This window comes from Pelophylax lessonae (genome assembly GCF_965119305.1).
Source record: "Pelophylax lessonae genome assembly, chromosome: 1".
Classification (NCBI taxonomy): domain Eukaryota; kingdom Metazoa; phylum Chordata; class Amphibia; order Anura; family Ranidae; genus Pelophylax; species Pelophylax lessonae.
Genome location: NC_138768.1, coordinates 55,758,937 through 55,903,115, shown reverse-complemented (window position 1 = coordinate 55,903,115; position 144,179 = coordinate 55,758,937). Strand labels below are relative to the sequence as shown.

The 144,179-nt window shown below is 44.6% G+C and overlaps 1 protein-coding gene across 1 annotated transcript; it reads left to right on the top strand.

The window, feature by feature from the left end:
• Positions 1 to 47,632: 47,632 nt before the first annotated feature.
• On the top strand, positions 47,633 to 76,031 carry MEX3C (mex-3 RNA binding family member C). Its single transcript, XM_082243774.1, has 2 exons — positions 47,633 to 48,022; positions 74,499 to 76,031. The coding sequence occupies exons 1-2, from the start codon at positions 47,812 to 47,814 to the stop codon at positions 75,692 to 75,694; spliced, it is 1,407 nt and encodes a 468-aa protein (XP_082099900.1). The 5' UTR covers positions 47,633 to 47,811; the 3' UTR covers positions 75,695 to 76,031.
• Positions 76,032 to 144,179: the final 68,148 nt, after the last annotated feature.

Genomic DNA, 144,179 nt, shown 5'->3' with positions numbered 1-144,179 from the left:
CCTTCAAAACACTGACCAGCGTGCCCCCTTCAATGCAGAGACCAGCGTACATGCCCCCTTCAATGCAGTGACCAGCGTACATGCCCCCTTCAATGCAGTGACCAGCGCACATGCCCCCTTCAATGCAGTGACCAGCGTACATGCCCCCTTGAATGCAGTGACCAGCGTACATGCCCCCTTCAATGCAGTGACCAGCGTACGTGCCCCCTTCAATGCAGTGACCAGCGTGCGTGCCCCCTTCAATGCAGAGACCAGCGTGCGTGCCCCCTTCAATGCAGAGACCAGCGTGCGCGCCCCCTTCAAAGCAGTGACCAGCGTATGTGCCCCCTTCAATGCAGAGACCAGCATACATGTCCCCTTCAATGCAGAGACCAGCGTGCATGCCCCCTTCAGTCCAGTACACTTACCTGGATCATCAACAGCAGCAGCGGCGGAGGCGCGGCTTCTCCTCAGTCCCCCGGTGCGTCTCCTCGGGTCCTCCCGCTCCCACCTCCTCAGCCAAATGGCATGGGGTTTGCCTTGTGGCCAATCAGGAATCAAGTATTAGACCCGCTCCCTGATTGGCCGGGAGGAGGATCCGTGTGACAATAGCGAATTTTCATTCGCTATTGTCACACAATGGGTGGAGTCGGGGCGCACTGCTCTGCACCCCGGGTCCACCCTTAGCATCTCCCTATTAGAGCCTCTGGCTCTAATCAGGTGATGCAAAAAAAAACAAAGCCCCATTGAACTCCATGCATCCGGCGCCCCTGCATGCATATTAGGGGGCCGGACGCATTCATAAGGGGGGCGGCGCCCTTGGGCCCCCAACACACCGGCCACCACTGGACATTACTACAGTAATCAGTGCTAAAAATATGCACTGTTACTGTCAAAATGACACTGGCAGGGAAGGGGTTAACTTTATTGGTGATCAAGAGGTTAAGTGTGACCCTAGGGGCGTGATTCTAACTGTCAGGGGGCGTGGCTTGTTAGATCATCACAGAAACATGCGATCCTATATAGCAGGATCACATAGCCTCTGTGATGATCTAAGGGAGAATGAGAGTGTTTACATCAGCCGTCTGTCTTTCTCCCTCTGCTGCGGGAGATCGTGAGTGACCAGCAGCCATCGGAGCCGCCGGTCACACGCGCTAACTCCCCAGGGAACGAGCGCGCGCTCGCCCCCCACAGGCTCCTAAGCGAGCGACATAGTGGTACGTCGCTTTGCCCAGCAGCGGCAGAGTGCCGCAGTACATGTAAGGTGGGTAGGGGTCAAGTGGTTAAGTATTACCTTAGGGAGATGCAGACTAGAATACTGCTATCACTGAGCAGCAAATGATATCACCTGTGATGTATTTCAGTTATCTTGCAAACCTGGCCTGAGGACAGGAGTTGAGAACCTTTACGTTTTTTTCTTCCTAACATTTTTTCACCTATTCGAATCGATACGCTACATTTCACTCTGCAATGCAACATCTGCTTTAATTAGACGCATTCTTTCACACATATAATGAACAATAAAAAAGAAAACAGAAGAGAAGATTTAACACTTCCCCAGTGACCTCCGATCTCCTACAACCGTTAGAAGCCAACTGTTGTGAGCGTTCTACCTGTAAACACGCATGATAAAGTTCTGGGATTTTCTCTTCTGCCAAATCTTTTGGGTTAAGAAAAAAAAAATACATAATTCGGCTTCCAACTTTTTGATAATAAACAGCAAAGAAGGGAAATGCAGGTGTGAATATATTATCAGAAAGTTTTATTACTGCTCCAGAAACTTCATGTAAGACAAGGAATTACTCCACATTAATTACTTTAAAAGAGAGGTATGGGGGTTCTCTTTTTTTCCCCATTCCTACTTACCTAGGTGGATGCAGCATCTGTCCTCCGGCGCCTCTACACTGAGAACCGAGCAACTGAACACCGCTGATCGCTCTGTTCTGACACCTCCCTTAGCAGAGAGCTGCTGACTGTCAGTCACTGCTCTCTGCTCTGCCCCCCCCCTCATTGGAGCGCTGGGTTGTGGTGGGGCGGGGAGTGGCCGGCTCAGGCCCTCAGTGGCTCACTGAGAGGCTGAGTCGGGTGTCGGTCCAGGCACCTGGCGGATACCGACTCCATGGTCGCGATGACGCGGTGCCTGGGAAAACACAATAAGCGTATTTTGATTGGTTTGCGCAAAAGTTATCACGTCTACTAACTACAGGAAAGATTTATGTCATGTCAGAATATTTATACTGCTCTGAATATAACAGTGTCTCCATTTATGCAAATAAGCAAAGATCTGTAAGGTAGGAGAATCTCAACTTATTTCCACAAATCCATATGTAACGAGTTCTTTTTAATCGATTAATTTCTTTTTAACAGCATATACCAATCTTAGTGAAAACAGTCTACAGTAGGGAATATATAAGGATATTTATTCACAAGACATGTATTCACAATAAATGATTAGACTTGAGGTAACATAAAGAGATAACTTTACATAAAATACAAACTTAAACGATAAATACAATGTGATATGTAGTTCAATGATGAAAGTAAAAATAAAGCAAGATTATGTTTTCCCCAGGTATAGTAGAAACCATATATAAGTATTCTATATAATCAGACCACAATTGTCTGTGATTTGCGCAGCCAACAGTCACTCCGCTGCAGGTGGAGTGAGAATAGGCTATGCAAAACGGGAGACTAAGTCGCTAATATTGCGCTAAATCTGATATTAATAAAAACGTATAAAAACAAAAATCAGCTTTTAGATAAAAATCTACTATGGTTCCTACTGCTGGTACTGTAATCTCGTTACCCTGAAATATGAAATGTAAAACATATAAGGAAGGAAATAAATGATAGTAAATAATAATCAAATAAACAGCAAGGTATATTTACCACATTAAAATGGCTGCTAGCTTAAAATGGTCGTTACCAGAGTCCTTAAGATGGCTGCCTTCCCAAAATGGTGGCCAGTTAGGGAGGAGTTTCGTTTGGCGTCCTTCAAAGTTTCAGATAAATGATGGAGCAAAATGGAATATGTATAGATGAGTATATGTATGGATGTGAGTAGCGTGTGTGTTGTAAGTGTAATGAATGTTGTCGTAATGTGTGTCTCTCACATCTGGGGTTTTTATATTGTGTTAAACAAAGGGCCAGTAAAATTACCATAAGAAAAACCCAGAAGGAGGAACTTTATCCCCATTGGTTGGGATAACTTATCCATTAACTGATAAGGTCATTGGGCAACACCTCTAGTCATCCAGTATATTAGATAAAAAAAAACTATATGATGATTTCTCCATTTAAGAATATCATAAAAACAACATAAAAATCTATCCATACTCTCATCAAATATACATATCCATCTAATATCTCCATCAAGTATCTAGGTAAGGATTGAACCTGGTAACACCATTTTTAATTAAGGATATATTATTAATACCATATATATATTTTGGAAATGACTGATTTAACCAAAGACTTCACTTAGTAGCAGTCAGAGGGCAGTATAGTATTACTGTTAGATTCAGTATATAGAATGCAACTGCAATATTTACCTACAAATAAACTTTGAACCCTTGTTGATACAGAGCTTATAATCCCAGACCTTCTAGACTGTTTGGCAAGGTCAGAAAAGTTTTATGACAACTCTTACAACTTACAAAAGCTTAACATGAAGTAATGAGTCATCAATATAAGTGAAACTAGAATTAAGCAAGAATAAGAAACAAAATATAATATAGAAAGTTTTCCTAAATATCTATGTATGTTATATATATATATATATATATATATATATATATATATATATATATATATATATATATATATATATATATATATATATATATATATATATATATATATATATATATACTTCTTGTTAATATTCTTTTATATAGGATTATAGTGTATCTTTAAATCTTACTTTTAAATGGGTCTAAACACAGAAAATACTTGACTAGTGTTCATGGTCACCCACACAGATAAGATTACCTTGGTATAGCATCAGCTAGACATTATCTAAAGAAAGTCAACAGACTATTTATTTAACAGCATGTCTGTGTAAACCTTTCAAAAATCTCCTGAATAGACACTTTTGCCTAAAAGGAGGTTTGAACTTTTAACAAGATGGATGGCACTGCTCAAAGTCTCTATGAAAAACAGAATATACAGTGGGTACGGAAAGTATTCAGACCCCCTTAAATTTTTCACTCTTTGTTATATTGCAGCCATTTGCTAAAATCATTTAGGTTAATTCTTCTTCCTCATGAATGTACACATAGCACCCCATACTGACAGAAAAACACAGAATCGTTGACATTGTTGCAGATTTATTAAAAAAGAAAAACTGAAATATCACATGGTCCTAAGTATTCAGACCCTTTGCTCAGTATTTAGTAGAGGCCCCCTTTTGATCTAATACAGCCAGGAGTCTTTTTGGGAAAGATGCAACAAGTCTTTCACACCTGGATTTGGGGATCCTCTGCCATTCCTCCTTGCAGATCCTCTCCAGTTCTGTCAGGTTGGATGGTAAACGTTGGTGGACAGCCATTTTTAGGTCTCTCCAGAGATGCTCAATTGGGTTTAAGTCAGGGCTCTGGCTGGGCCATTCAAGAACAGTCACGGAGTTGTTGTGAAGCCACTCCTTTGTTATTTTAGCTGCGTGCTTAGGGTCATTGTCTTGTTGGAAGGTAAACCTTCGGCCCAGTCTGAGGTCCAGAGCACTCTAGAGAAGGTTTTTGTCCAGGATATCCCTGTACTTGGCCGCATTCATCTTTCCCTCGATTGCAACCAGTCGTCCTGTCCCTGCAGCTGAAAAACACCCCCACAGCATGATGCTGCCACCACCATGCTTCACTGTTGGGACTGTATTGGACAGGTGATGAGCAGTGCCTGGTTTTCTCCACACATACCGCTTAGAATTAAGGCCAAAAAGTTCTATTTTGGTCTCATCAGACCAGAGAATCTTATTTCTCACCATCTTGGAGTCCTTCAGGTGTTTTTTAGCAAACTCCATGCGGGCTTTCATGTGTCTTACACTGAGGAGAGGCTTCCGTCGAGCCACTCTGCCATAAAGCCCCGACTGGTGGAGGGCTGCAGTGATGGTTGACTTTCTACAACTTTCTCCCATCTCCTGACTGCATCTCTGGAGCTCAGCCACAGTGATCTTTGGGTTGTTCTTTACCTCTCTCACCAAGGCTCTTCTCCCCCAATAGCTCAGTTTGGCCGGACGGCTAGCTCTAGGAAGGGTTCTGGTCGTCCCAAACGTCTTCCATTTGAGGATTATGGAGGCCACTGTGCTCTTAGGAAACCTTAAGTGCAGCAGAAATCATTTTGTAACCTTGGCCAGATCTGTGCCTTGCCACAATTCTGTCTCTGAGCTCTTCAGGCAGTTCCTTTGACCTCATGATTCTCATTTGCTCTGACATGCATTGTGATCTGGAAGGTCTTATATAGACAGGTGTGTGGCTTTCCTAATCAAGTCCAATCAGTATAATCAAACACAGCTGGACTCAAATGAAGGTGTAGAACCATCTCAAGGATGATCAGAAGAAATGGAAAGCACCTGAGTTAAATATATGAGTGTCACAGCAAAGGGTCTGAATACTTAGGACCATGTGATATTTCAGTTTTTCTTTTTTAATAAATCTGCAACAATGTCAACAATTCTGTGTTTTTCTGTCAGTATGGGGTGCTATGTGTACATTCATGAGGAAGAAGAATTAACTTAAATGATTTTAGCAAATGGCTGCAATATAACAAAGAGTGAAAAATTTAAGGGGGTCTGAATACTTTCCGTACCCACTGTATATAGCTGTGACATATTACCATTTTTCTTTTATTTAATCTCCCCAATAATCCTGACATACCCCCCCCCCCCCTTCTTCCCAGTATTCAGGTGAACAACCTTAGACATATCTGGAAAGAAGGTCAGGAGAAAGAAAAGAAAAAATGTCTTGTCCTCTTTTTATAAGAGAGTAGTTCATATTGGGGATTGTTCACAAGGCGGTGAAATGAAAAAGCAGTTCCAAGTGTAAGTTCGTAGCGACTTTGCTATTGTTAGCTATGTCACAACTGTTCCTTGTCAGTCTTTTGAATTTCGATCTCCTAGTAAAGAAACTAAAATTTTCCTTGAAATCTCCAACTTCAGCTTGCAAAGCCTTGATGGAGACAGAAATTAATTACTGCGATGGTATTAGAAACTACCATTCAAAGCACAGTAAAACAAGGTTGATAATCAGGAATCCGAAAAATCTCTTTGAACGTTGGTTGGATAATGAATGGATTCAGCATAATCTAGAGTGTCATACTCCTAGACTGAGTTTCGTTTATACGTATGCAATGTACCATTTTCACATCTCTTTCAAATTAAAACAGGAGGTAGTGCGATTCCTCTCAATGGATATCCTTCGGATCAAATTCACAAAGATCTCTAAAAACAAATCTTTCTCTCCATCAACAAGAATCTAGGGTGTCTCGCAGCATGATTCCTGAAGAAGGACCCGATTCAATAAGGGTTTCTGTCCTGAGCTGGGCTCTAAGGAGTAATATGACCCATCCGATCGCCGAGTTTATGGTAAACATCATCGTCTGTACCAATCAACGACCTAGCATGGAAGATTAATCTCCTCCTATTAGATGAAACATACAGTATGAATATATATTCTTATCAATTGATATTTCAATGTGAAGTTGCTATCCTAAGTTTTCCAGAGTCCTCTTTTAGTCCACCGTGTGATCAGTCAATTGTCTGACCATCATGTAAGGAAAGACTATATATGCTAACCTTTCCTAGATAGACTGACTTCTGGGGCTCATTAACATGGGGACGTATTTATCGCCATGGATACCACACATTGAACAATTGTACAGTGATCCAATATTTTGTTAGAATTTACCTACTACTTGGGAGGAAAAATATAATATTTCCCCCTTTGGGGCATCAATGCAATATATTTTAGGCAACAAAACTACCTGACATTGAGGATTCCTTCTTGGTTACCGTATACAACCTTTACCCTCTTGACTTCATTAAGTCATTAGGGTTTGATCCTCCTTGGTATCACCATCATTGGCGATTTTTCGAAATGTGTCCACTTTGAGCGACCTGTTTGAGTCAGAGGGATGAAGTGACCACTGAAAAATAGGAGGGTAGTTAGTATCTAACAACCAAGATCCCCTGGCAGGGATTTCAGGATCCTCAACTGTGACCTGGGGATAAAATGGTGTTAGAACCTCTGTCTCCTATGCCTCCATTCAGAGTATCCCTCTGATTCCTGGCCATTTGGTCATTAAAGGATTTTGTGGCCCTTGGCTGGCCACAGGATTTGTTCCTAAAGAGGAATTATTTTGGTTCTGGATTGCAGCGCCCTGAGTGAACCAAGTGATCATCTGATCCAACTTGGCATCTACTCAGCTGAAAACCTCTTCAGAACTGGATTGTTGGCTCCGCCTCCTGCGCTGCCTATGTCTCTTGGGTTCAGACAGATTGGACAGATCCCCATCAGAACCACTTGCTCGGGTTCTGATGGGGATCTGTCCAATGGCATGGAGGTCTGGGCCTTAATGTCTCTCGATCTTCCCGAGGATTTTGGGAAGCTCTAGGATGGGGCAAATCCCTATTTATTTGTGGGTGTCCCCCCCTGTTGATTGGTGGGATGTCCGGTGTCCTCCTTGGGGTATCCGGTGTAAATCTTGCTCCTTTTTTCCCAGTGTGAAGGTTGAGGAGAAAGGTGTGTTTCTGCCACAATTTTGGTGACAGGCTCACGCCTTTCTTTGTATTCACCGGTCTGTTGGATGGAGTACAAATTGTCGCTCTCTTTCACCAACCATTCCAGTGAACACCCCCAACTTGTAGTCCCTTGCCAATTTTTTTTTTTTTGTATGTGGGCAATGCCTCAAAGAATAGGGATTTAAATTCCAGGTGGTTGTACTCAGGCTCCTTCATTGTTAAGTGTTAGGCACTTTTGAGTACAGCCAAACATTTAGTGGGGCTTTGGTGCTCTGTACATTTTTGGTTGTAGATAGCAGCTCTAGCAGCCGTAAGGTTTTTGTATGGCCTGAATTTTAAATAACATCCTACAGGCCCAACACAGAAAGGGTGTTTTCATAGGACTCAATGTGATCAGTAATATCTAAGGACCCTTTCTTAACAAAAATCGGGACAGTACTCTTTTTAAAACTTATAATTCTGGAGGTGTCCGGTATCTTTTTAGGGGTGCTCGTCTTTTTGCCGTGACCTTGATATGACTCATACCTATTTATGCATGACTGCCCTATTTCTGCCCCCCTATGTTTGGAAGATGGCTGGGGTAGGACGTGGACTCTCTGCCTGACTCCCCCCCCCCCCCCCCCCTGCTGTCTGGGTCATAAACATCAGACTGGGAGTCATATCTGGGTCTATGATTAATTACTTAATTTTTTTAACCACTTAAGCCCCGGAAGATTTTTCCCCCTTCCTGACCAGGGGGTTTTTTGCAATTTTTTACTGCGTGACTTTAACGGACAATTGCGCGGTCGTGCGAGCTGTAACTAAACAAATTTGACGTCCTTTTTTTCCCACAAACAGAGCTTTCTTTTGGTGGTGTTTGATCACCTGTGCGATTTTTTTTTTTTTTTCGATCATGCGCTATAAACAAAAAAAGAGCGTAAATTTTGCAAAAATTACAATATTTTTCACATTTTTTTATATGAAATTCCCCCCAAAAAAATGTAAAAATCAAAAATTTTTAACATTTTCGGCCAATTTGTTTTATGCTACATATGTTTGGTAAAAAAAATCGCAAAAAGCATATTTTGATTGGTTTGCGCAAAAGTTATAGCGTTTACTAACAAAGGGAAAGATTTTTGTCATTTTTGATTAATGGCGGCAATCTGCGATTTTTTTTTTTTGCGGGACTGCGACATTGCGGGGGACAGATCGGACCCTTGACTGACATTTTTGACACTTTTGGGGTTACCAGTGACATTACTGCAGTAATCAGTGCTATACATATGCACTGTTACTTTAAAAATGACACTGGCAGGGAAGGGGTTAACTGTATTGGAGAGGGAGGGGTTAAGTGTGTCCTAGGGGCGTGTTTCTAACTGTGATGGGACATGTCTACTATTGTAAAAAAAGAGATCAACGGTTCTACATAGTAAACAAGCAAAAAATTGGGGGAGCAAACCCTGAACATGTATATCTAAAGCCGGTGCAGCTATGGACCAAGCAACATGTATATTAAAAAAGAATAGCGCAACCATGCAAAAGAAATGACTATCAAATATGGTGACAATACATAAATAAAAATGGGGGTTTAGTCCCACCATATGGCCATATCGTGCTCAAGCCCACCACTGCGTCAAAGTACCCCATTATCAGTGGGTCCTACACTATCCATAAGGGGTGAATCCAGCCTCTCTTACCCTTGGAGACAACACTCCTTGCTGGGAAGGTGTGCTAATGCACTGCAGGGGACTCCTCCTATATCTACTTGATAGAGGACACCAATGGAGTACAGGTGTGTGTGGGGGATGGGATGCTCAACCTCATAAGTCTGGTCAGACCGAATACATAATAGACAAGCAAAAAACATATAGTAGAACCGTCTGATCTCCATTTTTACACAGGGGAGAATGACAGGCGGCTTGTTTACATTAGCCGCCTGCCTTTCTCCCTCTCTACCGACGATCGGCGAGTGACCGGCGGACATCGGGTCCGCCGGTCACACGCACTGACTGCTTAGTGAACGAGCCGTGGCGGGCATGCGCCTCAGCAGGCGCACGCTCACCCGCTATTGGCTCACAAGCCGGTGACAGGCTAGTGACGTATATATACGTCACTTTGCCTGGCCGGGGCTGACCGCCGCAGTATATTTACTTGCGGCGGTCAGCAAGTAGTTAATGCAGGACTGATAAGCATTACCCTTTTGCATGGACACCATGGCCTTTTGGAACTCTCATATTTATTTACTGATGAGTTCCTGTCCTGACTTGAGCAGTTACACTTTTTTTTTTTGTTGAGATTGGAACTTTACTAAATTCCTCTTTTACTGAGAATTCTGGTGCTGAAAGTCCTCACAGAGAAAAAGTAAGATTGGCCATGACTCTAAAAGTATGTGATCACGCTTCCTGACGTCTTTGGTGTTAGAATAGCTATTGGTGAGTTCATACATCGGGATTTCCTCTACCCATGTGTCAGGTGCCCAGTAACTGGCCTGACTTTTGAGGATTTTGGTATATGACTCTAACCAGCTTTTACATATTCCACCATTTCAGACTCTTAGAGGTGTTTCCACATATTCTAGATCTGTGCCGAATCTACTGGGGCTGTGGGATTGACACCTTGCCAGAGTTGGCAGCGTGAACCTTACCTTTTGTAGACATTTTTAGGGTGTTTCTATCAAAATTACAATTATTAATTAAATTTTTTTTTTTTTTTTTGCAAAGTTATTAATTATGTCACCACGATCAAAACTTATGATTGGCACATGTAAGAAATTAATGATATCTCGCAGGGGCCTCCATTATGTCAGAATATTTATACTGCTCTGAATATAACAGTGTCTCCATTTATGTAAATAAGCAAAGATCTGTAAGGTAGGAGAATCTCAACTTATTTCCACAAATCAATATGTAGTGAGTTCTTTTTAATCGATTAATTTCTTTTTAACAGCATATACCAATCTTAGTGAAAACAGTCTACAGTAGGGAATATATAAGAATATTTATTCACAAGACATGTATTCACAATAAGTGATTAGACTTGAGGTAACATAAAGAGATAACTTTACATAAAATACAAACTGATATGTAGTTCAATGATGAAAGTAAAAATAAAGCAAGATTACGTTTTCCCCAGGTATAGTAGAAACAATATATAAGTATTCTATATAATCAGACCACAATTATCTGCGTATTGCGCAGTCAACAGTCACTCCGCTGCAGTTGGAGTGAGAATAATCTATGCAAAATGGGAGACTAAGTCGCTAATATTGCGCTAAATCTGATATTAATAAAAACGTATAAAAACAAAAATCAGCTTTTAGATAAAAATCTACTATGGTTCCTACGGCTGGTACTGTAATCTCGTTACCCTTAAATATGAAATGTAAAACATAAGGAAGGAAATAAATGATAGTAAATAATAAACAAATAAACAGCAAGGTATATTTACCACAATTAAAATGGCTGCTAGCTTAAAATGGTCGTTACCAGAGTCCTTAAGATGGCTGCCTTCCCAAAATGGATAACTTATCCATTAACTGATGAGGTCATTGGGCAACACCTCTAGTCATCCAGTATATTAGATATAAAAACTATATGATGATTTCTCCATTTAAGAATATCATAAAAACAACATAAAAATCTATCCATACTCTCATCTAATATACATATCCATCTAATATCTCCATCATGTATCTAGGTAAGGATTGAACCTGGTAACACCATTTTTAATTAAGGATATATGATTAATACCATATATATATTTTGGAAATGACTGATTTAACCAAAGACTTCACTTAGTAGCAGTCAGAGGGCAGTATAGTATTACTGTTAGATTCAGTATATAGAATGCAACTGCAATATTTACCTACAAATAAACTTTGAACCCTTGTTGATACAGAGCTTATAATCCAAGACCTTCTAGACTGTTTGGCAAGGTCAGAAAAGTTTTATGACAACTCTTACAACTTACAAAAGCTTAACATGAAGTAATGAGTCATCAATATAAGTGAAACTAGAATTAAGCAAGAATAAGAAACAAACTATAATATAGAAAGTTTTCCTAAATATCTATGTATGTTATTCATATATAGATATATACTTCTTGTTAATATTTTTTACATAGGATTATAATGTATCTTTAAATCTTACTTTTAAATGGGTCTAAACACAGAAAATACTTGACTAGTGTTCATGGTCACCCACACAGATAAGATTACCTTGGTATAGCATCAGCTAGACTTTATCTAAAAGTCAACAGACTATTTATTTAACAGCATGTCTGTGTAAACCTTTTAAAAATCTCCTGAATAGACACTTTTGCCTAAAAGGAGGTTTGAACTTTTAACAAGATGGATGGCACTGCTCAAAGTCTCTATGAAAAACAGATTATATATAGCTGTGACATATTACCATTTTTCTTTTATTTAATCTCCCCAATAATCCTGACAGTCATTTTTATTTATTTTTTTTTTACTAGTAATGGCGGCGATCTGCGATTTTTAGCGGGACTGCGACATTGCGACGGACAGATCGGACCCCTAACTGACATTTTTTACACTTTTGGGGGGACCAGTGACATTACTACAGTAATCAGTGCTGAAAATATGCACTGTTACTGTAATATTGACACTGGCAGGGAAGGGGTTAACACTGTGGGTGATCAAGGGGTTAAATGTGAGCCTAGGGGCGTGTTTCTAACTGAGGGGGGGCGGGGCTTGTGGAATGATCACAGAGACCTGTGATCCTATATAGAAGGATCACAGGTGCTCTGTGATCATTCCAGGGAGAAGAAAGGTCGGCTGTGTTTACAACAGCTGACCGTTCTTCTCTCTCAGCGGGGGAACGATCGCGGGTGTCAGGCGGCAATCAGAGCCGCCTCCCCCGTCCATCGGAGTCCCCGCTGCCAAGTGACTTAAGGCTTGATTCACACCTACAGGCAGGGCTGCTGTTAGAAATCACGGGGCCCCATACAGCTTACCTGATAGGGCCCCTTTCCCCCGTACGAGATGACATAGATTTATTAGTCCCTTTCTCTGCAACCTCAGCTGCACAGATGAATGAATAGGAAGCACCCTGAGGCTTCCTGCCCATTCACAAACTGAAGCATAGTAAACTGTGCGATGAATGGACACAGGAGTGATTGGTAACAATCGCTCACTGTGTTCATTCAGGAAAGGAAGGGGCCAGTAAAAAGTATATTTTTTGCAGGTGCCCAGTGGCAATCGCGGCCCCTGGCCCCGTGGATTGGCTTCCCCGCTGCCTAATGGGGGCACACGTGGAGATAGTGGGGGGAAAGGGTGGGACTTTAATTGAGGCGCACGATGGGAAGGTCATGCGTCTCCATCCCTGTTAGTTAGAAAATAAAATAAAGGTTGGGACTTTATATGAGAGACACGACACTACTGCCATGGTGATGGTAACATATTTATTTACATATATAATATAAAACATATAACATGACATGTACATTGTATAAAACAGTATAAATAGCAGAGCTGGTACATGATCCCCAAATCCAGATGCATGATAGTCACATAATGAAGTAAAAGAGAGTAAACATAGATAGAATAAAATCATAACAACATCAAACTCGACGCGTTTCGTGGACTTAGTATTGCCACTTCCTCAGGAGTAGTTGTATGATATAGATCTATAACAGATATATGTATATCAAATACCCCCCATACACCCCCAGCCGCGTGCTCGCCCGCAGGAGCGCTCCTGCGAACCGACGTACGCATATGTCGGTTCACACAGCTGGACGAACCTTGGTGCCCCAGATGTTTTGGAACTACATTTCCCATGACGCTCATGCACTCTGCAGTGTAATTGAGCATCATGGGAAATGTAGTTCCAAAACATCTGGAGTGCCAAGGTTTGCCATCACTTGCCTAGGGGTTGTTTACTAACTGTGAGGGGGATGGTCTTGTGGAGAAAGAACGACGGTCTGCTGTTGTAAATACCGTTGTTCTCTATGGAATGAACACAAAGCTCCTGTGATCCTCCTATTTAGAATCACAGGTCTCTGTGTTGATTCCACAAGACCATCCCCCTCACAGTTAGTAAACACCCCCTAGGCCAGTGATGATGAACCTTGGCACACCAGATATTTTGGAACTACATTTCTCATAATGCTCAATTACACTGCAGAGTGCATGAGCATCATGGGAAATGTAGTTCCAAAACACCTGGGGCACCAAGGTTCACCATCACTGCCCTAGACTCACACATAACCATTTGATCACCCCCAGGGTTAACCCCTTCCCAGCCAGTGTCATTAGTACAGTAACAGTGCATATTTTTAGCTCTGATTTCTGTAGTAATGTCACTGGTCCCCCCAAAAGTGTCAAATTGGTCAGTTAGGGGTCTGAACTGTTCGCCGCAATGTCGCAGTCCCGCAAAAAATCGCAGATCACCGCCATTCTTCGTTAAAAAAATAAATAGAAATGACATAAATCTTTCCCCTAGTTTGTAGACACAATAACTTTTGCACAAACAAATTAAAATACGCTTATTGGGATTTTTTTTTACCAAAAGTGGAAAATTGATTTCAAATACTTACCGTAATTTTCCTTTCCTGATGGACTCCATGGCAACATACGTATCAAATCAAAATATGCTTATTGGGATTTTTTTTACCAAAAATGGAAAATTGATATCAAATACTTACCGTAATTTTCCTTTCCTGATGGACTCCATGGCAACATACGTATCAAATCAAAATACGCTTATTGGGATTTTTTTTTTTTTACCAAAAATGGAAAATGTATATCAAATACTTACCATAATTTCCCTTTCCTGATGGACTCCATGGCAACATACGTATCGGGTTTAGTCCCGCCTCCAAACCTACCCTATAGGACATCCACTCCCACAAATCTTTGCTCCTGTTCAGCACACGTGTTCTGTAACTATCCTCCTTAGAAACTGGGAGGGAACTCCTGCTGCCATGGAGTACATCAGGAAAGGAAAATTACGGTAAGTATTTATTATCAATTTTCCATTTTCCTGACAGACTCCATGGCAGCATAAGTATCGGGAAATAACTCGCTGTACACAGACAGGGTGGGCAGGTGCTGAACAAAAGTATAATTAACTCTGTCAACTGACAGGACTTGTAAACCAAAATTAACAGAAGAAAGAACCGCCGGCTCAACACAATAATGAGACATATTTATGGAAGACCAGGATGCTGCTCTACAAATCACTTCAGGCGCGACATGTGTGGAGACTGCCCAGGAAGTGGAAACACTCTGAGTTGAGGGAGCCGTAACCACCACAGGAGGAGTCAAGCCCTTAGCCCTGTAAGCTCATTGAATAGCTTGGATGATGGAAGAAGAAATAGACCTTGAAGAAGCCCGAAGTCCCTTGTTCTTCCCACTGAAGGTAATGAACAGATATTCTGACTGCCGGAAGGGAACTGTAGCTTCCAGATATTGCTTCAGGCAATTTCCCACATCCAGCGGATGGACAGATGAGCCCTCATCCTGCCTAAAGGTAGGCAAGACTATTTCCGCATTCTCGTGAAAGACAGAGGTAACCTTTGGCCTTGCTTCCAACATAGGGATTAGGACTACCCTGTCCGGAAAAAAAGTTAGGAAGGGCTCTTGCGCCCCTAAGGCTCCAATCTCAGAGACTCTCTTCGCAGAAGTAATGGCTACCAGGAAAGCGTTCACCAATGTCAATTCCTTGATGGCAAGAGGTTCAGCTGTATCATGGATACGTTGTGACAGGAAATCCAGGGCTAAGGGAAGATCCCATTTGGGGAACCTTGGCTTTTTCTGGGGCCTGAGTCTTACTGACCCCTTGAAAAATTGTTGTACCAGAGTATGGCTAGCACAAGAGATGCCAGTAAACGCTGAAATGGCCGATATCTGGACTCTAATGGGCCATACACACTATAAGATTTTCTGTAGACTTTTTCCTTTAGACTTACCAGAACCATATAATATGAGGTCAAACCTAAACACTTTCAATTTGTATGCAATCAGGCAGGCCCTTGCACTACATAGAAAAGGTAAATCTAAAGGAAATCTGACAACAAAAGTTGTATAGTGTGTATCCAGCTTAAGTGAGCTCACCAAAAGTGAAAGGTCTAGACCAGACTGTAGAAAACTCAACACATCCTGAATCTTGATGGATGAACGAGGATTGGACCTGGCCGCCAGATGTGAGGAGAACCTCGACCAAACCCTTTCATACACTCTGTTGGTTGAACTCCGCCTGGCACTCAGAAGTGTAGAGATCGCTTCTTCAGGGCACCCTAAGGCCTGTAAGCTTCCCCTCTCAATAACCAAGCCTTCAGATGTAGCCGAGCTGGACAAGGATATAGTATGGAGCCTTGCGATAGCAGATCTTGCCTGAGGGGCAGCGGGATCGGATCCTGAACACTGAGGAGTGTTAGAAGAGGGAACCAAAGTCTGTTGGGCCAGAATGGTATCACAGCCCCTACCTCCACTGCCTCTGACCTGAGTCTCTGGAAGAACTGCAGGATTATCAGAACTGGAGGGAAGGCATATGCCCTGTGGAACATCCATCGATCCGTGAGGGCGTCCACCCCGAGAGCTTGGGGATCCCTGAACCTTGCATAGTACTTCTGTATTTTGCGGTTGCAAGGGGAGGCAAAGAGGTCGACCTCTGGGGGAGAATCCCAGGGTCAGGATCCACTTGAAGACATCTTCGTGGATGGTTGTCCAACTGCACACGAGATAGAAAATCGGCTTGGACATTTTGGACTCCCAGAACACATGATCGGTTCCACCTCTCGCAGCAAGGACCAACTGCGTGTACCTCCTTGCTTCCTTATGTACGCGACTGCCGAGGTGTTGTCCAGGCTGAGCATCACTGGAAGCCCTTCTGTCAATTGGTGGAATGCTTGCAGAGCTCGAAGAGCGGACAAGTCGGACAAGTTCTTCTGCGCCCAGGTCATGATCGGTTCCACCTCTCGCAGCAAGGACCAACTGTGTGTACCTCCTTGCTTCCTTATGTACGCGACTGCCGAGGTGTTGTCCAGCCTGAGCATCACTGGAAGCCCTTCTGTCAATTGGTGGAATGCTTGCAGAGCTTGAAGAGCTGCCCGTAGCTCCAGAATGTTGGAAACTATTCCCCGAGAGGAAAAGTTCCACCTGCCCTGAGCCACTTCCCGAGAGGCAATGAGCACCTCATCCTGTGCTGCTGGTGTCCGAGGTCACCACAATCCATGATGTTGGCATGAGAGAATGGCATCTCAGAAGATGTTCCCGATGTAGCCACCACGGAAGACTCTCCCTCATGGCCGGAGTCAGGAAGATGTACTGATCCAGATGCCAAGTCTCCCACTGTTGAAGGAAGCCCTTCTGGAAGGGTCTCATTCTCCATAAAGCCCACTTTACCATGGGAGCCGCAGCGACCATGGTCCCGATGATACACAAGCACTGACGAGCTCGGAGGTGAGGAGATGAGAGGGCATGGAGAATTCTGTCCCAGACCGCTGTTGCTGTATTGAACAAGGCCCAGACATAGACAAGGGACTGGGTGGGAATTAAATGGCTCTTCTCCAAATTTAGCAGCCAACCGAACATCTGAAGGGTGGACACGACTTGATCCAGGTGCACCAACAGCTGAATTCTGTCTTGGGACAAGAGAAGAAGGTCATCTAAATAGTGATGAAGACAGATGCCCCTTGTCCTCAACAGAGCTACCACAGCCAACAAAACTTTCGAAAAAGGTTCTTGGAGATGTGGAAAGCCCGAAGGGGAGACAAGTGAATTGCAGGTGTGAGTGACCGACGGCGAACCGGAGGTATTTTTGTAAATCCTCTGCAACAGGGACATGAAAATATGCGTCCTTTAAATCGATGGACACCATCCAGTCTGCTGGTTGGACCGCCTGTTGAATAGAAAGAAGAGTCTCCATCTTGAACCTTTCCCTTCTGATGTATCGATTTAGAAAGGTCAGATCGATGACTGGTCTCCATGAGCCCTTTTTCTTTTGAACCAAGAAAAGAGGGGAGTAAATTCCCTGGCTGCGCTCTGGCTCTGGCACGGAGATGACAGCCCCTTGAGACACCAGAGACTCTTTGTAAGAAAATAGTACCTGGCGCTCCTCTCTTGAGGGTGGCAGGGAGGTAGGAAGGAATCTTGGTTTTGGTGCTTCTCTGAAGGCCCACTTGTGCCCGCATGAGACTGTCTGTAATAACCGGCCCCTAAAATAAAAAGAGCTGCCATGGAGAAAAATAACATGAAAAGTACTCACTTGACACCAATGATGCATTAGCCACCAGGGATGCACAGGATATCACTGGACTTCACATTGGGGGAACAGGCCACCCGCAGCAGCTGGGTTCTCTGGCCAAGGCTGCATGCAAATCTGCAAAGATTTATGGGAGTGGATGTCCTATAGGGTAGGTTTGGAGGCGGGACTAAACCCGATACGTATGCTGCCATGGAGTCTGTCAGGAATATATGTGGGGGAAAAATATGTAACAGAATACAAATTGGGCTAAAATTATGAAAAATTTTGATTTTTACATTTTTTTATTAGGAATGTTATATAGCAGAATGTGAAAAATATTGTTTTTTTTTCAGAATTTTCAGAATCTTTGCTCTTTTTTTTGTTTATAGCGCAAAAAAAAAAAAAAAAAAAATTGCAGAGGTGATCAAATACTACCAAAAGAAAGCTCTGTTTGTGGGGAAAAAAGGATAATTTTATTTGGGTACAGCGTCGCACAACCGCGCAATTTTCAGTTAAAGTAGCGCAGTGCTGAATCGCAAAAAATGGCCTGGTCATTAAGGGGGTCCAGAAGTGGTTAAAGATACCAAACTGTCAACTTTCAAGCAACCTCTCCAAACTGTTAAATCACTAAACGATTAAACCTTTCCCGTCCAAGTTGCAGAAGTTAAAATCCATGCAAAGCATTGTCCGCACAGGGCTAATGTAGTTTGGTCCTCTTTAGCTGTGATTGTATCAGGAGGTAATTAGAAAAAGGCTATTAAAAGGCAGAAAATAATTCAATAAATATGTTAAAAAGGTATCTACTTCTCCCACCATAGATAATTGTTTCCATTAATTTCTCCGAGAAATTAGCCGCTTGGGAAGGGAGGTTATGCAGGTTACACACGCTATTGTCGAGGGAAATAGGATTAACTGCATCACATTAAAATATTTATTAAAAATAACCACAAAACAATAGCGCTGCCGTTTTCTGAGGTTGTTTTGCATAACAATAGTTGCAATGAATGAGGGCCTTAGGTAGAAGAATTAAAGCAATGAAAAAGGATTTGATATGACATAGTCATGATTGGCACAACTGAACTATTTAAAAAAAAAAATAATGTAAAAAGATAAGCAGCTCACTCCCCCAATGACTTAAAACATACAATAATGGATTGTTTGTGTATGCATTAAAGCTGAACTTCAGGCAAATAGCAGATGAATGAATCACATATATGGGAGCTGTTTTACCTGGCAAAGGATTTGTATTTTTGTCCATACTGTTCTGAGATTTACACAGCTCTGCTCTGTCTGGCAGGGCAGATCTGATTTTTTTTTTTTTCGCTGAATGTTAAAGCAGAACTAAAGGACATTAAAAATAATCTGTTATCTCCAACATTGGCACAATTGTTTTTTTTCATGGCTCCTTCTGGGTTCAGGGTTTTCTGCCATCTTGTCAGCACAAGATGACATAATCCTTGTAAAAATGCAAGGGGGTTATTTAGTCCCAGCACCCAGTGCATGTCAAGCTTGTACACTGACGTGCTCAGGCATGGCTCGGCGTACAATCAAAAGAAAATGGCTAACACGCATTACACAGTGATTAACCACTTAAGGACCACCTCCTGCGCGAACCGACGTAACTGTGTGTCGGTAGCGTGCCTGCAGCTAGGTGCCGAGCGCGCGCTACCCGCGGCGCGCTACCCGCGGCGCGCTCCCGCCCCCACTTGGCAGCGGAGACTCTGATGCACGGGGCCGGCAGCCAGGAAACCCTGAACCCAGAAGGAGACATGAAACAAAAAAAAAACAATTGTGCCAATGAGGGCTATGGCAGATTATTTCAATGACCTTTAGTTCTGCTTTAAAGTGCAGCGGAAAAAAAAACAATAAATCAGATCTGCCCTGCCAGACAGAGCAGAGCTGTGTAAATTTCAGATCGTTCCCCGCTGAGAGAGATGAACGGTCAGCTGCGGCAGGCTGGCTCGGCTGTGCAAATTGCCAGACCTGTACAGCGATCCACGGGAGCGCTCCTGCGGGCGCCCGCCCCCACTAGGCATCGGGGATGCCAATCCATGGGACCGGTGGCACCGATTGCCACCGGGCACCCGCGATCGCTCCCGGCTGAGAGAAGAACGGTCAGCTGCAGCAGGCTGGCTCGGCTGTGTGAATTGCAAGACCTGTACGGCGATCCGCGGGAGCGCTCCTGGGAGTGCCCACCCCCACTAGGCCTTGGGGATGCCAATCCATGGGACCGGTGGCACCGATTGCCGCCGGGGACACGCGATCGCTCCCTGCTGAGAGAGAAGAACGGTCAGCTGTTGTAAACACAGCCGACCGTTCTTCTCTCTGGAATGATCACAGAGCTCCTGTGATCCTTCTATATAGGATCACAGGTCTCTGTGATCATTTCAAAAGCCAGGCCCCCATACAGTTAGACACACTCCCCTAGGCTTACATTTAACCCCTTGATCACCCACTGTGTTAACCTCTTCCCTGCCAGTGTCATTATTACAGTAACAGTGCATATTTTTAGCACTGATTACTGTAGAAATGTCACTGGTCCACCCAAAAGTGTCACAAAAGTAAGTTAGGGGTCCGATCTGTCCGCCGCAATTTCGCAGTCACACTAAAAATCACAGATCGCTGTTATTACTAGTAAAAAAAAAAAAAAACCAATAAAAATTACATAAATCTTTCCTGTAGTTAGTAGACGCGATAACTTTTGCACAAACCAATCAATATACGCTTATTGCGATTTTGTTTTTACCAAAAATATGTCGCAGAAAACAAATTGGCCTAAAATGTTAAAATATGTTGATTTTTAGATTTTTTTTTTTGTCGCTCTTTTTTTGTTTATAGCTCAAAAAATAAAAATCCCACAGGTGATCAAATACCACCAAAAGAAAGCTCTATTTGTGGGAAAAAAAGGATATCAACTTTATTTAGGTAGATCGTCGTACGACCGCGCAATTGTCCGTTAAAATAACGCAGTGCCGAATCGCAAAAAATGGCCTGGTCATTAAGGGGGAAAATCCTTCCGCTCCAGGTTAACCTGGAAATTTGTTTACAAAAAAAACTTATGCCTAGAGTAGTGATCGACTGATATCGGTTTTTCATTGCTGATACACATATTTTGACCATTGCATTTCGGTATCGGCCGATATTGGCCGATATTTTCGTACATTAAAAAAAAAAATGTATTTTTTTTTTTTTTTAACACTTGACAGGTACTCTTGAGGAGGGACCCCAAAACCTCCTCTGCACTTAAAAGCATTCAAAACGCCAAGTTTGGCTGTTTTGAATGCTGTAATTTTTTTTAATCTGCCGCCAGTACCCAGAAGTGATGTCATGACTTCACTTCCGGGTTGTTTACACGGAGACCCGATCAGAGCCGAATGTGTCTTTGATTGGGTCTTCGGCGGCCGTGCAGGCTGGTTGCCCATGTCTCCCGGACGAGCTGCGAAAGGCGGTGGGGGGGGGGGGGACGTCCCCTCCCGCTCCTTGTAATGACAGCATTACATTACTTCTCAGCCGCATCAGTTGTCATTACAAGACAGCTGACCGTTGGCTATGAACGCCGGTACCGGGGTGTGGCCTCTAGCTACAGGCATCACTCCGGTACATGCACTTTCCCGAAATATCAGCAATATCGGTAACCTCAGGGGCCGATTCTGATATATCGGGGAAAGTGCAAATCGGCCCTCGATATATCGGCTTTGCCGATAATCGGTCGATCCCTAGCCTAGAGATGCCACTGCAGATTGAACATGGCAGTGTGTATCTGTTTACCACTTGCCAACCAGCCGTCGTAGTTATACTGCAGCAGGTCGGCTCTGTTACACAAAACAACGTACTTTGTGTAACAGTTAGTGGGGGCACACGCATGCACCGATTGGATAGAGGGGGAGCCAATCAGCGCATCCGGCGAACGTGATGTCAACCAGGCACCCATGATCGCTCCCCATGGAGACAGAATGGCGGTCTGCCAAAGTAAACACGGCACACCGCTGTTCTGTCAGTGATGAACACAGGGATCCTTTGTTCTTCCTATTTAGGAACACAGGTCTCTGTGTTCATTTAGCAAGCCCAACCCCACACAGTTAGAAAGTACCCCCTAGGGGACACATTTAACCCTTTGATCGCCCCTGGTGTTAACCCCTTCGCTGCCAGTGTCATTATTACAGTAACAGTGCATATTTTTAGCACTGATTACTGTAGTAATGTCACTGGTCCCCCCAAAAGTGTCAAAAATGTCAGTTAGGGGTCCGATCTGTCCGCCGCAATGTCGCAGTCCCGCTAAAAATCGCAAATCGCTGCCATTACTAGTAAAAAAATAAATAAAGATAAAGAAATAAAAATGATATTTTCCTCTACTCCTTCCTTCCTTCCTTCCTCTACTTTCCCCTAGTTTGTAGACGCGATAACGTTTGTGCAAAAAAATTTTTTACCAAAAATATGTAGCAGAATACAAATTGGCCTAAAATGATGAAAAAATTTGATTTTTTTTATTGGGATTGTTTTATAGCAGAAAGTAAAAATGTTGTTTTTTTTTTTGTTTTTGTTTTTTTTTAAGAATTGTCGCTCTTTTTTTGTTTACAGCGCAAAAAATAAAAACCGCACAGGTGATCAAATACCACCATAAGAAATCTCTATTTGTAGGAAAAAAAAGAACATCAATTTCATTTGGGTACAGCGTCGCACGACTGCGCAATTTTCAGTTAAAGTAACGCAGTGCCGTATCACAAAAAATGGCCTGGCCCTGGTTATTAAGGAGGTAATACAATTATCTGATGGAAGGGAGAGCTCTGGTGGGCACATCTGATGTGCTGTGTACATTTCAGAACTGGATAAACAGATCCTATCTGGCAATCCTTTGCCAGGTATAGCAGCTTTCTTATATGAATTTCACCTGCTGTTTGACAGGAATTCAGCTTCATGCATCAAAAGAAAGGGGCTTTTTTTAGTATATATGAGTATCTTCAGCAATAGAAGCTTATCCAACTTTAAAGCGGAGTTCCACCCTAAAATTAAACTTACCTCCATCTTCATGCCCGGGGTCACCTGAAAAACAAATGTATAATCGCAATTATTATTTTTTTTTACTTACCTGGTTTAGAAGAAAATATACTTACCTTACTTCCTCTTCCTCCCCTCGGCGGCCACGGCGATTCGTCACTTCCTGGCTTTGCAATGATTCCTGGGAGCTGAACGTCATCGCTCCCAGGAATTAATGCGCCTGCACCGGCCCCGACGTCAGTTCCGGTGCAGGCGCCGTCATACCTTGCTAAACAGCTTCTGGGCATGCCCAGAAGCTGTGCAGGGAGGACGCTGCGGCACGGGAAGGTACGACGGGGCCGGTGCAGTGCATCGTGGGACTGAAGAAGACGGAAGAGGATACAGAAGAGGATCGCGCTGGCTTCAAGCTGCCCACACCTGAGATGGCAGTGCTGGACAATACTTTTTCAAGGTAAGTATTTCTTCCAAAAGGTAAGTGCGACCTGGGACAGATCAGAGGCTATCCATTGTGGAATGCACTAGCCCTGACTGTCCCGGGGGTATTTTTATTAAAAAAAGCTTTTCCAGGGTGGAACTCCGCTTTAAGTAACATTTACAAGCCTTATCCCTCCCCTACTCTGTGACTAAACAGTGAATGGAGAAGCAGCAGACTAGTGAGGTCATCTCTCTGCTATTCTGCTCTCTCCTGCTGTAAGCATGCTCTTTGTTAGCATATGAGCACTGCAGCATAACTGTTTTGCTTTTTTGGGCTGCTTCTTTCTCCCAAACTGAGCTCTGTTGTACAGGTTACTGCAAGAAATACCCGGTCAAATTCAGGTGCTTACACTGCTTGCTTAACCACTTGCCTACTGGGCACTTAAACCCCCTTCCTGCCAGGGCCAATTCTCAGCTTTCAGCACTGTTGCATTTTGAATGACAATTGCAATTGCAACACTGTAACCAAATTACATTTTCATCATTTTTTTTCAAACAAATAGAGCTTTCTTTTGGTGGTATTTAATCACTACTGGGGTTTTTAGTTTTTGCTAAACAAACAAAAAAAGACCGAAAATTAAAAAAAAAAAAAAAAACACAGTTTTTACAGTTTTCTATAAAATTTTGCAAACAGGTCATTTTTCTCCTTTATTGATGTACGCTGATGAGGCGGCAATGATGGGCCCTGATAAGCACTGATTAGCTGCACTGATGGGCACTGATGGGCACTGATAAGGTGACACTGATAAGGTGGCACTTAAGGGCACTGATAGGTGGCACTGATGGGTGGCACCGATGGGCACTGATAGGTGGCACTTAAGGGCACTGGAGGGCACTAATAGGTGGCACTGATAGTTGGATCTCAAGGGCACTGATGGGCACTAATAGATGGCACTGGTGGGCATTGATAGGTTGCACTGGTGGGCACTGGGGCGGTGGCACTGACCTGCACTGGTAGGTGGCACTGGTGGGCACAGTTCTAAATCCAAAAAGTAAATATTGTGAAAGTTTGAAAAACAATTGCTGGGCATAATCTGTAAAATCACAATGGTACACTGACCTGTGTTAAAAGCTGGCCATACACAAGCCCGAAAAACGAAAAGTCGGCCGTGAGAGCAGACGATTGTGCCATCATGTAATGACCGAATTTCAATGATAAATCGTTCAATGGACGTTTTTCACTCAGTTTGTCACATATACCTAGTGCAAACAGTTCGGCCGAGAAACACATTAACCTTTCAATTTATCGTTCGTTCGGCAGAATTTTCCAAACTGTTCCTTTGATTTTTTGGCTCTGAAAAGTTAAAAATGATTTTCTATTTGTGCCCATTAACTGGACAAAAAATGAACGATCGGACCAAATGACAGATTTTCAAACAATTTTTCGGCTAGTGTACGGCCAGCATTATTCTGTCTTCTAAGTGCAATTGCTCCAGTTCGCCGAAAATAGAAATATCATAATAAAACCCCTTCTGCTATAAAATAAGACATTCTAAGCTCCTCAGACATTTGTGTTTTAGACCCATATCATTTTATTGGCTTGTTGTTAATTTACTTTGGACTTTATGTGACAAAATATATAGAAATGTTTTTTTTTACAGCACAGCCTGGCGAAACAACATGAAAAACATCTTCAGCTAATTGCCTTGAATATGAAAATTCCTCGTTTCTTAATCCCCTGCCAGGGCATCTTGTACTATTTTATATATAATTTCCTTATGTTTTATGTTCAAGAGTAAAAATATAATTTTTGAAATGTTTGCTTTTTCTTTTTTTTTTAGTTAGATAATTAAACATTTCAAGCCTGATACTCCAGTGTTAGTAAGAATACAGATATGAATATCAGTTTTCAGGTCTCACAGAGCTGAATGACACTTCCCTATCCTCCACCTCTACAAAAAGCAGATCATCTAGATCTTGGTTCACCAAGAATAGTCAACATGTGCAAGGCTAGTGCTGGGCTTTCTTAATAAAGATTGAATAAAATTGTATTTTCGCCTGCTTTCATTTATTTTAGGAGTGTCATTCATTCCTTCTTCCTTTTAACCTGGTGAGTCTCCCAGTTTTCCGGTACTATGGTGACAACGCTTGGAAGGACATTCTCTGTGGACTCCAAGCTGTAGATCTAATGACACAAAGCATTCCAGAACTTACATTTGATCAGTTTTTAGGTCACACACAGCTGAATGACACTTCGCTGCCCTCCCATAGAAGAGGTAGTTCATCTAGGTCTTGGTTCACCGAGAATAGTCAACATGTGCACGGCTAGTTCTGGGTTTTCCAAATAAAAATTGAATACAACTGTATCTTCCCCTCCCTTTGTTTTAGGAATGTCATTCTTTCCTTCCTCCTTTTTACCTGGTGATCCTCCCAGTTTTCTGGTACTATGGTGACAATGCTAGAGTGAACATTTCCTGTGGACTCCAAGCTGTAGATGTAATAATAAAAAGTATTCCAGGACTTACACCTTTGATCAGTTTTCAGGTGACACAAAGCTGAATGACACTTTGCTGCCCTCCCGTAGAAGAGGCAGTTCATCTAGATCTTGGTTCACCAAGAATAGTCAACATGTGCAAGACTAGTGCTGGGCTTTCTTAATAAAGATTTATTAAAACTGTATTTTCCCCTGCTTTCATTTTAGGAGTATCATTCCTTCCTTCTTCCTTTTTACCTGGTGATTCTCCCATTTTTCCGGTACTATGGTGACAACGCTAGGAAGGACATTCCCTGTGGACTCCAAGCTGTAGATATGATGACACAAAGCATTCCAGAACGTACTCCTTTGATCAGTTTTCAGGTCACACACAGCTGAATGACACTTTTCTGCCCTCCCATAGAAGGGGCAGTTCATCTTCCCCTTCTTTTGTTTTAGGAATATCCTTCTTTCCTTCTTCCTTTTTACCTGGTGATCCTCCCAGTTTTGCGGTACTATGGTGACAACTCTAGAGTGAGCATTTCCCGTGGACTCCAAGCTGTAGATGTATTTGCACAAAGTATTCCAAGACATACACCTTTGATCAGTTTTCAGGTCACACACAGCTGAATGACACTTCGCTGCCCTCCCATAGAAGGGGCAGTTCATCTAGATCTTGGTTCACCAAGAATAGTCAACATGTGCAAGGCTAATTCTGGGCTTTCCAAATAAAAATTGAATACAACTTTATCTTCCCCGCCTTTTGTTTTAGGAATATCCTTCTTTCCTTCTTCCTTTTTACCTGGTGATCCTCCCAGTTTTCCGGTTCTATGGTGACAACGGTAGGGTGAGCATTTCCTGTGGACTCTAAGCTGTAGATATAATGACACAAAGCATTCCAGAACGTACTGCTTTGATCAGTTTTCAGGTCACACACAGCTGAATGACACTTCGCTGCCCTCCCATAGTAGAGGCAGTTCATCTAGATCTTGGTTCACCAAGAATAGTCAACAAGTGCAAGGCTAGTTCTGGCTTTCCAAATAAAAATTTAATACAACTGTATCTTTCCCTCCCTTTGTTTTAGAAATGTCATTCTTTCCTTCCTCCTTTTTACCTGGTGATCCTCCCAGTTTTCTGGTACTATGGTGACAACGCTAGGGTAAGCATTTCCTGTGGACTCCAAGCTGTAGATGTAATAACACAAAGTAGTCCAGGGCTTAAACCTTTGATCAGTTTCAGGTCACACACAGCTGAATGACACTTTGCTGCCCTCCCATAGAAGAGGCAGTTCATCTAGATCTTGATTCACCAAGAATAGTCAACATGTGCAAGGCTAGTTCTGGGTTTTCCGAATAAAAATTGAATACAACTGTATCTTCCCCTCCTTTTGTTTTAGGAATGTCATTCTTTCCTTCTTCCTTTTTACCTGGTGATCCTTCCAGTTTTCTGGTACTATGGTGACAACGCTAGGATGAGCATTTCCTGTGGACCCCAAGCTGTAGATGTAATAAGACAAAGCATTCCAGGACTTAAATCTTTGAGTCCACAGGGAGCACAAGGCATTGTTGTAGGTTGACCTAATCGGAAAGGGATGTGCTCCTTTGAGTACAGTGCAGGTGTAGAGACCGGAATCCACCCACGGGAGGGCTATATTGGGTCGGCACAGCACTGGACCTTTAAATCTAAAAATTAAAATACTGAGAAATTTAAAATTTTGCTGGGTTTAATCGGTAAAATGACACTGGTACATGGATTTGTACCTATTATCTTTCTTATACCATGCAGATAGTGTAATGACTCAAGCTCTCCCAAAATAAAAAATATCATAATAAAACCCCTTCATCTATAAAAGAAGACATTCAATGTTTTTCAGACGCATTTTAGAACCGTGTAATTTTTTGGCTTTTTCTCAATTTAATTTGAGCTTTATGTGACTAAAAATCGAAATCTGTCAATAATATGGGAGGGAGACATTGGGCTGGTACAGCCCTGGACTTCTAAACCCAAAAATGTAAATATTAAAGAATTTAAAAAAAAAAAAGTGCTGGGTACAGTCTGCAACAGAATAGAGAACGTTTAGTTTAGGGTTTAGGTATGCTTTAATATTCCTTTTTGCTAATTCTTTATATTTTACTTGTTTGTCTGTTCCTTTCTTGTTAAATAGTTTTTATTAAGATTATTTCAAATAGTAACAAACAGGGAAAGAAAATCATAATAATAAGAGAGGAAGGAAATCATAATAATAACAGAGGAAAGCAAATTCATAAAACATTGATATTATGGCCAGTAGCACATAGGTGTAGTTATGAACACCCCAAATGGGTACACACTGTGTCCAGTTGGGGGGGGAGGGGGGTAGACCCTCCGACAGCTAAACATCCGCGGACCACGATATGTTAGACTGACATGTACATAGATCTACAAGGTGTTATTTGTGACACTAACAGAGAATACATGAAAGGTAAAGTAAAGGGAATACTCTTTGGTAGTAAATCAAAACAGGCTAATTGGGCTTGAGACCAGGAGCGGCATTAGGATGCTTTAACCAGTGAATCCATCGTTTGCTAAAGGTAGGCATTCTATGATCTTTAACAGCTAGTAACTCTCAAAATGACATTGTGTGTTTACCCGTGAAGTAAGTTCCTGAATTATTGGTGACTCAGGTGATTTCCAATGGTGAGTGATGGTCAATCTGGCAGCAAACAAGATGTGGAGTACTATAGTCTGGTACTTCGGAGGGATCAGATCTATTCCCAAGTTCAAAAGTGCCAAAGCTGGCCAGATAGAGAAGGTCGTGCCCAGAAAAACTCCAAGCAAAACCTCCACTTCCTTCCAAAAGGGTTGAACAAAGGTGCAATCCCAAAGGATATGATACAGTGTTCCTATACTTATTGCACCGTCTCCAACACAACGCACTGGAGGAGGGATAGATTTTAGATAACCTATGAGACGTTAAGTACCATCCATGGTATATTTTCAGAAATTGTTCCCAATGATCAATACATTTAGACAGTTTATAGTTGACCGTGATGGCCTTATGCCACTGTGAATCTGTTGTCTGTTCCTTTCATTATGTTACTGATAACACTGACCTCGAAAAAGCATACAGCAGGGGTGCTCAACCTTTAAAAGAGCGAGGGTCACTTTAGTAATTTGGTAACCAGTTGCAGGCCGCAATGTAATGTAAATGAGCCCTTACTGTCCAGAGCCCCCTATAAGGCCTCTTCACACGGGGCGGCATCTGCTTGCTCAGTGGGAGATCTGTCTGGAGGACATGGCCTCTGTGTGCCATGGTCAGAATCTTTTTTAGGCATCTTTGTGAAATTAATTCAGTTTCTGAGTAATTTTTTGATGATCTTCTTAAGCTTGTTGTATAGGGCAGTGGGAGTAACGATCATAGCATATAGGCGCATCTTCATGATCTTCTAAGCTTTGTTGTTGTAAAGGGTAGTGGGAGTAAGGATCAGAGCATATAGGTGCATCTTCATGATCACAGTAATTGAATTTGTAGAATAGATTTGACCTAAATGCTTGATTACACTCACTACGTTGCCAATCCTGCACTGGACATCTTCCTCCCTACAACAATTACATCAGGATATAACACTGCTGTGGTAGGTAAAGTCTTCAACTTCTTCATCAATCTGGTCTTCAAGCATCAATTGCAAGTGTTTTTCTGTATATTTACCTTTATAGCTTTGGTTTTACAGACGCTGATGCACAGGCCAAGACTCTACGTCAGATGCAAGATGTTGCATTGCAGGCCAGGTTTTGTTTCTGATAATAGTGTAATGTCATCTGAAATTCAAGATTGGTGAGTCAGGAACGGGATTCCAGAACGTTGGACATCTGCCATTGCTCTCCTCATTACAGTCTACAGTCAGTAGGAAGAGGTGCGGTGAAATATGAAGCTTTTTATTTTTTTGTGTGCTACAGTATATGGTATCACATATCAGGGAAAAGTCATACATTTATCTCATAGAGATCAGAGGAGAGGCATCGAACTTTTGATGTCATTTGACAACATTTTTGAAGACTTTTGGTCATATTGGGATGGAACGCCAATGTGTATCATAAAACACAGGCAGTATTTTTGTAGGTTCTTACTCCCCTCCTCAATATTTTACTCGAAATGTATAATAAATTGCTATAATGGTTTATACCTGTGATTGTACTGCAGTGTCTTTAGGGGGTTCCAGGAAGAAGTGGAGGTATAGGAGAGGGAAGGGATACCCCTTGTTCCTCTATGGGTCTGCAAAAAGTTATTTGGTTTCCCAGTGGGTATTAGATGAATATCCCCTCTATTGAGAAGCTAGAAGTGTTTTATCTTTGTAGAAAAACCAGGGGTTTCCAGTATTTGTCTTCCTGGTCCTTCATGGCCATAGTAGGGTTCTCCACCATTTTGGTCTCCTTAATCCTAGCCAACCGTTCCATTTTTGTGGTGGGTAGGCGAGGTCTGTTTCTTCATAACTTGTATGCAGACCTTGGCAGCAATAAGGAAGTGTTTTAGTAATGGGCATTTTTGATGGATAGAAGGGTATCATGCAGGAAGGCTGCTTTAATAGCGAAGAAGTCTGTAAGACTATTGACAGCTTTAATGCAACCGCTGAAGATGAGGTACAGGATTTAAAAGAGATTGACGTATTGTTGGGGAATGGCGTATGATCTTATTGTTCCTCACACTGAGTCTAGGTGAACATTATCAAAGGCATTTTCAAAGTCAATAAAGTTGATGGCAAGTGGTTGTTGGAATTCAAAGGATTGTTCAGTTATGTTTCACAGTGTGAGTATCTGCTGGCTGCATGTCTGATCCAAGTGTTCATCCCAGAGCAGTCTGTCTATTGCATCTCATAGGTAGTTGGGGAGGATGCCGGTACAGAAGACTTTGCCTGGCACTGAAAACAGAGTGATACCCTACCGGTTGTTGGCATACAGAAGCATTTACTTTCTTGGGGAGCTCTATGATCACACCATTCATCCAGTCGCAAGGAACAGGCCATGTTTGCCAGCACTCATTGAATTTTCTAGCAAGGGTCGTCAACTTTGTGGTCTAATTAACCCCTCGTTAATTAGATCATTCAGCTGTGCATGTAATTTGACTTCACCTATTTAGCTGTGTAAGAATAAAGCTTTTTCAGCAAAGCATTTAAAGCTCAACTTCTTTTTTTTTTTTTTTTTCGTTTTAGATAGGATGCAAAAGAGTGAGAACATCTGTCAGATTTGTATTGATGGCTATGTTCCCATTGGGAAGATTTCCCTTTCCTTCCTCTGTATTATAATTGTATGGATTCAATGACACTAGAACATGCTCTGGTAGTTATTATATTTCTTATATCAAGCAATGGCTCCAGCTCACTGAAAATATCATAGTAAAACTCCTTCATCTATAAAAGAAGACATTACAAGCTTTTCAGATATTTGTGTTGTATAACTTTGTAATTTTTTTTAGCTTGCTCTCGAATTACTTTGGACTTTATATGCCAAAAAATACACAAATATGTTTTTTACTATGCGGCACAGCCTTCCTAAAAAAAAAGTGAGAAGCATCTTCAGCTAATTGCCTTGTATATGAAAATTCTTCATATGTTCTTTACCCCCTGCCAGGGCAGAAACTAGCACTAAAGAGAAAGTATACTGTGCTTTGTATATATTTTCATTATTTTTATTTTTTACGTTTTTTTTTTTTACTTTTTTTTTTTTTATTTTTTACGTCAAGAGTAAAGAAATGCATTTTTTTAAATGTTTGCTATTTATTTATATTTTTCATATAATTATAAAACTATTGCAAATAAATATTTAAAAGTTACCTACCTGCAGCCAGCAAGTGTAACCCAGTGATGCTGAGAATACAGAAAAGAATACCAGTTATTAGATTGTAAGCTCCAATGAGCAGGGCCCTTTTAACCCTCTTGTATTTTATTGTATTGTAACTGTATTGTCTTCCTTTGATATTTTAAAGAACTGCGTAAACTGTTGGCGCTATATAAATCCTGTATAATGTAGCACTACTCCCTTGGGAGCTGCTGGTTACGGATTCCTCTGGGTTACCCATAGCAACAACATCACGGTTTAGCATTTTCAATGTGCTTGGCTCAGTCAAGAAACAGTCTAGGGGTTTAGTTTTTTTTGTATACAAAAATACCAAGGAAAAAACAAGGAAAAAATTGGGACTTTGAGTGAGGACAACTGGACTGTGTAATAGATAAATAAATAATTTAATTTGTTAAAAAGAGTCACATATACAAGCGATGAGGACACATACAGAGAAATGGCATACAGGGGATTATAAAATTCACATTAAATAAGAATAAATACAATTTCACATGGATCAAACTAGGATCTCTAAAGGGTATAGCAGATTTAATATGACATCATGCTCCCTGTAGGCTCACAGTCTCTACTTGTATCAGACTTGAAATTACATAAGAGTGATTGTAGGCTCGACGCGTTTCTTGGACCTCCGTCCATTCATCAGGAGCTTAGATATAGGTTGTATATCTGAAACTGGTAATCTAAATTATGACAAAATATAATTAAGATGGGTTTAATTATAATATGTTGAAAAAGGAGAATAAGGAAAAAAAAATGGTAGAAAGAACACTATCTTGAGTGGTATGATATGTTTGAAAAAACACTATCCAATCCCAGAGAGGAATGGCGGGGCCGACCCGGAAAACGTCTGGCCCGGGGCTGAGGCATAAACTACAACCAGCATATGGGGCAGCCGGAATGAGAAGAACCATATGTGTAATGAGAACCAGAATTGCAAAAAACCGCAATCCAAGAATTGGCAGCACTCCAAGAGATGGTAGAAGAGGCACACTGGGACCAAAAAGATAAAAAAATATATATATATATATATATATATATATATATATATATATATATATATATATATATATGTATAGGTATATCAATATATTGGGTAGTTAAAAAGGAAAGTTAATTTCAAAAATTCTCATTTAAGGGAACAAATAGGATAGACCAATTAGCCCAGGAAAAGCTGCCAGGAAATGCAGCCAAGGAAATGCCATCCTAATATAAAGTACCAATAGAGTGAGTAAACTAGTGCAAATAATATGAGAATGAGATAGGCCCAGATAAACACTGGGTTTCAGGTAAAAAGGAAAGTAAAGAGATTATGGTGAAAGTAATACAAAAATGTCCGGAAGGAATTAGCCCAGAAAAAGGTGCCAGGAAATGCAGCCAACCAAAGGTGTAGTGCTCATAGCCGTGCATGCAAGACTGAAAGTAAAGACTGGGTAGAAAAAATATATATGTTACCAAAATTGCAAAGCGATAAAGTGTGGATCAAGATAGAACAATTCCAAAGCTGTCTGTCCAATTCTTGGATTGCGGTTTCTTGCAATTCTGGTTCTCATTACAAAACATGGTTCTTCTTATTCCGGCTGCCCCCTTTCTACCAATTTTTTTTCCTTATTCTCCTTTTTCAACATATTATAATTAAACCCATCTTAATTATATTTTGTCATAATTTAGATTACCAGTTTCAGATATACAACCTATATCTAAGCTCCTGATGAATGGACGGAGGTCCAAGAAACGCATCGAGCCTACAATCACTCTTATGTAATTTCAAGTCTGATACAAGTAGAGACTGTGAGCCTACAGGGAGCATGATGTCATATTAAATCTGCTATACCTTTTAGAGATCCTAGTTTGATCCATGTGAAATTGTATTTATTCTTATTTAATGTGAATTTTATAATCCCCTGTATGCCATTTCTCTGTATGTGTCCTCATCGGTTGTATATGTGACTCTTTTTAACAAATTTAATTATTTATTTATCTATTACACAGTCCAGTTGTCCTCACTCAAAGTCCCAATTTTTTCCTTGGTTTTTGCTTGGTATTTTTGTATATGTATTTAGGGATGGAGGCAACTGGACAGAAAAGGTGGCAGACCATATTTCTTTTCTTTTGTTTTTTTTGTAGTTTTATTTGAGAACTTGGATAGGAGAAGGGATGAGTGGGATACTCCAACTTGAGAATAAACTATGCACAAATTGCTGGGACGTCTAGAGATAACTGAGTGCGGCAAGGCCACTGCTTCACCTTGTCAATAGCAGTGAAGAAGAATTTAATGGACTTGTATCACTCTGTGAATCGCTCTTCAGGGCCCAACTAGGCACCCCCTTTATCCCTATTCTTCAGGGTTCTACACGGCACCCCCTTTACTGTACTTACCTCTGTGTGAGCTAGCTCCTTGATCCCCTGACTTCACTGGAGTGGTCCCCTTCCTGGGCCGACCCTTTGGCAAGTCCCACAGTACTCACAGACACTGTTTTTCCTGGAAGACTCTTCCAGCAACTCCACCGTCAGCTACACTGGATCCTCTGCAGCTCAGCTCCACACCTGGTTCACTAGGCCGACTGCCTAAGACAACCTTCCTCATACTCAGCAGGAGAAGAGACCAGCCATCTGCCTCCTCCTGGGACTCTGCTTCCCGCCAAAGACCCCCTGTCACATGTCCCTCCGGCTTTTATGAGCAATCCCAGGATGCATTGCAAGAATGCCCTCCCACTGGGACTCCCACAAAAGGCAATGTGTCACTGGCTGGGTTTTCTCCACTGTCCAATAAGCTCCCTCATTGTATACAGTGGTTACACTCCCTCAGACCCAGTGAATCACACCTGGAGACATGCAACAGGCAACCTAATAGATCAGGCTCCCCTGATAAGCAGAAGGAGCAATAGATGTTTTTTTTCCTAGCACCTACCTACAATAGGAGGGTGCTACATCAATAATAATAATCAGTTTTCAGGTCACTTTCCTGTCCTCTTCCTCTAGAAGAGGCAGTTCATCTAGATCACAGGTGTCAAACTCCATTTTATCGCGGGCCGCATCAACATAACAGTAGCCTTCAAAGGGCCACTTGTATCTGTAAGACTAGATGTCCAGAGCTAAATCAGATGTCAAGAGTCCTACACCCTCTCTTAAATAACAGTGCACCCCCCCCCCACCATGTGCTGCTGCTGGGAAAAAGCTGGAGGCGGAGCTGGGAAGCAAAAAGTACAGGGTCTGGAGGACCATAGGAGGGCTGGAGTATGCTGAATGCTGAGACCAGGGGAGGCAGAGACTAGAAGGTGTAGCAACTACATAGAGAGGCACAGGATCTGTAGGAGGAATTCTGTCCTCCTCTCTGCTGCCGACTGCTGAGACAAAGGGGGGGGCGGGGGTCTTGCAGCAGCTGCAGGAGAGGTATGAGTGCCACATAAAAATGACCTAGAGGGCCGTATTCAAACTGTGGGCCTTGTGTTTGACACATGTGATATAGATGTTGGTTTAATAGTCAACATGTGCAAGGCTAGTGCTGGGTTTTCTTAAAAAAATTGGGCACAACATCCATCCAAGCCCACTAGTCATCTGATGTGGCTGAAACAGAAGGATAGGCCACCCATGCTCTGCCCTACCACCTCCTTCTCCCTGAGTCTATGGGACAGACTGTCGAACACCCACGGCTTGAAATCCCCCCACACCCCTCTGGCTCCAATAACGGGCAATCCTGACTTCACCCCTGGTCTCCAACCCCACAACTTTGCTTGGTGGACCAATAAAGGCCTTATTCGTATTGCTGATTGTTGTGATAATAGGGGTATCATGTCTAAGGCTTGCTTACAGGAAAAATACCATCTCCCTAACTCTGAATTTTACCGCTATGTACAGCTCACGCATTATTTAAAATCCTTGCAGTCGGTTTTTGATCTTGCTACATCTACCCTCATGGAATATCTTTGTGGGTCCTATGTTAAGCACACAGGGCACATCTCGAAAATCTATGGAATCCTCACCTCCTCCTGGACCAAATTGTTCTATATGCAGAAACAGAATCTCCACTCCACTCACGAACTTGAGGACTGGTTTTGGATGGGCCATTGTGCTTCTAGATCATACATAAACACATCCTTGATAGAGGCTAACTATAAGATACTGATGAGATGGTATATGGTGACGACGGTAATAGCAGAGTATGTTCCAGGGGCTCCGGCTACATGTTTTCGTGGTTGTGGCTTGCAGGGTACGGTTCTACATACGTGGTGGTCCTGCCCTAAAGTTAAGAGATTTTGGATTCGGGTTTATAATTTTTTCTTTAAAGCTTTGCCCAGACACTCCTCTGTGAAGGTGCTGCGCAGGGCCAGGAAACTGGTGGCATTCGTCTTCACAGCTGCCAGATTAGCGGTAGTTAGGTCATGGAGGTCCCCAAACATCCCATTTAATCTTGTAAAAACATAAGCTAACCTGGATTATGCTCAATGAATGCCTCTTGGCCACCCTTCTGGATAGACGACCTCAATTCGACAAAACATGGGAACCTTGGATCCAATATCTATCAGGTCCTTTGTAGCCTGTGTTTGCCTGAGCCCCCTTAGCATAGCAGTATTTACAATGACCCGCTCACTCTTGCACTTCTGCCTCTTTTCTCTCATTTTCTATCTGATGTTCTCCTTTCTCTACTACTTCTCTCTCTCATATTTTCTTCATGTTTTCTCCTTCTTGTTGTTTAGCCATGACAGGGTTAGGGGTCGTTGAACCCCACTGTAGTTATTGCCTTGGCGCTCACCCTTTTGCCCTACGACCCTGCGGTGATTGAAGTTGGGTGGGGAAGGGCCCCTTATGCAGCCGCGCTTCCATCTTGTGGGCCGCATCTCCCTCTCCTCTTCTGAGTTGCTTTGCTTGACGGCCCTGCCTGCCTTACCTGGATACCGGTGTGCCAGCTCCTTTCTACCCTTCTCAACCTTGCCGCGGTGCCGACATGACCCGCGGCAACAAAACCTGGGCGGCAATCGCCAAGTTGGTGACTGGGCACTCTGGGCTTCACGGATCATTACGATGATGGGAACAGTCTTCATAACTAGCCTTGTTGAATGTGTACTGTTGTACTCTCTTTGATTTGATCTTAATGTAATGAGTTTTCTATGTATTGCAACCCCCTTTGTTGTTTGTATTGTTTAAGATCTGCTCTGTTTTACTTGTTTTTGCTCGATTTGGAAAAACCCAATAAAAACGATTGAAAATGAAAAAAAATTAATAAAACTGTATCTTCCCCTCCTTTCATTTTAGGAGTGTCATTCTTACTTTTTATCTGGTGATCCTCCCAGGTCCTCCTCGCCTAGAAGAGCTCAGTTATATCTTGGTTCAAGTAGCGCTGTTGCTTTGAATTAGATAATTCTAGCATAACATGTTTTTAATTTGTGTCACTTCAAATATAATTTTTCACATGCAAAACATGGAAAATGACCATGTAGTTATACAGCTAATTATAAGAACACTACATATGTATACAATGGAAATGAAAAGAGGTGATAATGATTATTATTGTAGAGGTAAGACACATGTGTAGGTGGTATTCAAATTTAATATTGAAATATATGATATATTGAGATATACAGTATTTATAATATAGATGTAATGAACCAAACGAATCCTAAACTACTACCCATCCCCCGCCATAGGATCTAATTCAGTACCATGATTTTTTTCAAAGAATCAAATTATCATGCATCGCCATGTTCAGGAGCAAAGACCATCCATCGCCAGAGGGGAGAAGAGCAGTAGGAGGACTCATTGCCTGCCCAAGAAGACCTGACAAATAGAAGACAGCTGAAAAAAGCTGTACATCCAAAAAAGAAAATTGGGGTGCCCAAATGAAGGGAAGGCACAATGATTGTGCACAGCCTAGAGGTGGGATTTGATTATTAAACACATTTTGATAAGGTCACCAAAGAAAATAAATAAATAAAAGTGTAGCTTTGCCTACAACATTTTATAACACTCTAGAATACACTGAGCTGTCACAAAAGGACAATCTACAATGTTTTTTAATATATGTTTGGTGGCATGGGAGCAGTGGCGTAGCATGGGGGGGCTGGGGGGGCCAGCCGCACCGGGCGCAAAATCTGGGGGGGGCGCATCCTGCGGCCGCCCCTGCCATTTAGGAGCCCGCTCAGCCATTTGCTCAGCCATCCTGAACGGCGGGCGGCAGGAGGCTGATATCAGAGCCAGTACAGCTCCCGATGGAGGGCGGGACTTCAAGTTAACCCGCAGGTGATTGGTTGCTAGCAACCAATCACAAGCTGGTTACCTGGAAAAGTTGTGCAGATCCCGCCCTCCTTCCAGAGCTGCCCTGCTTCTGATGTCAGCTTCATGCTTGCTGCCGTCCATGCGGAGCTGTCCAGCTGCTTCCTGCTCTGTGAGTATCGTGGAGGAAGCTGATGGTGCTGTGAAGAGGGAGCTGAGTACAGGGTGCTGAAGATGGGGGGAGGGCTGAGGACAGGAATCTGGAGATGGGGGGGGGGGGCTGAGGACAGGAATCTGAAGATGGGGGGTGAGAACAGGAATCTGAAGATAGGGGGGGGGAGGGCTGAGAACAGAAATCTGGAGATGGGGGGGTGAGAACAGGAATCTGAAGATGGTGGGGGGCTGAGGATAGGAATCTAAAGATGGGGGGGGGCTGAGGACAGGAATCTGAAGATGGGGGGGAGGGCTGAGAACAGGAATCGGAATCTGGAGATTGGGGGGGGGTGAGAACAGGAATCTGAAGATGGGTGGGGTGAGAACTGGAATCTGAAGATGGGGGGGGCTGAGGACAGGAATCTGAAGATGGGGGGGAGGGCTGAGGACAGGAATCTGAAGATGGGGGGGCGGAGGGCTGAGGACAGGAATCTGAAGATGGGGGGCGGAGGGCTGAGGACAGGAATCTGAAGATGGGGGGGCGGAGGGCTGAGGACAGGAATCTGAAGATGGGGGGGCGGAGGGCTGAGGACAGGAATCTGAAGATGGGGGGGGGCGGAGGGCTGAGGACAGGAATCTGAAGATGGGGGGGGCGGAGGGCTGAGGACAGGAATCTGAAGATGGGGGGGGCGGAGGGCTGAGGACAGGAATCTGAAGATGGGGGGGGGTGGAGGGCTGAGGACAGGAATCTGAAGATGGGGTAAAGCTGAGGACAGGAATGTAGGGGTAGTGGGGGACAGGAATGTAAAGAGGTAGTGGGGGACAGGAATGTAAAGAGGTAGTGGGGGACATAAATGTAAAGGGGTAGTGGGGGACAGGAATGTAAAGAGGTAGTGGGGGACAGGAATGTAAAGAGGTAGTGGGGGACATGGATGTAAAGGGGTAGTGGGGGACAGGAATGTAAAGGGGTAGTGAGGGACAGGAATGTAAAGAGGTACTGGGGATGAGGACATGAATGTAAAGGGGTAGTGGGGGACAGGAATGTAAACGGGTAGTGGGGGACAGGAATGTTAAGGGGTAGTGGGGGACAGGAATGTAAAGGGGTAGTGGAGGACAGGAATGTAAAGGGGTAGTGGGGGGACAGGAATGTAAAGGGGTACTGGGGATGAGGACAGCAATGTAAAGGGGTACTGGGGATGAGGACAGGAATGTAAAGGGGTACTGGGGGACTGGTATGTAAAAGGGTACTGGGGATGAGGACAGGAATGTAAAGGGGTACTGGGGGACTGGTATGTAAAAGGGTACTGGGGATGAGGACAGGAATGTGAAGGGGTACTGGGGATGAGGACAGGGATGTAAAGGGGTAGTGGAGGACAGGAATGTAAAGGGGTAGTGAAGCGGTAGTGGGGGACAGGAATGTAAAGGGGTAGTGGGGACAGGAATGTAACAGGGTAGAGAAGGGGTAGGGGGGACAGGAATGTAAAGGGGTACTGGGGAGACAGAAATGTAAAGGGGTAGTGGGGGACAGGAATGTAAAGGGGTAGTGGAGGAAAGGAATGTAAAGGGGTAGTGAAGGGGTAGTGGGGGACAGGAATGTAAAGGGGTAGTGGGGGACAGAATTGTAAAGGGGTAGTGGGGATGTGGACAGGAATGTAAATGGGTACTGGGGATGAGGAGAGGAATGTAAAGGGGTAGTGGATGAGGACAGGAATGTAAAGGGGTAGGGGATGAGGACAAGAATGTAAAGGGGTACTGGGGATGAGGACAGGAATGTAAAGGGGTACTGGGGATGAGGACAGGAATGTAAAGGGGTAGGGGATGAGGACAGGAATGTAAAGGGGTAGGGGATGAGGACAGGCATGTAAAGGGGTAGTGGATGAGGACAGGCATGTAAAGGGGTAGTGGATGAGGACAGGAATGTAAAGGGGTAGTGGATAAGGACAGGAATGTAAAGGGGTAGGGGATGAGGACAGGAATGTAAAGGGGTAGTGGATGAGGACAGGCATGTAAAGGGGTAGTGGATGAGGACAGGAATGTAAAGGGGTAGTGGATGAGGACAGGCATGTAAAGGGGTAGTGGATGAGGACAGGAATGTAAAGGGGTAGGGGATGAGGACAGGAATGTAAAGGGGTAGGGGATGAGGACAGGAATGTAAAGGGGTAGTGGATGAGGACAGGCATGTAAAGGGGTAGTGGATGAGGACAGGAATGTAAAGGGGTAGTGGATGAGGACAGGCATGTAAAGGGGTAGTGGATGAGGACAGGCATGTAAAGGGGTAGTGGATGAGGACAGGAATGTAAAGGGGTAGTGGATGAGGACAGGAATGTAAAGGGGTAGGGGATGAGGACAGGAATGTAAAGGGGTAGTGGATGAGGACAGGAAAGTAAAGGGGTAGTGGATGAGGACAGGCATGTAAAGGGGTAGTGGATGAGGACAGGAATGTAAAGGGGTAGGGGATTAGGACAGGAATGTAAAGGGGTAGTGGATGCGGACAGGAATGTAAAGGGGTACTGGGGATGAGGACAGGAATGTAAAGGGGTACTGGGGATGAGGACAGGAATGTAAAGGGGTAGTGGATGAGGACAGGAATGTAAAGGGGTAGGGGATGAGGACAGGAATGTAAAGGGGTAGTGGATGCGGACAGGAATGTAAAGGGGTACTGGGGATGAGGACAGGAATGTAAAGGGGTACTGGGGATAAGGACAGGAATGTAAAGGGGTACTGGGGATGAGGACAGGAATGCAGAGGGGGGCTGAGGACAGAAATGTGAAGGAGGAGGGGCATGATATAAAGAGGCACAAGGATAGGAATGTAAAGGGGGGGATATGAAGGTGGGCTGAGGACAGTAATGTGAAGGGGGGGTTGTGATGTGCAGGGGGGACTGAGAACCCTAGTGTAATGACAGGATTGTGATGTGAAGGATATGATTCTAGCTTTATAACATTGCTACCTGTGTTCTGCATGTAGGCAGCCCATTAATTTAATTTTGTGTAATTGTCAGTATAGTAATTAGGTTGGCCAGTGTAGTGGTCAGGTAGGTCTGTGTAATGGTCAAGTAGGTCTCTGTAGTGGTCCGATAGGTCTCTGTAGGTGTCAGTATAGTAATCAGGTAGGTTAGTGCAGGAAACAGGTAGATCTGTGTAGTAGTGGTCAGTATACTTGTCAGGTAGGTTTGTGTAGTGGTCAGATAGGTCTGTGTAGTGGTCAGGAAGGTCCGTGTAGGTGTCAGTATAGTAATTAGGTAGGTCAGTGTAGTGATCAGGTTGGTTAGTGCAAGAATAAGGTAGGTTAGTGTAGGAATAAGATAGGTCAGTGTAGGTGTCTGTGTAATGGTCAGGTAGGTCTGTGTAGGTGTCAGTATAGTAATCCGGTAGGTCAGTGTAGGAAAAAGGTAGGTCTGTGTAGTGGTCAGCTAGGTCAGTGTTGGTGTCAGTGTAGTGTTCTTTGTAGTGGTCTAGTAGATTTGTGTAGGGGGCGCAAATTACTTACCTTGCCCCCGGCGCTGACAACCCACGCTACGCCACTGCATGGGAGTATTCTTGACATGGTAAATCTTTTTACATTCTATAATTTCAGAAAAATGTGGGATTCATAATGGATCCTTCCTGGTACACAAGGAATGTGTCTGTGCCATTTTTCTGTTTGTAGAGGGCATGCTTGTTGTACATTACGATATGAAATTTTGGACCCGTGTACTGGTGTGGGCTCTAAGCTATAGAGGTACCACACCCCATAAAGCTGTAAAGAAATATCACCTAAAAATAACAGACAGATTTCTAAGGTACCCAAAGACTACAGCTTACATTGTAATAAAATACACACATTTAATAATATCATTTTTGTAAAAAAAAAGAATAATATGATTTAACCCTTTCGCTGCCAAAGTGATTTTTTTTTTTTTTTTTTTGCGTGTTTTTTTTTTTTTTGCACACATTTAAAAAATAATTTAAGGCCTAAACATTATGTAAAATCCCCATAATATGATATGTTTTCTAAAAGCAGACACCCTAGAAAATAAAATAGTAGTAGTTCCAATTTTTTATGCCACATGATAGTAGCGCAAAAGTTTATGACAAATGTAAGAAAGAAAGAAAGAAGGAAAGAAAGAAAGAAAGAAAGAAAGAAAGAAAGAAAGAAAGAAAGAAAGAAAGAAAGGTGGAGAAAGAAAGAAAGAAAGAAAGAAAGAAAGAAAGAAAGAAAGAAAGAAAGAAAGAAAGAAAGAAAGAAAGAAAGAAAGAGACAGAAGAAGAAAGAAAAGAAAGAAAGAGAGATGGAGGGAGAGGGAGGGGTGGAGAAAAAAAGAAAGAGGAATGGAGGGACAAAGAAAGAAATAAGGGGGAAAAGAGGGATGGAGGGAGAGAAAAAGAAAGAGAGAAGGAAAGAAAAGTCCATGACATGATAGCGATTTACAAATACCTCAATAGTGATCCCAGCATAGGAAAAAAGCTATTCAGTCTCAGAGAGTGTAAGAGGACACGGGGCCACACAATGAGATTGGAGGAGAAGGGGTTTAACCCTAAGCTGTGTAGGGGGTTTTTCACTGTCAGGGCGGTAAGAATGTGGAATATTGATATTTATAAAAGACTCCTGGAAGTGCATCCTAAAGAACACAATGTACAGGGATATGGGAAATGATTATTGTCACTGACACACATACACCTACACTGAACTATTGTCTTTATTCAACCTCAACTATGTTACTATGTAAAAGAAGGGGAAAAAAAGGACGTAGGGAGAGAGAAAAAAAAAAGAATGAAAGAGGGATGGAGGAAGAGAAAAAGAAAGAAAGGTGAAAGGAGAGAGAAAATAAAAGAAAGAGAGATGGAGGGAGAGAGAAAGAGGGAGGGAGAGAGGAAGAAAGAAGAATGGAAGGAGAGAGAAAAAATAAAGAGGGAAGGGGGAGAGAGAAAGAAAGAAAAGTAGAAAGAGGAATGGAGGGAGAGAGAAAGACGGAGGGATTGAGAAAGAAAGAAGGATGGAGGGAGAGAGAAAAAATAAAGAGGGAAGGGGGAGAGAGAAAGAAAGAAAAGGAGAAAGAGGAATGGAGGGAGAGAGAAAGAGGGAGGGATTGAGAAAGAAAGAAGGATGGAGGGAGAGAGAAAAAATAAAGAGGGAAGGGGGAGAGAGAAAGAAAGAAAAGTAGAAAGAGGAATGGAGGGAGAGAGAAAGAGGGAGGGATTGAGAAAGAAAGAAGGATGGAGGGAGAGAGAAAAAATAAAGAGGGAAGGGGGAGAGAGAAAGAAAGAAAAGGAGAAAGAGGAATGGAGGGAGAGATAAAGAGGGAGGGATTGAGAAAGAAAGAAGGATGGAGGGAGAGATAGAGAAAAAATAAAGAGGGAAGGGGGAGAGAGAAAGAAAGAAAATGAGAAAGAGGAATGGAGGGAGAGATAAAGAGGGAGGGGTTGAGAAAGAAAGAAGGATGGAGGGAGATAGAAAAAAATAAAGAGGGAAGGGTGAGGTGGGAAAGAAAGAAAAAGGTGTAGAAGGAGGCAGAAAGAAAAAAAGAGAGGGGGAGAGCTCTGGGTTCCATGTGAAGTGATTGCCCCGGCTGCCTACTAAACACAGGTTTGGCGGTGACACATTTTGCTCTTTGCAGAGAGTGAGATTCTAGAACTCTTTGGCCATAACAAATTGTGTTCTACCTCACCTCTATCACTTGCAGCTTCTTTCCACAGCAGCCCCATGCCACAACACAGGCAGTAATGGACAGTGCACCCATTGGCTAAGATGTGGTTCAGCCTGCCTGCTGCTCCCTCCTTAGCCAGTAGCTGGCTGAAGTGTTCTCTTACATCCCTCCCTCTCCCAGTCCAGACTCCCATCCCCCAGCTTACTATGTGGGCGGCCTGGGATGACACCTTTTTGCCAATCATCTGACCATGCTCACACTGCACCAGGTGACGGCGGAGCGGTGCAGCTTTTTATGGGAGGATCAGACCCCTGGCCCAGTCTGCCTGGGACAAAGCCTATTTTCCAGGATTCTGCCTGGGACAGGCTCAGACCGGGACATGAGTCTGAATTCCATGAATGTCCCGGGCAAATTGGGACTGTTGGCAACAATGGGTGGTGTGTGCTGTATAAAAACACAGCATGTCGCACTGCACTGTGGATGAATTGTCATCTTTGTGACATTTCAATAAAGTAAAAATAATTCAAGCAAAGTGTGGTGTGTTGTAATGACAAAATGCATCTCTTGCTTACAATGTGCGCCAGTTAGGATCTTACCCCCTTAATGACAAGGCTATTTTTTGTGATTCGGCACTGCATCATTTTTACTGACAATTAAGCGGTCGTACAACGCTGTACTCAAATAAAATTTATGTCATTTTTTTTCCCACAAATAGAGCTTTCTTTTGGTGGTATTTGATCACCTGTGCGATTTTTATTTTTTGCACTATAAATAAAAGAATAGCGACATCTCTGAAAAAAAAACAATATTTTTCACATTCTGCTATATAACATTCCCAATAAAAAAATGTAAAAATCAAATTTTTTAACATTTTAGGCCAATTTGTATTCTGCTACATATTTTTGGTAAAAATCCCAATAAGTATATTTTGATTGGTTTGCGCAAAAGTTATCGCGTCTACAAACTAGGGGTAAGATTTGTCATTTTTATTTATTTACTTTTTTTACTAGTAATGGCGGCGATCTGCGATTTTTAGTGGGACTGCGACATTGCGGCGGACAGATCGGACCCCTAACTGACATTTTTTACACTTTAGGGGGGACCAGTGACATTACTACAGTAATCAGTGCTAAAAATATGCACTGTTACTGTACTAATGACACTGGCAGGAAAGGGGTTAACCCTGTGGGTGATCAAAGGGTGAAAGCGTTTCCCGGGACAGTCAGGGCTAGTGCATTCCACAATGGATAGCCTCTGAACTGTCCCGGGTCGCACTTACCTTTTAGAAGAAAAACTTACCTTGAAAATGTCTTCTCCAGAGCTGCCATCTCGGATGTGGGCAGCTGAAGCCAGCGCGATCCTCTTCTGTGTCCTCTTCTCCCAAAATGCGCCTGCACCGGCCCCGCTCGTCACTTCCGGTGCAGGCGCGTCATCCCTCCACAGCTTCTGGGCAAGCTGGGAAGCTGTTTAGCATAGAATGAGGCGCCGCACCGGAAGTGACTCCGCCTAATCGCGTCATTTCCGGGCCTGCAAATAACGCGACATTTCGTCCCTAGGCGATTCGCAAGGATGGGACTTAAAAAAATGGGTGGAACTCCGCTTTAAGTGTATGCCTAGGGGGTGTTTACTAACTGTGAGGGGGGATGGGCTTGTGGAATCAACAAAGAGAACTGTGATCCTAAATAGAAGGAACACAGGCGCTCTGTATTGATTACTGAGAGAATAATGGTCTCCTGTGTTTACAACAGCAGACCGCCGTTCCCTCTCCACAGGGAACGATCGTGGGTGGCCGGTGGGAATCGCGGCCGCCGGCCCGGTGAGTCAGCTTCCCCGCTGGCTAATGTGGGCGCGTGTCCCCAGGAGCACTCCTGTGAACTGCCGTACAGGTACGGCGGTTCGGGCAGACTAGCCAGCATGTCAGTCAGGGGTCCGATCTGTCCGCCACAATGTCGCAGTCCGACAAGAAATCGCAGGATTGCCAACATTACTAGTAAAAAAAAACAAAAAAAAACAAACAAAATGACATAAATCTTTCCCTTAGTTAGTAAACGCAATAACTTTTGCGCAAACCAATCAAAATACGCTTATTGCGATTTTTTTTTACCAAAAATATGTAGCAGAAACCAAATTTGCCTAAAATGTTAATTAAAAATTGATTTTTAAATATTTTTTGGGGGGGAATGTTATATAACAGAATGCGAAAAAGTTTTTTTATTTTTTTTAAATTGTTGCTCTTTTTTTGTTTATAGCGCAAAAAATAAAAATCGCAGAGGTGATCAAATACCACCAAAAGAAAGCTCTATTTGTGGGGGAAAAAGGAACGTCCATTTTATTTGGGTACAGCGTCGCATGACCACGCAATTTTCAGTTAAAATAACGCAGTGCCGAATCGCAAAATAGGGCCTGGTCATTAAGGGGGAAAATCTTTCCGGTATTAAAGTAGTTAACCGCTTGCCCACCGCCGCACGACTATTTACGTCGGCAGTCAGCCCATCACAGGCAAAGCGACGTAGGGTTTCATCGCTAGCCTGTGAGGCTCTATGGAGCGAGCGCGCGTCACCGAAGGAGCGCTCCCACGCGGTCACGGAGCCCCTCCCCCCGCGCGCGTGTGAGCGGCAGACCCGATGTCCGCCGAGCACTCGCGATCGTCCGTTACACCGGGAGAAAGGCAGGCGGCTAATGTAAACAAAGCCGCCTGTCATTCTTCCCTGTGTAAGAATGGAGATCATACGGTTCTACTATGTAGGACCGTTGATCTCTGTTCTTATACCTCAAGCCACAGCCAATCACAGTTAGAATCACGCCCCTAGGGACACACATAACCCCTATCTCTCCAATAAAGTTAACTCCTTCACTGCCAGTGTCATTTTTACAGTAACAGTGCATATGTATAGCATGTATAGCACTGATTACTGTAGTAATGTCACTGGTAACCCCGAAAGTGTCAAAAATGTCAGTCAAGGGTCCGATCTGTCCGCCGCAATGTCGCAGTACCGCAAAAAAAATCGCAGATCGCCGCCATTACTCGTTAAAAAAAAAAAAACAACAAAAATGACAAAAATCTTTCCCTTAGTTAACGCAATAACTTTTGCGCAAACCAATCAAAATACGCTTTTTGTGATTTTTTTTTTACCAAAAATATGTAGCAGAAAACAAATTGGCCTAAAATGTTAAAAAATTTTGATTTTTACCTTTTTATTGGGGGGAATTTCATATAAAAAAATGTGAAAAATATTGTTATTTTTGCAAAATTGTCGCTATTTTTTTGTTTATAGCGCATGATAAAAAAATCGCACAGGTGATCAAATACCACCAAAATAAAGCTCTGTTTGTGGGGAAAAAAGGACGTCAAATTTGTTTAGGTACAGCGTCGCACGACCGCGCAATTGTCCGTTAAAGTCACGCAGTGCCGAATCGCAAAATAGGCTCTGGTCAGGAAGGGGGTAAAATCTTCCGGGGCTTAAGTGGTTAAAAGGGGATAAATCCTTCTGGTCTTAAAGTGGTTAATCAGACACAGAACCTGTGTGATGAATGTGTGTCCTGGTGTAAAGGGATGAGGCGGCAGTATACGGCGTATAACACGCTTTATATTACACATCACATGCCATTTCCCTCCATTGCTATGTTCTGCAGTCATTTGTGAAGGAATGTTATGGCAGGCCATGATTCTCTATTGAATTCATCTTTATTCTTTGTATTTTCACACAGCCATGTTGGTTCTTCTACACAATAGGAGGCAGCCATGATGGGCCCGCCGTGTCTGGTCACGTGACCCTCTGAGACGCCCTGCAGCACCAGCACAGTCGGTGACCTGGCTCAACTCCGCAGCCGTGACGTCAGCCCGTCCCGGCCCCGCCCCTTCAATCACACGCTTCCTTTTTTTTTTTATCTTTCACCTCCCTGCTTTTAACAGGCGGCCACGCCCCCTCGTGTTATTGTCACCTGAGAGCAGCCAATCGCGGGCCGCAAGCGCTTTTTTCCTCGGCGCTTGGCGCGACCAATCGGCCGCCGGCTCGGTCCGTAGGGGGCGGGGACTAGGGGCGTGTCCTGCCGGGTCGGGAAACAAAGAAGAAAAATAGAGGGAGTGTGAAGGAAGAGAAAAGTGGAGCGGGCGGGCGGCCTGTGCTGTGCCTGGGGAACCCGCGGGCCGGTGCGGGCGGGCAGGTCGATGAGGTGATTTAGAGCCGTCGGGAGAAGCCGCTCTCACATCGCCATGCCGAGCGGAGGGGTGAGCGCGGCCTCCTGGAGCCCCGAGCTGGAGGAGATCCGGGTGAGGCTGGCGGCGATGGGCCCGGAGGAGGAGGAGGACGACAGGCCGGGTGAGGACGGGGTGCCGTCAGCCGTGCGAAGGAAGAGCGTCAACACCAACGAGCTGGTCCCGGTACCGAGCTCCGAGCATGTGGCCGAGATCGTGGGCCGGCAGGGTGAGTGTATGGGGGAGGGGAGGATATTGAATGAACGGGCCCGATAGGTGTGATTACAGGAGCAGGGGGATAAGATGACACTGTCCTTCCCCTCTAGGGGGCAGTGAGGAGAGTCAGGGGAGGGGTAGGTGTGTGAGAAGCATGGGGGGGGGAGGGGTATTTGGGGGGCTTGTGAATGAAGTTGGGGGTGGGGTGAAGATATCAGTCCTGTACAATGTGTCACTATGATGTCATTGTACTGCTGCGATTCTATATGACGTCTGTCACTATGTCATTGTGCCGCTCCGATCCTGTACAATGTGTCACTATGATGTCATCGTACCGCTGCGATCCTGTACAATGTGTCACTATGATGTCATTGTGCTGCTGCGATCCTTTACAATGTGTCACTATGATGTCATCGTACCGCTGCGATCCTGTACAATGTGTCACTATGATGTCATCGTACCGCTGCGACTGCGGTCCTTTGCAACGTCGTCCATACGATGTCATTGTACGGCTGTGACTGCGATCCTGTATGACGTCTGTCACTATGATGTCATCGTACCGCTGTGACTGTGATGTCATCGTATCGCCGTGACTGCGATCCTGTCCGACGTCTGTCACTATGATGTCATCGTACGGCTGTGACTGCCTTCCTGTGCAACGTCTGTCACTATGATGTCATTGTGCCGCTGTGACCCTGTACAATGTGTCACTATGATGTCATCGTGCGGCTGTGACTGCGATCCTTTGCAACGCCTGTCACTATGATGTCATTGTGTGGCCGTGACTGCGACCCTGTACGACGTTTGTCACTATGTCATTGTACGGCTGTGACTGCGATCCTGTGTGACATCTGTCACTATGATGTCGTCGTACGTCTGTGACTGCGATCCTGTGTGACGTCTGTCACTATGTCGTCGTACGTCTGTGACTGCGATCCTGTGTGACGTCTGTCACTATGATGTCATTGTGCCGCTGCGATCCTGTACAATGTGTCACTATGATGTCATCGTACCGCTGTGACTGTGATTCGGTACGAAGTCTCACTATGTCATCGCATGGCTGTGACTGCGATTCGGTACAATGTCACTGTGATGTCATCGTACGGCTATGACTGCGATTCTGTACAATGTGTCACTATGATGTCATCGTACCGCTGCGACTGCGGTCCTTTGCAACGTCGTCCCTACGATGTCATTGCACGGCTGTGACTGCGATTCGGTACAATGTCACTGTGATGTCATCGTATCGCCGTGACTGCGATCCTGTCCAACGTCTGTCACTATGATGTCATCGTACGGCTGTGACTGCCTTCCTGTGCAACGTCTGTCACTATGATGTCATTGTGCCGCTGTGACCCTGTACAATGTGTCACTATGATGTCATCGTGCGGCTGTGACTGCGATCCTTTGCAACGCCTGTCACTATGTTAGTTTGCGGCCGTGACTGCGATCCTGTGACGTCTGTCACTATGATGTCATCGTACCGCTGTGACTGCGATCCTGTACAATGTCTGTCACTATGATGTCATCGTACGGCCGTGACTGCGATCTTGTGCGACATCTGTCACTGTCATTGTACGGCTGTGACTGCGACCCTGTACGATGTCTGTCACTATGATGTCATCGTACGGCTGTGACTGATTGTGTACGACATCTGCTCTCCCATCACTGTGTGCCAGCCATTGTCTCTGGTCACCACCACAGCAGTACACCAGACCAGTGCTACCAGCCGCAGTGTCCCCACTGATCGCCACTGCAATGCTCCCCTCCGACCCCCCCGCAGCAAGCCACAGTGTGTGTGTCCCTCACCAACGACCGCTGCCGCAACAAGCAGCAGTGTCCCCCCCCCCCCCCCCATCGCCACCGCAGCATTAGTGTCACCAGACCAGTGCTGCCATCCGAAATGTCCCCACCAATCTCCATCACAGCAGTCCAATGCCACCAGACCAGTGCTGTCAGACCCACCGCCCCCCCCCCCCCCCCCCCCCGCCGCTTCAGTGTGACCACCTTCAATCGCCGCCACAGTGTCGTTCCCATTCCTGATCAATGCTGTCAGTGTCCCCTGATCGTAGCCACAGTGTAGTCAGCCCCCCCCCCCCCCCATTACCGCTGCAATGAGCCACAGTGTAATGCAAACCTCCCCCCAACCCCCCCCCCCATTACCACTGCAACAAGCCACGGTGTCCCCACTCTAATCACAACACAACGAGCCGCAGTGTGATGCAATCCCCCCCCCCCAAACGATCACTGCCACAGTGTTCCCCAATCACCGGCGCAGTAAGCCACAATGTCTCATGGTCACCACCACAGTGTCCCTTAATCACAGCCACAATGTTTCCCAATCAATGCCACAATGTGCCAGTGTCCCCCCCCCCCCCCCAATCTCAGCCACAGTGTTCCCCAATCACCGCTGCAACAAGCCAGTGTCTCCTGGTCACCACCAGTGTGTTTGTCCCTCGATCGCAGCCACTTTGTTCTCCAATCACCGCCGCAACGAGCCACAGTGTCCCGCTACACCCCCGCCTGTTGTTGCCACAGAAACGAGCCAGTGTGATGCCCCCACCCCACTACAGCCACAATGAGCCATTTTCCTCCGATCAATACCACAATGAGCCAGTGTCTCCTGATTGCCACCAGTGTCCCTTGGTCATGGTCACAGCCCCAATGAGCCTCAGTATCCCACAATCTGAAGATAGAAGCAGACTGCCTGTCCGTTTTTCATCCGATCCTCCAGACTGATAGAAAATATGGTTTCCATCCATCTGGATTTCACGGATCGGATAGCAATGGGTGTCAGCGGACATTTCACCACTGACATCTGCTGCTCCATAGAGGTGCATGGAGGGTCTGACCAGGCCCACCTGAAAAACTGACAGATGGATCGGAAAGCCTGTGTGAAAGTGGCCTTAAATGTGTCACACGCGGTATCATCGTACTCGGGAGACATGGCAGAATGAGATTTGGGGTATAGTTCTCTGTGTGTGAGAGAAATGTCCTATTGCCAGCTTTGTGTACCAAAAATACATTTATTTTCTTTCTGCATTTTCCAAAAAAAATTCTTCGAAAGACTCCCCATGCCTGTTACAAAATACCTTTTGGAGTGTTTTTGCTTTCCTAAATGTGGTCATTTTTTTGGGTGTCTCTATTGTCCTATTGCTCCCAGGCCTCCAGAAATGTGATGGTAGTCGGGAAATTAGATGAGTAATGTATGCCCCTAAAGTGTGGCATGACTGAGTAATTGTCATTCAAAGTGCAACGGTGGTGAAAGCTGAAAATTAGTCTGGGCGGGAAGGGGGTGAAAGTGTCCAGTCCTGGGGGTGATTAAATGGAACCATGCCAAACCTTGCTGGGTGGTTTACCTTTAAAAGCCAGGCGGTGAGGAAGTGACGGATCACCTCACAGATGTCCTCACCTGTCACAGCTGAGAACAAGCCCTTAAGCCTCATACACACGCACTGATTGTAGGCCGTAAATTTTCGGCCAACGTCCGATCAGCCGATTGTCGGCTTGTTAGTATGATGCTTCCGACAACCGACTGCGACTTTTCGGCCGAACAAAATCTGGTGTGCATGCTATAAAATTTTTGTTGCCCGTCAACAGAACGGCCGATTGTTCCTCAGTCAGTACAGATTTCGGCAGACAAAAATCAGATGAGCAAGACTGGGCATGCTCAGAGAAGAAAAAACACACGGAAAGTAAACCAGCACATGATATCACTTCTGAAATTGGTTTTTGTTGGCCGATAAAATTCGTGTGCAGTCTAGAGCACTTTTCAACCAACACAACAACACTGGACAAAAGACAGCCCGATCGGTCGGCCAACAATCGGTGCGTGTGTACGAGGCTTTAGAGAATAGACTGGTTGGGTTGGAGTGTGGTGCTGCTTCTGATGCGGTTTGGACCTTTGTTATAGCAGATTCATCCTTTGAACATAAGAGCTCCAAAACTGGAGGTGGCCACTGACTGATCCCATCATAAAGACGTGGGGCACAAGAGAGCTCATATTTAGAGCTGGGATTTTTAAGGTGCCATTGAACGAATTTTACACAATCAATTTTACAACATCAATTAAAAAAAACAATACAAAGAAGCCAATATAACACATATGTAATGTGTGAAGTTACTGGATCAGGACCTTTTTCAATTCGGATGTCCAAAACGTAATCAGTAGCTGGTACATTTTTATAGGGGGGGGTGATGATCCCTACATGTTTCACCATGAGTTTGGCTTCTTCAGGAGATATTTATCACCACACCATTGTATATTGCTGAAAATTGGTTTTCCCTTGAAGAATGTAAAGTCCCGAAATCACAATGAACATTTGAACAAGGCGCAGAAAGGGAACGATACCTATGTGGCTAAAAAATGGGGCACTCGTGTACTGGCCACACAGCAGGGACAAATCAGTCCCTTCTCCGTATTGTTTATTATAATTGAATGTAATAAACGTCAGGAATTTTAATAATTTGTAAAATTCATTTAATGGCACCTTTTAAAAATGCCCGCTCTAAAATATGAGCTTTCTCTTCTGGTGTCCTAAGCCACCTCCGAGGTCGCGGTGCGAGCAGCGCGCCGCTACCTCGGAGCGGCCGCCACGGACTTCATAACATTGAAGTCTATGTCGGTCGCCCCAAAGAAGCCCCGGACCCTTTTTCTAGGTCGGAGCGACTTGTGTCGCTCCTATTAGAACGGGTCCGCAGCTTCCCTATGGGAGGCGACCAGGTCGCCTCACAGGTCGCCCCAGTGTGAACCGGCACTAAGTGTAGCTGTAGTTTTTTATAAATTGTTTATTTAAAATAAATAAAACTGTCAACATGTTTCCAGAGTAAGGCCCCTTTCACACTTGTGCGACTTGTCATGCGATTTGGGACTGCAAAATGGCATGACAAGTCATTCTTCATTATTTCCAATGAGCCCCATTCATATCTGCGCGACTTGAAGTCACACCGACTTCAAAGTAGTCCCTGCACTACTTTTGCCATGATTGATTTTGATGCGTTTTGAGGAAAAGGCAGAAGCCCAGTCAAAATCGCGCCACTTTGAAGTCGCACAAGTGTGAAAAGGGCCTTACACAAACCCTTTTACAACAAGTATATACAATGTAATATTTAAAACGGGGTGCCTTTGAAATTTCAAAAGCTTTCGCCAAAGCGAGAAGAACAGGAGGGCTGGAAACCAAGAAGAGGGACTTTAAGGGTACCACGTAGACATTAAATTTTAATTAAGAAATAGATAAAATGTTAAAGCTTTATTTAAATATACATAATAAAAATACTCTGCTTAACAATGGGCAGAATGAAAAGACTGAAAGTTACATAAAACAGCACAAACAGTTTATGGGATGTATCACATGAATGTTGTCAAGACCATACTGCATTAAATAGAGGTGGCTAATCCGGTCGATAATCAGACTCTAGTCCACGGAACAGGCGCCCAACATGTTTCGACGGAGGCTTCTTCAGGGGCGTTTAGGCTGTTAAAGCTATGGTCATGCTAGTATACCAAAAAACAATAAAAAGGAAAAAATAGGAAAAAATTATTAGTGCAAGCAACTATATAATCATGTGGGCATTATGCCATGCAGATCCGAAGAAGGAAAGCCACACCAATTGGAAAAATTACCCAAAAGCCCAGACAGATCCGACGAGTGACACACATACATAGGGCTGTGGGAGACCAGAAGGAAGCCGGGGGGACTATCTAGAAGTATATACAATGAATCACTGAGATCAAGAGAACCCCAAGAAAGGGTCTGCTACTCCATAGAAGTGCTAAAAGATCAATTGGAAAACGAGCCGCAGAGGTGAATGTACTGGCAGGGAGGAAGAACCATCTATGCCCGGGGATTAGAAGGGGGCGATGGGGTGAATGTGTAAATTGACTAGTAATGAATGGAAATATATGATGATCTTCCATACAAGCTGGTTCCACAAGCTTACCAAGGCCTTGTTTCTCTAGGAAGAGAAAATAAAATCTAGAAGTGTAAAAACCAGCTCTTTAAACTTGTTTCATCACCTGTGCGGTTTTATTTTTTGCACTATAAACAAGACTGATTAATTTAAAAAAAAAAAAAAAAAAAAAGGTTTAACTTCCCGCTATAAAACGCATCTAATAAAATTGGAAAATAAAAACAAATTTCTTCATCAATTTAGGCCAATATATATTCTGCTACTTTATGTAAAAAAAAAAAAAAAAAAAAAGTAGAATACTTATTGGCCTAAATTGATGAAGAAATTTGTTTTTATTTTCCAATTTTATTAGATGCGTAAAAAAAGTAAAACCTTTTTGTTAAAAAAAAAAAAAAAAAAAAAAACTCTCAAGTATATATTGATTTGTGCAAAAGTTCATAGTGTCTAAAAACTATAGGATATTTTTACTCTAGTATTGGCGGCCATCAGCGACTTATAGCGGGATGGTGAAATTGCAGCTGACAAATCAGACGTTAAGTGACACTTTTTGGGAACCGGGGACACCAATACAGTGATCAGTTATAAATATAAAAAAATATATATGCAATGTCACTGTACTAATGACACTGGCTGAGAAGGGGTTAACACCAGGGGGGCGGGGGGATTCTTTTGCTAGGGGAAGACATGGATCAGCGCCCCTGCTTTGCAGAGATATAGGATGTATGCCATTTATTAGTGACAGAATGGCAATCTGTCTTGTTTGCCTAGTAGGCACTAGGCAGACTGCCATTCTGCTTCTGTAATGAACGATCAGCGGGTCCCGGCAGACATGGTATCTGCTGCAGGCAGTGCGCATACACGCCCCTTACCCAGAAGAGTCAGATCACATGTGTATATATGGGATCTGCCACCCTGTAGCAGTAAAACTGCTATAGGGCGGATGGCATGAGGTTGGTGTGTGTTTGGGTTTTTTGTCTGGAGCCGTTTTTTTCCTGGGATATCCAGACAGGATATGGAAAGCTCACACACCGTCCATGAAACCACTGTGATTTCTTAGTACATGTCTCACTTCCATCATAAACATCACAAATAAGGGCTTTAGTCCCCAATCCAGAAAAGTGACCAAAGCCAATCAAATTATTCAGTTTTTTTATTCAAAACAGCCAAACTTGGTGTTTTTAATGCTTTTAAGTGCAGAGGAGGGGTTTGGAGACTTAGACGCCCCCCTAATACTTACCTGAGGTCAATCTGATCCAGCGATGTTGTAGGAGTGTCCTGGCTGTCTGCCTAAGATTCCCTTCCTCATTGGCTAAGACAGCAGCGCAAGTGCCATTGGCTCCTCCTGCTGTCAGTCAGCCAATGAGGAGAGCAAGGGGTGGGTCGGGGCACTCAGCAGAAGGGAGGGGGCCAGGAACACCAAATAGGAACCCGAGAAGAGGATCCGGGCTGCTCTGTGCAAAACCAACTACACAGAGAAGGTAAGAATCTTTTTGTTGTTTTAAAAAAAAAAAAAAAAAAAAAAAGACTTTACAATTAGGCATCTCAAACCATAATTGGTAAAAATTGCCACCATCCCATAATTATGCAATACACCTAAACAAGATTTCTCCTCTAAGTGGGATTTTAAGGGCAATTCATGTAGAACATGGATAAAAAAAATAATAATTTATTGAAATAACAAAATTGCAAAAAATAATCTATATACAATGAAATGCAATACATTAAAAATCAATTAGGCCAACAAAAGCCCTTGGTACAAAAATAGAGACCATGAGTCCCCATATAGAGGGAGAATCCAACGCGTTTCGAATAGAGTATGAACTTGTAGTTCGATTCTTCTTCAGGGAAAGTTATCCCCACCTCTGTGATAGAAAATTTTGTAAATATTGTTATTTTCTATCACAGAGGTGGGGATAACTTTCCCTGAAGAAGAATCGAACTACAAGTTCATACTCTATTCGAAACGCGTTGGATTCTCCCTCTATATGGGGACTCATGGTCTCTATTTTTGTACCAAGGGCTTTTGTTGGCCTAATTGATTTTTAACCACTTCAATACAGAGCAGTTAGATCCCCTTCCTTCCCAGACCAATTTTCAGCTTTCAGCACTCTCACACTTTGAATGACAATTGCTCAGTCATGCTACACTGTAACCAAACAAAATTATCATTTTTTTCACACAAATAGAGCTTTCTTTTGGTGGTATTTGATCACAACTGGTTTTTTTTTTCTTCGTGATATAAGCAAAAAAAAGAGCAAAAATTTTGAAAAAAAACTTTTTTTTAGTTTCTATTATACAATTTTGCAAAAAATTAATTTTTCTTCATACATTTAGGCCAAAATTTATACTGCTACATATCTCTGGTAAAATTAACCCAAATTAGTGTATATTATTTAGTCTGTGTAAAAGTTATTGAGTCTAGAAGCTATGGTACCAATTACTGAAAATTGATCACACCAGATGTACTGACTGCCTATCTCCTTTCTTGAGGCCCTGAAATGTCAAGACAGTACAAATACCGACCAAATGACCCCTTTTTGTAAAGTAGACAGTCCAAGGTATTTAGTAAGAGGCATGGTGAGTTTTTTGAAGTTATTTTTTCCCACAATTCTTGGGAAAATCAAGAAAAGAATTTTTTTTTCTTTTTTTTCCTAAAACGTTGTCAATTTATAGGATATTCCTAACACATAGCATGTACACAGCAAAAATGACACCCCAAAATACATTCTGCCACTCCTCCTGAGTATGGCAATACCACATGTGTGAGACTTTTTCACAGCCTAGCCATATAGAGGGGCCCAACATCCAAGGAGCATCATCATGCATCCTAGCCACTTGCCTAGGCCTATTTTTGACATTTGGTGTTTACAAGCTAAAATCAGTTGTTTTGCTAGAAAACTGCTTAGAACCCCCAAACATTATATATATTTTTTTAGCAGAGACCCTAGAGATTAAAATGGAGATTATTGCAATATTTTTTATCACACCGTATATGCGCAGCGGTCTTCCAAACGCAATTTTTTTGGAAAAAATTCACTTTTTTTAATTAAAAAATAAGAAACCAGTAAAGTTAGCCCAATTTTTTCCCATAATGTGAAAGATAATGTTACGCCGAGTAAATAGATACCCAACATGTCATGTTTCAAAATTGCGCACGCTCACGGAATGGCGACAAACTTTGGTACTTAAAAATCCCCGTAGGTGACAATTTAAAAATTTCTACAGGTTGCCATCTTTGAGCTACAGAGGAGGTCTAGGGCTCAAATTATTCCCCTTGCCCTAACGATCGCGGCGATACCTCACATGTGTGGTTTGAACACCGTTTACATATGTGGGCGGGGTTTCCGTATGCGTTGCTTCTGCGCGCGAGCTGACAGGGCGCTTTAATTTTTTTTTTTTTTTTTTTTTTACTATTTATTTTATTTATTATTTTTTATTTTTACACCGTTTAACAAAAAAAAAAAAATCATTTTTATTTCTATTACAAGAAATGTAAACATTCCTCGTAATAGAAAAAGGCACGACAGGACCTCTTTTTTGTGAGATCTGGGGTCAAAAAGTCCTCAGATCTCACAAGTACACTAAAAGATAGAAAAAAGAAAGAAAAAAAAATTATTATATAAAATGGAAAAAAAAAAAAAAAAGGACCTTTAAACCGGTTGCTAGGCAACAACATTTTCCGTAGCTCCGGTCCTCCAAGACCATAGAGTCAAGTGAGGGCAAGCTTGCCCTCACTCAACATCCTGTCTGTGAGGATCCGGGACCGGATCGTTTTCCCCGCTGCCGGCGGGTCCGGTAAGCGGGGAAAAGGACCGGACGCTGCGGGAGGGGGGGCACCTCTTCCGCCATCCCGGAAGGGTGATCCCACGGCGAATCCGCCGCTGGGACCACCCTTATCGGAAAGCCAACCGTCCACCGTTTAAAAAAATACCAGGGTTATGGCAGCTATCTGCTGCCATAACACCTGTATTTAGGTTTAAACGGAGGACGTATATAAACCTTTTTGGACTTGGACATGGTGGCTGTATGAAGGGTGACAGGTACTCGGGTACTTTGTTGGGCAGGTGACAGGTACTCTGGTACTGATGAGCAGGTGGCAGGTACTCGGGTACTCCGATAGGCAGGTGACAGGTACTCAGGTACTCTGATGGGCAGGTGACAGGCAGGTGATAGGTACTGATGAGTAGTACTGATAGGTGATACTGTACTGATGGGTACTGATGATCAGTACTGATACGTGATAGGTACTGATGAGTACTGATGAGTAGTGATGGGAACTGATGAGCAGGCGGCAAGTACTCGGGTACTTCAGGCGTCAGGTACTCTGATGAGCAGGTGGAAGGTACTCGGGTACTCTGATGGGTAGGTGACAGGTACTCGGGTACTCTGATGGGTAGGTGACAGGTACTCAGGTACTCTGATGACGGGTACTCCGTTGACATCAGAGTACCCGTCATCAGAGTACCCGAGTACCCGTCATCAGAGTACCCGAGTACCCGTCATCAGAGTACCCGAGTACCCGTCATCAGAGTACCCGAGTACCCGTCATCAGAGTACCCGAGTACCCGTCATCAGAGTACCCGTCATCAGAGTACCCGTCATCAGAGTACCCGTCATCAGAGTACCCGTCATCAGAGTACCCGTCATCAGAGTACCCGTCATCAGAGTACCCGTCATCAGAGTACCCGAGTACCCGTCATCAGAGTACCCGAGTACCTGTCATCAGGGTACCTGATGGGTTAGTGACAGGTACTCTTTATTGGGGGGGGGGCAATCAGTGTGTTTGGGGTGCACTGTAGTTGGTAACTAGCTGTTAACACACTCTCTTCCTCACACAGGATCAGTGTGTGAGGAGGAGAACACGGTGACAGCTAGTTACCGTGTTCTCTGATGACATTTGTGACCGGCTGTGATTGGACACAGCCGGTCACGTGGTAAAGAGCCAATTTCATTGGCTCTTTACCTAGATCGGGGGTCGACTCTGTCCAAGGGACGAGCCTCGTCCCCGATCGCTGCTCTGCGCGCATGGCAGAGAGAACGAGCGGCTCGTGCTGGAGCCGCTCATGTGATCGGCTGTGATTGACACAGCCGATCACATGGTAAACAGCCAATTTCTATTGGCTGTTTACCTTGATCAGGGATGGGCTATGTCCGAGGGACGAGCCTCATCCCTGATCGCTGCAATGCGCGCCCCCGGGGGCGCGCAGTAGCAGCTAGAGCGGGCGGACGTCATATGATGGCCGCCCGGAACGGTAAAGCCATCGTGCCGGCGTCATATTACTATGCGCCGGTATGGATGTGGTTAATGTATTGCATTTCATTGTATATTGAGTATTTTTTGTAATTTTTTGTTTGTTATCTATGTTCTACGTGAATTGCCCTTAAAATCCCACTTGGAGAAATCTTTTTTAGGTGTATTGCACTTTAGTTACTTTAACCACTTCAGCCATGGAAGGTTTTACCCCCCCTCCCCCTAATGACCAGGCTGTTTTTTGCGATACTGCGTTGCTTTAACTGACAATTAAACCTAACCGGGTGTGCACTGTACCCAAATAAAATTTGTCTTTTTTTTTTTTTCCCCACAAGTAGAGCTTTCTTTTGGTGGTATTTGATCACCTCTGCGGTTTTTACTTTTGGCGCTATAAACAATAAAAACAATTCTGAAAAAAAAAAAACACTTTTTTACTTTCTGCTATAAAACACATCCAATAAAAAAAAAAAGTTAATCAAATTTCTTCATCAATTTAGACCAATATGTATTCTGCTATATATATTTTTTGGTGTTTATATAAAATTACAAAAAAATCCAATATTGATTGGAGACGCGATAAACCTTTTGCCCAAACCAAACTATGGGAAAGATTTATGGACTTTTTTATTTTTATTTATTTTACTATTATTGGAGGTGATGAGCGTTTTAGCAGGACCGCAACATTGCGGTGGACAAATTTGACAATAGGTGACTCTTAAATGCGCTTTCACTGTATAAATGACACTGGCAGGGAAGGGGTTAACATCCGCACTCAAAGGGTTAACTCTGTTCCCTAGGTGTGCTTTCTTACTGTGTGGGGGATGGACTGACTGGAGGAAGAGAGATCTGTGTTCCTGATTAGCAGGTCTCTCTCTCTCTCCCTCTGTGACAGAGGCAGTTCGCCTTGTTTACATAGGCAGACCGTCGTTCTGTCTCTCCTAGGAAAGATCGGCGGGTCCCGGCAGCCATCGCGGACGGACCGATTGACTCCCACTATGTCCAATTACAGCTGAAGCTTGGCTCCGGTGGCGCGCTCCCAGAGCCAACAGGCATGATGTACAGTTGACGTGATTTTTGCGCTTAAGGGCAGCCCTGCCGCAGTAAATGTACGTGGGGCGGTCTTTGAGTGGTTAAACATGTCAGTACCCTAGATTTCCCTTAAGCGACACTTTTTTTTTTAAAGCCCCCTATAAGTCATCAGTTACATTAAAGGACATCAGGTGCTAGAATTATTGCTCTTATTCCAGCGTGCGCAGCGATATGTAACATGTATTGCAATCTACATTTTCAGGTGTAGGCAACCCACTATGTGTATGTTGGGTATACTTCCAAAAATGGGGGGGGGGGGGGGGGGGAGAGAGATTAGGAAAAGGAGAGTGTTGTCTCCAGAAAGGGAATAGGGATGGATCAGTCGAACTTTGACAGCACCCTGATTTAACAGTGATCACATAACCTAAAGTTAAAAAATATACAAATTTATTAACTACAGCATATTACAATATTAACGTGGACTGGTCGCGCCGCGACCTGTGAGGTCGCACCGGCAAGTCGGATCGCCCCAGTGTGAACGGGGTCTCAGCCAACATCAAAACATTGACATCGATACAAATGAATACAGTATGCTGAAATTTGACGTGGGCGTATATTCCTCAACATGTTTTGCGGCGAGCATCCTCTTCTTCAGGAGGAACAAATGTACATACGCGCTCAAAGGATATTGAACAGCATGTTACTTATTTAGATGCTGTTCATTATCCTTGGAGCGCGTATATACATTTTTTTTCCTCCTGGAGAAGTGGATACTGTTGAGGAAAATACGCCCACATCCTATTTTCGGCATACTGTTTTTTGATGAATAAGTATTAATTTGTATCGATGTCAATGTTTTGATGTTGGATGACCGGTCCATTTTAATATTGTAATATGTTGTATTCAATAAAGTTGTATATTTTTAACTTTATGTGATCACTGTTGAATCACCGTCAAAGCACCCGACCATCCCTTTTCCCTTCCTGGAGACAACACTCTCCTTTCCCTAATCTTCCCATAACACCCCCCCCCCCCCTCTTATTTTTTTTTATTTCAACCACATGCTACCCACACCCCGTCAAATAACAGTGGAGCGGTGCATCCATTGTTCTGGGACGCAGTCATGACAACGCACCAGAACTGCCTCTCACGCGCCCCCGGGGGGCGGGCAGATCGGCGATCGTGGCCGCGCCGTGTTGCTAGGACACGGCGCAGCCCCAATCCAATCACAGCTGGTCACATGTAAATAGGGTAGACTATCAGCGGCTCCTCCTCACAGGGGAGACAAGTACATGTAATCAGGCCACTGATCATCAGTGCCCTGATTACACAAATGTAAAATCAAGTGCCAATCAGTGCCCATAGTGCTGCCAGTCAGTGCCTGCTCATCTAGGCACTGACTGGCAGCACTGTGGGCACTAATGGTGCTGCCTGTCAGTGCCCATCAGTGCGGCATATTAATACCTCCTAATCAGCGCCGCCTCATCAGTGCACATGGCTCGCAGCTCTAATATGGAGGCTGCCTTTTAGTCACCAACTCTATTGAATGCATGATAAAATGAGCCTAGGCTAAAGAGCAGTGTTGGATGGCCTACATTTAGTTCCATATCCTTAAGTCCTGGTTCACACTGGTGCGACACAGGAAAGCCTTCGACTCAGTGCCGGTTCCCGCATCGCACCAGAATCGCACAGTGCTTCACACTGAGATCTGTAATGTAAAATGAATGACCTCCCCAGATTGGATCACAGTGCGATCTGTGAAATGGTGCAGGAATTGAATCGCATAGGTGTGAACACTCATGGATCCGGTTCAAGTGGGAACCAAAAAAAGGGTCCTGCACCATTTTGGTGCGAGAGCGATTTTAGCCATAGTTTGTATGGCTGAAGTAGCAACTCAGACATCACATGTGGTCTGTACTGGCATCGCACTAGTGTGAACCAGACTTATTGAAGGATGGGTGGCCTATATTGTGCACATTGCTTCCATGTGCTGGTATGACATTCATTTTTGAATGGCACCCCAACACACAATGACCGTAATCCTGATAACCTAAATTGAAAAGTCAGCAACTACAAATACTAGAGCTGCTGACTAAACTGTCACCTAGGGCTTGACAAATTGGCTTTGAATCCAGGAGTCGGCTAAAAAAAAGTTAGGAGCCAGATTGCGCGTGGCGATATGTAACTTGTATCGCGATCAAAGTTTTCATGCGTAGTGCATATTTGTGGGGGGGGGGGGGTTTATGCGCTTGGGTGTAACTTTCATTTTTTACAAAGTCCCCTGTGTGATGTTTATTGGGTGACAGGTTCTCTTTAATAACCTGCGTATGTGGAAGCAATCGGGCAGCAGCAAAGCCGCCTGAATGCTTCCACCTGACAAGTGAGCCCTGCAGGGCTAATGTAGAACTTCTCACCCGATCCAGCTTTTTCCTGGCCTACTGGCACCTAACTGTGGGCAGTCAGCTGCCCACTGTGCATGCATGAGCCTCGCGCCCTGTGAATGGTCCCGCAGTCTCCTGGAACCTGTGATGTGTCCTGGGGGGGGGGGGGGGGGGGGTAGAGGGGTAGACCTCAAAGACCATCCAAATAGCGGGGGGGGGTAGAGCTTTCCCTAGTTTTGGGTAAAGTTCTACTCTAAGCAACTGATCAACAGATGGCACAGCTGAGGTCTGCAACACCCAGTAGCCAGCAGCCACATGGCTTTTTAAAGGGATGCTGGGGATGTTTTCTTTAAGGGTCATTTTGCACGGGCTTCCTGCTCGACGGACTCTGTTTTGCTCAACGGGGATCGATCCACTGAGCAGGGGGGGGGGGGGGTGACAGGTCTGTCTCTGCTTACTTAGCAGAGACAGACCTGTCAGGTCCCCGCTCTCCTGTATGGGAGATCGGATGAAAACGGACAGGCCGTCTGATCCTCCAGACAGATTGAAAATAGGGTTTCCTCCCGTCTGGACTTCACGGACAGGATTGGATAGCTGGTGTCAGCGGAGATGTCACCTCTGCTCCATAGGGATGCATGGAGCATCCAATCAGGTCCGCCTAAAAAAAAAAAACGGACAGGTGGACCTGATGGGGGGGGGGGGGGGGGGCCTAAGAGGTTTTTTTTTTTTTTTTTTTTAAAAAAACAAGGCAGGGTGCTGTGATTATTACTGGGACCTGCTGGCCTCTTCCACCAAATCCAGAGCATAAGGCCCCGTTCACATAGGGGCGACGCTACTTCGCACCGCGACCTCCGAGTTCGCAGTGCGAGCAGCGCGCCGCGACCTCGGAGCGGCCGCCACGGACCTTTTTCTAGGTCGGATCGACTTGTGTCGCTCCTATTAGAACGGGTCCGCAGCTTCCCTATGGGAGGCGACCTGTGAGGCGACCAGGTCGCCTCACAGGTTGCCCTAGTGTGAACCGGGACTTAAGCTGCAGACACCCAGTAATGACATTATTGGGTCTCAAAAGAGTTATTCCTTGAAAACGAAAATAGTTTTGTTGAATTGTATTTGCATGTTGATCGGGGACGGCTGTGTTGTAGTGTGGGTGGATCCTAAATCTCACTAAGATCTCCGCTGTCAGCTGCAGGCAAGAAAATGAAAGTTTGGATCTGTAATAAAAGATCTGATTGGCTCTTCAGGGTCACGTGCTTCCAATACATCCTGAAAATATATGGGAATAGTGACCTTCTGCAGTTAGCGCTGTATTTTTGCCGTGTTGTTCTGAGCTCTTTTTCCTCGGGGGATGATATTTGCATGGAGTTTGTACATGCCGTCATTGTTTTGGAGGGATTGCCCCCAGGTGGCTGTGTAATAATTATACCTCACTGAGACATCAAAATACAGAGGCAGCATTTATTATTCTCAGGAACTAGAGGGTGTGACGGCTCTGAGCTTATCAATGATGGGGCTGTTTTGTTATATTAGAAGCCTGAATAACAGCGAAGTGTCTCGTCTCCAAACCATCCGTTCCCCCAACCCCCCCAAGGTGGCTGTCCTTTATCTCAGCCTGGTGCATGTGATACCTTTTTATTGTTTGAGAAGGTTAAAGTACACTTTTTAAAGATTGGCTTTTCTGTCTGCACCCTTTACCAGGGGTCAGGTGCAGACTGGAAAGTCTTGGTCCACCTTGTACAAAAACGTAATAACAGCGGCAGCACTGATTTATGATGAATGTGCGTTTAATCGTTTTTGCGGCAAAGCCATCAGGTATCTGGACAGTTTGGTTTTTGGGGATGGTGTATGCAAACCGGGTTTTGTTGCACCCTAAATAAGGCTGTAACGCATAATGTGCTCTAAACCGCGGGCTTTGTCTTTGACCCTTTCGCTGACACTGGCATATGTCCTATGTCAGCAGCAGGGGGCTCCACTCACACTCCTGGCATCTGTAGAAGCTGGGTGTTCTACTGACAAGGTGACTGTCAGCTGTCTGCTTTAATTGGTCGGCTGTACACACACCATGGAAACATTCACCCCCCCCCCCCCCCCCCCCATATAATATTTCTAGATGAGGCAAACCATTAAGGTAGTTGTAAAGCCTTAAGGTTTTTCCCCCTAACCACTTAGAGGAAGTAAACGCACGTAAAGGCATAATGAGCTAGTATGCATCACATATTGGCTCATTATGAAATACTTACCTAAAAGCGAAGCCCCCGAAGTGTCGCCCGCTCAGCAACAGGGCGGCCGACATGTCCGGCCACCCTGCTTCCTTGTTCGCATCCTCTGGCCATCTGATTGGCCGGAGGCACCTTTACATCACTCCCGCGCATGAGCCGCCGTTCACGGCATAGGGTTCTGAAGGAACGGCCGTTCCTTCAGAGCGCATGCGCTGATGACGTCATCGGCTGTATGCACTGTAAATATCTCCTAAACGGTACAAGTTTAGGAGATATTTATAGCACCTATAGGTAAGCTTTATCATAGGCTCATCTATAGGTAAATTTCAAAAACGTGGGTTTACAACCACTTTAAGGGCCAGGCCTATCTCTGACACTTGTTAGTATAAAAGTTTTTAAAATCAGTATTTGTTGCTAGAAAATTACTTAAAGCGGTTGTAAACCTGAAAAAAAAAAAAAAAAACCTGCAAGACAAAGGCATAAATGAGCTAGTTAGTATGCATCACATACTAGCTCATTATGTATTACTTACCTTAGAACGAAGCCCAGACACCGCTGTGGGAACTGACATGATCCCTCGACGTCTTTTGGGTTCGGCGGCTCCGGCGCTGTGATTGGCCGGAGCCGCGATGACGTCACTCCTGCGCATGCGCGCGCGAGTCATTTTCCGGCAAGCTCCCGGCATGGAAAGCTGAAGGTTCGCTGGACCTTCAGAGCGCATGCGCTGCTCGCGTGAGCGGCTGCATGCACTGCAAATATCTCCCAAACCGTGCCGGTTTAGGAGATATTAATTGTACCTACAGGTAATCCTTATTATAGGCTTACCTGTAGCTAAGTGTCAAAAAGCGGTATACTACCGCTTTAAGGCTCCTTTCACACTTGTGCGACTTCAAAGTCGCACAATTTTACTGCAATTTTGATGCAAGTTTGAGTGGGCTTATGTCTTTTCCTCAAAACGCATCAAAATCATGCCAAAAGTAGTGCAGGGACTACTTTGCAGTCGGTGCAACTTCAAGTCGCACAGATATAAATGAAGTCGTGCGTGTGTATGTATATGTATATGTGTGTATATATATATATATATATAATTTTTCTTTTTTGGACACAGCTCCTGATATTACCATTTTGGTTATACTGCCCCTACAGGAGTAGGACACTAGGCAGAAAATAATTCTGGCTACACCCATGGGCAGTCCCCAGGGGTATACTCCCTCTCTGCTAGAGCCACTCAGTTTTTTTTTTTTTTTTCTCCTGCCTTGTAAGGAGTAAGCACCTATTTCCTTGCTGGGATCTTTGGTCCTGGCAAAATTTTTTAGACAAAGTTTTTTTTATTTCTCCTGGATTTTCTTCTACAATCAACTGCCGGACTGGGTGAAGATCTGGTCGCCCCAGTCTGGCCAGCCAGCGTTTGCAGACCTCAGCTCCGCGCTAGGTTGGCTGCGACATAGCTGTACTGGACGGGAACTGGCCTGCGAGTTAAAACTCCTCACAAGGTTGCATATGACCGTGTCTTGGCCCGAGTCGCATCATTCCTCCTGGCTGACACCCCCCCCCCCCCCCCTTTTCAACGGAGAGGGGTTCTGTCTGAAGCAGTACACGCCTGGTTCCTGGTATGGTGAGTAGCTGTGTCCCCCCCCCCTCTCCCCCTGGAGGGTTTTGGGGCAGACTTGGGATGGTCGGAGCCCCGGGTTCCCCTCCATCCCGCTGGGCCCCCCCTCCAAGTCCCTCTTCCTGTCACCCCTCTCGCTGGAGCTATTTGGGTGGTCTGGACTTTTTCCTGGGATGGGGGCAGGGCGTTAACTGGCAAAGGGGGCCAGGGGGGGTGTGCCGCCGGCGACCGAATGACCCAACTGTGCAGGGGGGGGGGGGGTTGTACCTGGTGGGGGCTCCTGCCAGGGCCCCCTGTCCTGCCTTTATCTGTCCTTAGATCTGTCACCCTGGTCTCCCTCCTGGGTTCCTGAAAGCCTTGTGGTGCCCCCCCCCCCGGTGACTCATTGAGCCTTTGGCGCACACTTCCCCCACCTCTGATCCCCTCTGCGGCTGCGGGGCCCTCCGTGTTCCAACCATCCATCCATGCACTGACGGCGGTCCTGAAGTCCCTTGTGTCCCAGATGGAGGTGGCTTGCAGATGACGGGCTAGCAAAGAGGGCCCCCTGCCTCATCCGTCTCCTCAGATCCTGAATCTGATTTGGCCGCCGCGGACGTGGGTCACCCTGCTGGGTCTGCAACCACGCGTCTGGAATCCTCTTGATAGTGAGGATGATTTCTCCACATCTGTTACTGCACAAAAAAAAAGGCGCTGGTGGATCCAAATGAACCTGGTCCGGCAAGCAAAGGTCGGGCTTCTCCAGACCTGTGGACAGGGCTCTTTCTGCATAAAGTTGCACCCTCACCTGTATCAGGGGTGTGGGAGGGATGTCCTCGCTGGTTTCTGGACCCGTGGACTTCCCGGGTGCAAGACAAGTGGGTCCATAAAGATAGTTTCGCTCTTGTCCCCTGGCAAGGTTTTTTTCCTTCCAACTTGCGCCTGTCCCAAGACCGTTTTTTCCAGGGCCTGTTTGGGGCAGGACAAGACCTGTTCCTTCCTCGGAACGTTTTCAGGGTTTTTAGCAATCTCTCATCAGAGTGGGGGCACTCTGATATATTGGAGGTGTAATACTGGCCAGATCAGCAGGTGAAAATGGGGGGAAAACAAATGCAGCCACCACATCTAGTGATTGGTAAGCTGCAATATATTAGTTTTGGGTTTAATGCTGCTTTAGGCACTTTTTTTTTTTTTTTTTGCTTTAGTTTTTTAGCCAATAAGCTAGTTAATATGGGGGGGGGGGGTATAAATGCAAGTTTTTTTTGAGGGGGGGGGGCGCGGCTGCTTAATGAAGTCTGTTGGCGCTAGTGTGTGCTCAGGTGTGGACAGACACCGCTAAGAATCATGGGAAAAATATTTTGGGCTTTACATTACTGTCCTAAGCAGAACAGAAGAGACCTTTCTGGGTGATTCTGGCAATCCAGTGGCAATCAATGTATTGAACTTTTCAACTGGGTGATGTCACGGTTTGCTTTGTCATAAATATTAGCGGGTGTAATGACTAGTCATATCTCCCCTTATCTCTGGACAGGCGACACAATTGTCGCCTATTTCTGTGACTATAAATCTGGCCGTACGTGTAAGGTTTATGTTGTGCGGGCTGAAAAAGATGCACTATATTGTCAAAGTATTGGAACGCCTGCCTTTACACGCACATGAACTTTAATGGCATCCCAGTCTTAGTCTGTAGGGTTCAATACTGAGTTGGCCCACCCTTTGCAAGTTTGCAGCTAGAACGGCTTCAACTCTTCTGGGAAGGCTGTCCACAAGGTTTAGGAGTGTGTCTATGGGAATGTTTGGCCATTCTTCCAGAAGCGCATTTGTGAGGTCAAGCACTGATGTTGGACAAGAAGGCCTGGCTTGCCGTCTGCGCTGTAATTCATCCCAAGTTGCGCTGTAATTCATCCCAAGTTGGACAATTTCATACTCCCAACTTGAGGTTCTTAATGTCAGGACAGTACAAATATTCCCCAAATTACTGTTTACTTTCCAAAAAAAAAAGTCTAAGGCATTTAGGAAGGGACATGGCAAGTTTTTTATTTATTTTTTTTTTTCTCTTCTTTCGTTCCATGATGGACACAGCTCCTTATCATCTTGACTACGTGGGTTATGCTGCCCCCTACAGGAGTAAGACACTAGGCAGGAAAAAAGCTTCACTACGCCTTTGGGGGCAGTCCCAGGGGGGTATACTTCCACTCGCTGCTATAGGTAATCATTTTTTTTGTTTTTGTTCATCTGCCTAGTCAGGAGTAAGGACCTAGTTCCTTGCTGGGATCTCTGGTCCTGGCAATTTTTTCCTCTTTATTTGTTTCTGTGAGAACTACAATCAAGTGCCGATCTGGATAATCTAGATCCAGAGGGTCCCCGCAGTCTGGCCAGCGAGTGCATGCAGACCGCAGCTCCGTGCTAGGTTGGCCGCGACATAGCTCCACTGGACGGGGGCTATGTTGCCGCCGACATAGCCCCACTGGACGGGGGCTGGCCTGCAAATTAAGTCTCGCGAAGGGTCATACCAACTGGCTTCGGCTTGACTCGCAGCGTTTCCTCCTGGCCGACATCACCCACATTACGATGGAGCGGTGTCCACCCTGTTCCTGGTGTAGTAAGTAGCTGGTCCCCCCTCTACCCCTGGAGGGTTTTGGGGTGGATGTGGGCCCCTCCCTGGGATGGTCGGGCCCCCCCCCCCCCTTCTCGGTGGTCTAATGCAGGCCCCTGCTCCCAAAGGGGGGGGGCATACAGTTTTAGGTTGGCCTGGGGTGTTGAGCTGGCAATTGGGGGTAGGGGGGGAGCGTACCGCCAGTCACCAAACCTTGGGAGGGAGCTGCGCAGGGCTACCATTATCTTGTAGCCTTTTATGCTACAGATCTGCGGCCATTTTTCTTGTGGTTTCCCAGTGAAAATAGCGGCGGTCATGTTTTTGGAGCCGAATTTGGCAGTGATTTGGCAATGGGAGCCCCTCCTCGGCCTCTAGTCCTGATCCCTGTATATTCCTTTTCCTGATCGCCACATAGTGTGCAGTTCGGTAGACCGGTGGTGGCAAGTCTTGTTTGGTGGGGTTCTCTCTCCCTCTCTCTGTTGTTGGAGCGGTAGTGCTCTGTGCTGGGCCTTTTGGTGCCGCCAGCGGTGGGGTGTCCCTTGCAGTGTTCTACATTTTTTTTTTTTTTTTTTTTTTTTTGTGGGTTCCCCTCTCCATTAATGGAGTCCCTGGAGCATATTTCCCCACCTGATCCCCTCTGAGGCTGTCAGGCCATCCGGGTCCCAACAACTGACTGCACTGATGACGGTCCTGGAGTCCTTGGTGTCCCAAGATGGATTTGGTCCTGGGCTAATAGGCTAGCAAAAAACGTTCCCCGCCTTCACCTGCTTCCTCTGTCTCCTCAGATCCAGAATCTGATTCGGCTGCCACGGATGCGAATTACCCTTTGGGATCTGCATCCACGCACCCTGTGTGTTCAGATAGTGAGGATGATTCCTCTGATCCTCAAGCTGTGCATGAAAAGGCACTAGTGGATACGCTGATTTTATCAGTGCGGGAAACCTTAAAGATGGAGGATGCGACTAACGCAGCATCAGAGGCGCGTGTCACCTTTGGCACCCACAGGTCCTCCAAAGCGGCGAAGGTTTCCTGCCTTCTTTGACAATATTGTCACAAAACAGTGGGGGTGCCCAAAACGCACCTTTGCAATGCGGTACCCCTATAAGAATTCCCTCCTTTAAAAAAATAGACGGTTCCTCCTGTAGTGGACTCCCCGGTTTCCAGGTTGAATAAAGCCACCATAATCCCGGTTGAAGAGTCCCTGGCCTTCTCAGATCTGGCTTATAGGGGGTTGGAGGCTTTGACCCGCCATATGTTCACTGTGGCGTGTTCGGCACTTAGGTCGGGATTTACTATTGCCCTGGTGTTGCAAGCTATGACAGCGTGGGCAAAACTTCTACATTGGGACCTGGAGGGGGGAACCGCTCCGCCCCTGCCTTTGGAGAGCTTGCAGGTCAGTTGGTCCAAGGGCTACAAGTTTGTCTGTGAAGCCTCTTTGGATGCGGTTCCTTTGATTTCTAGACTGTCTGTCTCAGCAGTGGTCCTGCGGTGCAATATCTGGCTGAAATGCTGGTCTGCAGACCAGACTTCTAAGTAGGCCTTATCCGATCATCCATTTGTGGGGCATCACCTGTTTTGGAGCTTCCTTGGATGACATCCTCAAAGGCTTCTCAAGAGGAAAGAGTACTCTTCTTCCTAAGGCTTCCAAGGGTAAGGAATCCCGTCGCAGACGGGGGGGCCTTTTTTTTTTGGCTCACAAAGTGGCCTTGTCGTCCCTCAGGGTCTCAAGACAAGGGATCTAAGCCCTTCAGAGCTTAGAGATTCTAAGAGGACCTGGTCCGACAAGCCACAATACCGAAGTTCTGAATATAATCCAGACGCACGGTGGTGGCGTCCCTACACCAGGGGGATTTCCTCGCCTCCATTGACATCAGGGATGCCTACCTACACATCCTAAAATGTGTCGGCCACCAGCACTTCCTCCGCTTTGCCATGGACTAGGAGCGTTAACAGTTTGTGGCGTTACCCTACTGGTCTTGCCGTCGCTCCTCGGATCTTCACAAAAGTATTGACCCGGTGCTAGCATTGCTGTGTCAGCGGGGGATAGCGTAGTGGGGTATCTGGACAATCTGCTTTTGCGAGCAGAGTCTTCGCCTTCTCTGTTGGCCAACTTTGAAGATTACTCTGCCAACTCTGAGGAAGTTCTGAAGATTCAGAATCCAACCGAAGGCTGCTCTGATTCTGTCCACAAGCCTGGACTATCTGGGTCTGCCTCAGTCAGTGTTTCTTCCTCTGGGAAAACTTTAGAAATTGCAGGAAGCAATTAAGCTTCTGCTGTCCAGCAGATGGTCATCTCTTCGGTCTTGCATGGGGGTATTGGGCCTGCTGGTGTCTACGTTCGAGGCAGTTCCGTTTGCGCAGTTTCACACCAGATCTCTGCAAAAGGATTCTGGTGAAATGGAACAAGAATCCTCAGTTTCTAAACAATCGGATCCTGTTGAGCCGGAGTAAGAGGGGGTCCCTGGTTTGGTGGCTTTGTTCTCCAGCACTTCGTCAGAGCAAATCGTTTTTTTTTCCCCCTGTATTGGACGGTCGTCACCATGGACGCCAGCCTGTCTGGGTGGGGAGGTGTCCTTTGCACAGTGTGCTCAGGGGGTCTGGACTCTGGAAGAGTCCAAGCTACCGATCAATGTACTGGAGCTCGGAGCGATCAGACTCTGCCTGGATCATTGGATATGTCGTCTCCAGAGATGTCCGGTACGGATTCAATCGGACAATGCCACGGCCGTGGCCTATGTCAATCACCAAGGCGGCACGAGGAGTGTCTTGGTGGCTCGGGAAGTAGCCATCATTCTAAGGTGGGAAGAACTTTCGTTCCAGCCCTCTCTGCTGTGTACATTCAAGGTGTGGAAAATTGGCAGGCGGATTACCTCAGTTGGCAGGCGTTGGACTAGGGGGAATGGTCACTTTATCCGGAGGCATTTCATCAGTTGTCTCCCCCGTGGGGTACTCCCGAGGTTGATCTGTTGGCCTCTCGCCTCAACAGGAAAATGCAGAGGTTTGTTGCACAGTCCTGGGATCCTCTAGCCGACGCCACAGCGCCTGATTTAAGCTTTTCCTCCTCTCCAGCTTCTGCCGAGACTCTTGCGCCGGATCGAGGCAGAAGGGATTCCGGTCATCCTAGTGGCTGCAGACTGGCTTCACCAGTCTTGGTATGCCGATCTGGTACAGGTGGTCGCTGATGCTCCTTGGAGACTTTCTCTCAGAGAAGATCTGTTGTCACAAGGGTCAATCTTCCATCCTGCTCTTCAGTTGCTGACTTTGACGGCTTGGCTGTTGAAAGCCAGGTGCTGAGAGATAGAGGGTAGTCTGACTCCTTGATTCCTACGCTGTTAAAAGCTAGAAAATCTCTACTGCTAGGAAGATTTACCATCGTACTTGGAAAATGTACATTGCGTGGTGTGAATCCCTCAGGGTTCACCCTCGCTCCTTTTCGGTGACTTGGATCTTGGCCTTCCTCAAATGAGGGGTTGAGCAGCGCCTGGCCTTGAGTGGTGTTTTTTTTTTTTTTGCAACGCCTGTTGGCCACACACTCCTTGGTGCGTACCCTTCTCCAGAGAGTGAGAAACTTGGTTCCTCCATTGCCACTGTGGGACCTCAATTTGGTGTGCGTTCTCCAGAAACCGCCCTTTGAAAACATTTGGTAGGTTCCCCTGCTTGCATTGTCCCAGAAGTTGGCTTTTTTGGTGCTTCTGCACGCAGGGTGGCGGAGCTGGCAGCGCTGTCTTGTCCGCTTTACCTGGTGGTTTACAGAGATAAGGTGGTTCTTCGTCCATGTCCGTCGTTCTTTCTGAAGGTCATCTGATTTTCATTTAAATGAAGACATTGTGTTGCCCTCCCTGTGTCCCAGGCCTAAGCATTCTAAGCAAACTGCCTTGCATTCCCTGGATGTGGTTCGGGCAATAAGATTGTATCTGGCAGCTACGGAGTCTTTAGAAAGTCAGACTCACTATTTGTCCTCAGATGGACCTCACAAAGGGTTGGCTGCTTCTGCAAACATTTCCAGATGGATCAGACAGACTGTGGTTCAGTCGTATTCCATTAAGGGTCAGGTTCTTCCTCTCCCTGTTAAAGCGCACTCTACGCGGGCGCTTAGTGCCTCCTGGGCCTTCCATCATCAGGTGCCAGTGATGCATGTTTGCAAGGCTGCTACCTGGTTGTCTGTGCACACTTTTACAAAGTTTTATAAGGTGGATGTGTTGGCATCGGCGGATGCTTCCTTCGGCCACAAGGTTTTGCAAGCTGCTGTTTAGAAGACTTGGTCCTCTTTGAGGGTTGTTTTTTTTTTTTTTTTTTTTTTTTTTCAGGTGAGCTTCAGTTTTGTTGAGCTCCATGTTACCTGGTTGGCTTGGGAAGTATATTTTTCTTGCTTTTTCCACCCCTCATGTTTGACACTGCTTTGGAACTTCCCACGTAGTTAGGATAAGGAGCTGTGTCCCTCAATGAATGAAAGGGAAAATTGGATTTTTGACATACCATATAATCCATTTCTCTGATGTTCATTGAGGGACACAGAAGAGAAAATCCAGACTCCATTTAGAGGGGTGGGTGCTGACACTGCTTGTAACAAAACGGAGTACCTATAGCAGAGAGTGGGAGTATACCCCCTAGGACTGCCCCATAGGGGTAGTCAAGTTTATTTTATTTTTATTTTTTTCCTGCCTAGTGTCCTACTCCTGTAGGAGGCAGCATAACCCAATCGTAAAATCCCTTTTCTCTAAGTGAAAAATCCAATTTTTTTTGGAAAATTAAGAAATTAATTTTTTCCCTGACCAAGGGGGGTGATCAAGGACATGTATATCCTTCTTTTTTTTTTTTTATTTACAATTTGCTAGTACAATGAAGATCATTTCTTTAAACTGTTATGAATGGGGTTACGTTCATGAGAGCTGTGAATACTAGTGATCTGTGATTGGCTGTAGCTAATCACATGGTATAGGGTGCTGTGATTGGCCCAGGTACCACGTGACAGCTGTGGGCCAATCTAAGCACAGCGCCACCTTGTGTTTATAAACGCAAAATGATGTACGGGTACATCGTTTAGCCTGTATATGGCGCTTGCCCACAGTAAATGTACTGTGGGCAGTTGGCAAGTGGGTTAATCCATTCGCTGTCTTTTCAGTAAACCTATGATTTAATCTGGAGAATCCCTTTAAATTGGGGACCTGTAATGAGATGATATGGGGGGGGGGGGTCATTGCTGACCCCTCATGCCGAAAATGTTGGTTGCCATGTGATCATGCCAATCCAACAGTTTCAATATTTTGCCTCACTAACCAGGAATAAGTGTGGCAGCCAGAATTTCTTTGCGTTCTTGCTCCAGCTAAGTTGAGTGGTTCTACTGAAGTCAGAGGCAGCAAGGTCATCATTGATGGCCTACATGTTTCCTCTTAGGTGTGCTTTTTTTTTTTTTTTTTTTAGGGGGGGAAGGGGGGTGTTTTCTCTTTTCTTGTAGTGTACCTGTATTCATTTTTTAGTTTAACTTTTTTTTCTTTTATTTTTTTTTTTCATATCCATCTAGGATGCAAGATCAAGGCGCTAAGGGCGAAGACTAACACCTACATAAAGACCCCAGTCCGGGGTGAAGAACCAGTATTTGTCGTTACTGGAAGGAAAGAAGATGTAGCGATGGCAAAAAGGGAAATCTTGTCGGCTGCGGAACACTTCTCCATGATTCGAGCATCTCGCAACAAAAACGGCCCTTCAGCTGCTAGCGTTCAGTGCACTCCCAACCTTCCAGGTCAAACCACCGTACAAGTCAGAGTACCTTACCGAGTGGTTGGCCTTGTCGTCGGGCCAAAGGGAGCTACCATTAAACGTATACAGCAGCAAACACACACCTACATTGTCACTCCAAGTCGTGACAAAGAACCAGTGTTTGAAGTCACAGGGATGCCAGAAAACGTTGATAGAGCCCGGGAGGAGATTGAAATGCACATAGCCATGCGCACTGGCAACTACATCGAGCTCAACGAAGAGAACGATTTTCACTATAACGGTACAGATGTCAGCTTTGAAGGTAACTGCTTAACCGCAACCTGGTTAAATGCAAATCCATCCGCCCCGTGCCGTAACAAAATGATTTCCAACTACCGAAACGATAGCTCAAGTTCCTTGGGAAGTGGATCGACGGATTCCTTTTTTGGAAGCAATCGGCTCGCTGACTTTAGCCCAACCAGTCCCTTTGGCGCGAATAATTTTTGGTTTGGTGAAGCCATGCCCCCCGTTGGCTCAGAAGAACTAGCCGATGCCTCTGCCTTTGATCCGATACCATCTCCGCCTGAGCCACTATGGGCGACTTTTGACCAGGGAAATCCACTCTCCGGGTACGGAAATGAAGTCCCAGCAAAATCTCCACGCAGGGGCAGCATGTCCCCTACTTTCCCCGAAGGTCTGGAATACCCAGTGGGCAGAAGTGTTAGAAGTGACCTTTCAAGCACAAACGAGACTGGGCTTCCCATATACATCCCTGCATTCTCCAACAGCACCAACAGCTACTCCTCTTCCAGCGGCGGCTCCACCTCCAGTTCCCCACCTGAAACAAGGCGCAAACACGACTGCGTCATCTGCTTCGACAACGAAGTCATAGCTGCCCTCGTTCCCTGCGGCCACAACTTCTTCTGCATGGAGTGCGCCAACAAAATCTGCCAGAAAGAGATGCCACTCTGCCCGGTTTGCCAGTCGCCAGTCAACCAGGCCATACAAATACATTCTTAAACATTTTTTGGTTTTTTGTTTTTCCTCCAACAAGCACTCTACAGCAGTCTTCCTCTAATATATATCTCTTAGCATATATAAAGGCCAGTCTGGCTATAAAAATAAAAATTAAACTTTGCTGCTACCAACTCATGTTAAAAGATTCTGCATGCCCGTTCTGACTTTAGCCAATTTCAGTCAGTTGGCATTGATTCTTCCTGATGTTGGTATATACAACGTATGATAAATAATTTTTACAGGTAGTTATGTGAAAACGAAAACTATGTTTACATAGGTTGAAATTCAATCACATTTTTTCTGTTTTCTAGAATTCTTTTCACTACTTTTTTTTTTTTTTTTGTTTACCCAAAACGAGAAATATAAATTTCTGTTTATAACGATAAAACTAGTTTTGGGAGGGGGGGGGGGTGTGATTTAAAAGAAACAACCCCTGCAGTATTGGCAGACGGGGTGGATTTTGTTGTACATCACTGTTAAGAATGTGAAACACTACCCCAAAATCTTTTCTATTTTCAGGTTGAGAACTGTCCATATGTCAGTCTGCATTTTTTTTTTTTTTTTTTTTTGTAAACTCTGAATTTCATTTATTTAAAAAGAAAAACAAAGCTTTACAATGCACAAACAGGCTAATTGGGAATATTTTTACTCCCATTAGTCCGATCAAGTTATTAATATATTATTTTAGGAAAATATATTGTAAATGTGAATACTTTTTAATTGAGCCAGCCATGACTTGAACTTTTAGTTTTAGTTAACCAAGGGAAAGGCTGGGAAAGGACTACATTTTACCAAAATTTGAGGGTGGATGATGACACTCATATAATTTAAAGTATCGTCGTGTATTTTAGATCTCACGCAGGTAGGGAGGGGGGGTATAGTTATATATACGTATATATATATATATATATATATATATATATATATATATATATATATATATATATTTTTTTTTTCCTTATTTTTGCATTTCAAATTTTCAACCTGTGGATTTATTCAGTTAAATCTTCCAGTCTGTTTTTAAAAATACATCAAATATGCAGGAAAGAAAACCTAAGGAATTTTCTAATATTTTTGAAGCCTTTTCTGAGTCCTAAAAAAAAAAAAAAAAAATTTCTTTTTTCACAAGAACACAAAACTGAAAACTGTAAAAGTCTGTACTGACTGAGAGAAATCTTTATTTTTTATTTCCACTTGAAGTTACATTTCGTATATATAAATTAAAAGTTTACAAACTTACGTTTTTTTTTTATTTTTCGTTATAAAAAAAAAAATTGCCTAGATGGCATATTATTATATTATATAAAAAAAAAAAAATATCAGATGCTCATTGCTTGTAGAATAGTTTACGTCAGTATTGAAAACTTTTAGCTGCCGTCTTAGCAAAGTTCGCACGAACATAACGCCAAGCATGTATTTTTATATATTAATATTGCATTGTACACCTCGACTAACAAGCCAAGGAGTTATAATCTATACATTAGATGCGTGTACCATTTATATTAACTACAAATGTTAGTATCAAAAACTATTAATATAGTTTTAGTATTGCTAATTTTACTACACTTTTGTTATGTATATGTAGGGATGTCATAGGGATTCTAAATTCAGTTTGAGTAAAGGTTAAACAAAAAAAAGCATATATTTTATGATAAAAGGGCCTTTAACTTATTATATGGCCAAAGCACTGATATATATTTGCTGTAAAGAGAATTATAAGAGTTTTATTTTTTTGGATATTAAACGTTAATAAAGACATGTTTCCATTAACTTGAGACAATTCTTGCGTTTTGCATGATTGATTTTTTAGGGTATTTGAGGAGCTTATTGGAGACATGAGGAGAGATTTGCTAAAACTGGTCCCTTTTTTTATTATGTTGAATTGTAACTGTACTGTCGGCCTTCGTTTTGTAAAGCGCTGTGCAAACTGTTAGCGTTATAGAAATCCGATATAACTGGTGCAGCTCTGTATAGAAACCACAATTCGCTTCCAGGTTTTATTCACCAAGCTTAAGGGCTCTTTCACACATGGAGTCCGTCAGACGGACTCCGTTTTCTCAGCCGGGGATCGATCCGCCGGTTCCCCCGCTGAGCAGGATGATGACAGCTCCGTCTCTGCTCTGTGTGCGGAGACACAGCTGTCAGGTCCCCATGCATCTCTATGGGGGAATCCGATGGGAACGGACCGCCTGTCCGTTCTCATCCGATCCCATCCGCTGAATGAATGGAAAATAGGGTTTCCATCCGCCCAGATTTGACGGATCGGATGTCAGCGGACATGTCTCTGCTGACATCCGATGCCCCATAGAGATGCATGGGGTGACCGTTCAGATCCGCCAAAAAAACTGACAGGCGGATCTGAACGGTCCACCTGTATGAAAGTGGCCTTATTCAACAAGCTGAAGTTAGTTACTGTGCATGTGAAGGTAAAGTAATTGTAGAGTAGGTGGACAATAAAGAGAACCTGTTTCATTGCACTGAATGGGACAATGGGCTTGCTTTAAGGGTTTGTTTGTACCGTGTCCAGAGACTTTCCTCCCTCCTCCCAAATGAGCAGAAGCTCCACTTTTGGGTCGAACTCCACTTTAAAATTAAAAACCTGTGTGCATCATAATTACCTGGGCCCCATCTTAATGTTGCACGAGATACTCTGCTGTCCGGGACTCTACCCCCTGATTGGCTGAGATGCACAGTGGCTGCTATTGGCTCCCACTGCTGTCAGTCAGTGAGCCAGAGAGGGGGTGCGTCCCAGCTGAGGCTTCATGTTTGAATAGACACAGAGCAGAGGCTCAGCTCGGGTGCACTCATAGCAAGCTGCTTGCTGTGGGGAATGAGGGAGGGGCCCGGAGCGCCGTTGAGGGACCTGAGAAGAGGAGGAACTGGGCTGCTCTGTACAAAACCACTGCACAGAGGAGGTAAGTATAACATGTTTGTTAAAGTGGATTTTCACTGCATCTGAGCACCACAAACACTATTCAATTCATTTTTTTAATATTTAAAGCATACTCCCCTATTTATCGATGTCTCCATGCTTTTATTTTGGTGAGAAATCACTTCCTAGCATTTCTGGCCGTGGCCATCTTTAATAAGGGCAAATGATTCATGTAGCATTTACTTCTTGTCCTTCTATTAAGTATGCATGCAGGAGAGTGTATGGAGCTGTGAAAACCCCCCTCCATCCTCAAACTCCTTGGATGAATGACATTTGCCTAGGCATAAAACCAGGAAGTAACTAAAAAAAATAAAGTTTAAAACAAGTAAATATGATATACTTTCCTATCTATTTAATGCTAGCTGCATGAGAATTAAAAATAATCAATGTTGCTTGGGAGAGTAAAGTTCCACTTTAAACCAAAAAAAAAAAAAAGCTATCACTTTAACGCTGATGGGCAAGGAGAAGCATTTATGACCAAAGAGACCAAATAAAAATCCTGCCTGTCAATGTGTGTGTTAATTTTTGAGTTCAGTTTTGCCATTTTGAAAAGCACTAAGCAAACTGATGGTGCTATATAAATACTGTATAATAATAATGCACATAACCTAATATTTTCAGTGCATTTTTAGGTGCAGCGTGCAAAGAACTTGGCGGGGGGGGGGCAGTCCACCCCCCCCCAAAAGAAATTGAATAGGTGGAGCCATGTTGCCTGAGGCAGGCCCTAAATTCTCGTATGTTTTTGAACACTCCAGTCTCAATGTAATACTTGATTCTGTTTCTGTCCACCTGAAAATATAGGGTGCTCCTGTCCTATTTTGCCTCTAATCTAGTTATAGTTTCAATTTATGTAAAGAGCATGAAAAGCACAAATATCTTGCTGGTAGTGTGCCTGACCGATCCAGGAACCTTCAGTTAGCGACTTCCTGGTATCTAGCTTATTAAAGGCATGAGGCTACATTTTCTTAAGTGGTAAATGAGCTTTAAAACCACTCACTGGCCTCTGTAGCTGTGGGCACTATGGAAAAATGAAAGTAGAAGTTCTGGCAAAACCTAATGCTAAACCTGCTCTCTGCCACATTCTAATCTATCTAACCCTGTAAAGCAAAAATCACTGTACTTACTGATTTTGCAGCCGGTCTGGTCCGGTCCCAGCATCAGCTGTCAGCGGTGGCTTTAGTGTGGAGGTGGGTGCAGGAGAGGCAGCTGACAACTGAAGCCCCATAGTAACTCTGTGTGATGCCATTTCCCAGCCGTTGTCGGTTCTCGCCTCCATACAGCTTCCGCCGGTGGCGACTGGACCGGATTGGCTGCAGAATAAGTAAGTACATCGATTTTTGCTTTACAGGATTAGATAGATTAGGGTTGGAATGTGGCAGAGAGCAGGTTTAGCGTTCGTTTTTGCCTGGACTTACATTTTAATCCTTAACCACTTAAGGACCAAGCCTATTTCTGACACTGATTGTTTACAAGTTAAAATCAGTATTTCTCTTACGTCCTCCGACAGTCGCCGCCTCTTCATATTCGTCACAATGGGGTAATTGACCTTTGCTCCGTAGGAGTAGCTAGGCAACAGAATATGTCAATATTAAAGCTTTTAACATATCCCACCCCCAGGGGGTGGTCCCCTCAGTCAATACCCTCCCACTTCCTGTAACCGTACCTCAGTTTCATTGTCTAGCTTTCAGGAGTTAGCTGGCTGTTTCTGTGCTGGGGCATTTTGTCTCAGCCTTTTATCTTCTTTTTGATTTTATTTGAGTTTTTTTCTCTCTTAGCGGTTACTTTTGTCAGCATTAGTTAGTTCTTCTGATGAAGAGAATCGTGCGGGCTGGGTCTCGGGCTGGCCCCCCTGGTTGTGGGCCAGTGGCTTCCCAGCCTGCCATCGAGCGTTCAGTCAGGTATTTTTCCTGGCATATGTGAACGACCCATCCTTGTTCGCTGCAGGGATGCTGTGGTGAGGTGGCTACCTCACAGGACGCCATGCGGTTTCGCACCGCAGTTCTACTGCGTCCTGGCTGCGACTCTCCCTGTCCCATGTGCAGTGGCTTGATCGCTTGTGCGGGTTCCCCACGCCATTCAGAAGGTATGTGTACTCTGTGTGGGGACCTGTCTGTTTAGTGGGTGTCAGTCTGGGACTGTGTAACCCTGCATGTCTGTTCACACTATTGGGCTCCCTGTCTGGTTTGATGCTGCTGTGGGCTGCAAGGAGGGGGGCTGTTATACACTGTTCTGTGTTACAAACTGTGTGATTCTCTGTGTGACATGCTGTATGTTGTAGGGCATGCTGTGGATCATGTTTTGTGCAACATGCGGCCGCTGCTGCGGTCCGCCATTTTATTAATAGCTGCAGGCATATGAGGGCCATTTCTGTGTGCTGGGAGCGGCGTTTTTGGCGCCAAGCACCGCCATTTTGGCGGCGATCGCTCGGGCCACATGTCAGCGCTGCATGCTCTGCCTTTGCAAGTCCCTCTCCGGCGGCCATGTTTGTGGAGCCTTCCATAGGCTTTATAGGAGCGGTCTGTGTTACATCGCTTCCTTTCTCTGAGAACAGCGATCGGTGCAGCAGCTTGAGTGGTCTCTCCAGGTTTTCTCTTCCTTATTCTTGTATTCCTTGCCTATGTTTTTTTTGTAATTTTTTTTTCCCTGTGGGGGTCGGTGTGTGCGGTGGGCTCCGCTTGCCGCGATCTTAAAGAGGCAGTACTCCTTTTTTTCCCTACACACTTTTGGGGGCATGGATGGGGGGCCAAGGGACTGCTGCTGCTCCCCCCGCGGGGGGTGATTTGGCTACTGTCGTGGCTTACTTAGCTGCTCAGGTGCAGATGCTTGTGGCTGCTCAATCCACAAAACGGCCCAGAGTTTCAATTTCCTCTGATTCAGAGGGCGATGGTGATGGGGCTGCTATGGCTGGGGTCACTTTATCGGGGTCCCGCTCGTCCCTGGACCTTGTGGGGTCTGAAGGGGAGGCAGAAGTTGAAGGGGTTGATAATTCCCCCCTGGCTCGTCTGAAGAGCTTGCACTCATGGATGAATTGGTTGCTTCTATCAAACAAACACTGCATTTGCAGGATGAACCATGTCCTCCTGCCGTCCTGGCCTCTTATGGGACGCAGCGGAGACGCAAATCATCGCAGGTTTTTCCTTGCACTGAGGATTTTCAGTGCGCTGTTAGGGAACAATGGCGCAATATACGGAAGCTTTTTGCTGTGCCAAGTAGGTTCAAGCTACGTTATCCTTTCACACCCGCTACTGATGAACGTTGGTGTGTGCCACCTCCGGTGGATCACGCGGTGGCAGTTTTGAATAAATCTACTGCGATTCCGGCGGAGGATACCCCGGTGTTCCGGGATGCCACGGACAGGAGGCCGGAGTCTCTTGCACGCCATACTTACTTGGTTTCCGGTTCCATGCTGACAGCTATTTTTGCTTCACTTATGGCAGCTCAGGCTGTCGTGGATTGGACGCAGGTGCTCAGGCGCGTCCTGGTGGCTGACTCTGCCCCTCCGGCGACGTTGGCTATGGTGGATCAAATCCATCAGGGTGTCATGTATTTGTGTGATGCGGACTTGGCTATAGTCCCTTTTGGCTGCACGTGTGCACAGCGTGGCGGTGTTGACACGCCGCCTGATTTGGCTGAAATGTTGGTCTGTGGACCAAGCTTCTCGCAAAACTTTAGCTAATCTACCCTATACGGGATCTCGCCTTTTTGGCGAACCCTTGGATGCGCTGATAAAGGGGATCACGGGGGGTAAGAGCACGCTCTTGCCCCTATCCCACAAGGCTAAGGTTGCTCAGGGTACGAAGCATGCTTCTTTAGACCCTCTCAGGGGTCCTTTCGTGCCTTTCGGTCACACTATAAGGGCAAACCCTTCAAAGGTCAAGGCTCCCTAAGGAAGCCGTGGACAGGTAAGCAGAGATCGGGTTTCTCGCCCGGTCGGCGTGCAGATTTTTTCCCTTAAATCTTCAACTGTCTCCGGAGCGTTTGCGGGATCTGCACCTGGCGGTGCGGGACCTGCGGGCTCAGGGAGTGGTGGTTCCGGTGCCTCATCGGGACAGATTTTGGGGGTTCTATTCAGATCTGTTCAATGTGCCTGGGAAAGAGGGCAAGGTACGTCCAATTCTGGACTTAAAAGCTCTGGACCGCTTTGTGCGGGTTCGCGAGTTCCGCATGGAATCCCTGTGGTCGGTGGTGGCTGCCCTGGTTCCGGGGGAATTTATGGCCTCCATCGATTTGAAGGATGCGTACCTTCACATCCCCATTTTCGAGGGTCACCAGAGGTACCTTCGATTCGCCATTGCAAAGGGTCATTGCCAGTTCGTGGCGTTACCCTTTGGTCTCGCTAAGGCTCCGCGGGTGTTCACCAAGGTGCTTGCACCGGTTCTGGCTTTGTTGAGAGCCCAGGGCATCTCTGTCCTGGGGTATCTGGACGACATTCTGGTTCGGTCTGCGACCAGTCAGGGTCTGGTGAAGGACCTGTCCGTCACGATGCAAACTCTACAGGAGTTTGGTTGGACGATAAACCTTCCAAAATTGACGCTGTGCCTGTCGGTTCGTCTTCCCTACCTGGGAATGATCCTGGACTCGGTCCAGGCGAAGGTCTTCCTACTGGACGATAAGCTCAGGACACTTCAGGAAGAAGTCAGGTCCCTCAGGGACAATCAGTGCTCGTCCTTCCGGACGTGTATGAGGTGTTTGGGATTGATGGTCTCTGCTTTCGAGGCGATTCCCTTTGCCCAATTTCACACGCAGCGTCTCCAAGCGGAGATCCTGTCCAGGTGGGACGGGCGACTGCAATCTCTGGATCTCCAGATTTAGTTGAGTCATCGTACCAGATGGGATCTTCTGTGGTGGCTACAATCCCCGGCGGTGTCGGGGGGCAAGTCTTTTCGTCCTTTCTCCTGGACGGTGATCACCACGGATGCCAGCCTGTCGGGCTGGGGTGGTGTTCTGGGCATTCTGTCCGCCCAGGGAACTTGGTCGGAGGAGGAATCCTCCCTTCCGATCAACATTCTGGAATTGCGAGCGATGAATCTCTGCCTTCAATGTTGGACGGTCGGGCTGCAGGGCCGTCTGGTTCGGGTGCAGACGGACAATGCCACGGCAGTGGCATACATCGACCACCACGGAGGCACCAGCAGTGCCCGAGCGGCTCGGGTGGTGGCCGATGTTCTGTCTTGGGCCGAGACGCACGTCACGGCGATAACGGTGGTTCACATTCCGGGGGTGGAGAACTGGCAGGCGGATTATCTGAGTCGCCAGACCTTGGACCAGGGAGAATGGTCCCTCCACCCGGATGTCTTCCAGATGTTGTGCGCGCAGTGGGGTCTTCCGGAGGTAGACCTGTTCGCGTCTCGTCTGAACAACAAGGTGGAAAGATTCGTGTCAAGGTTGCGCGATCCTCGGGCAGACGCGTCGGTAACTCCGTGGCATCAGTGTCGGCTGATGTATGCATTTCCACCGTTTCAACTGCTGTCCAGGTTCCTTCGCAGGTTGACCTCGGAACCGCACACGGTGATTCTAGTGGCACTGGACTGGCCTCGCCGGTCTTGGTACGCAGACCTCGTGAATCTGGCGATCGACGCTCCGTGGCGCCTGCCTCTTCGAGAAGCTCTTCTGTCTCAAGGACCGATTATTCATCCTGCTTTACAGTCGCTGGCTTTGACGGCCTGGCTGTTGAAACCGAGGTCCTGAAGGATAGGGGTCTATCCCCTGAGGTCATTCACACTTTGATCAACGCGAGGAAGTCTTCCTCGGGGAAAGTCTACTACCGTACTTGGAAGGTCTATTTTGCCTGGTGTGAGTCCAGGGGGTATCCCCCTCGCTCATATTCGGTGTCTAGGGTGTTGCCTTTCCTTCAAACGGGTGTGGACCAGCGTTTGGCATTGGCTACAATCAAGGGCCAGGTTTCTGCGCTGGCCGTTCTTTTTCTCCGCCCTGTGGCGTCTAACCCCTTGGTTAGCACTTTTGTTCAAGGGGTGCGACACCTGGTCCCTCCTAGGGGGGAACCTTTGCCTCCATGGGACTTGCACCTTGTTCTGTCCGTATTGCAACACGCTCCTTTTGAACAGATCAGGAAGATCTCGTTGTCTATGTTGTCCAAGAAGGTCGCGTTTTTGGTGGCGATCACTTCGGTTCGCAGGGTGTCGGAGCTGGCAGCTTTGTCCTGCAGATCTCCGTATTTGGTCATTCACTTGGATGAGGTGGTCTTGCGACCTAACCCTTCTTTTCTTCCGAAGAGGTTCTTGGAATTTCACCTCAATGAGGACATTGTCTTGCCTTCGCTCTGCGCGAAGCCTATACATCCAAAGGAGGTGGATTTGCACTCCTTGGATGTTGTTCGGGCGATCAGGGTTTACCTGAAATCGAAGGAATCTTTTCGCAAGTCGGATTCTTTATTTGTCCTTCCAGAGGGACCTCGGATGGGCATGGCGGCGTCGGCCTCTACCATCGCCGAATGGATCAGACAGTCCATTGAACAGGCCTATGCTCTGAAGGGGAAAGTTCCCCCCCACGCCTGTGAAGGCGCACTCTACCAGATCTCTGAGTACGTCTTGGGCCTGTCATCATCTGGCTTCTGTGGCCCAGGTGTGTAAGACGGCGACTTGGTCGTCCGTTCGCACCTTCTCGAAGTTCTACAAGGTGGATGTTCAGGCATCGGCAGATGCTTCCTTTTGGCCGCAAGGTTCTTAGTACGGCGGTACCTTAGGGTCCCTTGTTTTTGGGCCCTTGGCTGTTTGGGATGTCGTTTTTCCCTAGGTTATTTGTTTTTTTCCTGGGTTGTTGCTCCTGTTGAGCAAGTTTTTTTCATGCTACCCAGCTGGTTCCTGTGTTTCTGCTGTGGAGACTGCGTTGCCTTAGGTGCGGCTGCGTTTCCCACCCCTCATGTTTGTACTGCTTTAGGACGTCCCCATTGTGACGAATATGAAGAGGCGGCGACTGTCGGAGGACGTATGAGAAAACAGAATTTTTGTAAAATTCCTTTCTCTGAGTCCTCCGACAGTCGCCGCCCCCGCCCCTCTTTTGGGGTTTGGTTATATACTCTACTGCTATTCTACTGAAACTGAGGTATGGTTACAGGAAGTAGGAGGGTATTGACTGAGGGAACCACCCCCTGGGGGTGGGATATGTTAAAAGCTTTAATATTGACATATTCTGTTGCCTAGCTACTCCTACGGAGCAAAGGTCAATTACCCCATTGTGACGAATATGAAGAGGCGGCGACTGTCGGAGGACTCAGAGAAAGGAATTTTACAGGTAAGATTTAACAAAAATTCAGTTTTTCTGCTAGAAAAATACTTAGCACCCCCAAACATACAGTCCCACAAAAGTGTGTACACCCCTCACATTTTTGTAGGTATTTTATTCTATATTTTTATGTGACAGCACTGAGGAAATGGCACTGTACTACAATGTAAAGTAGTGGGTGTACAGCTTGTATAACTGTAAATTTGCGGTCCCCTCAAAATAACTCAACACCCAGCAGTTAATGTCTAACCCTCTGACAACAAAAGTGAGTACACCCCAAAGTGTCGATATTCTGTATGGCCACCATTATTTTCCAGCACTGCCCTAACTCTCTTGGGCAAGGACTTGACAGGTTGTCACCAGAGTCCTCTTCCACTTCTCCATGATGACATCACGGAGCTGTTTGATGTTAGAGACCTTGCACTCCACCTTACGTTTTGAGGATGCCCCACAGATGCGCAATAGGGTTTAAGTCTGGAGACATGTTTGGCCAGTCAATTACCTTTTACCCTCAGCTTCTTTAGCAAGGCAGTGATCGTCTTGGAGGTGTGTTTGGGGTCATCATGTTGATATACTGCCCTGTTGCCCAGTCTCCAAAGGGAGGGGATCATGCTCTGCTTCAGTATGTCACAGTACATGTTGACAATCATGGTTCCCTCAATGAACTGTTGCTCCCCAGTGCCAGCAGCACTCATGCAGTGCCAGGCCATGACTCCCACCACCATGCTTAACTGTAGGCAAAACACACCTGGTTACCCCCACATACGCTTGACACCATCTGAACCAAATACGTTTATCTTGCTCTCATCAGACCACAGGACATGGTTCCAGTAATGTCATTTAGTCTGCTTGTCTTCAGGAAACTGTTTGCAGGCTTTCTTGTGCATCCTCTTTAGAAGAAGCTTCCTTCTGGGACGACAGCCATGCAGACCAATTTGATGCAGTGTGCAGCGCAAGGTCTGAGCACTGACAGGCTTACCCCCCACCCCTTCAACCTCTGCAGCAATGCTGGCAGCACTCATGTCTATTTCCCAAAGACAACCTGTGGATGTGATGCTGAGCATTTGCACTCCACTTCTTTGGTCGTCCATGGCGAGGCCTGTTCTGAGAGGAACCTGTCCTGTTAAACTGCTGTATGGTCTTGGCCACCGTGGTGCAGCTCAGTTTGAGAGTCTTGACAATCTTCATAGAGTCTAGGCTATCTTTATGTAGAGCAGCAATTCTTTAATAGTCTTCCAGGGCAGCATCTGAGAGATAGGCTCCTCCCACCTGAAACAGGAAACCCAATAGTCCTCCATTTAAAAAAAAGGCTGGTCACACCTGTTTGCCTTAGTTTGGTTGTGTTTCCTAAAGATCCACATGGGCTGTAGATGTTTATTTTTCTCTCCAGTCTCTGTGCGAATTGCAGGGCACTCCCTGGCCGGCCTCCCGTCCAGCTCATGGGGCTTTGGGTTGTACAGTTCCGGGGGAGTAACTCGGGGCAAGTTGGCCTCCGCCTGAAATTTCACCCCCTACTGAGGGATATGCAACCATCCTCCCCCAGCTATACTAAATGTCGATGGCTTTCCCCCAAAAGACCATGGCACCTGCAGTCAAGCCAGCTGTTTAGTCACCGGCAGGTTTCCGGCTGACAGCCTTATCACAGAACAGCCGACTGAACGCTGCTGGAGGAGCAAGATGGCGGCGGGCGGCATCACTTCTGGAGCCCTGCGGCACTCCTGGTCCATAGCCATCCTGGTGAAGGTGGAAGCCCCAGAGCTAGATGACAGAGCCGGGCACTTCAGCTTTTGTCATTTCTGGGTTTGCTTCACGATTTTTTAAAAAGGGGGAAAAAAAGCGAAAAGAAAAAGCAGATGGACTCTCTTCCCTGAAAAGCAGATGGCAGTGCAGGTATGTCCACCAACCTGCATGGGGTCAGCTAAGGGCAGGGCTGGAGCTCAGCACGTAGCAGTTAAAAAGCTCCTATGCACGTTTTTTTTCTTTTTTTTTTTTTTTCCTCAGGCTGACTGTCAGATGCTTCTCCACCCTGCCCTGCAGATCCTGCTTGTCAGGACAGCTTCAAGGTAAGCCAGAGAACTCCTTGAGTTTCCTCCTGTCTTTTTACCTCACTACAAATTGTAACTTATGTTTATGTATGGCACCCGCCTGTCTCACTGGGTCCTTTGTGCTTATTTACAAAGACCCCAGAAGAGAAAAGGGCAAAGACCAGTAGCCAGGCATGCACCTCCTTGCGGTCACAGGTTTCCTCCAGAATGGAAAAAACATGCCAAAAATGCGTCAAGAAAATGGTGGCAAAGGAATCACAGGGATTACTTGAAGACATCCTCAACTCTTTTAAAAAGGAAATAAAGCACAATTGGGCCACTACCTTTGGCTGTAGAAAAGCTGGAGGTTCCAGCCACACCAGTACCCCATCTTCCAGTAAGCCATTCATCTCTTTGTGCAGCGGGGGAAGTGGTGGACCTAGCGGAACAGGAAACCGATTCAGATAGCTCAGAATCCAAAGCTGGCCTACGATCGGACTCCAGATGATGAAGACCCAGCATCAGAAGGCACCCTTTTTCCTTCGGAAGACACGGACAGTTTGCTTAGAGTCATAGCCGTTACACTGGGCATCAAAGAGCAAAAAGTCGCATAGCTTTCCTTACATAAGATGTACAAAGGCTTACAATCCAAAAAACAAAGAGCGTTTCCGGTACATGAGACGCTGAAAAACATAGTCAGGAAAGAATGGGAAGAGCCAGAAAAGAAGCTCTTCACACCAGCTGCGATTTAAGCGCAGATATCCTTTAGCAGAGGAGGATAAGGAATCCTGGGAAAAATGCCCTAAAGTAGATGCCTCCCTCGCCAGAGTCGCAAACAAGTCCAACTTAGCCTGGGATGACTCCAGGACCCTTAGTAATCCCATGGATAAGAAGATAGAGGCACTGCTAAAGTGAGCTTGGGAGACTAGAGCAGCGATGCCTAAATCCGGCCATAGCCTCCACTTGCACGGCTAGGACCTTGCTAGTCTGGCTGACTCAGCTGCAAGAGCTGCTAGAAGGAGAAACCTCCAAAAGAGGAGTTCGTAAGGACCGTACCCACACTAACCAGAACAGCAGCATTCCTCGCAGATTCTTCGGCTGATGCTGTGAGGGTATCGGTCAGGACCACTGGCCAAATTGAATTTGACCAGGAGAGCCCTGTGGCTGAAGTCATGAGGAGATGTCACTTTCAAAAATAGATTGTGGGGAATCCCCTTCACAGACGACTTACTTTTCTGACCGGACTTGGAAACTGTTCTAGACCGCACCACAGCCAAAAATAAATGGGTTTCCTCAAACCAAAAAAGCAGGGGAAAGCGCCCTTTTGTGGGTCCAGGAGATTTTAATAAAGAAACTGGACCAAAGAAGCACTGGACACAAAACAAAAAAGGCAAGGGAGAATTTATCCTGAAGCCTTCCATTCCAAAAAACGATGAGTGGGGAACAGATTGGTGACCTTTGCTCATCAGTGGAGGAAGATCACAAGAAATGGATTTGTCCTTCGCATGAAGGCAGAAGGTTACTCGATAGTTTTCCATTCGTCCCCCAACCAAGTACCTGGTGACGACTCTTCCGATTATGCACAGACTACGCAGAGGCTTTATCTGCACTGGAGAACCTACTAAAACCAAAAGTGATTTGTCCCATACCACTGGAAGAGGAGAAAACAGGAGTTTATTCACACAGCTCTACCTTTTCGACATATTTACATGTGCCGATTAAAAAAAAAAAAAAAGCCATCAAAATACTTGCGGTCCAAGGCCCAGCTACCACTCTATATATGCAGTACACAGCTCTACCTTTCAGCAACACTTCGGCACCCAGGATTTTCTCGAAAAAATTGGCCGAAGCCCTAAGACAGCAAGGCATAGGTGTGGTGGCATACCTAGACCATGTACTGTTCGTTGCCAAATTAGCAGACCGCTTGGAAGCCAATCTGCACAAGCGTCTTTTTCCTACAAAGCCTTGGATGGATTGTAAAAATCATAATTAACTCAAAGCCAAAGAGTCGTATGCTTTGCTACATACTGTATACCAAAATAACAAAGATTCTCCTAGTGGAGGAAAATGTGGAGTAGATCATGGAGGCGATAGTATCTGATGGCAGCCAAATTCATGACCATCAGGCGGAGCATGGCACTGTTGGGACTAATGTGCTCAATTCTGGCCATCACCTGGGCGCAGCTCCATATGAGACCTCTACAAAATCACATCCTGGCCCGATGGAATAACCCATCATCCCTAGAGACGAGTATTTTTTGGTTTCTCGTTAAATTAAGAGCGCTCCAATGATGGCTCAACCCACTGATTTACCTCCAAGGGATCACTGTGGACGCCAGCACTCTGGGATAGCGAAAGCATATGACAGATCGTTGCGTACAAAGAAAGTGGAACCCCAATTGGTCCCAAACATCCTCAAACATGAGGGAATTTAAAAGCCGCAGAGGCGCGAAGAGCAATCCAACTGGCCATTCAGGACAAAGATGTCCGGATTCAGTCAGACAACACCAACGGTGGCATACATGAACAGACCAGAAACAAAATCAACTCGTCTAATGAGTCTTGACAGAAATGACACTGTTTTTGGCCGAGAGAAACCTTAGATCCATCTCTGCCATACATCTGAAAGAAACCGACAACACCCTGGCAGACTTCTGAAGTCAAAAAGCCATTAAATCAAGCAACCTTCTCGAGGATTACTCAGACCTGGAGGGTACCCGAGGTGGATCGTATTTATTTTGAAAGTAAACAGAAGCTCCAAAAATTCTCCCTGAACCCCACAGATTGAAACATCTGTGTAGATGCGTTCAACCAAAATTGGGCATACCAGCTGTGTTATTCATTCCCTCCAACTGCCCTATTACCAAAGGTAGTACAAAATATCAGGGAAGAAAGGGCAATAGTGAAACTTATTGGCCCCAGAGACCATGGTTCAGTCACTTGAAGAATCTCCATGCTCGACCATATCTATTGCTGCCAGATATGGTGGACCTCCAGGGGCAGGGGCCAGTCAACCACTCAAACCGCAAGGTCATGAAGCTCTCGGCCTGGTTCCAGAGAGGGTGAGGCTACAGAGGAAGGGTCTGTTAAACCGGGTGATAGACACCATTTTAGCCAGCACAAAACCTGTAAACGGAGCCATCTACGAGAAAGTGAGAAAAAAAAACTTGTCTTCTGGTACGGGACCCCGACAAGAGGACTATTCCAGAAATCTTAGATTTCTTACACGAAGAAGTGGACAAGAGCATTTCACATAACACTTTGAAGGCCCAAATGGCAGCCCTGTCTTCCTGCCTAGATATCAGGCTGGCAAAAGACCCCCCCCCCCCCCCCCCCAATAAGAAGATTCATTCTCTCGTTAAAAAGCCAGACCCAGGAAGTTCACCAGAACCCTGACGTGACCTCTCCACGGTACTTAAAGGATTCTTCTCTACACCCTTTGAATCATGGGAAGAATGCTCAGATAAATATGTCTGCAGACCTTCCTTGTGATCCTAACTACAGAGGACAGGCGGGAGGGTCAGGATGGCCTAAAGGTGAGCTGGACAAGTGAGATCCAGGATTGGAGCTGCACCATTTGGAGCTTTTTTTTATTCTTTGCCCTGATCGGACCCTGAGGATCCAGGCTATCCAGGAGAGGGATCCCGGATCGTATGGGACTACAAAGCCCAGCAGTTACCTTCCCGGCCTAGGAGGCCATAAGGCTCAATAGGTCTTTTTACCGTACAGTATTTAAGACCCACAACTTCTAGTGAGTGCATACCCCCCATTATTCCACAAGGTTGACACCACAAGTACCAGCATTTGGACTATTGGAGGACCCAGCACAAAGCACCTGCACTTTCCCTTACTTGGCACCCAAGTCTTATTTATTCACTGAAGTCACTTATGAACTTTATATTTGGACTAATACATATATAATTTTTTGGCACTATTTTGCACTTTATGGCACTCATATGGTTTTTATTGTGATCTATTTATTCTTTATATTGTGATTTTTATCGTGATACATATTATTTATTCAGCCACATTTAATACGCACATATCTATTTATTGGGTTTATTCATTTAATCATTCTGAACTACTCAACCTTTGCCCACCATTTTTTCTACCCAGGATATTGACAAGCAGTGGTCCATTCCTGGATAGTATTAGCAAGCGCTATATCAAATCCCAATACCTTTCATCTACCTCATATCCTATAGCAGCTGCTATCACCCCCTTCCCCTCACAATTACTTATTTATACTCTTTCTCTCCCCCCCCCCCCCCCCCAATAGGACATCCATAGAGGCAAGGGATATACACCATTTGGAGTATATTTTTACCCTCTCAGATAAATACCCTACACTGAAAACAATACTCCTAGTGGCGCTTGTATCAGCAAGGAGAGTTGGCAAAATACAGGCTCTATCTATGATAGAACCTTATTGTCTGATTCAGATGGATAAAATAATCCTCACTCCAGACCCAGCTTTTCTACCTAAATTCTCTTCAACGTTCAACAGAACATAGGATGTGGTTATCCACTCCCTTCCGGGTTGGATGAATAGCAATAAAAGCGATACGTACAACAAGCCAGATGTAAGGAAAATGCTAATGGCTTATCTTGAGGACTAAGGATTGGCGAAAAAGGACCACGCTATTCGTTCTCCACGCAGGAGTCCACAAAAGGAAACGGGCCTCGGAAACTACGATAGCCAGATGGATAAAGCTTGCTATTCAGGCAGCCTACCAAGCACAAATTCTTGCCCCACCGAGTGGAGTCAAAGCCCAGTCGACAGGAGCTTGGGCATCCTCAAGCGCAGAAAGGGCCGGGGCAACACCTGAGAAGATCTGAAGGGCAGCGACATGGTCGAGCTTCAATACCTTCACCAAGGCATTACCGCATCGACCAGTTGACCAGACATTTGGTCACAAGGTGCTCAGGACTTTATCCCTTCCCTAGTAAGTATTGCTTGATGCATCCTCTCAGATGCTGCATTGGACGACAATTGGAGAAAACAGTTGGGTACCTGGTAACTTTTTGTAGGAAGTCTTCCAGGGCAGCGCTCGTTTCCGCCCTAAACAATAATACAAAAGGGTTTTGCGGATTCGTAAGTTTACTGAGGGTTCCTTTGGTGCTTTAGGGCTCTTTCACACGACCGCTCAGTTTTTTATCTCCACTGCGGCACATTTTTTTTTTTTTTTTTTTTTTCATGGACACTGATGACACTTGTGTCATCCGCTTCGTATGTCTGCATATCATCCCATCCGTTTGCGGATGATATACGGACATAATGTTAGTCTATGGGGATTGAGGATGACACCGCTGACATCCAATTTTGCATCAGTTCCGTTTTTTTTAACGGAGGAAAAATGGGGTTCTGTTCCGTTGCAAAAAAAGGGAACAGAACTGAAAGGACACAAATCGGATGTCAGCGGATGGTCATCCGCTGACATCCGCAATCCCATTGACAAGCATTATGTCCGTATTTCGCCGCAAACGGATGGGTGATATACGGACATACAGAACGTCCGTGTGAAAGAGCCCTTACTATCACTGAGGCACACAGGTGTGACTGACGTTTTTATAATGGATTATTGTGTTTCCCTTTTTTTTAAGGTACGAGGAGCCTATCTTGCAGATGCTGCCCTGGAAGACTTCTTGGAAAAAGAGTTACCAGGTACCGAATGGGTGTTTTTTTTTTTTTTTCTTCAGATCCTGAATTCTTTGCCATGAGGTGCCATGTTGAACTTCCAGTTACCAGTTTAAGAGAGGAAGCGCCAGATTTAACACACCTGTTCCCCATTCTCCCTTGAGACCTTGTAACACTAAGCAGTCACATGACACCAGGGAGGGAAAATGGCTAATTGGGCCCAATTTGGACATTTTCACTTAGGGGTGTACACGCTTTTGTTGCCAGCGGTTTAGACATTAATGTCTGTGTGCTATGACTTATTTTGAGGGGACAGCAAATTAACACTGTTATACAAGCTGTACACTCACTACTTTTACATTGTAGCAAAGTTTTTATATATATATATATATATATATATATAATCTCTATCTTTCTTTTTTTTTTTTTAGCAGAGACCCTAGAGAATACAATGGCGGTCGTTACAATATTTTGTCACACTGTGTGCGCAGCTGCCTTTCAAACGCAAACATTTTTGGAACAAAATACACTTTCATGAATTAAAAAACAAAACCCTAAAGTTAGCCCAATTTCAAACGAGGAGGTCATGCCGAGTAAATAGATATCTAACATGTCATGTTTTAAAATTGCGCACACTTGTGGAATGGCAACAAACTATGGTACTTAAAAAAAACTCCAAGGGCGATGCTTTAAAATTTTACCAGTTTAGAGTTAGAAGAGGTCTAGTATTGCTCTCGCTCTAACCATTGCGGTGATACCTCACGTTTCTTACACTGTCCCTTTTTTTTAAAAAAAAAATAAAAATCTCCAAGTTTCTGTTTTTTGAATACTGACTTTTTTTTTTTTATTTGGCACCTTTTAAGGCTCCAGTAACTAGAAGTGATGTCATGACGTCACTTCTGAGTAACTAGATCCTAGACCCAATCAAAGCCTATTCTGGCTTTGTTCAGGTCTCTGGCCAGCTGGTCGAGGTGCTGGCTGGTCACTCGGGTCTGCCAGCGGGACATCCCCTCCCATTGTTTAGCTGCATATGTTCTTATCACAAGAAAGCTGACCGTTTGCTCCAAAAAAAACAGTACCGAGGTGAAGCCTGCAGCTGGAGGCATCACCCTGTACAACCACTTGAAGCCAAATTACTTACAAGTGGTTAAAATGAAAATAATTAACAACTCAAAATTTACAAATTTAAAAAAAAAAAAAAAAAAACAGTGACCAATATAGCCACCCTTCCTTTTAATAACCGTCCATAAGGCTTCCATTTTTGAAGTCTTGTCAGTTTCTTGATCTGTTGACAATCAACGTTGTGTGCATCAGCAACCACAGCCTCCCAGACCCTGTTCAGAGAGGTATACTGGTTGTTTCCTTAACTCTAAATCTCCCGTTTTAAGAAGGGCTCACAAGTTCTCAATAGGGTTTAGGTCAGATGAGGAAGGGGCCATTTTATTATTCTTTCATCTTTAGGGCCTTTACTGGCTGGCCACACAGTGGGGTACGTTGGATGCATGTGATGGAGCATTGTACTGCATAAATATTGTGGTCTTGAAAGATGCATACTTTTTTTTCCCCTGTACCACTGCTTGAAGAAAGTGTCTTATAAAAACTGGCAGTAGGCTTGGGGAGTTGATTTTGAGTCCATCTTCAACCCACAAAAGTCCAACTAGTTCTTTTAAAATACCAGCCCATACTAGTACCCCACCTACACCTTGCTGGTGTCTCAAGTGGAGCTCTGTTCCCTTTACTGATTCAGCCACAGGCCCATATATCTGGTCAGTTAAGAGTCCCTCTCATCTCATCAGTCCAAAAAACGTTTGAAAAAAAATCTGTCTTCAGATATTTCTTGGCCCTGTCTTGTTCAGTGGTGGTCGTGTTTCAGCCTCCCTTGCCTTGGCACTGAACATCTTGTACTTCTGGACACTCCGGGCAGGTTGTAGTTCTGGAATATGACCGCACTGGAGGCTAATGGGTTTCTTGTAGCTTCACGTTTTTGGTTCTTCTCAAATCATTGGCAGTTCACTTCCATATTTCTCTTCCATTTATTGACCGACATCGCTCCATATTTTTTTTTCCCATAGGGTTATGCTGCCCTCTACAGGAGTAGGACTAGGCAAACACAAAAATTTGGCTACGCCCTGTTGGCCATCCTCAGCTGGCATAACCCCCCTCTCTGCTACTCAGTTTTTGTTTGCCTAGTTCGGGAGTAGCAACTAGTCTCCTTGCCGGGCCCTAGGTCCTGGCATTTTTGTCTTATTTTCTTGCGGTTTGTTTTTACATTTATTCCTGTTTTTTTCCTGTGGAGATTTTCTAGCAACTGTCGGGCTGAGCGACGGGCTGGACTATTGAAGTTCCAATGTTCCCCTCAGCCCGACCAGTGAACGGGTGTAGACCCATAACATCTTGATCAAATAGAATGTTCTATAGCAAGGAACATACATTCCACATTGATATTTATGCTACCAAAATTAGTGTGTAGCACTGCCCCCTTCAGGGCTGCTGAATTTCTCACCTTTCAGGGCCCCCCCCTGGGTTACCGATAGCAACTGCATGCAGAATCTTAACACTTTACTTTCTAGGGATTGTTGTTTTTGTTTTATTTTATATGGGGATGGTAGAATGGATGAGTGGGATACTCCAAAACTTGAACTATTCACAATGCTGAGGACTTCAATCTGAGAACGCGGCAAGGTCACAGCTACATCCTGCCACAAGATGAATCTTGAACACTTATCTTCAGGGTACTCGCATAGCACCCCCTTTCTATCCACCAGCTGACACCCGTCCTCTGACTGCTCTACTCCAGAGTGGCCCCCTTCCTGGTCAGGCCCGTAGACATGACCCCCCCCCCTGTACTCACAATATTGCTTTCCAGGTTCTCCATTGTCTCCACTCCTCCTAGTCAGCTCCCCTGGACCTTTTGGGCTCAGCTCTTCACATTTGGCTCACCAGGCTGACTGCCTGTGACCATATACCAACCACTGCAGAAGAGGAGGCAGCTGCCACCCTCCCTGGGACTCTGCTCACCAGCCAAAGACCCCAAGCATATGTGCTCCTGGCTTTTATACTACACCCCACAATGCACCGGGATAGTCTGTCCCAATCACTGGGGCTGTATCAAAGCCTGTGTGCCAATTGGTCAGGTTTCCTCCACTCTCCAGTGTGCCTCCCCATTGGACCAGTAGGGACACTCCCCCAGACCACATGTATCATACACTGAGCACATTGAGCAGACCTAACTCACAGATCCTGCTCCCTGTTAAGCAGAGTGCAATATAGAATTTACCTGCTGCTCCTCTGATAGGCAGGCAGAGCCAAAACTATACTCACTCTCTAGCACCTACCTAGGAGGTTGCTACAAGTGGGTGCTGTTTAAAAATAAAAAGTAAAATTAAGAAAAAATATGTAAGCGCACCATCCCTCCGTGCTTGTGCACAGAAGCGAACACATACGGAATTTGCGCTCACATATGTAAATGGTGTTCAAACCACATGTGAGATTTCTCTGCGATCGTAAAAGAGAGGGCAATAATTCTAGCGCAGGACCTCCTCTGTGACTCCAAACAGATAACCTGTAAAAAATTTTAAAGCGTTGTCCACCGAGGTTTTTCAGTACCATAGTTTGTCGCCATTCCATGAGCGTACGCAAGTTTAAAGCAGAACATGTTGGGCATCTGTTTACTTGGCGTAACATCATCTTTCACATTATACAAGTAATTTTTGTAATTAAAATTTATTTTTTCCCAAAAAATTGCCTTCGACTGCTGCACAAATACAGTGCGACATAAAATATTGCAATGACCGACATTTTATTCTCTAGGGTCTCTGCTTAAAAAAAATATTTGTTTGGGGGTTCTAAGTAATTTTCTAGAAAAAAATTAATTTTTTTTTACTTGTAAACAACAAATGTCAGAAAAAGAATTGGTCTTTAGGTGGTTAAAGTGATTGTAATTTTTTTTTTTTTTAACAAACCTGTTCTACTTACCTTTTCTGTGCACTTGGTTTTGCACAGAGCAGCCTGAATCCTATTTTCGGGTCCCTTTTCTGTGTTCCTGGCCCCTCCCTCCTGTTGAGTGCCCCCACAGCAAGCAGCTTGCTATAAGGGCACCCGAGCCGAGTCGCAGCTCCCTGTGTCCATTCAGACATGGAGTTGTGACCCCGCCCCCTCTCTCTCTCATGATTGGCTGACTAACTTTGATAGCCCATGAGGAGGGGAGACCTGGGCAGCTAAGACACTCCTGCAACATCGCTGAATAGAGATGGGCTCAGGTAAATATGAGGGAGACTGCTGCACACAGAAGGCTTTTTTATTTTAATGCATATAGGATATGCAGCACTGTCATCGTAGGGCTTGCTGTGTGTTTGACTTCTTAGGCCTTCTTTGATTTCCTGCAGACAGTTGCAATGGGGTTTTCACATATCCCTCCTTGCTCCTGTTTCCTCCTTAATCAATAAACAGTCCAGGATATTTGTTTTTTTGTATTTATTGTGGAACTTAGATGGGAGAAGGGAAGAGTGGGATGCTCCAACTGAACTATTCACAGTCGATAAGAACAACTCTAATAAACAAGCAAAAAATTTGGGGGCGCATACCCATGTATTTCTAAAGCTGGTGCAGCTATGAACCAAAAGACATGTATATTAAAAAAGAATAGCGCACACATGCAAATGAAACTACCAAATTTGAAGACAATCCATAAATAAAAATGGGGATTTGGTCCCACCATATGGCCATATAGTGCTCAAGCCCACCACTACGTCAAAGTACCCCATTATCACCTATATACCATTATTAACCCAATGATAATGGGGTACTTTAACGTAGTGGTGGGCTTGAGCACTATATGGCCATATGGTGGGACCAAATCCCCATTTTTATTTATGGATTGTCTTCAAATTTGGTAGTTTCATTTGCATGTGTGCGCTATTCTTTTTTTAATAGATAAGAACAACTCTCACTTGGCCTTGCCATATTACTTGTGGAAGCGGACACACTGCTTTTACCATACTGCCACTGGTATGGAAGAATTAAGTCTTCTTGCGCTCTCTCTAGCAGCAGACTTGATGCAACTACTTTACGTTATCTTCAGGACACTCTCTAGCATCCCCTAGACTGACACCTATCCACTGACTCTTCAACACCTGTGCCCTCACCTGTCAGAGTTTCCTACCACTGTCCAATATCCCTCCCTATTGGACCAGTGTGAAACATTCAGACAAGCTGAGCTGCACCATGAGCAGACCCTATCATTTGATTCTGCTCCCTGGTAGGCAGAGAGAACTCTAAATTTGCCTGGCAATCTGCCTGGTAAGCAGAATGACCCAAAAACTATACTCTCTTCTAGCACCTACCTAGGAGGGTGCTACAGATAAAAAAAAAAAAAAAAAAAAAAAACCTTCTGCCTTTACAACTCCTTTTAAGTTAAATAAAATGCCCCTTAATTTGTGTGCTCCGTTGCCATCGCGTTTGGCCATAATATTTAAAGGACATTTATATATTACATCTGGCCTTCTCTTCAGTCTTGCACAGTGGTACAGGTTCCTCTCCTGTTTTGAAATTGCTTCTTATGATTTCACTGCACACTGTGAGTTTCTCAGTGTGCATCTTCCCCAGCATTACTGTCCCTGTCCCGCACTATTCATTCAATGCATTTCAGTTCTTGCATTCATGGAGTCTCAGCAACATCGGTGGACATTACCTAGAGCAGTATGCATGCAAATGTAGCCTGCCTGGAGGTTTCACAGAGACCGAGGTACCTTACTCCATATTTACTGGCAGTGCCCCATTTTGCAATCCTATTGGCACTTGGTCCGGGACCTCCTCCGCCGACTTTTAGAGGTTGACATCCCCCCTCCTCTCAATGGAAGAGACGTATGGAAACTTCATTAGAGCTTTATGCTCGGATCAAGGATGTGGAGATTATGGAGTCTGACTGCTCGACTGGCCGATAAGATAGACCGCCATCAAGTGGTGTGGGAACCATGGCATCTCAGAGGAGATTTCCTTTTGGCTATGAGTTTTATCTCGGGCCGAAAGCCTGATATTTTTTTTTTTTTTTTTTTGGACCCAGAGGGGGGGAGCCCTTCTCTCTTACTTACTTTCTTCCTTTTCCTCTACTTCCCTTACTACTTTTGATCTTTTCTTTTAATTCATATTGGGATATTCCTGTTTTGAGTTACCAAGAGCATCTGACCTACTCTTTCCTGCCTGTTATCCCTAGAACTGCTCCCATGGCTAATGGCTGTAAAGCCTATATAAGATTTTGAACACTTACAATATGTAAGGCAAATCACGCTGTCATAGAAGTGCCATCATCTCCATTGCTGCCGCTGTCCTACTGGTCTGTCAGGGCGTCCAGATGGCTGTTGGTAAGGGAGCTGGGATGCCTGGAGCATCCAGGAAGTCTGTGCAATCCGGTGTGGACCGCACCGAAGAAAATTAAGTCGCCAGAGATTTGGATCATGATAGAGGACGTGATGATTGCAGGCTACGTGCTTGAAGCACACAACTCCTTCTACTGTCCTGCTGTTCCAGGGAGTTGGTCTGAAAGTGTAGGTTATTGAGGCGATCCCTGGTAGCCTGCCTGCAGCAGAACTTTTTAAATGTTTATGCCAGCAGGAGACCGACTGGATATATTCCTTTAAATACTCTAACTCCTGGGGGGTTAATTGTCTACACTCTACTGTAATATATAGTCAATTTCTCAATCTATACCGCTCATCTTATGGTCTTTCAGTACTCTGGATGTTGCATGGTCCATATCCTTGTCTTGGGGTGGTTCATGGCTGTTCATGGATAGTAAGCAATTCGAGTCCTATAGCTCAGTGTTTCTCAACCTTTTTTTAGTCCAGGCACCATTTAAAAATCATGGACAGTATGGAGGTACCCCATTCTAAAATGTAAAAACTATTCTAATTGTTTTACATAATGCAGCAATATCCACACAGGTAGGACAACCCAACGTTAGAGGTGATTTATTCTTTCAAAGCAAATACACTTTTGCAAACTGGTACTGACTAGTATTCCAATGTTTCTCTTCTCCCTCAGTTTTTCTCCATCACTCAGCTAATGTGACCCCAACACTGATGGGGCAGGGGAGGGTCAAACAAGGATACTATGCAGACGACTGACATCCTCCATATCAACTGATGATGCCATTGGTCATTAGGATGCTGGCAGCTAGAAGGTTTTTATGGTGCATGAAGAAAACCTGTGGCTTTGTGTAACTAAAAGACAGGCTTTATCCACACGCAGGCTTGTATAACATTTTTGGGTAATTTTTAGGCATTTTGCCAGGGCACCCTGGTTGAAAAAGGCTGCTATAGCTGATGGTGAAGGTATTTTCTGTATACATATTGTATACCGTATATACTTCCTCTTTAAGATCAACCTATTATGGGATGTATATGTTTGTGGATTGGGTGCTAAGAGGGAGTATGTTGTATATTAGGTGACGGTGTGTGCCTTGTCATATAGTGGAGGAGGAAGCAGTGTTGGATCAGTATGTTGTATATAAGGTGACAGTGTGTGCCTTATATAGTGGAGGAGGAAGCAGTGCCTGGTCGGTATATTGTATATAAGGTGACAGTGTGTGTCTTGTCATATAGTAGAGGAAGAAGCAGTGTGGGATCAGTATGTTGTATATAAGGTGACAGTGTGTGCCTTATATAGTGGAGGAGGAAGCAGTGTTGGATCAGTATATTGTATATAAGGTGATAGTGTGTGTCTTGTCATATTGTGGAGGAAAATTAATCAGGCAATAGACTTGATTCAGCACCAGACAATCAATACATAGTGTCGCATGTATAAGACCACTATAACCTCCACCATCTGACTGTCATTAGGTGACGTCTGTGCTTTGTCATTGTATCATGGTGTCCCTTTAATAGAGGCAATGAGTGTAATGCAGACGTGAATGTAAACAGTCCTCTGCCTGAACTCCCTTTCCATCATTAGGTCACTGCTGTACATTCCATCCTCACATTAGGACACTCCGCATTGCTGACCCAGTTTTATTTGCTTCTAATGCACAGCTGGACCTCCACCAGCTGTGCATTTATTGACGTATTTTGCATTGAGATCAGGGCAGTGCGCTCAGTAAACTGTACAATGCTGCTTGTTTCAATAAACAGTGCCTATCAATAATTCATGCACGTCTCACTATTAAAGCCCTGAAAAGAAATCTGTAGCTATCGACTTCCCCCCGTGTCTAAAGTGCTGAATGCAGCAGTAACAAGAGTAACAAAAGGATTGCGTGTCGGGACAAGGCATAACATCGATGGCTGGAGGGAGCACCTTTCCTGAGATGGAGGAGCCACCTTATTGCTAATGAATAAATATTACGTCACTACCAATCTAATCCCCTTGGGTTTGAGAGTAAAAGGGATGAATATAGTATTTCTACCGCAAATGGTAAATAAATAATAACATGCATTACACATTTGTTCTGTAAATGTTTAAGACATTTTTCTTCTCACCCAAGTTGCTTTGTCTGTCCTAATGAGTATAAGGAACAAACCACAATAGTTATAGCCACACAAGTATAACCTCAATCCGATCACCATGGTGTCACAAGATGTGTCAGGGCAGATAGTTTCACCCAACCTTTCTCAACCAGTTCCTGCAAGAATTACTAGGGGTTCCTTAAAGCTGAAGTTTAGGTATAGCCACTCAGCGTAGGTCCCGGAAGCTAGTGGAGACTGCTGTGGTAGTGGTGCCTACTGTAGTAATTTCCAGCTTCCATGGGGATCCCACAGGTATGGTACACTACATACTTACATTGGTCCAAGCTAAACCAATGTAATTATCTGAGGTCCAAGCTAGACCAGTGTAATTATCTGAGGTCCAAGCTAGACCAGTGTAATTATCTGAGGTCCAAGCTAGACCAGTGTAATTATCTGAGGTCCAAGCTAGACCAGTGTAATTATCTGAGGTCCAAGCTAGACCAGTGTAATTATCTGAGGTCCAAGCTAGACTAATGTAACTATCTGAGATCCAAGCTAGACTAATGTAACCATCTAAGGTCCAAGGTAACCATCTGAGGTCCAAGGTAGACCAATGTAACCATCTGAGGTTCAAGCTAGACCAATGTAAAATGGGTAACCACTGATTCCAATGTTCTGTTTAGTTATCTGTAGAGGGGGGATTCATCCCACTGACCACAATTGTAATAAACTTTCCCCTCATTGACCATTAAATTAATGTACCATGAGCTGTAGGTATAGTAATTATTACTGGGATTCCCCAAGACTACAAAGGTATTTAAATAGTTCCAATACATCAGGGTTTCTCAACCAGGGTTCCTCCAGAGGTTGCTAGGGGTTTCTTGAGCAATGAGCAATTTCTGCCCCTAATATAAGCTCCCACTAACACCATTGATCTTTTTAGTTATCTGTAATGGGTGAATTCTTCCCAATGACCACAAGTGTAAGGAGCATTATTCCCATTGACTGTCGCACTAATGTATAATGAATTGTAAATATAGTAATTTTAGCAGAGGTTCCCTGAGACTGGAAAGGTATTTCAAGGGTTTCTCTGTGTTGAAAAGGTTAAAGGTTGCTCTGTGTTTAAAAAAAATAAATAAATAAGGAAGTCTGGTGTTACCTGTCTCAGACTTTAGGGCACCATGGTGATTGGATTATGGAAATAGAACAGGATGGTTGGACAAACATCCACATCTCCATTCATGTTCTGGGACATGGATAATTTCCCTGTTGGAGTAAAATGAAACCATGTTTTATAAGTTTTTTTTTTTTTTTTTTTGTTTTTTTTTTGCCTTCCTCTGGATGAATGGTTGGTATGGGGCAGGGCTCGACAAATCCCAGGTGACCGGTCACCACAGCGACCAGAAATCAAATCCTGACGTTCAGGCTCCCGCCAGCCTATCCACTGCTGGCACCAGGTGCGTGCAACTCCCGACGCCCCGGGCATGCAGCTCCACCGCAGCAGAGCCAAAGTTTCCCCTCTCTTCCTCACATACCGACACCCCTGCACACTCTCTGCCCCTTCCCCCACACTCTGCCCCCCTGCACCTATTTAGCTGTGCGCACCGCAGTCCACCGCCCCCCTCGACGCCAGCCCCCATGTGCAGCGCTAGAGACAAGCAGGGAGGCAAGCATAGTCCAGCTCACACAGCATGCTACACATGACCACAGCACACACCAAAAACCTCAACCCCAACAACCTCAAGTGCCAAATCCCCACACCCCGTGAGCCTCAAAGGGACACTGAGAGCCTCAACTGAATGAAACAGCCACCGATTCCCAAAGCCACAAATCACCCACAATTGCCCATCCCATTTGACTGGCAGGTCAAGCACAAGCAATCTATAGCTTCCATTCCACTCTATCACTTCACACTTCAAACAGAAAACCGACTCTGAAAATAAACTGACACACTGCACAAAACATCCAGTGCGTCACATCAGCACACATTCACCATCCACACAAGTCAAATGCCCACGATGCCTAGCTCCAGTCCTCTCCATGTGCAAATCCAACATCCACCATCTCTGTCGCCGAAAACAAAGCCCTTTAAGTCAAAAAACTAACTTTTTTCTAGCTGGCTTCTAGATTCAAAGCAAATTTGTCAAGCCCTGGTAATAGGGTTCACTGAATGCAGGTTCTCTGTTGAGTTATTCTTTTGTAGCACCCTCCTAGGTAGATGCTAAAGAGTGAGTATAGTTTTTGGCTCTGCCTGCCTATCAGAGGAGAAGCAGGTAAATTCTATATTGCACTCTGCTTAACAGAGAGCAGGATCTGTGAGTTAGGTTTTCTCAGTGTGCCCAGTGTGTGATTCATATGGTCTGAGGGAGTGTCCTCACTGTGCCCAATGGGGAGGCACATTGGACAGTGGAGGAAACCTGGCCAACAGACTTTTGATACAGACCCAGGGATTGGCACAGACTGCTGTCTTGATGCATTGTGGGGTTGGGTATAAAAAGCTAGGGGCACGTGTGCACAAGGTCTTTGGCGGGAAGCAGAGTCCCCGAAGGAGGGTGGTGGCTGCCTCCTCTTCTGAAGCAGTTGGTGTGTGGCTACAGGCAGTCGGCCTGGTGAGCCAGAGGTGTGGAGCTGAGCCTAGAGGTCCAGGAGAACTAACTGGAGGAGTTGAGGGACTGCGAGAATCTGGAAAGCAGTATCATGAGTACAGCCTAAGGGTCTGTCCAGAAAGGGGACCGCTCAGGAGTAGTGTAGTCAGTGGACGAGTGTCAGCTGGAGGAAAAGGGGGTACTAGGTGAGTACCATGAAGAGAAGTACTATAACGAACATTTACCTCAGATTCATCCAGTGGCAGGATGAAGTAGCGGCCTTGCCGCATCCTCAAGTTAGAAGTCCTCAGAATTGTGAATAGTTCAAGCGTTGGAATATCCCACTCATCCCTTCTCCCATCCCCATATAAAATAAAAACAACAAAAAAAATCAACTCCTAGATTGATCAATGACTGAGCCAAGAACGTAAAGTGCTAAGATTTCTGCTTGCAGTTGCTACGAGTAATCCAGGGGAATCCCAAAGTGTTAAAAACCAACAGCTCTTAAGGGGGCAGTGCTACACTTTTTTTTTTTTTTCTACTGGTTAAACGTTTTCAACTTGACTAACCATATGACTGAATGGAATTATCACCTGCTTTGGCCCATTACATGACATCATGAATTGAATTAAGGTGGCTGAGTTACCCATTTAGATTTGGAATATAGGCTTAGCAGCAGAGAGAGCTCCTTGTTTGTAGGGGTTTGTACTAATGTCGGATTGTTAGTACAGTGGCTCTGGCTGGAGCTGTCAGTGCTGGGTTGAACGGAAAAAAAATTAATGGTGTGTACTAGACTTAAGTCACGTGAATGACCCTCCTGGATTTTTTTTTACTAATTTAAATAGCTCTCCACTGGCTTTAGAGTCCCAAAGCCAATGGACTGCTAAGCATATCTGTAAAGCACAGCACGGTGCATTATAATTGGGCAACCTTTTTGGTTTTTCTTTATTGGTATGGTGGCACGTCCATCATGAGGCTAAACCGCTGTTTTTTTAATTACCCCCCTACGGTGTCAAACAATATTACCATTCATTAGCCATCACCCAGGTGAGGCAATTTCTGAATGCTTTTACCGAAGATAACCTCCATGATTTGGTTTAAATTTGGTTGGCTGTTGTGAACATAACCCCAAACATTTTGAACTGGTGATGGCATAAGCCCTCTGTGTAGGCCATTTAGTATCGTCTTGACCAATGCCGTTTGCCATTTGAAGCCATGTGCCATGCATCTGCCTTTAATCATGAAGTGATACTACTGTCTCAGCTATTTGAGATATTATGAGATGGAGCCAATTTTCCTGGTGTCAGGTATCTAAACTATGTTTGCTGGCTGCAGCCCAGACAGAGCATTAGTCATGTCATGTTAGCATTCAATGTCACTAAATTACATTACCTTATAAAAACACCTTGTTATTAAAACCTAACTAGCCAATTTGTTTTAGACGTTTTATTGTAGGTGCCACAGAGAGGTTACATTGTAAAAACATTGGATATACAACAGAAAAATGGTACATTTTTAGTTATCCAAAGGTAGTACTAGTGGAGACAGGCTTTATAATACATAAGAGTAGATGGTACAGAGCAAACGGGAAGCTTGTATTTACTTTACTGAAGGATTTAGATGGTGTGAAAATCCCATTTGTTAACTTTTCTGAATTTGAATACAGAGGAATATAGGCTGATGTCTCACTAAATTGTATATACAGAAAGAGATGAGATGTGAGAACATTGTTTACAACATTGGACCTGCATTAACGGTGAATACTGCAGCTTTAACCATAGCTACCTGTCTAGTCATCAGGATGGCATGAGTGGACCTAGAGGAGGGTGAAATATGTTCTCTAATGGGGGTACAGTATAGTAGGGCTGAGCACTGTTGGGGTTGAGTAAAGAAAGTAAAATGGCAGGGTCCCTCAGAGAGAAGATTAGGTAAGGTCTTCAGGCTCTGCCCACCATGCCCAACAGCTAGGGTTGGGTATGGTGGACAGAGGCCGAAGAGTGATAATGGTCTCAGCATTTTTCTAAAGCAAGTTTCCCTTTAGTTTTCCAGTAATATAACATTCAGTATATTGGGAGGTAGAAATTATTTCTTTGAGTTATGAGGGAAACAGTGTTTGGATTGAGTAAAGGGTGCAGGCTTTGAAGAATTTGGTGTGAGAATATGTTGTTCTTGCGTATCCAAAATAATCAGTTTATGCAGAGTTTTCTCTAATTTTGTCCTCATGGGTAGCTTTGACTGTATCCAATGAGTCATTATGAGCTCCTTGGTAGCAAAGATTAAAAAAAGGTGTTCACATTTGGTTAGTTGGGTCATTTTTGGCAGGTTGGTGGACTACATACAAAAGAGTCATGGTTATGAAAGTGACTATTTTCGGTTAGTAAATTGGCACATATATGCAAAGGGTTGTTGCCAAATGGTGTGAATCTGGAAACGATGTTACAGTAGATGGTACAGACCCGCTCTGTGTGTGGGCAGTTTGTTAGAAAGTGGCTTTGAGTAGGCTTTGTAAAGGGTAGATCAGATTCATAATAGGCCCTGCATAGCTTCCTTCCCCCAGCCTGTGACTGGACAGCAGAGAAGAAGAAGCAGACTGATAAACTCCTCTGTATGTCACTCTGCTTCCTCCTCCTATCGGCATGTGTCTTGTTGACACATGAGCATTGCAGTGCATCTGACAAGAGGCTGATACCAAGTCAAATTTAGTTGCCTACATTGCTTGCTCTTGCCCACAAAAAAATGCATTTAACCCATTCACGCCAGCAGTATGCAAACATATGGTCACACTGGACTGGGCTCATTTCCGTGGGGCCACATATTTGCGTACCTCCCTTTGTGCTGGGAGCGTGCCGAGCGGGACCTGGAATGGCTGATTCTGGGTCACCTGATCGCTATGATAGCCTCTGTTTGGCTATCACAGTGATCAGTCACTGTGAAGACCGCCCCCGTGTTTTCTGTCTCTGTGAATGGACGAGAGAGATGCATTGTCCTTTAAGAGATGGAAAAAAAAAGTGTGTGAAAAAAAATAATAATAATTTATTAAATAAAAAAAAATAAATTAAAAAAAGACCTAGATCAAGGTTTGATCTAGGTCAGTGTCAGAGTTAGTGTTTGGGTCAAGGTCAGGGGCAGTATTTTTTGGACAGGATTTTTTTTTTTTTTAATTAGTATTAGTGCCAGTGTGTTTTAGGTAGGATTAAAAAAAAAAAAAAAAAAAAAGCAAAAAGGGCACTATTGATTCTGGGCTGTACTACGGGTACAAACATCAACTAACATAACACACATGTGGTATCGCTGCGATCGTCAGGAGCAGAAAAATATATTTTGGGTTGTTCTTTGATGGTAGGTTATGGTAGTAGCAAGTAATATACAGTTAAATTAAAGAAAATTATTTTTATTTTTTTACTATTTTGGACCAGTTTTCCTTTGATATTAAAAAAAAAATCAGGAGATATGCATTCCTATTTACCACCAAATGAAAGCCCATTCCTATTTACCACCAAATGAAAGCCCAATTTGTGCTTAAAAAAAATAAAAAAGTTCTAATACACCTGGATGCACAAAGCTGTTGTGGTGATATGTACGGTTTTACTAACACATGTCAAAATGACCAAAGTGGGTTTAGGCATTTAGATTTGTTTTAAGGGGTAATTTATGTATTACTTTAATACAAAGCTGATTTAACAAATCTGGAGTTGAGCTTTAAAGCCATGCTCCAGGCAAAAGAGTCGGAGACTCCTGTAATATATGGGAATAATTACAAGCATGCATTGACGCTTTCTTTTCATTACCAGCATGTGCTCACAATCGTCCACACTTAACGCCTGTATTCACTAAATTAATGAGAGAAGAATCTGTGTTCTCACATGTCTAATAACTCCTCCAAATGATTATCTTCTCAATGCAGCTCCAGCAAACACAAGCTGTTTTATGTTTTAATTCCAAAGTGTGATTATATTTTTCTAAATGTCACTTTGTCCTTCTTTCTTTCCGCATGTGCCTTGTGCTATTAGTTCCCTCTGATGACACTTGTAAGCTTCCCGTATCGATCCCTTGGACATCTCTATGGTATTTTTTTCTAGGAAGTGTTTCTTAATGGTGGCCATTAGACGATAAAATATTTATTTATTGCCCCGCCTGGACTCATTCAACTCTCTGGTCCGCTCTCTAATTTGTGCAGCCGGTGTTGGAGTAACATAAAGGGTGAGCGAGGGCACAGGAACCTGGCTGTGCGTACTGAATTCATGTGAAATATGATTTGCTGCAGTTACTGTACAGAGTGGCAAGTTTCAGGCAGGTGGATGGTATAGCCAGTACAGTAGATCAAGGTAACAGTAGGACTAGCTCTTTGTAAGTGTTTTTTTGTAGAATGCAGGCGATTCTACTAATAAAAGTAAATGAAACAGAATTAACCAATTCATAGTGAGCGTGCAAATAAAAAAAAATACATAAGCAGATGTTACCTTCAGTTGAAGCCATACGGCAGAATGACCAGTACGTAGATCTTGACAATATGGGCAGTTGAAATTATTTGAAGACTTTTCCTGTAAAAGTCCTTCTTGGTTCCACCCTTCCCACCATCCACTGCATGGAACCGAACGGTTCGGCTCGCTTTTATGCTTTTCCACTGCTGGTACCGCATGGTACGGTGTAGGAACGGTTCGGTACGGTACGGCAGGGCGGCACTTTTCCACTACATAGAACCGAACGGTACGGCTCGCTTAAACAGTACCACCTCAGTTGGGGTTCCAACAGGGCTGTACCGGTACCATATCCCACAATCCTTTGCATGCAGCCTTGACTGTTTGTCACTACTAGCCACTGATTGGTCAGAGAATCATTGTTATCCCACCCACTTACTTTAGTACTACTTTAGTGGAAAAGCAAACCGTACCGAACCATTCCAACACCGTACCATGCGGTACCATGCAGTGGAAAACCAAACGGCCAAGCAGGGCCGAGTAGAGCCGAGCCGGTACTTGCAGTGGAAAAGTGCCATATGTGTCCTTCAAACTCCAAACTCGCACTCATTTTTTACTCCAATGACCTGCAGGCCAGGTCATTTCAGCCCAGCAGCCGGCCTCTTTGTTAAGTTAGTTGCAGGGTGGAAATGACCCAGCCTGCAGCTCATTAGCATAAATAATGAGCGCCAATTCGGCTAGAGATGAGTTTGGACGATACCCAAGCTTATAACTCCTAAAACTTTTTGGCTTTGTATGTAATGGGTAGCATCAGTGACCAAAAGCTGAGCTTAGGATACAGGACTTGGCCAAGTTTGACTTCTTCAGGAAAATTTGAGCTTTGCATAGAACTTCAGCTGCCTGTATTTCATAATGCTCATCAAATGCTTGGTTTTACTTTGAGGTTGCAGAGCAAGCCTCATCCACAGTTGTAATACCTTTATAAAAAGGGACAAATCATAGAATAGAATGTTCCTTTTTATGAAAACTCATAAGCTACCTTAGTTCCCAGATGGTGGAATAAGTGTTAGGATAAAAATCATGGCTCTGTTTCGCTGTGCTAATTATGTGCCTAATTTTAACTAAGCCAAATTATTTAACCACAATGCAACAGTCTCCTTCCCATTTAGCATTCCATAGACCAAAGGTGGTAACCCTAGAGAGCGGCTGTTGTTTGTGCACCTGGTACCGGCCCAGCCCATACATGAGGGCCTGCAGCTAGGGGGAAACCCATTGGAATCTTTGCCCTTGAGTGTTTTGGCAATGTCACTACCCTTAACCCCTACCTGAACCCTCCTTACAACACTAACTCATACCTGAACCCTCCCACTAACCCTAATACGAACCTTCACCCTAACCCTACCAACAACCCTTCTGACAACACTAATCCTAACCCTAACATTAAACCATAAGGTGGCCCTAGATGGGTCCCTGCTGAACCAGCCGAATTTTGGTCCATGTGTGGCTGTAATGGTGTCGTGCGTTAGGACACCATTTTGTCATCACGGCATTCATGTTGTGCAGTGACACCGCCGACCAGTTAGTTTAAAATCTGTCTTCCAGCCGATGTGTACTCAGAGAGAGATTTCCTCCCCCCCTCTCTCTCTCTCACTGGAGCTAATCAGCATACCAGCTTCAAACAAAAGCCTTATCTGCACATTCTAGCAGAATTTGTGTCTCCAAGAACCGCATGGGGTCATAAACGAGCAGATCTTATCTCAGACGCAGGCCGAGGTCTGAACAGATGGCCAGGGAGGCTGTCTTGTAAATTCCACAAGCCCAGTTGTTAAAAGGTAACACCTACATCTCACAAATCCATACCCAAGTCATAACTTTTTACCCGAACATGACACCTAGACAAAAAGTATATATTTGAATGCAAGATAAAATACAGATCGAATTAAGATCAAACATGATCACATTCGTTGCTAGGGAAGACAAGCTAGCGATCAGATGCCTTACAGGTCAGAGGTTATTCCGAGATAACCCGTGTTTAGTGTCTGTGGATTATACATTCACTGCCGTACAATAAAATATCAGTTTCAAGAATGTAACCATTACATATTTGAGATATGAGTTCTGTTAGTAATCTGTCTAAGCGGGAGGTGTCTTAGCAGTTTCTAAGCTTCCGGGGCCGCCCATGGCCCCAGTGTTTATTGGTCACACCCCCTGTGGGTCAGAGAAAAAGACAGGAACTGATGGAGCTCTCAGTTCTCATTCTACCATCCAAGCAATAACATCGCTTAAGAGAGGAACCAATCATACCTGTTCAGCTTCTGAAACAAAGATACACTTGAGACTTTTGAATGCAAGTATTTAATTTCTAATTCTTATCTGTTCTACGAAATTGCTGTATTGTGTCTCTATTTCTTTGTAACCCATTTTTCTGTAAATATTTTTATATGCACCAATTTTAACCTTTTTATAATTAAACCTTATTTTGAAAAGTGTTAACTTTGTCTCTAAGCTCTTAATGCAAGCTAACCAAAGAGCCTGCCTCTTGGAGGAGCGCTACTGTATAGAATAAATCCCCTGAACATTCCTGTCTGAGGTGACAGTGTGTGTTACAGATGATTATTCTAAAGTCATAATTGGTATTTCTAAAATTACAAGCGTCCACTGGGCTCATTCAAACGTAGCGGTGGTGGCAGAGAAAGGGTTAATTGTTTAAATAGCCCGGCGACAAGCGCTCTGTCTGCTGGCATCTAGATTGTGGTCCCGCAAGCTGGACAATCTGTGTGCCGGGTGTAGCTGAGAGTGGCATTGTTACGCAAGTGACGGCAGGGTGTGAGATTGCTTGGTCTTTGGTCACGAGTTGGATGAGAAGGCCAGGGGTCCGATACCCGCCACTGTCACAGTCAGGGCCGGCGTTAGGGGGGGGGGCAAACTGGGCAAATGCCCAGGGCCCCGAATGTCCAGGGGCCCCGGGCCCCGTGTCCATAGGCGTGCGCAATCACCCTCGGCCTCCTTGCACGTTCCGCCATGGCCGCCGGACCGGCCGTCTCTTCTGCGGCGCTGCGGCTGGCCTCAGCTTGGCGCCTTGGATGCTCAGCTACAGCCTTCAGACCGGCCGGCGCCGCCCACTGTGGTGGAGGTGGAGACAGGCGTGCGGTATGTGTAGTATGTGCGGTATGTGCAGTATGTGCGGTATGTGTGGAATGTGCGGTGGGGAGGAGGGACTTTGCTGTGCAGCGCGGGAGAGAACCAGCAGAAGAAGCCTGCGGTGCGGCGAGGAGGAGGAGGAGGACAGGACAGACAGCAACAGCAGTTGAGCAAAGGAGGGGGAGAGGCCAGAGAGCCTGAACTTCAAGCCCTGAAGCGTGGTGATGGATGGTCTGTGGTGCTGCAGGAAAATCTTGCCTGGGGACAGGTGATAAAAAGGTAAGAGGGAACCTGCCCTTGCCTGGCCTGCTGTAAGGGGAGGGGGGAGAATCTATATGGGGGACCTCACCCGGGCCTGCTGTAGGGGGATCTTTATGGGGGACCTCACCCTGGCCTGCTGTAAGGGGGACTATATGGGGGACCTCACTGACCCGGGCCTGCTGTAGGGGGATCTATATGGGGGACCTCACCCTGGCCTGCTGTAAGGGGGACTATATGGGGGACCTCACCCTGGCCTGCTGTAAGGGGGACTATATGGGGGACCTCACCCTGCCTGCTGTAAGGGGGACTATATGGGGGACCTCACCCTGGCCTGCTCTAAGGGGGACTATATGGGGGACCTCACTGACCCGGGCCTGCTGTAGGGGGATCTATATGGGGGACCTCACCCTGGCCTACTGTAAGGGGGACTATATGGGGGACCTCACCCTGGCCTGCTGTAAGGGGGACTATATGGGGGACCTCACCCTGCCTGCTGTAAGGGGGATCTATATGGGGAACCTCGCCCTGGCCTGCTGTAAGGGGGGATCTTTATGGGGGGGACCTCACCTCACCCTGGCCTGCTGTAAGAGGGGATCTATATGGGGGACCTGCCCTGACCTGCTCTAAAGGGGGATCTATGGGGACCCTGCTCTAAAGGGGATCTATGCCATAGATCCCCCTTTTAGAGCAGGATCGCCATAGATCCCCCTTTAGAGCAGGGTCCCCATAGATCCCCTTTAGAGCAGACCAGGGTCCCCATAGATCCCCTTTAGAGCAGACCAGGGTCCCCATAGATCCCCTTTAGAGCAGGGTCCCCATAGATTATATTTTAGTTTAAATTTATTTATAAAAGTGTGTGTGTATTTGTATGTGTGTGTGTGTGTGTGTGTGTGTGTCTATATATATATATATATATATATATATATATATATATATACATATACATATATATATATATATATATATATACATATATATATATATATATATATACACATATATATATATATATATATATATATATATATATATATATATATATATATATACACATATATATATATATATATATATATATATATATATATATATATATATATACACACACACACGCACATGTGTTTGAGCTTTTGGTTTGAGGTGCACACCCCAATGCCATAGGCTGCGCACGCCAGTGCCCGTGTCACTGTCAGCAGCGGGCTCCATTTTACAAAGGGGCCCCGTCACTGTCAGGAGCCGGCTTTATCTTCCAAAGGGCCCCCAGCCGCCCCCTGTCAGTGTCACACTGCCTCTGCTCCGCTATGTGCCGGCGGGCGGATACAATGCGCTGCGCAGCGCTGTGCTGCCTGTGGCCGGGCCCAAATCCCCTCCCATCTTCCCCTCACCTCTGACCTTCTCCTCCGCTCTGGGCTCCGGCTCCACCTCCCCTCTGCCTCTGGGAACGTCCGTCCCCCAGTCCCAGGCTCCAGCGTGGGGGCTGCTGGTAACTGACGTCACGTGTGCGCCGTCACGTCTGTTGCCAGGCAGCAGAGACTGACGTCAGTGACGTCGCCAGCCCCACCGGAGAGGAGCCGGGCAATTTAAATTAGTGGAGCCGCTGCCACAAGTCTGCACCGCATAAAAAAATAAGGGTAAGGGGGGTGAGTGGCTAGAAAATAATATATAGTGCAGCAGCAGCTGCATAGGATGTATCAGGGGCCAGGCATGCTGGGCATTGCAGTCACTAACTGCAACTCCCAGCATGCCCTGATACAGCCTATGGCTCTGCAGCTGCCCCAAAACACAACCTGCAGCATGTTGGACTTTATAGTATTATATTATACTATATAGTGCAACATGCTGCAGGTTGTGTTTTGGGGCAGCTGCAGAGCCATAGGCTGTATCAGGGCATGCTGGGACTTGCAGTTACTAACTACAATGCCCAGCATGCCCTGATGCATTGATTTTGTTATATTTTATTTATTCTATTTAATGTTATTTAATTAAAGCATATTTTCATGTAGTTGTATGTTTTATTTGGCTAAATTGATTAAATGCGCCTATATTTTTGGTAGAATATAAAAAAATTTGGGGCCCCACTTTTAGGTTTGCCCAGGGCCACACTTTGTCTAAAACCGGCCCTGGTCACAGTGGCCACTGCAGTTGAACAGAAGGTAATCTACTGATCAACTTCTGTTCAACCGCACTGTAAGATAAATTATGTGCTTAATTTTGACTAAGTCAAATTATTTAATCACAATGCAACAGTCTCTTTCCCATTTAGCTTTCCATAGACCAAAGGTGGTAACCCTAGGGTCAATAGAGAGCGGCTGTTTGTGCACCTGGTACTGGCACAGCCACTGTACATGTGGGCCTGTAGCTAAGGGGAAACCTGTTAGAATATTTTCCCTTGAGTGTTTTGGCAATGTCACTATCCCTATCCCTTACCTGAACACTCCTGACAACACTAACTCATACCTGAACCCTTCCACTAACCCTAATACTATCCTTCATCCTAACCCTACCAACAACCCTCCTGACAACACTAATCCTAAACCTAACATTAACCCAAAAGGTGGCCATTAACGGGTCCCTGTTGAACCAGCTGAATTTTGGTCCATGTGTGGCCACTGCAGCTAAAAGCTGTTTGCAGTGCTGATTTATGTATTGAGACAGTAAGGGAGCATCTCTTCTGTCAGACTACAAATGTGCAGGGGGGAAATGTGTGGATGGGGAAATCAGTTCAGTTTTTTTCATTCAGCCCATTGGCTGAACGAAAAAAAAAAACTGAACCATGTACAGTGGGTACGGAAAGTATTCAGACCCCCTTAAATTTTTCACTCTTTGTTATATTGCAGCCATTTGCTAAAATCATTTAAGTTCATTCTTCTTCCTCATGAATGTACACATAGCACCCCATACTGACAGAAAAACACAGAATTGTTGACATTGTTGCAGATTTATTAAAAACGAAAAACTGAAATATCACATGGTCCTAAGTATTCAGACCCTTTGCTGTGACACTCATATATTTAACTCAGGTGCTTTCCATTTCTTCTGATCATCCTTGAGATGGTTCTACACCTTCATTTGAGTCCAGCTGTGTTTGATTATACTGATTGGACTTGATTAGGAAAGCCACACACCTGTCTATATAAGACCTTCCAGATCACAATGCATCTCAGAGCAAATGAGAATCATGAGGTCAAAGGAACTGCCTGAAGAGCTCAGAGACAGAATTGTGGCAAGGCACAGATCTGGCCAAGGTTACAAAAAGATTTCTGCTGCACTTAAGGTTCCTAAGAGCACAGTGGCCTCCATAATCCTCAAATGGAAGACGTTTGGGACGACCAGAACCCTTCCTAGAGCTGGCCGTCCGGCCAAACTGAGCTATCGGGGGAGAAGAGCCTTGGTGAGAGAGGTAAAGAAGAACCCAAAGATCACTGTGGCTGAGCTCCAGAGATGCAGTCAGGAGATGGGAGAAAATTGTAGAAAGTCAACCATCACTGCAGCCCTCCACCAGTCGGGGCTTTATGGCAGAGTGGCCCGACGGAAGCCTCTCCTCAGTGTAAGACACATGAAAGCCCGCATGGAGTTTGCTAAAAAACACCTGAAGGACTCCAAGATGGTGAGAAATAAGATTCTCTGGTCTGATGAGACCAAAATAGAACTTTTTGGCCTTAATTCTAAGCGGTATGTGTGGAGAAAACCAGGCACTGCTCATCACCTGTCCAATACAGTCCCAACAGTGAAGCATGGTGGTGGCAGCATCATGATGTGGGGGTGTTTTTCAGCTGCAGGGACAGGACGACTGGTTGCAATCGAGGGAAAGATGAATGCGGCCAAGTATAGGGATATCCTGGACAAAAACCTTCTCCGGAGTGCTCTGGACCTCAGACTGGGCCGAAGGTTTACCTTCCAACAAGACAATGACCCTAAGCACACAGCTAAAATAACGAAGGAGTGGCTTCACAACAACTCCGTGACTGTTCTTGAATGGCCCAGCCAGAGCCCTGACTTAAACCCAATTGAGCATCTCTGGAGAGACCTAAAAATGGCTGTCCACCAACGTTTACCATCCAACCTGACAGAACTGGAGAGGATCTGCAAGGAGGAATGGCAGAGGATCCCCAAATCCAGGCGTGAAAGACTTGTTGCATCTTTCCCAAAAAGACTCCTGGCTGTATTAGATCAAAAGGGGGCTTCTACTAAATACTGAGCAAAGGGTCTGAATACTTAGGACCATGTGATATTTCAGTTTTTCGTTTTTAATAAATCTGCAACAATGTCAACAATTCTGTGTTTTTCTGTCAGTATGGGGTGCTATGTGTACATTCATGAGGAAGAAGAATGAACTTAAATGATTTTAGCAAATGGCTGCAATATAACAAAGAGTGAAAAATTTAAGGGGGTCTGAATACTTTCCGTACCCACTGTATAACCAGCTATAATCCCCTAGACCAGGGGTCTCCAAACTATGGCCCTCCATCTGTTGCAGAACTACGATTCCCATCATGCCTAGTCCTATCTGTGAATGTCAGAGTTTTACAATGCCTCATGGGACATGTAGTTATGCAACAGCTGGAGGGTTGTTGTTTGCAGATCCCTGCCTTAGACCAATGTTTCTCAACTCCAGTTCTCAAGTACCCCCAACAGGTCATGTTTTCAGGATTTCCCTCAGATGAAACGGCTGTGGTAATTACTAAGGTAGTGAAATTGATCAAATCACCTGTGCAAATATTGAAAAGCCTGAAAACATGACCGGTTGGGGGGTACTTGGAGACTGGAGTTAAACATTGCCTTAGACAACCTTAAGGGCTCATACAGATACTTCCTCTCCATTGCAGTGCATTAACAGCAGCCTGGCTATAAATGTGATATTGGAGCTCCGCTAATTACACTTGGAGAACTGCTGTCTCAGTGTATTTTACAGGGCTAGGCTCCACTTCCCCCAGTTAAGGAGCATTGTTTAGTGAGTTAATGTACATTGTGTTATGACAGCCTATTCCTTTGAATGAGCGAACGCAACAACCCTATTTCTTTGAACACACCAAAACAGACTTAAAATCTGATGTGGTGCACCACAATGCACAGTTCTATGCAACACGTTGCTGTAACATGCACCACGGTGGAATGGTTTTAATGGACGGTAACACTAAGCTTCACTCTAAACATCACCCTAAGACTACCCATACACACTATGCTTGCTCTTAGCGCTTGAATTTGGACCGATTCGTGCTGAATCAGCCAATGGGCTATGTCGTTAGCATAACCTTTCTTTAACCACTTTACCACTAGAGGATTTTGCTGTCTTACGTCTGGGCCACTTTTTACGATTTGGCGCTGTGCGACTTTAACTGACAATTGCGCGGTCGTGCGACGCCATACCCAAACTAAATTTATGTCCTTTTTTCCCACAAACAGAGCTTTCTTTTGGTGGTATTTGATCACCTGTGCGATTTTTACTTTTTGCGCTATAAACAAAAAGAGCGTAAATTTTGAAAAAAACCACAATATTTTTCACATTTTTTATATGAAATTCCCCCCAAAAAAATGTAAAAATCAAAATTTTTTTAAATTTTTGGCCAATTTGTTTTCTGCTACCTATGTTTGGTAAAAAAAATCACAATAAAAAAATTCACAATAAGCGTATTTTGATTGGTTTGCGCAAAAGTTATTGTGTTTACTAACTAAGGGAAAGATTTCTGTCATTTTTGGTGTTTTTTTTTCTAACGATTAATGGCGGCTATCTGCGAGTTTTTTTTTTTCTGCGGGACTGCGACATTGCGGCGGACAGATCAGACCCTTGACTGACATTTTTGACACTTTTGGGGTTACCAGTGACATTACTGCAGTAATCAGTGCTATATATATGCACTGTTACTGTAAAAATGACACTGGCAGGGAAGGAGTTAATTTTATTGGAGAGGGAGGGGTTAATGTATGCCTGGTGCTTACTGACGTGTGTGGTGGGAGGTGACTGAGTGACACAAGGACAGATCCAGGGTTTAGCTATGCTGAACCCTGCAATCTGACCCTGCCTGTCACTTAGGAGATCCGCCCGCTTGTGTTTACACAGGCGGGCGGATCTCCACACTAGATCCCCGACGATCGGGGAAGAGCAGCGGCGATCACCGCTGCTCCTCCCCTGGCCCGACTCCCGCTGTGACTGAACACAGCGGGAGCGAGCCTCCGGCGGCGCACGCGCGCCGCCGAGAGAGGGGAGTGTCTGATGACGTAGATCTACGTCGTCAGACGATAACGAGCCACTTTGCCGCAGTACTATTACCGTACGCAGACAGCAACTGGTTAACCAGTTCTGGAGCGGAAGGATTTGCCCCCTTAATGACCAGGCCATTTTTTGCGATTCGGCACTGCGTTATTATAATGGACAATTGCGCGGTTGTGCGACGCTGTACCGAAATAAAATTGATGTCCTTTTTTTCCCCATAAATAGAGCTTTCTTTCGGTGGTATTTGATCACCTGTGCGATTTTTTTTTTTTTTTTTTACACGCTATAAACAAAAAAAGAGCAACAATTCTGAAAAAAAAAAACAGTATTTTCACTTTCTACTATATAACATTCCCAAAAAAAAATGTAAAAATCTTATTTTTTTTTTTCATCATTTTAGGCCAATTTGTATTCTGCTACATATTTTTAGTAAAAAAAAATCCCAATAAGCGTATTGCAATTAGTTTGTGCGAAAGTTATCACATCTACAAACTACTGGAAAGATTTGTCAGTTTTTTGTTTTTTTTACTAGTAATGGCGGCGACCTGCGATTTTTAGCAGGACTGCGACATTGCGGCGGACAGATTGGACCTCTAGCTGACATTTTAGACACTTTTGAGGGGGCCAGTGACATTACTACAGTAATCAGAAAAGCATGTAGTGTGTTTTTGCTGCGATTCACGTTTTGCGAATTTTAATCCACCTAACAACAAATTGGCCCAAAAAAGCATAAACAAATGCAAAACGCATCAAAAAAGATGTGCAAAATGCGTGTGTAAACATGCAAAATATACCACAAAAAGCACTGCAGAAAAGGATCAAAAGCAAACTGCATAGGTGTGAACCAAGCCTAAAGCCTTGTACACACAATCAGATAATTGGATGACTTATCGTTCGCATTTTGTTCGCATTTTTTTCATACGATTCTGGAAAAGCTTCCTGGTTGCTTAGCTACGTATCGGATAATGCAAAACAAAACAGGCTTTTCCTGGGTTATCTTCGTGTTTCTGGTCATGCGTGGTCTTTGTCTTTTGATTTATAGCGAAGGAATACTGTACTGATTAAACGTATGTCGTTCACTCAGCTATTGTACGAGAAAAGTTTTCATGTTTGTCCCTTTGAATATTGTTGGATGAACTGTTGTGATCGGTTGTCAAAATCTGTGTACCAACGATCAGATTATCGTGCGATCAATTCGAAAGCGTCTTTTTCGTCCGATTATCTGATCGTGTGTACTAGGCATAAGGGTCCTTTCACACTGTCCGCATCCGCCGACGGACTCCGTTCTGCTCAGTGGGGATCGATCCGCCGATCCCCCACTGAGCAGGTGGATGACAGCTCCGTCTCCGCTCTGTGTGGAGAGACGGAGCTGTCAGATCCCCGCTGTCCTCTATGGGGGAATCGGATGAGAACGGAGCGCCTGTCCATTCTCATCCGATCCCATCCGCTGGTCGGATGAAAAATAGGGTTTCCATCCGTCCGGATTTGACGGACAGAATCGGATAGCAGTGGGTGTCAGCGGAGAGGTCTCCGATGACATCCTCTGCCCCATAGGGATGCATGGAGCATCCGATCAGATCCGCCTGAAAAACTGACAGGCGGATCTGATCGGATCGCTCGTGTGAAAGGGGCCTAAGGCTGACAGTACATTGTTTACACTGATAATCGGGGCAGTGCACATCAGTTCCCTGATTATCTGTACAGTCCCATCAGTGCAGTATATCAGAGCCCATCAGTGCCGCCTCATCAGTGGTCATCAGTACTGCCTCATTAGTGCAGTCTCATAAGTGCCGCCTCATCAGTGGCCATCAGTGCAGCTTTATCAGTGGTCATTAGTGCAGTCTCGTCAGTGCCGCCTCATCAGTGGTCACCATTGCCACCTCATTAGTGTAGTCTCATAAATGCCGCCTCATCAGTGCAGCCTCATAAGTGCAGCATCATCAGTGGTCACCATTGCCGCCTCATTAGTGCAGTCTCATAAATGCTGCCTCATCAGTGGTCATTAGTGCAGCCTCATTAGTGCAGTCTCATCAGTGGTCACCATTGCAGCCTCATTAGTGCAGTCTCATCGGTGCTGCCTCATCAGCCCATGTCCGTGAAGAAGAAAAATTACTTTTTTGCCAAATTTTGTAACGGAACCCAAAAAAAAAATAGTTTTTTGTTTTTTAAAATACTCAGTCTCTTTTTTTGTTTGTTTCGCAAGAAATAAAAACCCAGTGTTTTTTTTTATTAGATAGAGCTTTCTTTTGGTAATATTTAATTTGTCTTAAAAAAAAAAAAAAGATAAATATTTCATGAGTACAGTGTTGCATGACTGCACAATTGTCATTCAAAGTGCAACCGCACTAAGAGCTAAAAATCGGCCTGGTCACTGGTCAGGAAGGGGGTGAAAGTGTCCAGCATTGAAGTGGTTAAGTTTAAACAGCCCGCCCCTACTCACTAACAAATCGATAACTGTTTAAAGCCACTACTCAACACCAACGCCCCCTTACACTCCGGTCTACAATATGATCTGTAATTTAGCACGCATCATTCTCCTTTTCTGCATGACACCACATATCAGCAGATGTATCCCCTCCACCCACACACAAAGTGTTTGCTACAAACCCTCCAGCCAAACATTTGTCTCATCTGCACTTCAGAAAGCAGCGAGGGAACGGTGTGCGGTTCTTTCAGGTTTGATAAATAATGCAGCGTTTTCAGGATAGAGATTGGCCTGCAGATATCTAGGTTCATTTTCAGGTGCTGATCAAGGCCCTAATGATAAAAAAAATATCCAGTAATCCCAATTTACATAAAAGCACGTGTGAAAAAAAAAAAAATCTCTTCTAGGAACAATGAGCATAAAATGTGCTACAAAAATAAAGGAGTAAGAGGTTAATGGGAAGCTGCCAAAATCCAGATTTTTTTAGAGCAAAATTTTATTTGATATGCAAAGTAGAAACTCACCTGGAGTTGAGTGCGACTGTTACCATCGTCTGAAGGAAACCTATAAAGGCTGCTATTTTATGTGTGTTCCTTTCTTATTTTTGTTATAGAGGAACTTCACCTTTAGGGTCCTTTCACACAAGCGGTGCACTTAGCGGGCTCCATTTTTCTCAGTGGGGATCGATCCGCTGATCTCCCCTGAGCAGGGGGATGACAGGTCCGTCTCTACTTACTTTGCAGAGACAGAGCTGTCAGAGCCCCGCTCTCCTCTATGGGGAGATCGGATGATAACGGACTGACTGGCAGTTTTCATCCGATCCAGATGGATGGAAAATAGGGTTTCCATCCTTCCGGATTTCATGGACAGGATCGGATCAGAAAGCAGCGGGTGTTAGTGGAGATGTCACTGCTGAAATCCGCTGCTCCATAGAGGTACATGGAGCATCCGATCAGGTCCGCCTGAAAAACTGACAGGCGGACCTGATTGGAAAGCCCGTATGAAAGGGGCCTGATGGGGAAAAGGGGAACAGCTTTTTTTTATATATCAAAAATGTATTTATGATTATAAAACATGTATTTATGATTAAGCAGGTATATTGGATGTATATGTTGTGAGAAGTCACATTGTATAACAGTTGTTGTGTTCAAAAGCCATTTACACCTCCAGCTGTTAGATTGCTATCTAGGCTTCGGAAGACCTATACAGTTGCTTACTGGAAGTAACAAGCCTTTGTGAACAGCTATTCCGCATTTAAATCAAGATCTGACTTAAAAGAAACTTTAGATAGGTGCCACCCACTTCAGAATGTATAAATTGTATTAGGTGTCCTAGCCAGTGAGAGCAATTTTTTTCAAACCAACAGAATGTAATGTGACTGAATTGCTCTCCAAACATGTCTACCTACATGTTTGTCTAATAAATATAATTTTCAATCTGGCTTCAACAGTCAAAATGTTACTGAAACCCATGAGTTCTGGAGTTTTCCCTACAGGGCCTAGGCCCCTTTCACACATACAATCAAAAAATCATTGATCAAAATGCCCCTCCTATATGCTTTATACGCATTCCATAGTACAAACTTATTAACTTCTGAGTTATCATTATATTTAAAATATTCCTTATGCTCCTGAATCATTCTTTGGCACAGCTCAGTGTTCTGGAGTAATGCTGTATTCAGTCTCCATCGTAAGGGAGGTGTATTAGTTAACTTATCATCCACCTTCAATATAACCGGTGCATGATCAGACCATCCGGCCGTGCCAATTTCAGCTCTCTGAATGTGTTATAGCATCTTCTTGTCTGTTCGTTTCATCAGTTCAGTCACGCTTTTTATCATCCGCTTTTTCCAGTCCACATCAGTTTTTCATTCATTTTTCATCCTTTGTCATCCGTTGTCATCAGTTTTTCATCCGTTGTCATCCGTTTTCATCCGATCAGTTTTTTAACGGATGAAAAACAGGGCTTTCATCCGTTCAAACAAATGGATGATTACGGAAGTGGATGGAAATGGATGTAAATGAATGATCATCCATTTACTTTTGTTTTTCCCTAGGAATGCATTGATGTCCGTTTTTTCTTCCGACAACAGATGGATGAAAAAACTGACAAACGGACAGCATGTGTGAAAGGGGCCTTAGGCCTCGTTCACATGAGCTTGGGTAGATAAACCTGTACACTGCCAGCATACTGTAGAGAAGGACCCTTGCTCTCTGTGTGAAAGCAGGGTCTCTCTGCAGAGGTACCACCACCCCCACCACCAGCACTGTCCAGCAGTGAGCATTAAATTTGCTGATTGCAGAGCTAAAGGTCCCTGTGTTCCCCAATTCCAGGCCAACCTCCTCAGTGGCCAGTAGAGGCTTTTGGAATAGATTGTTGAATTTAGAGGGTGTGGCCTAGAACTGTAAAGAGGTGGTGCTTAGCACAGACTTGAACAGAAGTCATAGCCCAGTATACAGTCTGGCCCAGAAATCCATGAGCTTCAAAAGGAAACCGCATTGCTTTGAACACAGTCACAGTATTGTTAGCTTAGCCAGTTTTTAGGATCCAACAGGTTCAGCTTCTTTAAAGTGGAGCTCCGCCAGATACTGTAGCTGCGGACTTTTAACCACTTAAGGACCGAGCCCATTTTTGACACATGTTGTTTACAAGTTCAAATCAGTATTTTTTGCTAGAAAATTACTTAGAACCCCCAAACATTATATATATATATATATATATATATATATATATTTTTTTAGCAAAGACTCTGGAGAATAAAATGGCGGTCATTGCAATATTTTTTGTCACGTGGTATTTGCGCAGCGGTCTTTTAAACACCATTTTTTTAAATAAAAATTACATTTCACTGCAATTAAAAAATAAATAAATAATAAAGTGAAGTTGGTGCATTTTTTGTATATTGTGAAATATGATGTCACGCCGAGTAAATAGATACCCAACGTGTTACGGTTTAAAATTGCGCACACCCGCGGAATGGCGACAAACTACGGTCAATAAAAATCTCCATAGGCAACGCTTTAACAATTTTTAACGGTTACCAGTTTAGAGTAACAGAGTAGCTCTTTTTTTAAAATGATTGCGGCGATACCTCATGTGTGGTTTGAACATTCATTTGCGGGCGCGACTTCCGCATATATTTTCTTTCATGCGTGAGCTCACGGCGACGGGGGCGGTTAAAAATCTTTTTTTTTTCCTATTAATTTTATTTATTTTTATAATTTTAGCACAGGTTCTTAATAAAAAAAAAAAAATCTGATCACTTTTATTGCTGTCACAAGCAATGTATCCCTTGTGACAGCAATAGGCAGTGACAGGTACTCTTTATGGAGGGGTCGGGGACCCCAAACCCCTCCACTGCACTTCAATATATTCAAAATGCCGAAAACTGCATTTTTGAATATATTCACTTTTTAAATTCGGCATTCGGCGCCTTTAGCAGCCGAGTGACGTGATGTCATGGATGCCGCCTCCGGGTTACTTCATCGGAGACCCGATCGAAGCTGCATCCGGCTTTGATCGGGACTCCAACCAACCGACGGACGCATCGGTCATTACCGCCTAAAAAAACCGACTGCCAGCTCTAAAAAATGGTATGGGATGATGCCTCTAGCTGCAGGCATCACCCCGGTACAACCATTTATTGCAGCCGACGTAGGGCTACGTCAATTTGCGGTAAGTGGTTAATATCCAGGGGTCCCACAATGTCGGCACCCAACTGATTTTAAATCGGCCCTTGGTCGCCGCCGCCATTCCTTGTAAGAGAAACCGGCAGTGAAGCCTTGCAGCTTCACAGTCGGTTCCCTACTGCACATGTGCCAAGAGTGCTGCACCTTCTGTATGGCCCAGAGGGGGGACAACCTTCTGCGACGAGGTCTACCTGAAGTGGGGATGGGTACCTGTGAAAAACAGGTACCCACTCCCCCTAAAAAAGGTGCCAAATATGGCAGCGGAGTGGGAGAGGAAACAAACAAGCGGAGCTTTCCCTTTTGGGTGGAGCTCCGTTTTAATATAAATTGGGACCACAGTAATTTTCCATGTGTAAATACCTGTAATAAATAAATAATCAATAAATGACTACATTTTCTGCATGCACACACCTACGGCACTGCACATCGTGTTCGCTGCCTGGCCCGCGGAGCTTGCACCATGACGAATTCCGATAAGCTTTATTCTCCGAGATAATTATGCTTGAAGAATCACTGAGAACATTTGTTTTAAGGATATTAATTTGCATAAAAGCAGACATTAAGAAATATCTCGTTTTCACAGGCGACGTAAGATGTGCAAGCTGTGCGGAATTAATGACAAGCAATTGTTCGGGATAACCCAGTCTTGTGTTAATAAGATGTAAGAATGGCTGGTAATGTCTTCACACAGGACGGGCGATGTTTCAGATAAATTTCAACAAAATTGCTCTAAAATAATTATAATCATTTCACTGCTCTCAATTGCTAATGTTCTCTGGTCCGCAAGCTGTAGCTGAATAACAGACTTTTGTTTTTGTATAATGTTGGATATTTCTGGCAATAATTACCCACTTTGCCGCCGCTGGTACAACGCCGCTAGGCTTCTACTCCTTCTCAAAGCAAAATATTTACAGAACTGGGAAATATGAGAGAAGGCACGGGACCTTCTATTCCAAGTGAACAAACTTGACATTGTAATGCTAGGGCATTAGAAGGAACTCAATGGACTGTAGAAGGTGGTGGCCAAGGCCGCTTTTAGAAATCACGAGGCCCTGTACCCCCCCCCCAAAGGGGGCTGCCACCACCACCATGACCCCCCCCCCCCCATGCGATAATGTCAAAACTATATTTTCACAAAAAAATACATAAAAATAATTATTAGTAGACACAAACATTCCGTCATACACAAAAAACATAAATTCCATCTTCAAGCCAAAATTCTCCCCAAATATTAATGCACATATTCCACCAACTCCCAGTTCCAATCTCCCCTCCCAGCACAAATCTTTCCCCCACCCCCAGCTCAAATCCAACCCTAATCCCCCCTCCTAGCACATATCCCCTTTCTTCTCAAACTTTCTATCCTAGCACAAATCTTTTCCCCCAATCCCTCATTAGTTCAACCCACCCCCCCCCCCCCCTCCTGGTACAAAATCCCCCTATCCTCTCCTCCCAGCACAAATCTTCTTCCTTCAATTCCCCTCCTAGGACAAATTCCCACAATTTTTGACACAAATCTGGTACTGAACATGTTAATTTTTGTTTAATGCTTAATGGCTGGCTGGCTGGCTTGCTGGCACCCTGTGGTGGGTGGCTGTCTGGCACCCTGTGGTGGGTGGCTGGCTGGTACAGGGCCTGTGGGCGGCTGGCTGGTATAGTGCCTGTGGCTGGCTATCGGGCCTGTGGTTGGCTGACTGGCTGGTACAGGGCCTGTGGGTAGCTGTCTGTCTGGCACCCTGTCTGTGGGTGGTTGGCTGTCTGGCACCCTGTGGTAGGTGGGTGGCTGGCTGGCTGCCTCCCTGTGGTGGGTGGGTGGCTGGCACAGGGGCTGTGGGTGGCTGGCTGGTACAGGACCTGTGGATGGCTGGCTGGTACAGTGCCTGTGGCTGGCTGGTACAGGGCCTGTGACTGGCTGGCTCGCTGGTACAGTGCCTGGGGCTGGCTGGTACAGGGCCTGTGGGTGTGGGTGGCTGGCCGGCCCCGGGCTGCTGTGGGTGGGTGTATGGCTGTGATTCACTCCCACTAGACTAGTCCCGACTCTAGAAAAGGCTGTCCAAGGCGAGGAAGGCAGCCTAAGAAGGCAGAATGACATCATGAAAATATCGGCCAGTTCCGGGGCCGATACCGATATATCGGGGAAAGTGCATATCGGCTTTGCCAATAATTGGTCTATCCCTACTCCATACCTTCTAAATTACCATTCCCAGCACAAATTCTTCCTCCCTACCCAAATCCCCCCCAGCACCAATCCCCTCACCCCCTCCTAGCTCAAACATCCCCTCTCATGGTTCAACCCCCCCCTTCCCCTAAACCCCCCTCCTAGCACATATCCCCTCCCTCCATTCTTCCTTCTACCACATATCCCCCCCCCCCAATTCCTCTTTCTAGCACATATCCCCCCCCCCCCCTCCCCAAATCCCCATTACATTTCCCAACACAGATAGCTCCCCCATTCCCCCTCCCCCAAGTTGCAGGGGGAAGCCACTAAAAGCCAGGAGGAGGTGCAGTGTGTTGTGCTCTCCCTCCTGTCAGAAGAGCATTCATCTATACAACACATGGGATAGGATCGCTCTTACTGTAGATCGCATTGCACAGCACACACACAGCCCCCTATCTGCTCCAAGGGCTGCTCTCCCCCCAGCCGCAGGAAATGTGGATAGGGAACGGCAATCAAACTGTCTGTGTGTGCAATGCGATGCGATCTACAGTAAGAGCGATCCTGTCACTGTGTTGTATAGATGAATGCTCTGACAGGAGGGAGAGCACAACACAGCGTACCTCCACCTGGCTCTTTCCTCTCTGCCTCTTCGCTCTGCTGTATCCTCCCGTCTCCTTGTCCTGGCGGTGAGTGTGGGTGGGAGCGGGGTAAGGAGCTCAGCGGCAGCCAGCCGCTGTGTCTCTCAAACAGCAGCTGAAAGCCAGTGGGGGGGGGGGGAGAGACACTGTAAGCTCCTATCCAAGACTGGTATGAAACGCCAATGCTACCCTTTTAGGATCGGGGAATCTTGAAATGACGTAAACAAACAAAAGGATGCAAAGACCTAGTGCATTATCAACAGCTCATTGTTAACCACTTGCCAACCATTTACTGTGGTTTTACTGCAGCTGGTCGGCTATATTGCGCGAAACTATGTACCTGTACGTTTTGTGCAATAGCCAGTGAGGGCGCTTGTGCGCTGATTGACCAGAGGGGGAGCCAATCAGTGGGTCTGGCAGATGCTATGTCCACCGGCCACCCACCATCGCTCCCCATAGAGACAGAACGGCGGTCTGCCTATGTAAACAAGGCAGACTGCCATTCCGTCACAGATGAACACAGGGATCTTGTGTTCCTACAATTCAGGAACATGGATCTCTGTGTTCATCTAGTGAGTCCATACCCCACACAGTTAGTAAGCATCCCCTAGGCACACATTTAACCCTTTGATCGCCCCTGGTGTTAACCCCTTCCCTGCCAGTGTCATTATTACAATAACAACAGTGCATATTTTTAGCACTGGTTAATATAGTAATGTCACTGGTCCCTTCAAAAGTGTCAGGTGTCCGATCTGTCTGCTGCAATGTCGCAGTCGCCGCCATTACTAGAAAAAATTAAATACAAAACAAATGCCATAAATCTATCCCCTAGTTTGTAGATGCGAGAGCTTTTGCGCAAACCAATCAATATACACTTTTTGGGATTTTTTATACCAAAAATATGTGGCAGAATACATATTGGCATAAAATGAAAAATGTGATTTTGAATTTTTTTTATTTTTTTTTATTGGCTGTGTTTTATAGCAGAAAGTAAAAAATATATATTTTTTTTTTTTCGCTCTTCTTTTGTTTATAGCGCAAAAATTAAAAAAACGCAGAGGTGATCAAATTCCACCCCAAAAAAAAAACTCTATTTGTAGGGGGAAAAAAAAAAAAAGACAACAATTTTATTTGGATACAGCGTCGCACAACCACGCAATTTGCAGTTAAAGTAACGCAGTGCCGAATCGCAAAAATGGCCTGGTCATTAAGGGGCCACACCTGCCAGCTGATGCGCTTTCAAGGGACAAGCACTCTTTTTTTACCGGAAAGTCACTGAACTTTTTCTGAATTAAAGCTTAACTCCTTCATGCCTAAGCTTTTTTTTTTTTTACATTTGTTGCTTACAAATTAAAATCATTATTTTTTTTCTAGAAAATCACTTAGAACCCCCAAAAATTATATATTTTTTTTTAGCAGAGACCCTAGGGAGTAAAATGGGGATCGTTGCAATATTTTTTTTTTCTAAGCAAAGATTCTGGCCTCTTCTCAGGCCTTCGTTGCAATATTTTATGTCACACTGTTTTTGTGCAGCGATATTTCAAACGCATTTTTTTTTTTTTTAACCACTTCAATACAGGGCACTTTCACCCCCTTCCTGCCCATGCCAATTTTCAGCTTTTAGCGCTGTTGCATTTTGAATGACAATTGCGTGGTCATGCAACACTGTACCTAAACCAAATTTATGTCATTTTCCCCCCACAAATAGAGCTTTCTTTTGGTGGTATTTGATCACCGCAAGGTTTTTTCTTTTTTGCTAAACAAAAAAAAAAGACCAAAAAGTTTGGGAAAAAAAAAAGGTTTTTTTGTTTATGTTATACAATTTTGTAAATAAAGTTTTTTCCTGCACTGATGAGCACTGATGAGACTGCACTGACAGGCACTGATGGGGTGGCACTGATGGGGTGGCACTGATGGGGTGGCACTGATGGGGTGGCACTGATGGGGTGGCACTGATGGGGTGGCACTGATGGGTGGCACTGATAGGAGGCACTGATTGGCACTGATAGGTAGCACTGACATGCAGAATTGGTGGGCACCGATAGGCAGCACTGCTGGGCACTGATAGGTGGCACTAATGGGCACTGATAGGCAGCACTGGTGGGCACTGATGGGCGGCACTGATGGGCACTAATGGGCACTGATAGGCGGCACTGGTGGGCAATAATGGGCACTGGTGGGCAGCACTGATAGATGGCAATGATGGGTACTGATGGGGAGGGCACTGGCGGGCAGCACTGATGGGGAGGGCAATGGGGGGCTCCCTGAGCCCTGATTGCCATCCCTGTTGGCCATAGTGGGCATCCCTGGGTTCATGGGTGGGCATCCCTGGTGGTTCTAGTGGCACCCCCCCCCCCGAGGGTCTGCACTGGTAATCAATGATCTGATTACCAGTGCCGACCCCCCCCCCCTGTTAGAGGAGCCGCCGTTCGGCGCTCCTTTACTCGTGCCTGTCAGGCACGTACTGAGGAAAGCCGATCAACGGCTCTTCCTGTTTACTATGTGAGTGTACCTCAGTAGGCTCTTTACCGAGATCGGAGATGCAGGGAGTCAGTGTGACACCTCGCATCACCGATCGCTGCTCTGCGGGGCCCCGGGGGGCGCTCAGAGCGCATTATCCTGCCGCCGTCATATGACTTCCGGTCAGGATAATACAACCACATTCCCGCCAACATTCTGCTATAGAGCGGGCAGGATGTGGTTAAGAAATACACTTTTATGAATTAAAAAAAAACAGTAAAGTCAGCTAACTTTTTTTGTATAAGGAGAAAGATGATTTTACGCCGAGTAAATAGATACCCAACATGTCATGCTTTAAAATTGCACACACTCGTGGAATGGTGACAAACAACGGTACCTAAAAATCTCCATAATCTACACTTTAAATATTTTTAACCTGTTATGCATTACAAGGGAGGTCTAGTGCTAGAATTATTGGTTTAGCTGTAACTATCGCTATGATACCTCACATGTGTGGTTTGAACACCGTTTACGGGTGCGGGTGCGACTTACATATGCATTTGCTTTTGCGCGCGAGCATGGAGGGACAGGGCGCTTTAAATTGATTTTTTTTTTGTTAATATTTGTTTAATTTTTTACATTTTTTACACTGTCCCTTTTAAATGTTTTTTGATCACTTTTATTGCTCTCACAAGGAATGTAAACATCCCTTGTGACATTAATAGGCAGTGACAGGTACTCTTTATGGAGAAATCTGGGGTCTAAAAGACCCCAAATCCCTCCTTTGTACCTTAAAGCATTGAAAATGCCAAGTTTGGCTGTTTTGAATACTGTCATTTTTTAAATCTGGCATCTTTAAGGCTTCAGCACCCGGAAGTGATGTCATAATGTCGCTTCCAAGTTTCTACATCAGAGACCCGATCAAAGCTGAATCCGGCTTTGTTCAGCTCTTCGGCCAGCCAGCAGGTGTGCCAGGTGGTTGCTCATGCCCCCCCAGTGATGCAGGGAAGAGAAGGTCCCCTCCTGCTGCTTGTAATAAAAGCTGAGCTGCTGATTAGCCACATCAGTTGTCATTACAAGAAAGCCGACCGTTGGCTTTGAAAAACCGTGCCATGGTGCAGGGGCGTACCTAGAGCATTTGGCACCCGGGGCGGATCCTATATCTGGCACCCCCCCCCCCCCCAGGCAACGAACATTGACGTGTCATGTGTAAAATGTATGGAGACCCCCTTTTACATTACACAGCCCCCTTACCCCTGGACCCCTTTACATTACACAACCCCCTTACCTCTGGACCCCTTTACATTACACAGCCCCTGTACATTACACAGCCCCCTTACCCCTGGACCCCTTTACATTACACAGCCCCCTTACCCCTGGACCCCTTTACATTACACAGCCCCTGTACCCCTGGACCCCTTTACATTACACTGCCCCCTTACCCCTGGACCCCTTTACATTGCACAGCCCCTGTACCCCTGGACCCCTTTACATTACACAGCCCCCTTACCCCTGGACCCCTTTACATTACACTGCCCCCTTACCCCTGGACCCCTTTACATTACACAGCCCCTGTACCCCTGGACCCCTTTACATTACACTGCCCCCTTACCCCTGGACCCCTTTACATTACACAGCCCCCCATTGGAACCCTTTACATTACAAAGCCCCCCCGCCCCCCCCTCAAAATAACCCCTTTACAATACAAAGCCCCCCCGCCCCCCCCTCAAAATAACCCCTTTACAATACAAAGCCCCTCCGCCCCCCTCAAAATAACCCCTTTACAATACAAAGCCCCCCCGCCCCCCTCAAAATAACCCCTTTACAATACAAAGCCCCCCCGCCCCCCCCCCCCCTCAAAATAACCTCTTTACAATACAAAGCCCCCCCCCCCTCAAAATAGCCCCTTTACAATACAAAGCCCCCACCCCCCCCCGCCCCCCCCTACCTTTTTAGGAGGAGAGCGGAGGAGGAGGAACTGTTTAAAGCAGAGAGGATGTGAGAGACTCACTGTCACTCCCGAGCCCTGAATACACAGCGATCGGCGCCTCGGCGGGAACTGCAGAAGTTACTATGCTGGTTAATGAGCAGGTGATTGGTTGATAGGCGGTCCTAGCAACCAATCGCCTTCTCATTAACCAGCATAGTAAACTGCGGCAGCGCCGATCGCTGTGTATTCAGGGCTCGGGAGTGACAGTGAGTCTCTCACATCCTCTCTGCTTTAAACAGTTCCTCCTCCTCCGCGGTGGAAGCAGTCTGGCGGCCGGCCCCGGGTGTCACCCTGATCTTCCCTGACACACTGACACCCCCCTAATGTGTGGCACCCGGGGCGGACCGCCCCCCCCCCCGCCCCCCCTATTGGTACGCCACTGCCGTGGTGATGTCTCTAGCTGCAGGCACCACCCCGGTACAACACCTTGAAGCTGAGGCATATTTGCGTTACGATGGCGTGAAGGGGTTAAAAGTGTATTTATAGCCAAAGCTTTTTTCTTTTTAATTGGTTGGACTGAGTAGAGTAGGGTGAGATTTCCTGTTAGGCTCTTATTCCTGTGTGCTTTTATTGCTCTCTATTTCTCCTGGTGACCATTGTTGGTCACGTTTAGACATGCTTTGAAATTTTAAATACCAAGGATGCCTTTTTATGCGCCTATTCTGTTAAGATGCTTTGACGCGTTTTGCACATGTTTGTGGCGCCTTTGCATCACATTAACCACTTCTGGACTGGAAGGATTTGCCCCCTTAATAACCAGGCCATATTTTGTGATTCGGCACTGTCTTATTTTACATGACAATTGTGTGGTCATGCAACACTGTACCCAAATAAAATTGATGTACTTTTTTTTCCCCCACAAATAGAGCTTTCTTTTGGTGGTATTTGATCACCTGTGCGATTTTTATATTTTGCGCTATAAACAAAAAAAGACGACAATTCTGTCTTCCCGGGGAGTGATCGCAGGTGCCCGGCGGCAATGACGGCCACCGGTTCCGCGGATCAGCTTCTTCCCCTTTCACGAATCCCCTCCAGCAGCGCACACACCCCTCATGCTTGCTCCCAAGGTGCGACGTATGGGTACGGCGATTCGCGCAGCCGGGCCAGCCTGCCGCAGTACATCTGCGGCGGGTGGTCGGCAAGTGGTTAAATAACGCTTTCCAGGCTCCTCCTCTGTGTTGGTTTTCTATTGTATGGATTCTTGAACTATCTTCTTGGCTAGTAACGCATCTCAAACACTCTGTGAATGTCATAGGGGCCTTTTGAGGCGTTTGTGAGGTGTATGCGTTTTACATTGACATGAATGAAGGCGACAAAGGAGCAGTAAATCCAGCCGAACACTACAGGCTCGATCACACATGAGGTTAGGGGGGGGGTAACACCCCACAGTTGAGCCATGCTTTTACTAACTCCCCACCCTCCCTAATGGGCAAAAAATGCACAACAATTCAGATGCCAGAATTATAATCCAGTATTGACCAATGACGAATGGTGTGATGGTTTCTAGCAGGGATTTCCAAACTTTTTAAAAAAGGGATAATTTAATGTCCTTTAGGGGAGCCGGACTGTGCCCAGTGGAAGTAAACAATGCCCGACCTTTGGTAATGGGGGAGAAATAGTTGGTGCCGTTGGGAGGTATAGTGCCCCATCTTTGTTTTCAGTGGAGGAAATTATGCCCCATCGTTGGTGTCAGTGGAAGGGATAGTGCCCCATTGTTGGTGTCAGGGGCAGGAATTATGCCCCATCGTTGGTGTCAGTGCCAGGAGTTATGCCCCATTGTTGGTGTCAGTGCCAATAATAATCCCTCAATGGCTGGATATAGGCAAGCAAAGGGCCGCATCCGGCCCCAGGGCCACAGTTTGAAGAGCACTGGTTTATAGTACCCTGAAAATCCAATCAATGACATTATCATGTGGTTTGTTTACACTTATCTGAAACTTAAATCTAACGTTATTCCAGTTCATTCTCAAGGTTCCATTTTTTTTTTTTTATACAAACGTTTCATCAAGAATGCTGATGAGGATGGAGTCATATATTGAATAAAGCAGGCTATTTAGCTGAATTAAGACTCCCTTTAGCTAGATATAAAATAATTGCAAATCTTTATGAATTGTATTTTGAACAACTAAAATCTTTTTAACCAAGGTAGTTAACTTTGATTAAGCGTTAATTAAAACTGAATTTAAATATAATTTGTATCACTTGGATATCTAGCATGAGCCTAAAATTTTCAGGTAGACTCATTTTTTTAGGACAATAACTCAGTAACGTTAAATCTTTTCTGTTGGATTGATCACCTCTTATGGAGAAATGTTCCAGTATATCTCAAAGACTCTTAATATACATTAACCACTTTACCACCGGAGGATTTTCCTGCTGTACGTCCAGGCCACTTTTTGCGATTGGGCACCATGCAACTTTAACTGACAATTGCGCGGTCATGCATCGCTGTACCCAAACAAAATTTACGTCCTTTTTTTCCCATAAATAGAGCTTTCTTTTGGTGGTATTTGATCACCTGTGCGATTTTCATTTTTTGCGATATTAATAAAAAAAAAAGCGACAATTTTGAAAAAATAACAATATTTTTCTACTTTGACAGTTTAAAAATATCCAATATATTCAATTTTTATCATATATTTAGGCCAAAATGTATTTAGCTACATGTCTTTGACAAAAAAATTCTCAATGAGCGTATTTTTAACCACTTTAAGACCTGAAGATTTTACCCCCTTCCTGACCAGGCCATATTTTGCGATTCGGCACTGCGTTACTTTAACAGACAATTGGGCGGTCGTGCGATGCTGTTAGCAAATTAAATTTATGTCCTTTTTTCCCCACAAATAGCTTTTTTTTGGTGGTATTTGATCACCTGTGTGATTTTTACTTTTTGCGCTATAAACAAAAAAAAGAGCGACAATTTTGAAAAGAATAACAATATTTTTCACATTTTTTTATATGAAATTCCCCCCCAAAAAAATGTAAAAATCAAAATTTTTTTAACATTTTAGGCCAATTTGTTTTCTGCTACATATTTTTGGTAAAAAAAATCGCAATAAGCGTGTTTTGATTGGTTTGCTCAAAAGTTATCGCAGCTACTAACTACGAGAAATTTATGTCATTTTTATTGGTTTTTTTTTTTTAACTAGTAATAGCGGCGATCTGCGATTTTTTTTTTTTTTTTTTTTTTTTTTTTTTTTTTTTTTTTTTTTGCGGGATTGCGGCGAACAGATCGGACCCCTGACTGACATTTTTGACACTTTTGGGGTACTAGTGACATTACTACAGTAATCAGTGCTATAAATATGCACTGTTACTGTAAAAATGACACTGGCAGGGGTTAACTTTTATTGGTGATCAAGGGGTTAATGTGTGCCTGGTGCTTACTAACGTGTGTGGGGGGAGGGGACTGTGTGACACGGGCACAGATCGCAGGTTCAGCTATGCTGAATCCTGCAATCTGTCCCTGCTTGTCACTTAGGAGATCCGCCCGCTTTGTTTACACAAGCGGGCGGATCTCCACACTCGATCCCCGACGATCACCACCGCTCCTCCCCTGGCCTGACTCCCGCTGTGACTTATTACAGCGGGAGCGAGCCTCCGGCGGCGCGCGCGGACCGGTCGGCAAGTGGTTAATTCCAAGATATTATGTTGTTCACTGATTAGCCTTGATTCAATTCAACAGTATCTTCCTTTTCACTATTATTTTTGTGGGGAGGACTTTGTTTGTTATTTTTTTTTAATAGTGACAGAGTCACTTTAAGGTGTATCCTAACCCAAAACTTTTCTTAAAGTTTCTATTGAGCGGTGAGTGGTTACAATCTCTGTCACGTTTTCAATGCCATCTGTGTCCTCGCTAGGAGATCCTCCCTAAGATTTCTCCAGCTGTCCAGGTGAAAATTGTCACTAAGACTGGAAATATGAGGACATACAAACTTTTGAGATGTCATCAGATCACCAAAGTGGGACTAAACCCTCATCTACCTTACAGCCAAGGAAGCCGCAATCCTAGCCTCTGTTTGCTCTGCAGTTGCCATGGTGCTGTAGGTGACCAGTTATGACACCAGACATCTGATGGCTTGACAGTTTGGTTAAGAGCATAAGCACTTGTGACAGTTATTCACGACATTCCTTGAATGTCTTTTACTAAAAAAAATAAGTCAGTTGGCCTTTTCTCCCCCAAATCCTTCTTTAATGGGGCTAAAGCCCTAATCTCAATCAAAAATTCTAATGGTACTCATTGCCTAGATTCAGCGGTAATGGACCTCTAGAGATCCCTGAGCTTTAAAATCAGTAACCGGACCTAGTAGAGCTGCCCTCTGTCCCCGAACCTGTATTTCTTAACCATGTAACATCTAGCGAACACCCTATGGTCACATCCCTCAATCTCCGACATACAAGTAGGTCCCCACTACATGAAATTTTCACTGTTTGCGTATGACCTTTTACTATATGTCACAATCCCGCACATGACCAAGTCATCCATCATACACTAATTTAAACCTTTTGGATTGGTCAGCAACTTTAGGTTCAGGTATTCTAAATATGAGATCCTAAATATCTCCCTTTCTCTGAGACCAGATGTTCCTCTTCACCAGTATTTTCCATTTAAAAAATGTTCCCATTCGCTAAAGTACCTGGGAATCATCAGACCTATCTCAACTTTTTGCCCTGAACTACACCCCTCTCCTCCAAAAGACCCTCTCAGATTTAAAAGCCCATAACTGCAAAATCTACTACTACTGGCAGAATAAATATTTTAAAGATAAATATCCTACCACATTTTCTCCATACCATCTCTAATAGTAAATCCCCATCCATTCTGTCAATCCCTTCAGAAAGTGTTTAATACATTCACCCTTCTTGGGATCCTGCTGTTGGCGTCTTCCTCCCTATAGTAGGAGTATGAGCCACAGATCTCTCCTTTACATCTCTCCTTATATTATGCTGCATCTGACTTCACAAGACTGGTAGATTAATTTTGCAATCAAACTTCCAAACAGCGGGTCCAAGTAAATTAAACCTTCTCCCCTCTGCGATCTCCAAGCCCTTCTCTTGATCAAACAGAATCATAGATATAGATAACCCTCCTTCTTATTCTCATATATCACCTCCTCACCCTCTGGGACCTATGACCCCTTTCTTTGGAAACCCAACATCCACCCTCCATTCTGACTCAATCCTTTTTTGTAATCTAGAACAAAAAAAGCGCCTCCTGCCATGCTCAAACCCATCTACCCTATAATAGCTAGCTTGTTAATGGCTTATTCCCTTCCTATTCTTATTCCCACATAAATGGAATCCTTCCTCCCCACCAACCCCATTTGAGAGCTACCTACCCAACACAAACCCTCTCTTCAGTCTACATCCTCCTCCTCTCTTGCCCTCTCTCTCCTCAACTATAACAATCAATGGCCAACTGAACTCTGGTTTATTTCTCCACCAAGGATTAAGAAAAAAACCTTTATCTTGATGCATCGACTCTCTTTGGCAAAGCTCTGGAAACCAATTTCAGAATCCTCACTCTTTGGTACCTGTATCCTACAATGTTTCATGTGATCTATCCCTAATTCTTGGACAAATATTGGAGATGCCAAACCCATCCTGGCACTATTTCCCACATTTGGTGGGCCTGCCCCCCTGATAAGAAATTATAGGACATAATCTTGGAACTCTACACCAAGACTACAGGTTCTGCTGTTCCTAATTTCCATCATATTGTTCCACTTTGTGTTACTAGCCTTCAATGTGACTGATTGTCACCCTCTTAAATGTATGCTTCCCTCATCAAAACGTGGCAATAGTGGTGAGGAGGCCTTCTATACCTTCCCCCAATACCCCTGTATTCTTTACCTCGCACTCCCACTATTCTCTTACTCTTTTCCCCTCCTTCATTTTATGCTTTCTTTCCCCCATATCTTTCTTCTTGCCTATGTGTCTCACAGTATATATTTACATGAGCATGGAATCCTTAAACATTGAAAACTCTATGACTTTACCTAGGAAAGGTAATACTGTGTCACTGCACAGCAATGCAACCTCTACCCATATATATGTGGACTGCTACCACAACCTTTGTGATTATGGCTTCGGTACGGTCACATGATCTCTCCAGCGCCCGGCTTCAGTGAAGAGGAGAGATTACAGACAATGGCTGCAGAGCCTATGCAGTGACATCACCCAAAGGCTTACTATAGGGCATCTGTTGTCAGCTGTCCCTCCTCTACACTGAAGCTCCCACTGGGAGTCGATTATGTGACTGGACCGGAGTACCCACAGCGCAAGTAAGTATAGAGATCTTTCCTCTACAACCGGGGTCTCCTAACTTTCTAAACAAAGGGCCACTTTACTGTCCTTCAGACTTTAAGGGGGGCCAGACAAGGACCAGTGGGAGTAGAAAATGTCCTGATGTCCAGTGGGGAGGTGAGTAAACAATGCCCTATCGGTGGTGTCAGTGGGAGGAATTATGCCCCATCATTGGTGTCAATGGAAGGAATAGTGCCTCATTGTTGGTGCCAGTGAGAAGAATTATGCCCCATTGTTGGTGTCAGTGGATTGAATAGTGCCCCAAGGACTGGATAAAGGCAAGCAAAGGGCATCCGGCCCCAGGACCGCAATTTGGAGACCGCTGCTCTACAGGGTAGTTAGAATAGGCATAGAATGGGAGTAGGTTTAAGTATAGTTAGGATTTGACTGGACTTCCATTTTAACTCTAAACTGATGGTTATAAAGGGTTTTTAAGCAATGCTTATGAGGAATTTGAGGTACCTTTTTTGCGATTCCACATTCCTGTGCAATTTTAAGTCTTGCCATGTTTGGTATCTATTTACTTGTCACAACCCAATCTTTTGTATTTTTGCTAAAACCATGGGTATAATATGTTGTATAGTAGCATCAAATTTCCTTTCAGTGTATTTTTTCCTGAAAATATAGGTAAATAACTGCGAATATTGAACGACATAACAAGTGCAACTACCACCATTTTATTCTCCAGGGTCTCTGCTTTCAGAATATATATACTTTATAAGAGGTTTACAGTAATTTTTAGCAAAAAATGAAGTTTTTAACTTGTGCGCAAAAAATAAAATAATTTCCCAGTAGACAAGTGAGTAAGTTGTGCACAGTTAAATACCTAAATAGAATTAGATAATACATACTGCATATACATGTAATCACAAATAAGAAAGAAAAATTCTCCTTTTTTAGTTTTCAATGAAATAAAGTTTTCAGTACACAAAAAAATGTTCATCTTGTTTATAAAGAACACATTTTAAATAAAAGTAAGACACGAAGCACTAAAATGCATTCCTGGGGAACTTATGCCAGACACAACCTCTGTTTTTTTTAACCTCCAAATGTTCTAAATTGTTGGTCTAACGAGAAAAAAAAAAATATTTCACAATACAGCGGTTTGTCAGGAGGTTGGATTTAGGCTAGAACACTTAATTCCTGTCAAATCTGTGAATTGCAATTGGAATATTTTACGTAGGTGCCAAGGTAAGCCAAAACAAAAAGGCGGCTTAAAAATGTATTTTTACAGCAGCGGTTGTTTACAGCTCTATTCAGTTGAAATAAAGGACAAACAACAGCATGATGTCCAGGCAATACGCGTGGCAGGTAAGGAAAATCTAAAGCCAAAACTTATTTTCAATTTTGGATAGCGTGGACAAGGGTAAAACTCCTCTCGGGAATTGTTTGCCTGTCTGTGTCCCATTGGGGAGATTTCCCTTTAGTTCCTGTCCTGTACACGTGACATAACAGGAAGTTAGAGGAAGCATCTTAAAAGTGGGGAAAACCCTCTCATAGGCAGTTGTCACTGCAACAAATGTCCCCACTTAGAGCCATCCACCCTATTCTTGTTCTGGTGACAACTAAAATTTTACATCTTCCCTCAATTTTGGTTCCAGTGGCAATGGTATCAGCCTGCCTTCTTAATGCTGCACTGGAGTCCTGTAAACTGAGCAATACCAGTGGGAGGGGGGTCAGTATTGTTTTTATTTTTATGTGGCCATAAAATGACTGTTAAAAGATAAATGCCCTTTAAAACAAATCTCTTTTCCTTGTCTGTGGTACTATGAGGCTGGGTCCTGAGGACGGAGACAATAGGAAATTGTGCAACAGAAGTCTATGGGGCTCATGCACAGGCATGGCCAGGACAGTGAAGACCTCCTAGGTTGGATGTACACAAACAGCAGAACTGTGTCCGTCGGATGGAGGTATATACTGTGTGTGTGTATATGTATGTGTGTGTGTGTATATATATATATATATATATATATATATATATATAGCACTTCCAGAACTTAATGTATGTAATGGCAAGGGGTGCTGGGGTTTGTTAGAGGTTCTATTGATGCTGGCTGCTGGGAAATCTATTGTTGCTGGAGGGGATCTATTTTTGCAGAGGAAGGGTGTGTATTGTTGCTGGGGTGGGTCTTATGTTGGTGGGGGCTCCATTGTTGCTGAGAGGGATCTACTGTTGAGGAAGGGGTCCTTGTTGCTGGCTGCTGGGGAATCTATGGTTGCTGAAGGGGATCTATTTTTGCAGGGGGGGTCTGTTGTTGGTGCTGGGGGATCTATTGTTGCTGAAGTGGGTCTTATGCTGCAGGGGGCCAATTGTTGCTGGGAGGGATCTACTGTTGAGGGAGGGGTCTAATGTTGCTGGCTGCTGGAGGGTCTATTGGCGCTGACTGTTGGGGAGTCCATTGTTGCTGGGGTGGATCTATTGTCGCTGGGGTGTCCATTGTTGCTAGATCTACTTTACTGCCTTTCTTGGTTTTATTGACAAATTCCATACAAATTACTTTGCGCCACAAAATGATACTTTCTATACGTTCTGTATTATCTAAAAGGGGTGGTAGTGGGAGATGAGTAAGGGGTGGATTTACAGAACGGTTCTTGGAGGTAGGCGGGGGGCGGAGCCAATGGGGTGACTTGGAAGGGAGAAGTTCCGGCCCTGTGTATATATATATATATATATATATATATATATATATATATATATATATATATATATATATATATATATATATATATATATATATATATATATATAGGGTTAGATTAGACTGTAATATTTCATGTATCCTTTCACTGCTAGAGCATTCTTTTAACAAATTAAAAAAATCATTTATAGGCCTGAAGCTTAGTTAAAACATTTATCAAGCACAAATTTTTAGTAAAAGATGCCAATTTTAATTTTAGTTCAATGCAATATATTACCCATTTTTGATCCAATATAACAGATGAGGTTGTGCTGAGTAGATAGATACCCAACATGTCAAGCTTTAACATTGTGTGCACCTGTGAAACGGCAGGGAACATTAGTACTAAAAATTTTCCATTGTTGACACTTTAAAAACCTGTAGGGGTCATCAGTTTAGAAAGGATTGTGAATGATGGCCATAGAATTATTGCTTTCATTCTGGCATGCGCAGTGATAGGTAACTTGTACCGCAATCAATGGTTTCATACATAGGGTAGTTAGGGTAGGGCTGTTTCAAATTTTTTTTTGGGGGGGGGGGGGGGTTAAATTAAATAATTTACATTTTCTTTCACTTACAGTGGATGTAAACCCAATTCATGAAATTCGACTTCTATCACACATCTATCTGAACTGTTTTGCTATCTCTCTTCAAAGCACTAAGGCTGCCCATAAAATGCCAGTCGCTTTTGAGGCACTTTTCAGGCGTTGGCGGTGCACTTGAGTCATATGACTCAAATGAACCATTTTGAGGCACTTTTGAAGCACTTTTCCTGCACTTTTGAGGTGCTTCCTATTAATTTCAATGGAGAGGGTGCTTTTGAGGCGCTTTTTTAGCACTCCAAACATGCTCCAAAGATGCTGCTTGCAAGAGTTTTTCCATCGCCCAGCCAGGCCACTTCCCCAGTGTAAAAGCATGAATTGATTTGAATATAAATTGTTTTTCATGAGCTTTTCAAGCCCTTTTTTAGCGCGAAAGCACCTGAGAAGCGCCTCAGTGTGAAAGGGGTATAAGCAGAGTTGTATAAAGTACTCGAAACCCATACTTGAGTAAAAGTACAAGTGCTCGATCAAAAAGTGACTTGAGTAGAAGTACTAAAGTATTCAACATTTTTGTACTTAAGTATTGTAAGTAGTTTTTTTTTTTTTTAAATTTGCTACTCAAGTACTGAAAGTAAAAGTACAAGTACTGTGTTATTTAGTTATTAAAGAAAGAAGTCAAAAGTTTGAACATCATATTGTTTTTTATTATTTCAAATGCAGCTTTTATTTATACATACAGTAGCATTTATTTTCGTATGCGCTGATAATACACATTTTTTTGAACTTCATGAAACCTGCCATCTACTGTTCTGGCAGTGGTAATTTTTATAATTGTAACGAGTAACTATGCAGCACAAAAAAATATATATCGGAGTAGAAGTATTGAAATCATCGAAAAAATTGTAGTGAAGTAAAAGTGGAAGTAGGGGAAAAAAAATCTACTCCAGGAAAGTACAGATACCGCCTTTCGGTACTTAAGTACAGTAGTGAAGTAGTTCTACTTAGTTACTATACATCTCTGGGTATAAGTCCCGTGGCTTTTCCCCTGCTCCATTCTTCTGTTATCAGTATGAAAACTTCTGACAAGTTCTCCGTCAACTGAGATAAAACCAGACTGAATTTTGTGTCAGGGTGGGTCCTTTAAATAGATTAGCAGACAGCTGGTCTATTCACAGCACAGCTCTTCATGTTTCTGCCTATGTGGAGAGGGGGTGTGTGACTTTCCTCCAATCAGCTGTCTCACAGTGTATGGCAACCACCACACCTATAGGTGAATCAGAAAGAGAAAATTCTAACACGATGTGTACTTTCTAAACAGTGTAGAAAGCTGAAGACAGCAGATATACAAATAAAACTTTGTATTTAAGAAAATGTATAGCTCAACCTTCAAAATTTTTTTTGAGATTTGATGGTTACCCTTAAAACTTTTTTTTTTCTTTTTTCTTTCCTTCACCAACTATCAAATGGTATATTGCTGTGGTATGGATGTTTTATAAAATAGGTAGAATCCACCTGGCCATATTGAGAGATCCGGTGGACAACTGCTAGTGACAGTGTATTATTAGAATCCACGAGGCTTATTAATTGGACTATGTATAGATTTTGACATAGGTTGTGGTATACCGTGCTCAAGTTTATTGTTTTATGGTGTTATTGTAATGTAATGGTGTTTTTTTTCTTTTTCTGTTCCCTCTCTTGTTTGAAAAAAAACGAATAAAAATGATTGAAACAAGAAAAAAAAAAAAAGATAGATAGATAGATAGAGATAGATAGATAGATAGATAGATAGATATAGATAGATAGATAGATATAGATAGATAGATAGATAGATAGATAGATAGATAGATATTTTTAATCCTTTTTTTAAAAAAAGTTTTCTTTTTGTTAACATTGTTTTTTTTTTTTTTTACAATTTTTTTTTTTTTTTTTTTATGTACTTTCATTAGAGTAGTTCAGTGTCACCTTAGTGACACTGTACTACTTCTGGGGGTGAGGGGGTGATCAGGGATCTTTTTTTTTTTTTTTTTTTTACATTGTGATTGCTGTTACAGTGAATATAACTTTAACCACAATCTTGTGAACTGTCATGGGAAGTATATTTACGTTATTGTGCGGGTGCGTGGCCAATGGTTAATGAGACCCCTGATGTTTCCTTTGCCCCTCGCCTTTTCTAAAACTAATGTAGCACAGATCGTACTCCTTTAGCTTTTTCCCTGGCTGCAGCCGCCAAGGAAAGTGACCAAAAAAACTGTAGGTGACAAAATCCTTGTCACTTCCAATTCTTACTAGCTAGGGGAGATAAGGGACCAAGAGTTTGCTGGTCTCCCTCCCACACGCCATTAGGGTCCTTGGCCTGCAGGTGGGATAGCATAGCCTGGGAAACATAGTGGGGGTAGTGAATGTACTGTGGGCAGCTGCTCACCATCTGAAAGCCAACAGTTGGCCTGCCAGAGTTACACACACTCCTGGCTGCTACGGTGTGTGTAGAACCCCCAGTTGTCACCAATGTATGACATACACCGATCAGCTATAACATTATGACCACTGACAGGTAAAGGGAATATCTCGCTACCATGGCATCTGAAAATTGGTGGGCAGCAAGTAAACATGTTGTCCGTGAAGTCGATGTGGTGAAAGCGGAAACAAAATGGGCATCTCAGTTTTTTGTGCATGGGGCTGTGAAGCCCATGGTGACCCGTGTACACAGCCAAAAGC

Coding starts and splice junctions, on each gene's coding strand:
- MEX3C (XM_082243774.1), top strand. CDS start 47,812: ATGCCGAGCGGAGGGGTGAGCGCGGCCTCCTGGAGCCCCGAGCTGGAG. Junction 48,023..74,498: donor CGAGATCGTGGGCCGGCAGG/GTGAGTGTATGG, acceptor ATATCCATCTAG/GATGCAAGATCAAGGCGCTA.